This window comes from Oculina patagonica, chromosome 1, assembly GCF_052425735.1.
Source record: "Oculina patagonica isolate OP01 chromosome 1, crgOcupat, whole genome shotgun sequence".
NCBI lineage: Eukaryota > Metazoa > Cnidaria > Anthozoa > Scleractinia > Oculinidae > Oculina > Oculina patagonica.
In genome coordinates this window covers 12,089,422-12,211,921 of record NC_135758.1, presented here as the reverse complement: position 1 = coordinate 12,211,921, position 122,500 = coordinate 12,089,422, and the positions used below count along the sequence as shown (strand labels likewise).

General features: G+C 38.7%; 9 protein-coding genes across 12 annotated transcripts in view; 6 read left to right on the top strand and 3 right to left on the bottom strand.

Annotated features, from left to right (window-relative positions):
- LOC144656924 (mitochondrial outer membrane protein SLC25A46-like) overlaps positions 1–1,851 on the top strand; it is a 16,755-nt gene extending 14,904 nt beyond the window's left edge. The window contains exons 7-8 of the mRNA XM_078517188.1: positions 333–390; positions 1,010–1,851. Of these exons, the coding sequence (XP_078373314.1) occupies positions 333–390; positions 1,010–1,630 (679 nt within the window). The 3' untranslated portion in view covers positions 1,631–1,851. The remainder of the gene's footprint in view (positions 1–332; positions 391–1,009) is intronic.
- Positions 1,852–4,431: 2,580 nt separating this feature from the next.
- LOC144656795 (myosin-IIIb-like) lies at positions 4,432–35,048 on the bottom strand. The gene is made up of 32 exons (XM_078517040.1): positions 34,851–35,048; positions 34,663–34,728; positions 32,473–32,603; positions 30,767–30,869; positions 29,863–29,965; positions 26,550–26,706; positions 26,161–26,263; positions 25,541–25,663; positions 24,454–24,562; positions 24,034–24,153; positions 23,597–23,697; positions 23,281–23,367; positions 22,389–22,454; positions 22,036–22,152; positions 21,377–21,488; positions 20,598–20,671; positions 20,191–20,256; positions 19,911–19,991; positions 16,952–16,990; positions 16,414–16,499; positions 15,558–15,653; positions 14,110–14,201; positions 13,680–13,844; positions 12,322–12,491; positions 11,650–11,756; positions 10,861–10,959; positions 9,793–9,882; positions 9,124–9,241; positions 8,256–8,303; positions 8,096–8,155; positions 7,105–7,230; positions 4,432–5,837 (listed from the first exon to the last, which is right to left on the bottom strand). The coding sequence occupies exons 1-32, from the start codon at positions 34,959–34,961 to the stop codon at positions 5,820–5,822; spliced, it is 3,144 nt and encodes a 1,047-aa protein (XP_078373166.1). The 5' UTR covers positions 34,962–35,048; the 3' UTR covers positions 4,432–5,819.
- A 1,018-nt stretch (positions 35,049–36,066) lies between these two features.
- LOC144656991 (alpha/beta hydrolase domain-containing protein 17C-like) lies at positions 36,067–41,081 on the bottom strand. Its single transcript, XM_078517263.1, has 2 exons — positions 40,327–41,081; positions 36,067–37,877 (listed from the first exon to the last, which is right to left on the bottom strand). The coding sequence occupies exons 1-2, from the start codon at positions 40,968–40,970 to the stop codon at positions 37,658–37,660; spliced, it is 864 nt and encodes a 287-aa protein (XP_078373389.1). The 5' UTR covers positions 40,971–41,081; the 3' UTR covers positions 36,067–37,657.
- A 3,436-nt stretch (positions 41,082–44,517) lies between these two features.
- Positions 44,518–59,780, top strand: LOC144656781 (uncharacterized). 2 transcript variants are annotated; one of them, XM_078517024.1, is made up of 3 exons: positions 44,518–44,548; positions 54,922–58,130; positions 58,888–59,780. In XM_078517024.1, the coding sequence occupies exon 2, from the start codon at positions 54,941–54,943 to the stop codon at positions 58,127–58,129; it is 3,189 nt and encodes a 1,062-aa protein (XP_078373150.1). In that variant the 5' UTR covers positions 44,518–44,548; positions 54,922–54,940; the 3' UTR covers position 58,130; positions 58,888–59,780. The 2 variants fall into 2 exon arrangements, with proteins under 2 accessions (XP_078373150.1, XP_078373156.1); XM_078517030.1 differs by having other exon boundaries at positions 44,518–44,587.
- A 2,089-nt stretch (positions 59,781–61,869) lies between these two features.
- Positions 61,870–68,135, top strand: LOC144656913 (integrator complex subunit 14-like). Its single transcript, XM_078517161.1, has 4 exons — positions 61,870–63,150; positions 63,966–64,230; positions 65,273–65,338; positions 66,240–68,135. The coding sequence occupies exons 1-4, from the start codon at positions 62,168–62,170 to the stop codon at positions 66,429–66,431; spliced, it is 1,506 nt and encodes a 501-aa protein (XP_078373287.1). The 5' UTR covers positions 61,870–62,167; the 3' UTR covers positions 66,432–68,135.
- Positions 66,587–78,435, bottom strand: LOC144656903 (alpha-aminoadipic semialdehyde dehydrogenase-like). Its single transcript, XM_078517151.1, has 20 exons — positions 78,207–78,435; positions 78,078–78,131; positions 77,055–77,120; positions 76,496–76,576; positions 75,904–76,027; positions 75,145–75,277; positions 74,719–74,763; positions 74,464–74,541; positions 74,070–74,127; positions 73,751–73,790; positions 73,612–73,653; positions 73,111–73,205; positions 72,094–72,178; positions 71,203–71,282; positions 70,885–70,911; positions 70,118–70,234; positions 69,513–69,610; positions 68,581–68,654; positions 68,137–68,212; positions 66,587–67,877 (listed from the first exon to the last, which is right to left on the bottom strand). The coding sequence occupies exons 1-20, from the start codon at positions 78,405–78,407 to the stop codon at positions 67,823–67,825; spliced, it is 1,629 nt and encodes a 542-aa protein (XP_078373277.1). The 5' UTR covers positions 78,408–78,435; the 3' UTR covers positions 66,587–67,822.
- Positions 78,436–78,891: 456 nt separating this feature from the next.
- Positions 78,892–85,341, top strand: LOC144656980 (fructose-1,6-bisphosphatase 1-like). Its single transcript, XM_078517252.1, is given in 7 exon segments — positions 78,892–78,921; positions 78,923–79,056; positions 81,026–81,281; positions 82,257–82,397; positions 82,923–83,063; positions 83,482–83,601; positions 84,633–85,341. Coding segments are annotated over 7 exon segments (1,002 nt in total). The 3' UTR covers positions 84,813–85,341.
- Positions 85,342–90,165: 4,824 nt separating this feature from the next.
- LOC144657032 (ganglioside GM2 activator-like) lies at positions 90,166–114,850 on the top strand. 3 transcript variants are annotated; one of them, XM_078517322.1, is made up of 4 exons: positions 90,166–90,324; positions 91,519–91,714; positions 93,709–93,844; positions 94,760–94,900. In XM_078517322.1, exons 1-4 carry the CDS (start codon positions 90,189–90,191, stop codon positions 94,847–94,849), a joined length of 558 nt encoding a protein of 185 aa, XP_078373448.1. In that variant the 5' UTR covers positions 90,166–90,188; the 3' UTR covers positions 94,850–94,900. The 3 variants fall into 3 exon arrangements, with proteins under 3 accessions (XP_078373448.1, XP_078373455.1, XP_078373464.1); XM_078517329.1 differs by lacking the exons at positions 91,519–91,714; positions 93,709–93,844; positions 94,760–94,900 and adding exons at positions 110,020–110,215; positions 113,302–113,437; positions 114,703–114,850 and having other exon boundaries at positions 90,188–90,324; XM_078517338.1 differs by lacking the exons at positions 90,166–90,324; positions 91,519–91,714; positions 93,709–93,844; positions 94,760–94,900 and adding exons at positions 105,147–105,260; positions 110,020–110,215; positions 113,302–113,437; positions 114,703–114,850.
- A 5,097-nt stretch (positions 114,851–119,947) lies between these two features.
- On the top strand, positions 119,948–121,892 carry LOC144657068 (uncharacterized). Its single transcript, XM_078517365.1, has 3 exons — positions 119,948–120,100; positions 121,186–121,348; positions 121,739–121,892. Exons 1-3 carry the CDS (start codon positions 120,028–120,030, stop codon positions 121,875–121,877), a joined length of 375 nt encoding a protein of 124 aa, XP_078373491.1. The 5' UTR covers positions 119,948–120,027; the 3' UTR covers positions 121,878–121,892.
- Positions 121,893–122,500: the final 608 nt, after the last annotated feature.

Genomic DNA, 122,500 nt, shown 5'->3' with positions numbered 1-122,500 from the left:
ATTCGGGCTTCGCCCTCATCAACTATCACACGATAGAAATCTCGAGCTCATAATCTAATTGTTAAGTAGAAGAACCTTGACGCTATTTCAAACCGACGTTTTAGCTCATCGGAACTTCTTGAACGAAACGAACTGTAATGGCGGACTAAAAAACGTCATGTATGCTGTCACCGAAGTGTAACGTTTCAACAAATTCAAAACAAAAACGTAAACAAAGCCCGAGTCTGCGCAGTACGGACTGGAAATCATCTTTAATAGTGTCTTTCTGCTTTTACCTGGATGTTTAGAGCAGACACAATATCTTCATATACCGTTGTCTGAATGTTTTGCAGATTAAGTTTGGCCATTAGTATGCCAGTCGCAGCAACAAGCTTAACAGAGACAGTTAAGGTAATTGTCTTTAGAAACAAGTGTTGCAAACAAGTACCTTCCCAGAGAAGTGCTTGAGTCCACAATTTACAGCAAGTCTGTTTCTTAGTAACATGATGCAACCAGACACGACTTGCCAAATGCCCGTGCTGTCTCATGATTGTTCAGTGAAAATCAGAAAGCCAATACGCTTCAGTTTTTTTGCCCAAATTGTCTGCAGTTACATGAATGTGTGTATGCTCTTTGTGTGTCTTCTTGATAAAATACTGCTGCATCGTTACAGTGTAATGGCTTGCTTAGAAAAAAAATAGCAACTTCAAAATTCAGGGCCAGTTTTGAATGGCACATAGTTTTTACGGTTCCTTTAATGATTAGCCTGCGCTGCAGACGAAACTAAACCCTTGATGAAGTCACTAACCGGTCGTTACTAGCTGGGGTTAGATTACGTCTGCGACGTAGGCTCTTTGATGATCAACTGGTAATTTTCCATAGGAAGAAACAAAATTAGAGATTCCTGGCTGTTTGCTCAGCAATTAAAATTTTTATGAGCAAGCGCTCATGGCGTGGGTCGTTTGGCTGCGTATTTTCCTTGACGTTGTATGTGATTAGCGACTTATTTACTCTCTGCCATTTCTTTTAGAGCGACCTCACACGTGACCAAGACAACATGCTAGACAGCTTAAAGGACTGGATGTACCGCGTTGTAGGCTGGGATAGATCATCAGGTCGACACGGCCGCCTCCTTCCCATGTGGACCCTGGTCCTACCCACAGTGCTTCACGGCCTGCTCACCTATATCCTGGGCACACTGATCCAACACTTGGTGCTATTGAAAATGAAGGATAGGGGCATTCACACGTCACCGGATCCTGACCCTACGTCATCAGATGATGATGAACCTCCAGGCCCTACTGACATGACCCATACATACTACCCTGAGCTTGTGGCGAATTTTCTGGCGCTGTTCATCCCTGAAGTCTTGTTATATCCTCTGGAGACAGTTCTTAATGAGCTGTATGTCCAGGGCACACGGACCATCATTGATGACCTGGACACTGGTAGCGGTGTTGTGCCGCTATGTACTAACTATGATGGTATGCTGGACTGTTTTCGCTCCATCTGGCGGCACGAAGGGATTGGAGGTTTCTACAAAGGCTTCGGCGCCTTGCTGATCCAGTTGTTCATTCACTGGCTCATTCTGAAGTTCACTCAGTTTGTGTATAGAGAAATGTCCAGAGATTTTAAGGGCAAATCAACTTAGTTAGAGAAACTAATATGTAGAGTTATTTTAAGGGAAGCGTGAGTTCATATTGAATCTGTTACAGTTGTTTGTGGTGCAGATGAAGTAATGTAGCCAATTCACTTGTTAAAATAATCATGTACAGACGGTCGGAGGAAGACTGCTACCTGCAGATATATTTACTTGTGTAGACTTGCTCAATTTTTACCTATTAATCTATTACATTTTCCAAAAAATTACAATCACTGCGTTTTCTTTCTGAGAACTATCCAGCCTAATGGTCACTCCAGGTAAAAAAAGAATTGAATAAGAAAGTGCCACATTCGGAGCTCGCCTGCCTAGCTGGCGGTAGCTGGGGTGAACGTGCACGTGAGCAAGGAGTGAAGCCCCGACAACCAGCGGCGGAGTTGCGATGAAAATGAAGATTTTTGCCCCACGTGATGAAATGCCACCAATGTAGATATAGAGGATATTACACGGTGGCTTAAAGATATGAATTCTATGTTCGAGTGGCAAAAGAATGGAAGAGATATCGTTTTAGACACGAGAACATAAAATTCATATCTTTGAGCCAACCTGTTATGTTCTTTTCACTATATAGACAAAGACTATAAAAGTGTCGAAAGCACCAACCTTTAATTTGTAAACTCTTGTAATTCGGCGGAATTTCCTAAATATCTCTCCTTTGGTCTACTTTGCAAGAAATGTCTTGAATTGTTTTGAGTCGTGAAGTTTCCTTCTTCATGTTTGTATTTTCCTGCTCCTTAGTGAACTCTTTTAAGCCAGCTTCAGTGAACCTAACGTCTGTATCACTTGCCATCTGGCGCATGGCAAAGTTTGGTAGCCGTTCAGCCATGCAAAGGCGGGAAATGACTTCAGCGATATCCTTCCTCATAAGTGACGATATGGAAAATACACCACTACCAGCCCGGGTGAAATTTTGTTTGAATTTTATCACTGGGCTATTTTTCAGCAAAACAATTACCTTCTATTTAATAAAAGGTCTTATTTTCAATCCAGATCCATTAAAACTGCCATTTTAAAGTGTACAGTTTTTCACCTCGTGAAGCCTAATGTTCACTTCACTGTCCAAACAGATAGGTCTGAGATAGTCTGTAAAATAGATTAAGGTGGTATTTCAACACATGAGCCCAAAATCGTCATTTTCAGTGCCTCATGCAGCACTTCCTTATTCGATTCTTTTGGACCTGGAGTGAAAATTAGGATGAATCCACGTGATGGCATTTTTCCAAAAAGACCCAAACTGTACATTTCAAGTCTCAACCTGGCCTGTTTTCCTGGATCTGGAGTGAAAATAATCTTTAATCTACGTGGTGCTATTTCAAAACAAGGCCCTAAAATCGTTATTATCAGTAGCTCATGTAGCACTTTTATAGTCGATTCTTTTGGACTTGGAGTGCAAATTAGGAGGAATCCACGTGTTGATGGATTTCCAAAAAGACCCAAACTGTACATTTCAAGTCTCAAACTGGGCGGTTTTGCTGGATTGGAGTAAAAATAATCTTTATTCTACGTGGTAGTATTTTAACACAGCCGGGCCCCAAAATCGTTATTTTGAGTGGCTCATGAAGCATTTTTCTATTCGATTCTTTGGACCTGGAGTGAGATTAGGATGAATCCACGTGAATGCGGTTTTCCAAAAAGACCCGAACTGTACATTTCAAGTCTCAAACTGGTCGGTTTTTCTGGATCTGAAGTGAAATTAATCTTTAATCTTCGTGGTGGTCTTTCAACACAAAGGGCCCAAGGTCGTTATTTTCAGTGGCTTATGTAGCACTTTCTTATTTGATTCTTTTGGATCAAAAGTGAAAATTAGGATGAATCCACGTGATGCCGGATTTCCAAAAAGACCCAAACTGTACATTTCAAGTCTCAAACTGGCCGGTTTTTCTGGATGTGGAGTGAAAATAATCTTTAATCTACGTGGTGATATTTCAAAACAAGGACCCCAAATCGTTATTTTCAGAGGCTCATGTAGTATTTTCTTATTCTATTCTTTGGACCTGGAGTGAAAATAAGCTAGGATGAATCCACGGGATGGCGGTTTTCCGAAAGGACACAAACTGTACTTGTCAGGTCTCAAATAAATATGGCCCATCAGTTTTCTTGGGTCAACCTGACCGTAACCGTCCCCCCCCCCCCCTCCCCCTATTTCTTGCATTAAGAGTTGACAATGAGAGCAACATACACCACTTTCATAATGGCGGCCAATTTATTTATTCTTTTATATGTATGTTAATTAGCCCTACTGGCCTCGTTTTAGAGTAAAAATTCTTTTGAATTTTTCACATGCTGACGAGGCCAGTAGGGCTAATTAACATACATATAAAAGAATAAATAAATTGGCCGCCATTATGAAAGTGGTGTATGGTGATGATATCAAGGTGAAGTATGAGCGCTTTCCTGTTGTGGAAACCCGATGAAAATTTTCCGGCACAAGGTACATTACATTTTACAAACACAGTGGAACGGGTCGGTTGTGTACCATTTGAAAACTTTCCACTGGAGAGGGCCGTACCGTTTCATTTCCCACCTGAACAGCCTTGTGTTTTATCGAAGAACATGGTAACAGTGCGGGAAAGCATAACGGTTCAGTGATATGCTGGACTTTCCGGTAAAAACAGTTAAAGCGGAATACCTCTGAAGGTAGTTCATGTTTTCCAAACATTTTCCAGCGGGAAGGACTGTTCAGTTGTTTTTTTTTACCAGAAAATCTGGTTTCTCCGTACAGAAAAGCGCTCAAAACTAAATCAGACGCACTATTTTAAACAGAATCAAGATATATCAAGAAAAAAACTCGATTCAAGTGGAAACAATTCTTTATTTAGGGTTTAAGTCATAATTAGAACTTCTGCTAACGAGTTCATACTTCAAAAAAACAATCTTTATTTTCTACAAATTAGGGGTTTCTCTCCTGAGAATTGTATTATGAGGCTCGATTATGGGGGGTCGTATCTTCCGCAAACCGCTATATTTTGTTTCTCCTAGCTAGACCGCAAACAACTTTCTCCAAAAGGCTGAAACTGTTAACCGCCGGATTATAATAGACCCTCCTTAATTTAAGGAATTTATACCAACTACACTGCCAGTTTCAAATTACAACTTGTATTCTATGTGACGACTTTGTAAATGCCAGTCGCATGAATTGACTTAACGTTTTCTAACGGTTTCTAATGCTAAAAATTCTTCTTTCAAACTTATGCCGCGAGATAACATTGTTTCGTCTGAGTGCTTAACAGGAGACCTGCTCCTAGTATCACTGCCTGTGTTAATGTCTAATTCGATCGTCTTTAAAATAATTATATTCTAAATTAAATAAAAAATACCACACCTTTCGCGATGTTGTGAGTCTAGGAACAGCGAAGCGCGCGGGGTCTTAAAGTAGAATGCAAATGAATATAACCCCCACGAGGCTCAGAAAACATCAGCGTGTTCTAAGGAATCTAGGCAAAGTTTTCGCCCCTTTTAGAAACTGTTTAAGGAAAATCGTCCGCCATTCCGGTTTGTTTGTCTGAGTCTTGTCTGAGTCGTGACGTCACTCGCGCGCTTCGCTATTGCCAACCTCGTCCCCAGGGCGCTTTTCTCTTCAGAGCGGGACGGACGGGTACAGGCCACCCCTCCCGCTCTGAAGGGAAAAAGTGCCCTGGGGACGAGGTTGAGCCCGGCCTACTTACTGGGCTATTATCATGCCTTAACGCATATTATAAATTGCCAATTTGAGTACCCTAAAATATTTTTGTAAAAATGCCTATTACACCAACATTATTTTTTTCTACGCTGCCTTACGAAAAATTATGCATGAATTGTTAAATAGCTGGATTTTCCCCCGACAGCACGCGCTCTCATTAGCAACAAAACTGTCTCCCGCCAAAGTCAGTGAGCGTGCAACATTACAAAATGTATGACGTCATAGAGTAACAGTGCACCTTTGCCTGAATGTTGAACGACGACCGCCGTTTCTCAAAGTCTTCGTTGTGCTATATACCAAATCATATAATAACAGCCCCCTCAGGAAACACGTTAATTTTGTTTCCTTCGAGTCTCAATTAACTAACTGCACATAAAGAATTTTGTCCTGGAAAGCTGGCTTAAAATTGACCAGTTAGTAATTTACGTAGGTACAGTCAACGATTTAAACTTGAAAATACCAATTAAAATATTTATCGTACATGAAGGCTTCCTTCTATTTTCAGCGAAGTCTGGTTCCCTACAATAGAACAAAAAGAAAAGCGTAAAGCAAGAAAAACGCATTTTTGTAGTCATTTGTCAATGAAAAAAACATCGTTCGTATGTTGAAGTAGTAGTCAGATTCACAATTGAACAGTTGTTAAGAAGAGCTTTAGTAGTTTATTAAAGCCAAAACCAGTGTAATAGAAATGGCCAATGACAACAAACGCAAAGGGAATTCACTTTCATTTTGACTGAAGAGACCAAGTTGTACTTTATAACCAATCTACTTTCAGAAGGCCTCGAAACTCTCTCATAAAGGCAAGAACGAACGGTTGCGCCACGCTTATAAAGGGATGCGCCACAATTGCGTAGGGGTGCGTCTGTTTATTTAAAGGTGCCTTAAGTGTTCATAGGAATGCGCCACGTTTACATGAAAATGTGCCACGTTTACAAAAGAATGCGCTACGGTTTTGCTTGATCTGGAGTGCAAATAATCTTTAATCTACGTGGTGTTATTTCAACCCAAGGGCCCAAAATCGTCATTTGCAGAGCTTTAGTAGTTTATTAAAGCCAAAACCAGTGTAATAGAAATAGCCAATGACAACAAACGCAAAGGGAATTCACTTTCATTTTGACTGAAGAGACCAAGTTGTACTTTATAACCAATCTACTTTCAGAAGGCCTCGAAACTCTCTCATAAAAGCAACAGTATAAATAGAATGCAGATGATACCTCTAGCCGTTTATTCGCCAAGTTAACGTACGGTTGCGCCACGCTTATAAAGGGATGCGCCACAATTGCGTAGGGGTGCGTCTGTTTATTTAAAGGTGCCTTAAGTGTTCATAGGAATGCGCCAAGTTTACAAAAGAATGCGCTTCGTTTATATAGAAGTGCGTCACAATAACGTAGGGGTGCGTCTGTTTATTAAAAGGCGCCCTAAAGTTTACATAGGGATGCGCCACGTTTACAAAAGAATCTGCTACGTTTATGCACCACGTTTACATAAGCTTGCGTGACGTTTATATAGGGGTGCCGCACGTTAACTTAGGGATGCGCCACGTTTTACGTAGAGAGAGCCACGTTTATTAAGAGGTGCCCCAAGGTCATTTACGTAGGGTTCCGCCTCGTTTACGAAGGAGTACACAAACTGCACTTCCAGAATTTGGGGAGTAGGCTGTATTGTCTGATTGCACCATGAGGTTGAAATGAGATAATATTTAAATTCTGTTTACAGGAGGTTTAAACTCTCAGAAAAGCTTAGACAGGATGCTTGGCAGTTGGCACTGATTATTGTCGCGACTTACCTGGTAGTTTCGTGCAGGGAGAGGTGGTGGTAAGGAGTCTTCCTTCACTTTAGGTGACCTAGGAGACTTAGGAGGGAGGGGTGGGGCGTCATCGTCCTTTTTCACGTTACGAACTCTACGGTTGTTCTATAGGGGAGAGATATAAACATAGATAAGGTGTAAATAAGGTAGAGTATATAATGAAGGATACGTCCCAGAGAGACAAGAGAAATCTTAATGCATTCAATAGTAACGAGACGAAACAGGCCACATCAGCTACATCTCAGCGTGGCTTTAGAACGATTAACATCGATATTCTTATTACAACCTTAATACATTGTCAAGCAGACGAATGTCAAGAATACAGAAATTATCGACTAGGTGATACTATCTTTGATGTACCACGTAAGTACCACCTAACTCTCACAACTCATATGTAAAGAAATATAAGGACAGCTTCTAAGGATGTTTGATACTTTAGTTTGGACTAAAGTAAAGTCCACTGTTGGAAAGTTAAGTTGAAATGGCTGTGCTATAACTGGTTACAGGCAGCCCAGCAGAATTATGATTACAGCTTAAAATGGTTAATAACTTGGCGTTTTAATGGCGACAAAGGTTCTTTACCATTAACATAGTGAAACTGGTTGGTTCACAGTTTGGGCAAATGGCAAGCAAAAAACCCCTAACGAGAACTCCGACTGAGATTGAGCGAGTTCCATTTAACAGAATTTACTGGAAGCGCCAGGAACTGAGCTGAGTAAGCGCGTATACGGGTCGAAACTGTCGAAAGGCCGGAAACTGGTTGTTAAAAGCAAATGGCATTGAAGCACATTTTTAATATTCCGTACGGATATTACGGTTGGGAATTTTGGCTTCCTTTTAAGACCTTTTTTGAAAATTTTCCGTTTGGGCAAACCATTCACATCTTAATTAAAATTTCCAGAATTTTTTCTGGTAAATGGTAAACAACTAAAGAAGCGAATGCTAAAACACAGACTTATTTTCTTGTCACCTGAACGTCTTGCACCGTTATTAATTCCACGTAATCTGCTTCTGCTTCTTCTTTTGATTCCTAAAACGAACAACACGTGCAAGTAAAACAATTTAAACTTACGGTAAGTAAGAGGGGGCAGCAAGAGTCTACAGCACACGTTTACTTCCTGACTTCTTACCTGCCCGCATGGTAGAACTAAAATGTCTCCCTCTGAATTTATTGGTTCCTGCGTAAAAACAACAACAAAAGAAAATGTATCACAGAAATACTCATACAGGGGTTCAATTGATAAAGTCAAATTTCATCTAACTTTTGGACGAAGCCCCAGTGTGTGACCAATCAATCAATATCAATCAATCAATCAATCAGTCAATCAATCAATCAATCAATCAATCAATCAATCAATCAATCAATCGGCTCTCTTCTGTTTAAAACAGAGAGAGAAGGGACAAACTCTCGTTGAATTAACAGAAGAATACTAGCTGCGCTTATAATCTCCTTTGAAAAAAAATGTTCCTCGTAGCGAAAAAAAAAGCTACACTGAAAAATAAGAAATTAAGAACTTGTCGATTTAAAACTGTGCCGTCCAAGCGTTTTATTTTGTTCTCCACCCATCCTAAGGCGAGGAACCTTTGAGAACACATGGAACTTGGGTTCTTTCCTTTTTTTTTTTAAATATTTTCGGGCCCCCAAAAGGTGGTTTTCAGTGAGCCGGAACGATTACTCCAAAGCGATACGGGCCCAGAAGTTTGCGAGATCCCTATTTGTTACTGCAGTGATAGGAAGAGCGTCTGCCACATTTCTAATTTTGTGGCCCTTAGGTCCAGGGCCGTACCTAAGATTTTTTGTCAGCGGGGCCAAACTTCGCACACCTTTAGTTTTCCTAGTTTTTTTAGATTAGTTCACTTTAGTTTAAATTTTCCTGGCGGGGGCCGCCCCCTTCCCCCTGCCCCCCCGGCTTTGAGGTCACGCTCTCACGTGACTTCCGGCGGAAGTGTACTTGCTCACATCATGTAACACACACGTGACTGAACTGAACCTTGTACCTTTTTATGTACATTGACCATCTCTTTGAGAGACTTGTAGACTCGCGGCATTCCAACGATGACAAACTTCCCAGAACGAGTCTGGTCGATCATGTAGTGTTTACAGCGCCCCTTTACCCTGAAAACGACAAGCACTCCAGATAAATACGTTGCACTGGGACAAGAAGAACATAAACTACGATATTTTTAAAAAAGACCTCGAGGTTTAGCAAATGCCCCCCGTTTAAGCTAGTTTAGAAGAACTTCACGCATTTTTACGTTCCCCCCAGAGCGGAAGATGCCTTAAAAATTATAATATTTAGAGTGGAAGCCACATCAGCTTTAGCTGGTTTTGTGCGGGACGTCAGTCTATCCAGGTCGAATTGGAATTTGGAAATGTTGGTTTTTCATGAAGGAGGAAAACAGGGAACCCGGGGAAGAACCTTCGGACGAGAACCAACAACTCATGGATCGAACGATTCTGACCAAAATCGTTGAACACTGAACTCTCAGAGAAGGAATTCCGTGGATCGTATTTGACAATCAGATAGTGATTCACCCTACGAGCGAAATGCGAGAGAAGAAAACACCTTACGCATCCACCCCTGATGGGGGTAGGGTGGAAGAGCAGCTGAGCTTTCCAGATCTCGCTTGCTCGCTTCAATGTGCATTGACCGTTAGTCGGCTCACCTGTAGGACAATGTGTAACCAAAGCGGCTTTCACTAACACGGATCAGAAAACAACCCGCTGGCTTGTTTGACAACAGGCGCTCAGACTCCCTGAAAACGAACGCAAAAAGAAACAAAATTAAGGGAAAAAGAATAACATGAAAACGAAAAAGGAAAACAACTCTAAGCCGTGTCTGCATACGTGTTTAATTCACGTCTGCTCATATTACAGAAAACAGTCAATCTCAAAGGGAACAATCTAAACCCATGGTGATCAAATTCTGATTTCTCTTTAAAATGTTAACACTTGTCAAGCAGGAAAGTGCGGAGAATATTGAAAATCATCAACTAGGAAATATCATCTACCGCCAAATTCATAGAATTTGAGTTGAACAGAACTGTACGGATATTGGTGAAAAGAATTGATATTTCGGAATTGGCATTGGGTCTAAGTACCTTATTACATGAAATTTTCGCGACACGTTAATTTCGCGATCCATTCCAAAAAAATCGCGAAATTATAGTGACGCGAACAATAAGTGTCGCGAACATAACATGACGCGAAAATTAAGTCACTCGCATTATGTCAATAATCGAGAAAGAATAAGTCTAGTACCTTTGAAGGAAGGAATTTTTAATGTAAATGGATGTTGTCGTCAGTTGACTCAAGAACAATAACTCATGCACGCACTTGCAAGCATGACCTACTTGTAGACATTGTGAGAACTGCTGTATTGTTGCTATTGGCGAGATTTAGTCCCGCCCTTGCGTTTTTATTAAGTTTGACGTTATTGTTCCTTTGATAAAATCGTTTTATTTAACTCAAGGGAATGTTAAATAATATTGCTAAGGAAATGTAAATTGTGTCCCACTCAAAAACGCGAAATTAAAATGTTTCAAAATACAAAATTTTCGCAAAAATGGCAAAATTTAATTAAATGTCGCGAAATATGCGCACCTCAAATCGCGAAATTAACGTGTTGCGAAAACTTAATGTAATAAGGTATCTGCTTATCGGATGATACTATAACACAATCTTGATATCAATCTACATTATGTCATTCCTGTAATTTAGGCGAAGGAATATACCTTCTGGAAATGATGCCATGAAACCACTCGCTGAACATTCCACTCTCGTCCTGTACAACTCCTTTGGGGACCTGAGTCTCTTGAAACCACTGCACGGCACTGAGAGACAACGAATGTAAATATGATGAGTGACGTTACGGTTGACATGGAAAGTAAACACGCGGCCGGTTATATTAGAGTTCACAAAGAGCTCTCCACAAACTACGACACTGTCTGTCTGTCCGTCTGTCTGTTTGGCTAGTTGATTGTCTAACTGACTGACGTATGGACTGACTGACTGCCTGACTGACTGTCCGGCTAACTATCTGACTGCCTGCCTGACTGACTGTCTGGCTAACTGTCTGACTGACTAACTGACTGACTGTCCGGCTAACTGTCTGACTGACTAACTGACTGACTGTCCGGCTAACTGTCTGACTGACTAACTGACAGACCACCCACCCCCCCCCCCCCCAACACAAACAACCCCCCTGCCAGCCTGACTCCTACTCTGACTGTCCGGCTAACTGACTGCCTGACTGACTGACAGACTACTGACTGACTGACTGACTGTCTGACTGACTGACTGCCTAACTAAAAAACGACTGACCGACCGACCGACCGACGGACCGACCGACCGACAGACCGACGGACCGACCGACCGACCAACCGACCGACTGACTGACTGACTGACTGACTGCCTGCCTGACTGACTGCCATCCTGTCTGCCAGCCTGACTGCCTGACTAACTGACTGCCTGACTGCCTGGGGACTGGCTGACTGCTGACTGACTGACAAATTGAAACATACGCTGCTTTGTTGGCCACGGCTCCAAACCCGCCCTTGATTGGGTGAGGTTGACCAATAAACACATCTTCCTCTTCCTCCATGTCATCAGTAAGAAGCTCATCATCAATCTGCCATGACAAATTAAACATGTTAAATCAACCATCGCTTTTCAAAAGACATTCAGTCGGAGAGAAAAACGTTTATATAGCGGATTTCCGTTCTTGAGAATAAATTGAACCCACGTTTTTTCAACAGAGGGGTTGCTAAAAGACATGAACTTTCCTGATGACGTACGAAGATTTGCGAAAAGCAGCTTTTTCCACTTTCCCGGAGGTGGAAGGGGGGAGGGGGACGCTTAATTCCCACCTCAGTTTATGTCTTTTCGTTGAACGACATAGACAGACGAAATTCCTGCAAAATGGCAGTGGTCTACTTTGGTCTACAAAAGAGCAAAGCATTCCATTCGCAACGCCAGAACACAACGGAGCCTTCAAAGATTTGTTCACGTGCATAGCTATTGTTATAGATCAATAGTCAACACGGTTTGAGTTTATTTTGTACTTGGTACAATTTGGTATTTTCCTTTGTTTTAGTGTATATTATGATAATGAATATAAAACAAAGCAAAACTACCAGATTGTACCAAAGGTAAAATTGAACCACACGTAAATTGTGATCAAAATCTTTGAATACCTCAATTTCTTCTAGCGACCCAAGACTTGTGTTACGCGATCCAACACTCTTTTTAGGGGGTAGTCCAAGAGCATCCGGTGGGGGTGGTGGAAAGTCATCTTCGTCGTCCACAACAGAAGGCGGTGGGAAATGCAACGAAACATAGTTTGTAGTTTTCTTCTTTAGGATTTCTAATGCAAAAATATAAAAAGCAAGGCGGTGTTGTTAGAGTGAACGAGATAGTATACGACTTCAAACTAGATTAGGATATAAATGTATGGAGAAAATTGAGGCTTACATTGGGAAGTTTCGATTCCTTTGTACTTACAGTCAAACCGGATGTTCTTTTGATGGGAACTTTGTAATGTTGCGGTGCAATGTACCAATATTGATTGACAGTTTGCTCGTCGTAACTTGCAACTTTCAATTCAAATTTGCCTGTCGCCAAGTTCCGGTCTCCATTATTCCCGTATGAAACATAATAATTCCACCTCTTTTTCAAAGAAGGATGAAATAATTGCCCTGTTACGGCTTACGTTCGTAATTTTGAAGTGTAATTCCTAGCTTAGCAAAGTAAACTAAGCCTGTCGCTTATTTCTCGCATTCTGTTGATAACAACCGAATAAGGGGCATTTTTTCTGTTTCGTTGAAACAAAAGTGGTATGACCTCGTTTTATACGGCAACATGAAAACCGGAACTTGGCAACTTGCTCGAGCATTTTGAATTGAGTTGCGACGAGCAAACAGTCAATCGATAGTTTCCATCAAAAGAACAACTGGTTTCACTTATTATTATTATTATTATTATTATTATTATTATTATTATTATTATTATTATTATTATTATTATTATTATTACTGCATCTGTTGTATAGCATGCAATTCCAAGTCGATAATACAAAACACAATAACTGATAGCTCCAGGTCTTTTAAATTATCGAAAAAAAACTGTAATTTTGAAATTACATTCCACAAAGTGGGCTATTTTCCCTAGGAAGGGTGATGGTGGCGGGGGGGGGGGGGGGAGAGGGGTGAGCTCCCCCTCCCAGTCCGGGCTATTCTGTTCTCCAATCAAAACGAGTAATATTAAAAAAAATGCCGTCTTGCAAAAAATTACTTTCATGATCAGTTAGTCAGGATCAGAGAGATAGAACTCCTGCTTTTATTAAAGCCATTTCTTGGTGCTGAGCATGGTGAGAATAGTGCGTTCACCAAACGATTAAAAAGGCAATAAAAACAATTAGACTAAAACAACTGCTGCTCCTCGCAGAAAACTCGGGCTCGTGTAACTCTAATTGTTAAATAGTTTCCGCATCGCCAAAATATACCATTAATTACAGCCTGTAGTCCAGTCCAGGAATTCTAATACAATACATTACCTGCTTTTTTCTTGTTGTCTTGTTGCAGCATTTCTTCCTGTTTATTGAACAATTTATTTCCACATGCGCCGGAATACTGCAAAAATGTGGCGGCTTTCTTGGCGTTTAAGACAGCTTCTTCACGAAGGCGTTTACATCTTCGTCTGGCAAGGAATCCCCGAACCACTTGAAAAGGGAGAGAAAAGGTTGTGAGTTCTCAGTGCCACTTCGTCTATAAAGCTTAGTTAGTTGCCGATAAAAATTTATACACTGCTTGGCAGGGAAAAATAAGTGACACGAGACGACTAAAATTTAACGGGCAAGGGGATTTTAAAATGTTCTTTTACATACCTCTAAAGCAAGGACTTGTAATAGAAACTAAGTATCAAAAATTTGCTTATATCATCCCACAAAAGTGAAAATAATTACTTTTTCACGTAATGAAATATACCTTTCTGTATTTTAATGACAGCTTCCTGAGCCTTCTGCAGCTGTTCCGCCAATTTCTCCGCGTGCCAGTACTTCAAGAACACCTTTGTATGTCTAAGAATTGAAAGAAAAAACAGGTTACACATACGGATGCCAAAAGGCTGTATGCATTCAAGCTTTCTAGAATCGAGATGGGAGACTTTCGACGTCAAGTTTCGAATTAACAATTAGTAAAAAAGGTTTCGATAACTTTTAGTGGTGCTTCGTGATCAAGTTGCATTGCAAACACATTTAGCAAATTTTCCCCAGTGACCAACTCGAATGCTTTAGCTACGTTGGTCACTGAGCACATTTTATTATTATTTTCTTTTTGCTATTTAAGCATTTTCGTCGCTGATGTTGTAATTTAATTGTTGTATGATGTTTGTAAAAAGTGCAAATAATAAAAATCTGAATCTAAAATCAAAAGCTATTAGTTTGAAGTTAGTAGCACAGAAACTGTAAGCCTTCTTTCTCGCTATTATAGTGGTTGCCTACACGACTCCTGTGTCCTAACACCACCTAGGCTCTTACCGAAAGTGCTCGCAAAAAAGCATTAAATGCTAAAAGAAGTGCTCGTTTTTTGCCGAAAAAGTGCTAAAATAATGCTAATTTTTTTAAAAAGTGCTCGTGGGTAACATAAAAATGCTCACTTTTTTCCCGATTTTTTTAAACATAGAATATTACATTTTTCAGATTTTCAGTTACATTTTTCAACAATAAAATGTAACGATCAATGTTTGGTGTCAGAGTACGATCTCGAGCTATTTTTGCCTTGGCTGGCTGACTTCCATTGTTCCTCGATGACAACGTGGATGACGTCTTCTTGAAACGAGTGTGATGGACTGGGTTTCTAGAAGGCAACCACTGACGTATCAAACCTATTCCCCAGCCCTCCACGGCTCCCTTGACTAAAATGATGGCTAATGCATCTTTGGACGCCATAAATAAAGTCAGATTGTGCTTTTTAACACAAAATTAGACAAATAGTCAGTCGAAAATCCAAAATAATGCTAGCAGTGCTTTTTGGGATAAAATGTAAAAAAAAAATGCTCGCGAAGCCAACAAATGCCAAAAAAAGTGCTAGCACTTTCGGTAAGAGCCTAACACCACCCCTCCCTCCCCTTCACTCCCATCCGCGTTCTTAGTAGGAGACGTTTAATCAAACTGTTGCCGTTTTCAGGTTTGTTTTCTGTATGCTTAAATCCTGGCTGGCTTGCATCCTTGGAGACCCCGGGGCAGTTATTAAGGGCAAGGGAAAGTCTGGGTTTTTTATGTCGCCCGTACAGACTTTCACTCACCCCCACTTACTGCCCCTGGGTCTCCGAGGATGGTGGGCTCTCTGTGAAGATCTTGTTATTGAGTGGTCTCGTTTACGAACTAAATCGTGTTACAAAAGCGATTCTCAACACTTTCACTTTTTTCACTCACCCAATCTGCCAGTCTTTCAGACGTGACTTGTTCAGAATCTGTCTACAGCTGGATTTACTGCTCGGCAAGTTTGCTGTGTATAACACAAGCTTGTACCTAACAGGACACGAGAAACAACGAGATAAGCTTAGAAAGCTCTGAGAAAAAATTAAACAGGAGAATAAGGAGAAATATACATCGCGCCAATGTTATTCCAGAGGCCTTTTTGTTTTGCGGATCAATACTTATTGTTATCAAATATATTTACGTAGGAAGGTGACAATAGTTTTGTAAATTTTGAGCCTCTGGCTCGAATATAGAGGGCAACCTCATCCCGCGCATGACATTAATAAATTGATTGATTGATTGATTTGCACTGAGGGGATATAAGCGTGACGATCGAAAAACACCTGATTACGGCTTACACCATGTAGCTCATGGTTCGGCACAGACTAGCACTTTAGGTCAAGTAATTTTAACCAATTTGGTCGTTGAACTACCTGAATTACGTTGAAATATCACAATAACGATAAATTTAAGCTGTAGAAGAACTCAACAGAATCAGAAAAAATCTAGAAGGGACATGGATGGACAAAATTGCAGAAGATTAAAACGGATTGCATTTGAGTCAACTTATAAAAACGCCGTGACGACTTTTTTAAAGGTTATCTTAGTTTGTATACGATTGTCAGTTACAATGACTACAATGCTCAGAAATCATCCTCGTTTGTCACATGGCCGTGATTTTGCCAATAAACGACAGTCGCAGTCAACGCCAATTTCAAATTTAGAGCTCATTATTAAAGAAAATGTTATCAAAATTACCTATGGGTAACAAGCTATCTTCATTCATGCATGTATACAGACTGCCACTAACCTGTCCACAAAGTCGGCGAAGGATATTCTCAGCGCATAGCCTTCCCTGCGGATACGAGTGGTCTCCAGCACACCAGTATACGCCAGCTGAAACACCAAACCAAGACAACAATTTTTTCGGTTAGCTATAACCTTGCAAATTAAGAGAAAAATAATCCAAGCCATGATTTTGAGCCTATAAATGCTACAATCCTAAACAAAACTGTTTCGACAAAACACTCTTTTCAACCCATTTCAGGTAAAGCGGGACTAGGTGCATCTCCTCCCTCCCCACCCCTACCGCTAATCAATGTTGTTCTTATCCAAAACTCATGTCTCGTGTCTTTGTGTTTTGGCAATCATCGGAAACCACATTGGATTGAGAGGAAGGAGAGGGAGGTAAGGGAGAAATAGACAAAGTTTAAATGGTTTTAGTTGTCCCATCCATAGAAAGATTTTTATATGTGTACGAAACTGGCGTTTGTCTCAACTGTTTTTGTCGAGGACTGTAGTGTTTAATTGATAACAAGATAATTGCCCAATAATATTACAACACTCACCTGTTCTTTCACGTATTTCAGATCGAGGCTGTCGGATATCTGTAAATAATGCAAAAAAACATGAACAAACCTTCTATACGACGTTGATACCATTCGGGAGAACTACTACAGTGATTTTATTCGGCACTTAGGTCGCTTATTTATTTTTGGAAGCTCAAGCGAAGAAGCGTATTAGAGAACGTATTCAAATTATCTGGCTTAGCATCATCGGGGGTATAAATTTTATGAGCAGAGGAGCTGGGGCCCTATTGGCTGTTGTATGTAAGACCCACCGGTGTGTGGTTCCCCAGTCCCAGCTATGGGTTAAATATTCAAGCAGACCAGGCTTGTTAGCTGGGTGAAGGCAACTGGTCTAGGAGAGTGCTATTTTAAACTCAAAACCAGGCTATGCTGGCGGCGCCCTAAGGAGGCATCCGCTCCACACCGCCGGCCGGCCTCAAATGCGACGCTAGTGTTACTGAAGACAGGGCAAAATGGCCATAGATCATCGCACTATTGGTGTCATAACAAAATGTTGTCGTGATGATGATGATAATAATGATGATGATGATGATAATGCACCAGAATTAAAAGAAGCTATGTAGCTGCATGTGGTTTCGCTCTGCACTTTTTAAACTAGTAATAATCATGGATTAGCGGAGTGCGTTCGGACAATTTTGTGTGCCTTTTATTCGCCCACTTTACACACTACCTCCAACCCACAAACATCAAAACTCACCTTATCCTCTCCACTCTCCACCCCTATGTCCCCTCCTCCTCACTCCGGACCCCATTTTTCATTTTCTGGTAACTCAATCTCCACGGTAATTTCAATCATTTTTTCCGCCGTCTTCGCTACTCACTTTCCACCTTTTCATTCTTCTACTTTTCCTTTCTCCTCTTTTTTTCTTCTCCCTTTTCTCAATCTTTTCTGCCCTCTCCTCGTTCTCTTCCCCCACTACAAAACCCCGACTACTCCCTCTCTCCCCCCTCTTTTTCCTTCATCTTTTTTCCACATACCTATCTTTCTCTCGAGGTATGGCACTCAACTACAACAAGTACCCACTAATATGGCCCGGACACAGGACATAAATCAAATTTAAAATCAAACACTGTTAATGTCTGTACCATGATAGATAAACTCGTGAGCATAGAGCGCTACAATTGTTCATCTAGAAGAAAGGGTGTACCTACACTTGGCTTTTGTGGCTGGCATTCCTTGCGTGCCTTACTCCTCCTCAACACATGTATCTTTTATCGCAATTTTACAGGTAACTTCTCTCTTTTTCTGTGCCTCCTTCACTTACATCTCAGAGCTTTTGGCTCTCTTTTGGGCACTTTCTTCCCTTCTCTTTTCTTTCTCCTTTTTCTCTGTTCCATTCTTTTTCTTTACCTTTTTTTTTTTTTTTTTCATTTTTCTCGCTCTCAACTTCGCGCCTCTTTCCCCCTTCATCTTTCGCTTGCTTTTTTTTTCTCTCACTAGGTGCCTTGGTACTCTTGGGGCTTTCTCGTCGGCTTTTTTTTCTTTTTTTTTTTTTTTCTTTTTTTTCCTTGGTTTCTCCTTTTTTCGTCTTGTCCTTTCTTTTTCTTCTTTCCTCTCTCTTCTTTCTTTCCCTTCCTCCTTTCTCTCTTCCTTCCCTTCTTTCCTTTCTCTCCTCTCCTGAGTTTTTCGTCCTTTTTCCCTTTCCTTCATCCGCCCCTTTTGTCCTTGCTCTTTTTTCTCTTTTCCCCTTTTTTTTTCTCTTCTCCTGTCTTCTCTCACGGGGCCCTTTTCTTTTTCTACCTCCCTCACTCTTTTCTTCTCTTCTCCCTCTCCTCTTCCTCTCTTCTTCTTCTTCTTTTTTGTTCCATTATCCTCTTTTTATTTTTTTGGACACTATCCTTTCTTTATCTCTCCTGTCTTATCTCACCTTTTCCTCTCTTTCACTTTCTCTTCATTGTACTTCTCCCTCTGGCGTCTCCTCGCTCGTCTCTCGGCTGTCGCTGGGGTGCGGGCGGGGCGCGGCGGCTGTCTGGCGCTCTCCTCTCGTCGCCCCTCCCGCCTTCGCGGACCCCCTCCTCGTGTGGCTCGTTGTCGCGCGCCCGCCCTCGGGGGCCGGCCGTTCGGCGTCGGGGCGTCCCTCGGGGGTCGGGTCGTGCGTCGTGACTCGTGGGCAGTCACTGGGGCACTGTGGGGTGCGGGGGGCCTGTGGGGGCGCTTTGGATGGGGCGCCACTTCGGGGGGCGCTTTCGGGGGGGCGCTATTGGGGGGGCGCTTCGATCATTACGGTGCACTGGACTTTTTGTCTGGGCATCCAGTTGGTGGTCCGCTGCTGTCCTCAGGTCCTGGCTTCTTGCGCCTTCATTCTCCATTTCGCGATGTTCCCATTCGCCCCACCAGCGTCGATCTGCTGCTCCACTCTGCGCCTTTGGGGGACGCCGCTGGCGGTTCCGTGGGGCTCCGGCGGGGGGCACTGACGCTTTCGCTTCGTCTCCCCTGTCCCCCTTGCTGGCCCCCCCCCACCCTTCTCCCTCCCGTCTGTCTGGAGAGCTCGACTCTTCTCTCCCTTCCTCCCCTTCTTCCTGGTCCCTTCCTGTCTTCTCGACGGCCGCGCTGCTCGGACACGTCGGGGCTCGTTTCTTTCTGATGGCGATGTCGAGTGGCGAGTCCTGGAGTCCTCATCAGGCCCACCATTCCTGCGTGGCTCATCAACATTGATGTCCTCTCTCTGTTCTCCATCAGACATCTTCGCATGTTCCATAACATGTGCGCTATACTTCTCATCATATTTTTATCAAAAAGCTGTAGCCACAAAAACAAACACTAAATTTCACCACTAAATAAACCTATTGACTGATCTTTTGTTCCCTTAAAACAACATACAAATTCGAGCTTTATGTCAGCATAACTGCGTGTTGTCACAAGTCTGCGAGGTATTTAAGAGAGGCACTGGGCAACTACAAAGAGCGACAAAACAGCAACTGAAAACAAGTGAGGTACCTTTTCATTGTTTGGCTTGATGCACCTGATGAAATGTGGATTGGCGGCTGTCATTCTTTCCATCAGGATTCCTAAAGACGTCTTGTAGGAGATAAGGTGATTACAATTTTGATTTAAAGGTGTTTAACACTGCCAGAACCAGCAGGACATAAATCAAATTTAAGAAATCAAACACACTGTTAAATGGTCTGTACCATGATAGATCAAAAAACAACCTAAGCGTGAGCATAGAGCGCTACAAGAATTTGTGATTCCAATCTGAAAGGAAAAAAGGGTGTACCTTGAACTGCGCGCCAACTGTAGGCTTTTTGGTGGCTGGCATTCCTTGACGTGCCTTACTCAGTCTCTAAAAGGAAAAGAAAACCATACAACACCATGTATAAACGTTTTAGAATGGAAACCGACACATTAATCAAATCTCAGCCAGGTAAAACAAACTTCTTTTGACCAAAAATGTCATAATGGTGTCGTAGCACTGAGGAAATCCAATTGGTCATTTCCTGGTGCGTGCGCAAAATCGTTACCAGGTAACAAGCAATCAGATACACTTAACGGATACTTCAGAGCTACGTCATCAAAATAGAACTTCTGGGTTCGAATCAACGACGTGTCTTTAGCATGAGATGAAAATGAGAGTCCGACAAGAAAGATCAGTTAGACTATTTAAGCTTCCCCTCATCAGCTTACCTTGGTTCTTCTGACTACATTTCCTTTGCTTACTCGTCCTTGCAGAGCCAGTGTTCCAGTTCGTGTTATTGTTCCTGAAAGAAATCAAGAAGTCAACAGCTACAACCGCTTGCATCTCATTAAACAAATAAGGTTTAAAAAGTAACCCTGACGTTTTTGTTTCACTCGAAAAATTTTACTCGATGAAATTTTTTTGTTAATCAATAGAATTCTAATTTCAATTATCGTGGAGATCAAGAAATATCCGGATTATGTTCCTAGCGCGTGACACGAAACCACAAATGCAAAACGATATCGAGCAGCGAGAAGCCTGTCATCTTCATTCCCTCCTCGTTTTTTCCCAACACTTGCATAATTTTGACTCTTCCGGTCGCGCACAGGAAATCTAGCAATGGTTTGTGTTTTTAGAACTGAACACAATAACTGACAGGAAACCACTGGAAGGTGAGGATGGCCAGCGATATCGAAGATTGAAAGGAACTATATTATGCACAGAGTAGAAAACCAAGGACTTGACTGACGTTTGGGGCAGGATTCTTTTAATTTTCGAAAGAAGCTTCGTGCGGCCTGGAATTCTTACAGACTACTTTTCATATTTTATTCCATTTATTTTGGACGTTTTCATTTATTATAAACACTTTCAAGTGCTGCCTTTCCCCGAAGAATTTTTGGTTAACTTTACCAGTTTAACAATTTCAAAACATTCATCCATGTTTCAGTAATTGGTTTAAATGACATCGAGAAGCACCTGACAGGAATTGAAAAGGAGGTTTACTTACCAGAAAAGATTGTGGCAATAAGTGGGTTGTCACTTTTTCTCAGCATGTCCATAACACCCGGAGGTAAAGTGTCGCGATTTTTCTCAAGGAAACCTGTGGCGTCATATTCAACCTGCGGAAGTCCACACAGAATCAGATATCAAGTACAGGATTTCCCACTTCTTTTCCTTCCTTCCTTAGTGTGGAGAACATCGAATGTCGTGTTTGGCTTATCTTCGTAAATCACTCGAGAATTGTTTCAGATTGTCAAAAATGGCGGAAGCAAACGTGAGCTTTGTGAAAGTTAGCATGACTTTTGAAGGCCAAAGTATTTAATGCTGCTCAACAAAGTGACCACGGGTTCTTGTAAATCTTGGGGACGAGAAATCTGACAGAAGGTCCTTAATGCCCGAGTCTGACTGTCTCCTTGCTACGCAATTGTTCCAGAAAAAAACTTTGAGCTAGAGCTATGAAGCTGATAAACCATACTAACTGAATGCTGCGGCCTCAAATGTAGCACTACCGAGAATACTCTTGCTTTTCATTTAATTAACAATGACCATAGTGTTGAAATCTACCATGCCAATGAACCTCCAGGGAAATTTCTAGCTTTGTTAACCTACCACAAGGTAAATAAATGTCGGAAGAAAACGACAAATCTAACACATTTGATTACTTACCTTGCCAGCATAGTGACAAATCCCAAAGAAGTTGGTGTTGGAATGTCTTGACTTGATGAAGACGTTACTCTTGCTACAGTTCTGTGTCAACTTCTCCACAAATGAGTGGTCAGTGCTCTACAACATACACAAAGAAATCAATGGAAGTACCTCTTAACGAAAAAAAATGACTGAGTGAAATAAGTTATAGCAAGTAGACATGGCAGAGTTAGTACTTCATTTTGAGATGTGCGTGATATTTCACCAAATTATCCTTCTGACTGAAACAGCGGTACAGTTTCAATGCTGATGTGAAAAAGAGACATGTTATAACCTTTTCCTTTTCAAACACGCACAAAAAAGCAAAACCAAACCTGTGGAAAATGACTTTCCTCGTCCAGTAACGCCAGCACGCCGATTGGTTTATTGAAAAACAGATCCTGTGGATAACGAAAAACACTCTTATCTAGTAGCTATCTCACAGACACTACTTATCCTGCAAGTAACACAGTACTGTCAAAAATAAAGAGAACGTTCTGAAGACAATACGCTATAAATGAGGTCTGGCTTGGCCTGTCCATTTTCGATCCAAGTTGTCGACCGACGGACCGACCAATCAATCAATCAGTGACCAAAACGTAAATAACTACCAAACAACCTACGCCTATTAGCCATGTTCAAAACGAGCAGGGGACTGGGTACGAGTTTTCAATATCGATTGCACTGAAAAACTGGGCCCGTCATCTGAAAGAGCATCCAAAAATTAGTAACTCAACCAAATTTGAGAGTTATTGGTTTAAACGCATAGGTATGGTTCACTTTTAGAAATTGCTAAAATAAGAGAGCTTAGTATGGATTGGAGGGACAGCTGTCCATCCAGCCATACTAAGCTCTCTTATTTTAACGATTTTTAAAAGAGTTCCATGCCTTTGCGTTTAAACCAATAACTCTCAAATTTGGTTGAGTTACTAATTTTTGGATGACGGGCCTAGTTTTTCAGTGCAATCGATATTGAATATTCATACCCAGTCCCCTGCTCGTTTTGAACATGGCTAATTCTTTGATGGTCAGTGGGGAAATTTGTTTGTTATGTTTTCTAAGAATGTTGTGACATTTTGCTCTACAAAGTGGCATGTGGCATAACCTACTGAAGGAAAACAAATTGTATTTCGTACCGAAAGGCACAAAATGTGGGATATATTATGAAATGTAGGGGGTAAGTACAGATTGCATGAGACACATGTGAACCTGAAACGGAAGACTCACCAAAACGGGTCTGTTGTCCGCAAATGTGACACCTGTCCAGTCTATTCCTTCCTTCTTATATTCTTCTTGCTCCCACATGAAAATATGCTGCAGGATAAAAACATGATAAAATAACACATAATCACAATATTAAGCTTAATATTGCATGCCACGGAAGAAGAAGCCAATGTGTCCCTGCCATAGTATGCTGTGTTTTGGGGTTTCGCCGAAAACTCGACATGGCACTCAAGACCAAACAGACCATAAGAGACTAGTCACTAATCGTCATCTATTGCAAACCGGTTAGCTCTCTCATCGTTGGCTATTCGCTATTTACCTGGTTGAAGAAAAACTGAAGTTGTTCATTAGCTAGGTTGATGCACGCCTGCTCAAAGCCGTTAGTCTCAAAATGTTCAAAACCAAATATGTCGAGGATACCTGCAAATAAAAATACCAAAAACAAAGTTCTGTGAGTTCATTTTAATTTTCATTGTCAAAACTCCTCAACTCTGAAGATATATTTATTGTAGATATTTATTGTACCGTATACTGTACCAGTATTGTAATGAAATGTTTTAGGTAACAGTGTCCCCAATTAGTGGGCCTCTTTAGGCACGCTAGAAGTTTAGACAGTTTATTAAGATTGATGATGATGATGATGATGATGATGATGATGAACTCAGAGGGACATAAAACTGAACTGACCGAAAGAAAAGCAAAAGAGCGACACATTTTGCAATCAGCGCTTCTTTGTCTCAGCTCATCAAAACGTACCTATTTCCGTGACATCCTCTCCCCGTGATGCCATAGGTGGAGCAAGAAGTTGATTCACCTTGTTGACAATCCAGCCAAAGAGACGACCATACAAAGCTTTTGCTGTCGCATCTCGAACATCTTTGAAGGAAAGGAATCACTTGGTTTAAATAAGAAGGTAGTTAGCACTGTCCTGCTAAACTGATCAAAGAAACGAAATTTTGCAAAACTTAAGACTTTCGACATGACAAGCTGGCAAGGCAGGCGTTAAAAATGCTGGCAAAACAAAACTGCTAAAGCCATACAAATAGTCAAGCAAACATCAGAACTGGCGATATTTCTGTTTGGTTTTAAGGCAGACAGTTACACAATTTTAATGCTTTGTGCGGCGAAAAAAACCTTCAAGCTTCTTGCACATATATTTTATAACGCTTTTCTAACCAGTTGCTTGATGATCTTTCAATCTTCTCTTGATCACACTGCCTCGTGTTGTGGTTGATGTAGAGGTCAACACCTCCGCTAGTTTCTCAGTGTCCACACCCAAGAGTTTCTGTAATGTAATGAAACGCAAATAAGTCAATAAAGGTCGCTACATGTAGGACGACAAGTTTGTATGATAATCAATTAACATGTTCGCCAGCATTCGTGACATTCTCGGGCATGGTTTGGGTGTTACACGTAGGAGAAATTAACACAGAAACTGTACTTGTTCTACAAACTTCTTTTTAACGTCTGAAAACACTGCAAAGCGATGCAAAATTTGTTTTTGCTTTGAGTTTTTGTTCTGCTTAAGAGCCAACATTGACTGGCTAACAGAAGCTTTTTAGTCTTTCCCCGTATTTTTAAGGACAATACCTAATTCAACTCAGTTGTTAAATCATAAGGAATTGTCGTGATCTAAAGACCTCTGCTTGGAACAACAACAGCTATTTATTTCAACTGCAATGCTTTCGATGCAGGACACTCTCTCCCTTCGGTGGTTAGAAAAGAAAGCAACTACCGTAATGATTCAATTTAGCGCCCGGGGCGCTTATTTACTTTTGGCACCTCAAGGGAGGGCGCTTATTCGAGACAGGGCGCTTATTCGGGACAGGGCGCTTATTTAATTTTTTGAGAAACAACCAAATGTATCTTATAATAACAGGAACTGTAACAGTTAGAAATTGTTAAAAGTTCAGTTACTTTTAAAATAATTCTTCATTTTAACAGTAAATATATACATGAACTGTACGGTGAACGGTCAGGAGTTTATCTAGTTGACGTCAGTGACTTCAGTAGGGCCAGTTATCCACAATAGGGGCACTTATTAGAATAGGGGTGCTTATAAGAATGGGGGCGCTAATAAGAATGGGGGCGCTTATTGGAATAGGGGCGCTTATTTACAAAAACACATTCGAAGGGGGGCGCTTATTCAGAAGGGGGCGCTTATTGGAAGGAGGGCGCTAAATCGAATCATTACGGTAGCACTGGAAACTTTAATAAATTTGTAACTGATTAGAGCATTCCAAGTTGGTAAGGTATAACTAACCGCTGCTGTCCTCAAAGGTCCATGAGCTTCTTTTATAATAGCGCCTTCATTTTCATCCATTTCAAATGCGATGTTACCCATGTTCAGCACACCACCAAGAACTGTAAACAAATCTTGCTGCTCCTGAAAACAAATATACCATAGCAGCCTTTAGTGAATAAGGGACAGCACAGCTTTAATGACGCATGGTTCACAGTGTTTACAAATGAGGCTCCGGCAGGAGGGGGCACTGACAGAACTAATTTCTGCTTTCGTTACATTTTCCCTGTTTTCACCCCTTGCTTAGTGCCCCCACCACCACCCTTTTGTGCCTACAAAAATTATGTTTTAAACTTTTACTTACTTTTCCCGGTTCTGATGTCTTGGGGAAGACGTCTCAGTGACTCTTTCATACTTTTCCCTTTGCACAGAATTCCCATCCCCTTCATTCCCTGGGTCCCTTTTTGCTTAAAATTTGTTCACTGGTTTATTTTAACTGTTATCTTTACACCAGACATGAGCCAAGCGCTTTAAAAGCAATCGGACACAGTTTACAGGGGCTAAAACGTTTCTATTTATAAAACGGAATGGCGATGAAATATCAAGAAGAATGTGAAGCAGAAAATGTCCTTGTCATGTACCTCATCAAGAAAGCCCACCATGTCCATAGCGTTCAGAAGCTCATCAAACATTGATTTGTTTTTCTTTATTTTCTTCATACTTGCTGCTCCATCACACAGATAACTATTTCGTGATAAAACAATAAAATGTATCCGAACAACAAACATGGAACATGTAGCTGGCTATAAGGGATGATAAATTGGGCCCAGAATTTATAATAAACATCATTTTTGTTTTATCGGTCAGTAACATAAGATATATTGTGCATAGACCAAAGGAACTCTGCATGGGAAGCTATGTTGTGAAACTGATTCTTCTTTTTTATGGTCCAAGTGTAAAGTACCTGGGGTACAAATATCAATGGGGGAAAAACCAAAAAGAGGGGATAACAACTCATCATTTCTCTTACCAGTACTTGTCTGGTCTGGTTAGTCCATACGTGTTTTGTTCATCAGTAGAGAGACCAGCAAACAAGTAGTAAAAGATATGGAAATTCTCCTCTCCACTGCTTTGGCGTACAACACGGGATTTTTCCAAAAGGTATTCAGAAATCTTAGCACCAATGACTGAAAGTGCAGGATAAAACACTTAGTTCATGTGATATTTGATGATCACACCTTCAAAAGATTTCAAAGGAAAGATTCTGGAATGATTCTCATTAAATTTGGGCTAACAAAGTGAACTAAGGAACGGAGGATCGTACAACCAACCAACTGTCAGTGAAAGTGGCTACCTTTTACTGACTGGCTGCTGTCTTACAATGGGATGCATGGTCATCTAGCCAAACAGCTGACAACAACCAACCATCAGACTGACTCCAGGACTGACAGACAGACTGGCTGGCTGACTGACTTACAGACAGACAGACAGACAGACTGACTGACTGACTGACTGACTGACTGACTGACTAAGTTAGTAGTTTTAACTAAATGAGTAGTAAGTGAACTTGAAACAGTTCACAGTTTCATATGTTTTGGGCTCAGCCCTTCATCAGTGGAAAGTCAAGATTTCAGTTAAAAAAACTGGCTTCAGTGTGCCATGAAACCAATTTTGAGTTCAAAGGTGCAAGAAGAGCGTGCGGCATTGCCTATAGATATCAAAAATCTGAATTCAGACTGTGAAGATGACTGGTGTCAGCTTGAAAATAAGGCATTACGAATTTTCCTGGCATTTGCGTTTACCTGCCAACTGAGTGAGTGAGTGACTGACTGACAGTGACTGACTGAATGACAGTGACTGACTGACAGTGACTGACACTGACTGATTGACAGTGACTGACTGACTGACAGTGACTGATGGACAGTGACTGACTGACAGTGACTGATGGACAGTGACTGACTGACAGTGACTGACTGACAGTGACTGACTGACGGTGACTGACTGAATGAAAGTGACTGACTGACAGTGACTGACGGACTGACAGTAACAGTAAATCTTTATTGTGCCCTACACTCCAAAGGGAGGTATTGGTCTAGTTACAATAAAGGTGTTATAATGCTAATAAATTACTTAATAACAAACAATTGAAATTACAATGCAAACGCTTACGATAATTATTGGACTATTAATTATACAACTATTTATTGATATAACTTTCAATTTAAAATTTCTTTTCTTTTTTGAAACATTAGGAAGATATATTTAGCTATGATTCTAGAGATAGCATAATTATCTAGTTTAAGAAGGTACTTTATTTTTTCAATCATGATCAGTTAAATCTACAAAGCAAGGATCAGTTTGTGACACGATGGAATGAAGCGCTTTTCTAACATCATTATACCCTTTGCAATACATTAAAAAATGCTGTTCGTCCTCTATGTGGTTTTCCTTACATACCAAGCTCTTTCGTTCTTCAACTGGTATGGATGCTCCTGCATTTTCATATTTTCCAGTTTGTATGCATAGGGAATGTACCCCTAATCGTAGTTTAGTAATACTTATTCGATGCACTGGATTTTTAACTGTAGTGAGATACTCTTCTTATTGGTAATCCTTTTTAACTTCTTTGTGAGTGAATTTTTCTCTAGAGCTAACTGACGGGCAATTTCGGACCTTTACTGAACCAATTTTGGAAATAATTTTTTCTTAACCTATGTTTAATTTTAGAACAAGAATATTTTGATGAAAGTTGTTGAGCTGATATGTCATTATCGGAGTGAATTCCTAATGCTTCATCATCATTTAATAAACTAACAGATTTAGTATGTTTTTTGACGTAAAGAAATGCATCATTTAATATGGGATTGGTTATCTTATGTTCTAATCTTTGAAAATGGCAGAAGATAGATGCTTTTATGTCTATTGCTAAAGGGTATCGACCTAGTTCTGCTCTACATGCTACGTTTTCTGCATACCATGGTACATTTAATGCTTGTTTCCAAAACTGGATGTGAACTTGTTCAATTGTACTTTTATCGACATGTGTTTTGTATGATAAAAGTTCGGGTCCCCTACTACTGACTGACGGACTGACTGACAGTGACTGACTGACAGTGACTGACTGACAGTGACTGACTGACAGTGACTGACTGACAGTGACTGACTGACAGTGACTGACTGACTGACTGACAATGACTGACAGTGACTGACTGACTGACTAACAGTAACAGTAAATCTTTATTGTGTTCCCTTACACTCCAAAGGGAGGTATTGGTCTAGTTACAATAATAGGTGTTATTAATAGCAACTATGCTAACAAATTACTTACACCCGCTTTCAGTGTTATGTGCATAGCGGCTTTCTGTCGACATCCATCTTTCGACATGCTAAACAAACAACACGGATCAAAATCCGCCAATCACAGCCCACTAGCATGACCTTCTGACCTTTTCGCACATTTGCATGAAACCAACAATGGTATGTATAGGTTTTGATTGGCTCATTTCAAACAGCAGGTCGAAAGATGATGTCGAAAGATGGATGTAGAAAGATAGCTATGCACGTAACACTGAAAGCAGGTGTAATAACAAACAATGAAATTACAATGCAAACGATCACGGTAATTATCGGACTATTAATTGTACAACTATTTATTGATATAACTTTCAATTTAAAATTTCTTTTCTTTTTTGAAACATTAGGAAGATATATTTAGCTATGATTCTAGAGGTAGCATAATTATCTAGTTTAAGAAGGTACTTTATTTTTTCATGATCAGTTAAATCTACAAAGCGAGGATCAGTTTGTGACACGATGGAATGAAGCTCTTTTCTAATATCATTATACCCTTTGCAATACATTAAAAAATGCTGTTCGTCCTCTCTATGTGGTTTTCCTTACATACCATGCACTTTCTTTCTTCAACTGGTATGGATGCTCCTGCATTTTCATATTTTCCAGTCTGTATGCGTAGGGAATATACCCCTAATCGTAGTTTAGTTATTTTTATTCAATGCGCTCCAGATTTTTAAACACTGACTGACAATGACTGACAGTGACTGACTGACTGACTGACAATGACTGACAGTGACTGACTGACTGACTGACAATGACTGACAGTGACTGACTGACTGACTGACTGACAATGACTGACAGTGACTGACTGACTGACTGACTGACTGACTGACTGACTGGAAGAAAGGAAAATAGGAAGAAAGGAGCAAGTAAATGAGAAAATGAACAAATAAAACAATGAAAAAATCATACAATCATTAAAGCATGTGTGAGAGAGATGGAGAGACCCCATGGCCAGACAGATAGACCGGATCAACAGAATTTCTTACCCATGCCCTGCTGAAATTTCAGCTGAATGTACTTTCCAAATCTGCTTGAGTTGTCATTCATCAGAGTTTGAGCATTACCAAAGGCTTCTAGCAGAGGATTCACCTGTGGGTCAGTTAAAAATTATTAGCAATTTCACTGTTAGTAATAAATAAGCCATGTAAAGGTTAGTATTAAAAAAATCCTGTTGGAGCAAAAGAAACTATAATTGTTATCATTGTATATTATTATTGTTATCCCTTTCCTCACAAACCAAAGCAGTTCCTGTGAACGGTCTTGTTTGAAAAATGGAACAACATTTGGCTTAGACCTGAAAAAGGGGATAGGGAAAGGGGGAGGCCCTGCCAGGGTAAAAATATGCAACAAGCAACATGGCCCAAAAAGTAGCGACAGCACATAAAAAAATTAGTCCATTTTACAGTTGCCTGCCAAGTGACCTGGCCTTTGCATGGTAGTGAGGCTGAGGGTGACCTTACATTGATACAAACCTCCCTGCTTTATTATGTAAATGCAAACTAACACTCATGATTTACACAACAAAAGCAGTGAGGTCTGTATCAAAACAAGGTCACCTCCTGCCCCACTTCCATTCAAAGGCCAGGTCACTAAGCAGGCAACTGTAAAAAGGTATATTGCAACAAACGACAACCCTTTTGGAAAAACTTAAATTCTAACAAGGACAAGCAATCTTCCTTTAAATTTAATTACCGACAGCTACATGAAGTTTGATAAAGCAGCGACAGGGCACATATTTAAATTTAGACAAGTGACATGGACCTCCCCCCCCCTCTGGCAGGGACTCAAGAGTACCAAGAAGTTTCTCACACCCCACCCATAATAATATTATTTTCAAGGAGTACCACCCCACCCCTTAGGACCCTTTGACACACTTTAAGAATACAATACCTGAAGAATCTGCTGTTCCAACTGAGAAGTTCCTCTTGACAATTCAACAAGCTGACTGATCAACAGCTTGGCTGATTCTGTCTTGCCCGCCCCACTCTCCCCACTGTCATTATAAAGAACATTTATTATTATATAATATTGTTATTCATGCAAACAAGCAGCCATAAAGAATGTACATATCATCGGTGTGTTGTTTTTTGAAGAGGTAAAATTATGGAATATCAAATTACGTTCTCTCTAGAAAGCTGAAGCTACTTGTACATAAGGCTAACAAATTAATTAATAATAAAATTAAATTAGTCATTAATATTTCAACATCATCCAAGTAAGTTTATGTTTCCAAGGAAACAACTGTGTACACAACACTACTTATTTTAATTTGTTGGTTCAACTTTCAGGGCCCTTTGGCCTTTGTTGCATAGATTAGCCTTCAGAGATATTCCTCTCCCAGAATGGGGGGTACTTGAAGTATACCTGACGGGGAGGTGAGACGTGTTTTTTTGGGTTGAAAATTTACACGCTCGGTATTTGTCAGGAATTTTTTTGGGTCTAAAATTAAAGGCTTGTGTATTTTTTTGGGTTTGAAATATAAGGCTCCGTCGGACCCCCCCCCCCCCCCCTCATGTATACTTCCGAGTACCCCCTGGGATTCCTCCTAAATTAGGATTTTAACAAAGGATTCTCCACTGGAATGACTGGCAAAGGGTGGTGTGCAGGCTCTAAGTTAAGGTGGCCCAATACAGTTTTGAGAGGGCAAATCAGTCCAACCTTCAATTCTCTTGTACAATCTTCAGAAAAGTTTTGTCTTTTTCTTATCACTGTTTGCTACCTCCTAAAATCATCTAATGCAATATTTAGAAAATACAAATGCTAATAAACAGCTTAAATGAACGGCCGAGTGCTTAATAGGGGACTGGCACTAGTAGTTTAAACGGCGCTTTTCTCAAAATCTACCCGTACGACCCTACCTCAAAACTTCAGAAATAAGAAATTGGCTTTGATTTATCATTCATGCAAAATAATATAAAAATCTGTAAGACAGATTTTTTCCAAATTGGGAAAATGTGATATTTTGCCGATTTTTAAAATAGCTCAAAATCTGTCTTACGGATTTTTTCACAATTTTGTCTGTGGACGTGGTTCACCCCTTAAATTTAATTGTGAATGTTTCATAATAGGTTGTACGGTAGGTTCTCGAGAAAATCTGGGTCAAAATCTGGCTTTTACGACCTCCGAAGTGAGTCAAATTGCGCGTGCGAGCGCGCGCTTATATGATGCCATGTGTCGCGAGCGATAATGAAAGACAGAATTAGAACTTCTCTGTCGGTTGTTTATCCACCTTTTTTGTCCTATTATTTTCTGTCTCAGGTTTTAATACCTATCTGAAAGTATTTTGAAGTTTTCTTTTGTATTGAAATTTGGGAAAACGCGGTAAAACAGATGGAACTCTTTCTCGTTTCTGTTTAGAGTTGCTAGCGCCATTTTAGCCCACGCGAGCAATAATGACATCAAGCAGAAAATCAAAGCGCGTGCCTTTGAGCCACAAAAAAACTGTATTCAGCCACCTTAAAGGAATGCTTGATTGTTTAGTTGTTTGTACTTCAAAACTTGACATTGTTTTGCCAACATAAATTCATTCTTAGCAATTGAGCACTCAAAAAGTTATATTAAGAATTTCTGACAATGTCATTAAAAAATCTTCTGACCTGATCACACAACATTGACTCTTGGGACTTGCTCCCCCAATGCCTAACATGGCTTGATATGCTGAGTCAGCAATGGCAAAGATATGAGGAGGCTGGACTGATTTCTGTGTCATCTTGTATCTGTCTGCAGTCTAGCAAGTAAAGGAAGGTACTGAATAGTTAAATTGAAGCAAAGGTTTAAAATGGACTGTGTGGTATATCAGAATTGAGGGTCCAAAAGTGTACCCTCTCCCCATGCACCCCCCCCCCCAAGCCCAGACCCCTTGACCTCGAAGCACTTGAAATTGAAGATTGAGGTCAAAAAGTCTGGAGATTTCAGTACAACCCAAGAGGTTGATCAACTGACGGACAAAATACCCCCAAACCAGGTGTTAATCAAGTTTCTTGAGACTCTGTTTATCGTGAGATTTTTGTGTCTCATCGTGAGATTGAAGCAAAAACCCCGAGTGTCACAGCATAATCGTGAGACTTCAGAAATTTGGTTTCAGTAAGTCACATATTTCTAGTTTGGATAAAGCTTCCAGTGAATTAATTATGGAGTTGTGAATGGAGCAGCGAACCAGAGGTTGGACTAAAAACAAGCAAAATAGAGGGGGAGGGGAGGGTGGTTACATGGTTGTTGTCTTGTTCACTCCAACCCATATTACTGTACTTCAGGCATGGGTCGCAACCCACTTCCACTTTTGAATGGAAAGCGGTCAACATCTTGTCAGAGTGACTTAAAATACCCAGAAATGGCACTTTATAGTGAGTCAAAATCGAAAAATGTTCCCAGGGAGAAGACCCAGACCCCCCCATAGGCGTACGAGGCAGGGGGAGGGGGCGAGGGGGGCTGCAGCCCCCCCAGTGCTGAAATTTTTCGGGCAAAATGCTTAGAATTCGGGCGACAAGCCTAGGAAAAAAATAGAAAATAAGCCGACAAATCTCAATATTACGTTCAAAACTAATTACATCAGCAGAAAAAGTGTTGGAAATATACCGAACTTTGTCGTTCAAAAGTCTAAATTTCTCTTTGCTTTCCTTTCCTCTTGCAAATTGCTATAATCATGTTCGATTTTCCTTGCAAATTCTGCCTGACCCCTCAGTTTAATTCAGTTGCAATCAGCTTTTCTATAGCTTGAGCGTTTGCGCGCGGTGGACCCAGTGTTAGAACTTAAAACAAAGCTTTTACAAATGTGATAAAGCTGATGCTTTTCTCAAATGTTAAGTTATCTGGGCAAGCTTAAAACTTTCTACCGATTTATCCCTTATGGTTTCACACGCTTTTGTGTAACTTGCAAGTGGGGGGAAAACGATGTAAAATGGCTTCCTCCTCGCTGAACTAGGGTGAATAAATAAAATATTTCTGAAGAAAAATGATTCAGTACATTGACACCTTCGGGCAATGCCACGAAATTAATTAAAGAACTATCGTTTCCTTTAAGGCAAGCAGGCAAGACTTTTTCACAACTATTTTAATGCATGTTTTGTTTTGCATATTATACAGGCCTCTTTATTCGGCTTTCAACCCATGCCATTTTTTTTTTTCGGGCAGTAAGGTCTCGGCCCCCCCAGTTCCGAAGGTGCCCGTACGCCTATGACCCCCCCCCCCTCCTTTAGGGGTTAGTGTCTTTGCCACTCTTTTTTTTGTTATTAGAAAACCATCACCATTTTCTGAACTTCACTGGTAGCCCTAAGTTCAATGTATGCAGGTTAATGGACGGATTTTCATATAGCCCCATATATACTTAATTATGCATGCAGTTTTCTGATCTCGTTCTGTCTGACTGCCTTTCGTGAATACGGAAAAATCGTATGCATAATTAAGTGTGAGGCTATATTTACCTCCTATACAGAAATCTTTAATCTTATTTCCGTTCCGTTAGCTCCTTTAACTTCCCTTAAATTCTTTTTATAAGTGTGTCAAACGAGCTTCGGAAGCTTATTCGGTAGTTGCCGAGGGAGAATAGAACTTGCAAAATCAAAATACAACTTATATCGGATCGTTTGAGCATAGTTGCCTTAGTTGGTTCGAGACAACGTATTAAAGCTGTACCAAAAAGCCTTAAGACAACATAAATGCTTGGCATAAAATCTCAGTGAACTGACAATACAACACAGCGAAGTAAAACAGATTTCAACTCGAACAGGTGTAAGCTAAGATAAACAAACTTTGAACAACTTTCAGTTTTCATGAATGAATTAACTTACATTCTTGTGGTAAATTTCCAAGTGCTTGAACGGGTTAAGTGCAATGAGAATATCGCCAACATAAGTCTGTGAATATTCAAACAAGTGCATAGATTAACGAATGACAAGGTCGCTCATAAAATATACTGAGTGAATGCAAACAAGTCTGCATCGAAACAGTTCATTCTTCAAGGAGAGATTTTACTCACATAGATGACATCTTGTTTGTATCGTGCTTGCAGCTCCTGAAGAATTATCTCTTCGTTTAGTTCTGACAACGTTGCTAAATCGTCGACACAACCTTTCTTGATCTTAGCCATTTTGTCCGGCTTTTTGCGAGGTAGAAAAGTTCTAGATTGTTTGGAATAGAAGTGACATCATGGAATGTCCCCGGGAGTCATTTTGCCTCGTTTCCGGTCCTCTTGGAGCGTGACTATACAATGGAAGAATTGCGTTACAACTGACTGTCACGCAGTCTTTATATTTATTTTTTCTGAAATAGAAAACGTTTGCGAGAAAGTTTGCAGCGGCATACAGCACCGCTACTGTGAACTACAATAATTTAATTCCTGTTATTATTATTATTTTTTTAACAAAATTGTGACAATGCAGGTAAAATGTTAATGAATTCATGATTATAATTATACGTACCTCTTGGAGAGTGAAAAATGTTTTTTTAAAAATAAAAATAAAAAAAATCCTGACAACCACCCAGCACTTTCATGTGAGAGTTAGTCCTGGGCTAGTCCATCACATGTTATCCTAGTGCATCATTGTCAGGTTTTCTCAGCAGTTGGCCATATCCATACATTTGCATTGTAATTGGTGGATGAGTTTTTTTATTGAGTGTCACAAAACCAAACTGGCAATGTTATCACTCTGGCCAATCACAAAGGGCACAGACAATCCAGTGAACCAATAAAAACTCAAAGAAAATACATACCAACATGAAGCATGAGAAATTGTGTTAGTGAGTCGTGATTGGTTTGGGTTTTACTTCTGATTGGTGGAGAATGAGGCATGCATTTTTTAAGATAATCAATAATATAGTAATGCAAAACCAAAATAAATGCGAATTACTTTGGACACTCAAAAACTGCTCTAAGACCTACACTTCAAGAGGTGTTTTTTTGTTTTTTAGCTTTTCCAATATTTATGTAATATATCAAACACAAGAGACAGTGTTTCATCAGGATATCTAAACACGCAGCATCAATGAATTTGAGGTGTTTGGATAGCTGATGAAACACTGTCTCGAGTGTTTGATATAACTTCTCAATTGAAACAAAAACTACGGAGTAAACGGAAAAATAAAATCGTAAAAATCAATGTTAATTATGAATGGGTATCCAAACCTCCTTTTTATTTGATGAATTATTGATGACTTTGAGAATGTCACAGAAAGATTAATTCACCCACACAGTGTTCACAAAAAGAGTTTATTCATTTCTCTTATATACACAAGTGATAACATATATCTGACTACAGAAACGTCAAACATAAGATCTCTTCCAGCTGTCACATCTAATAACAACTGAGAGCTTTGAGAATGAACACAGCAAAAAACTTCCCATATATTTACAAGTCATATAATCCTGGAAAATAACAAAGATTGATTAGAAATCACATATCGGGTATTAATTAGTTTTCACGCATTCCATAATTATCAAAATGTATGAAATTGACAATTATCTGGGGTGAACAAAAAATGGTTTGCTGTTTCTATGAACTAATTGTGACCATAAATTCCATGGAATTCATAGTCTACTTATAATGTGAAAAACCAACTGAAAAAAATATATGAATTTGTTAATTACTATTCGCTTAAACTCTTTGTTACTCAATAAAAAATTTCCTCTAGTCACTGTAGCTCAAAATCACTGTCAATTTGAACATTTTTCGTAAGTTTTTAATGAAGGCAAACCATTTTAGAAAAGATGTCGGTAGAGTGTTGTCAACACGAGCAGTGCATTTTGTTCTGCTACAAGGAATGCAATAAATGCAATAAATTGATTCTGAATTTAACCTTGGAACAAAATGCTGAAAACTTGTTGTTTCATAAATGGTTACATTATCAACAAAAGCTATTTGAAACTTAGTGAATCAAAATTGTATTCAAATTACTATAAGTATGACAAATTACTATCCATTATTATCAAGGGATTACATTCAATTCTTTAACAAACCCAGACACCATCCTTGTTCAACCCAAATCCCATCCCACTTCTGTCACTAAAACAATCAAATATTATTTACACCGCTTTAAGGTCAAAGAAAGATAGTGTCAAAATAAGGAGAAACGATAAAAGGTAAGTTCTCATAAAATAACTTCCTGAATGTATCAACTCATAAAAGAGTTTTCTTGTCAATGTAAAGTACATGTCACATAATACGTTGTACTGTACAAACCAAATCCAGGAAAATAAATTGAAAGAAATCTATACAGCAATTTGCTACAAGTACTCCGAGTGGATTGCTAAAAGTGAAGAGTTATATCGAGATCCATACAAAAATAATTGTTGCGAACAAACTTTAACTTTGAATAAATCAAAGGCAATAACTTAAACTTGTAATGTTGAATAACCATTTTAATAGCTACAGTAAGGTATTTTACTTGATACATGTACAATCTTGCCAATTAACCCCTAAAGCCCCAACAAAGATCACAACATACTTCTTCTCAGAAATCAACACAAAAACATACATGTTAGTTATGAGAAATATTAAGAGACCAAAAAACCCAGAAGAAAACTAAATTTCACTGATCAAGTTTGTCTAAATGTAAGATCTGTAAAGAGAATTAGTACAAAAATGTATTTTGACATCAGGGCTTGAAGGGTTAAATTGATTTATAATTTAATTAATTCAATAAGCACTTTGCTGTCGACACTGATTTGCCAATGCTGATTTCGAGCATTAACAAGCAACAGCAACAATCAACTAGCTAACAAATTACTTATTAACAAGTAAATAAAAACTAAGCTAAGAACTAGTGTGTGAAAAAGATGGTTTCCTATCAATTTGTGACCAATTCATGCTGTATAAATTGCTTCAACCTCTCGAGATATTGACCGTACAGTTCAACGTCATTGTGTCCTGCTCCTTCAACCCAAAGAGGATCCACAGTGCGTGGGCATCGCTCGTAGATGGCTAATCCATGTGAGAAATCTATAACTTCATCTTCTGTTCCATGAATAACTAGCACAGGCGAAACAATTTTGGAGACCTTTTCAATGCTGCAAGAAAGAATAAAAACTTTGTTAAGCTCCCTGGTGTTCTGCAGCCAAATAGAAAACACACACACACATGTAGCAATAAACACACCAAAAAGGCATTATTAAAATCACTTGAGTGGTAAAACCGCTGTTAGGAATTTCAACCAGCAGCAGCACAATTCTTATCAAATGATTGAAAAAAAATTGTCACATCCAAGGACACTACTATTCATCAGGAAAGCCAACAAAAAGCTTCGTTATTTTTGAAAACTCTCTGCTGCAAAACAGCATGAAACAAAACCTGCTCTTCTTTAAGGTTTTGAGTTTGAGTTTTCCGACCCTGTTGCCTCAATAGCTTCATTATTGTTCATACATATTCTGGGAAAACAATGTTTACATGGGCATGGAGCAACTTTAAAAATCAGATGATCACTGGCAAGATGCTAGCAAACAACAACTACGTAACAAGTTTTTTTAGACCATGTAACATTTTTTCAATCATGCAATAACAGTAGTTTTACCACTCTAGCTTTTGAAAGTTAATGTTACGTCAGTAATGTTGGTGTAACAGCACATTCCAAACACACACAAATGCTGAAATTCAAAACCTTTTCAATTAAGTATCAGGGGATATTTTGTGTGATTTCAAAAGATAATAATATTGTTAAATATCTGTAGCAGTTTCCTATATTATAGTTGTACAATAAGATGTACATTGTACATGAAGGAAGACATTCAAGAATTTCCAAATATATATGTAGATCTCTTGTAGTTAATATATACACATGTGCATGGTTCATGAGGAATACTGGTGTTACTTGGCAACCTAAACTCACAACAGAAAATGACTCAAAACAGAAATGATATAACAGCTAACAAAAAGCGAAAGAGTAATACAGTTGAACCCTGCTAATTCGAGCTTGGTTATTTTGAATTCCCTGTTGTTTCGAGCTAAAACCCATTTCCCTTGGATTTGCCCTTCACTCAGTCATTTACTATTGGCTATTTCGAACTCCCACTAATTCGCACTATTTTTCGTTTCCCCTGATGGTTTGAAATAACAGGGTTCAACTCTAATTAAAATAGTGGCAGTGACAGTGAACAAAAATTCTGTAAATTGCAACTCCTAAAATGAAGTATTTTGTTGCATGCCGGAAGAAACTGGAGTAAAATTATCCATCTGGCTCTTTTGATCAGAATGAATTGGGACAGACCATACAATTACATGTTGTGGCTAATGAGATCACAATATGATAAATTGCTGTTCAACGGCCCATTTGTAAGTGAATGTCGCTTAAATTACTTTTGGAATAGTTCCGTTATGGGGTTGGAAATATTGGCCGGTGATCGGTAATTACCGATCAAATTTACCAGCCAAAAATTAAATTTAATATTAAGTGGTCAAATCTTTATTATTTGCACTTTCACAAAAAAAATCACCTATCAATCTGTTTTTCCTCATTTCCAACCCTGCGTTACTTGGCTTAGATTTTGTGAACATAAGCACTTTTAAAATCAATTCCACTTTACTAAGAATAAGAACATCACCCTTTAAAATATAGTTACCATGAAATATTCACTAAAAGACTTAATTTAAGTATCTATGGAAAACATATGTCTATACCTTGTGCTTAATAATGATTTTGAATTTAATTTTGTGCATTTATCGAGAAGATCTACTGATTATGAGGCCAAATTTTAGCCTTTTATGTACAGCTGTACATTTATAATCACCACCTTCTTTCAATTGATTTACTTGTCAACAGAAACCAGTGAATTTCAAAAAGTTGCTGAAATCTCTGTGAAATACATGTATTGTAAATTTCTTGTTGTCAACGTTTTTTAAAAAATTCCAGCCCCAGTTATAATGCAAACTTGAATCTTATGGATCAAATTGCCAAAATCAATTCCTCGGACAGGATGGCTAAAGAATACATTAAAAAAAAATTGGAAGAAAAGAAATTTTTAAGAAAGGGCATTATTGGTTGTACAAATACAATAAGTGTTGATTTATTTACATTTTTCTTATGTTCATAAAAATACGAATAAATTCGATTGGAAGCGATCGGGTGTTGGCCAAAATTTGAACAAAATATATTATTTATTTTTTCGTTGGATTGAAGTGGAACCATAGATTTTCCGAAGTTAACGCATTTTTTGAGCCAACACTTCAGATTTAATAAATTCATACGAGATGGCGAAGCACTTTTGAAACAAATTTGGGTGGTATAATTCATAAACTATAAGATTAAGCTTTGTATATTAAAAGGAAAGCGAACTCCGACTGTGTGCATAGGGGGAATAAATATTCGTCATGTTATACAAAAAAGATTCTGTATTAGTTACCCTAAACAGGAAATGCGTCGAGATTTCATAATCATTTAGCTATGTCAAGCAAAGCAAAGCGATTTCGTGTCACGATTAGTATTTTTGATAAACTTCTACAACCTCAGGTTTGAGAACAACTTACCTTGGAAATGCGTCGAAACACCATGTTCTCTTCGTGTCGGGAAAAGCCACTCTCATTCCAGATGTAAGCGGCGAATGAAGAATTATGCCAGCACATTCAAATCTTGATGCCAAATCTATTGTAGGAACAGTGCCTATACTTTGGCCATAGACAATAATATTTTCAGGGCTGATGCCATACCGAGTACGTAATGCTTGCCAGGCGGCGTCGATATCAGCGTAAAGATTCTTCTCTGAAGGCTTCCCTTGACTAACACCGTATCCAGAATAATCGTAGGAAAAAATATTACAGTTAATCCGCGTTCCGAGACCAACGTAAAAGCTTGACATTTGTCCGAGATCTACAGCATTCCCGTGGCTAAATAGTAAAGTGAAACGAGCGTTCGGAGCGCAGCGAACGTACATACAACCGATTTGATTGCCCTTGCTTGTTTTCGTTGTGAAAACCTCGATGCTGTCTAACTCCTTCTGGCCATACTGCCACTCAGCTTTCTCTGTGAGGTGAAGCCCAAAGCTTCCATCGCCCAAATCTTGAAACGAATATGTCGGTTCTGGGGGAAGGAACGCTAACTTCGCCGCTATCCTGCCCGGGCAAGGCGGGCAGCAAAACAGACAGCAAATCTCGTTAAACGAAAGGCCGTTCATCTTGAAGCCTTTCAGGTCAAACTTAATGCCAGAAATGAGATGGAAAGATAAAATTTAGTTGAATTTCGCTCAACGGTAAACTCCTTCCATGTTCCAAACGACTCAGGAAAATTAGGATTCGGTTCCAGCTCCTTCGCGTCGTTAATTAGCTTACATCACAAAAGCACCTGTCCCTGGAGACCATGACGTCATTCATTCTTTGTGTGGGAGGAGTGGGTGTGCACTATTTGCACTTCCTAGTTTACAGTTTTTCACGTACAAATATAAATACATTTATTTTGAACATAATAAAAAAACTTTAAAGGAACCACCAGTCTTGGAATTATTTTAAAACTATCCGCTTTTGCACAAATAAAACAATTGTGGACACGAAAGGAACAAAAACAATTTTAGATTTTAAAACTCTTTTTCATGACGTAAGACTTGAAATTTCGCCAGGAAAAAAACAGGAAGTTACCCAGAGTCCAATCAACATGTCATATGCATTCCAACAATGTTTCGTTTTACCCATCATTTTATCTTGTTCACGTATCTTGTTCACGTCATGGCTATAAAAGGCAATTTTTTTCAACATACATCTACACTGATTTGACAAATATAATAAAAAAACTGCAATATCACAGCGACAAACCGATGAGTGGTGCCGCATCTATTGAAGACCTGGATCAGTAACTTAGTTAAAATGGAAAATACTGACGGCAAACTGATCCTGACGGCTACAGCGGTCAAAAATAAACAGAGTGGATAAAAAGAAAAAAACTAGAATATATTGAAAAAAACTTTGCCCTATATTTCGGTTTGCAAAACAAACCTTCCTCAGGGGCTGGGCGGAAAATAAAAAGTGAGAAAAGTAACTAATTAACAAGTGTCAATGACATGTTTCGTCACGTCTGTTTATGCCAAGAGGATGTAAAGTTTTTGCTTTGTTAATTAAATGGGCTTCAGTTAGGAAGGCTCGTGAAGCCCATTTAATAAACAAAGCAAAAACTTTACATCCTCTTGGCATAAACAAACGTGACGAAACACGTCAATGACACTTGTTAATTAGTAGAACCAATCATTGTTTAGTATTTTATTTTAAATTTTTCTATTTGTAACGATCCTTTTACTTTTCTCACTTTTTATTTTCCGCCCAGCCCCTGAGGAAGGTTTGTTTTGCAAACCGAAATATAGGGCAAAGTTTTTTCAATATATTCTAGTTTTTTTTCTTTTTATCCACTCTGTTTATTTTTGACCGCTTTAGCCGTCAGTATTTTCCGATTTGACAAAAGGTGGACTCCGAGATCCGTGCTTGAAGGCTGACGTTAGTCAGCCTTCAAGCCAGTCCCGCGCGCAAAAATTGAGGGGGGGCTCCGTCATGGAAGGTTGTGCCGGGTAGCTGAGTTGTAGACCTAGCAGCCCTAGGGAGCCCAGGGTCAGGCATTGAATTGCTGGCTTGCTAGGGGGGTGGGCATAGTCAAGTTTTGGGTCATTTTCACCTGACTTTGCCAGTCTTCAGAGCAATGTCATGCTATTTTAATGATGATTGTCTTGCCTTTGGCAGCCGGCTGCAGCCCTGTGGCAGCTTGGCTGTCAGGGGGGGGTGTCGGGGGGGGGGGGGTGACTAGGCACTCCACGTAGCCCCCTGGTCTAGCCAGGGGCCTTCAGGGGGAAGGAGGGTGGCTGTTAGTGAATCTCAGACCTTTCTGTCAGCCTGCCGGGCACCTTTTGTTGAAAGAAGGCAGACATTAACCTACATTTTTTCTTCGTGATTCAGTTTAATATAGCTTATTGGATCCTCTACAGCGAGGGGGTCCGGAACTTCTATTTTGCAACGGTGGTCCTTGCAAATTTACGTTCTTTGCAGTTTTTCTATCTAAAAATACTAATATTTCAATAAAAAAATACAATTGTGAATTATTCAAGTTGAGCGACTACTCGATGACTTGAGATACTATTATGAATTAAAAAGTTTTATTTACTTTTTCGGCTTCTGATACTTCTCATTTTTATTATGACAGTTAAACTGAGATAAATAGAATGGTTTCAAATAAGCTTCTCTTCTAGGGAGGGAGGGAGAGAAGGGGAGAGGGGTACTAAACAAACTCTTACCTTTCATGCACCATTTCCGACAGAAAGGGCAACCCTTTGATGATATACCTCACAGTTAGGCGAGTATGTTCAATAATAATCAGCTCCTTTTAAGGGAGGGGTTCACGTGAAAGCCGTTTTTCCACCGTTTAATGTGGGTTTAATGCGAATATCTCGTTGGCGTTTCAAGTAATTCAAAAACTCTCGCTCATTTCACAAATCTATGTTTTGCTGTGTTCAGTTTGTGAATTTTTGGGTGATTTTTGGGATTTTTGGGAGGAGATAGTTTTTCTCAAAGGATTAGTAAAATTTAGAGAAATAAGAAATATTGGAGATTTAATGTGATTTTGAAATTAGAATTTGAAGTTTAAAATTGGAAGACGGACACCAGACAGTCCCCTGACAACCTGGAGCATTGTGGAGTGCTCTTGCGTGGGGGTTAACTGTCTGGTGGTGTTTGAAAAACAATTTTATTCCTCCTTTCCTTTCTTTAAACCCCCTAAAATTTTACTCAAATTCACATTTACCCCCGCCTTAAATGCGCGAGCAACAGTTTTCCCTACCCTCTCTTTATACTTGACCTAGTGAACCTTTTACTCTTTCATGTATCTCCAACCTGGAAAAGGTACCTTTTTCATGGGGGGCAGTCCTTCATAGGGAGTACCCCCTGGGATATTTGCAGTGTCGGTAAGTTTTATTTCCGGAAACGGGGAAGATGGGTGGATGGGGTGGAAGAATGAAGGTGGTACAAGAACTCAAATAAAAACGAGGAAGCAGCGTGGTCAAGTGGTTGAAGCATTGGCTTGAAATCCAGAGGTCACGGGTTCAAATCCGTTCTGACCACTAGCTGATGCTGCTCTCGGTAGACCCGAGGCTTGCCACAAGTTGCTCCGGATTTCTCAATAAGTTGCTTAAAAGTTGCTTTAAAGTTGCTCAAAAACTCCACAAGTTGTTGTTGTTGCTGTTTTTGTTTCTAACAAAGGTTGCTCTTTTATGTCATGTGGTCTGAGGACGCTTTCTCAAGACAGAGCAGCTTATTAGGAAGGTAGCGCCAAAATGAAATAAAGATCTCTCCTTTGAAGGAATTGTGCCCTCACATGAAAATGACAGCCAAGACACTTAACCAAGATCGGTTCTTTTGTAATGCGAGAATAACGTGAGCAGTTTACAAGGAAGATGAACCACGAATGATCTTAATTTACTGGTTCCTGGGAGGCACTTATTGGATAGGGACGCTTACGTAATGTACACGCCTACTGATATAGGGCGCTTGTCAACAAACACGTTTTTAAAAGGAGGGCGCTTATTGAAATAGGGGCGCGTACGTAATAGGAGCACTTATTGATACAGGGCGCTTGTTAACAAGCGAATTCAGTGCGCGCTTATTGGAAGGACGGTAATTCGAATCATTACGTTATCCTTGACGTAATATGATAATTTGATGCCTCGGAATGTATGGAAAGTACCGAGAGTTTCGAAGTTTTAGGATTGCAAAGGGAACTTCGCGGGTCAATAAGAACAACACTTGTGGTGTGTATCTTTACAAGGTAAGAAGATATGGGGTGATTTCTTTGATCATAGCCATAGCCATTCGATGGATTTCAAATCAGTATAGCTACCGCCTGCTTCATCATGACAAGGCGGAAATATGAAATCGATCAAACACTTTAAAGTATTTTATAACAGGTATAAAAATGAGCAACTTCATGGTCTTTCCTGTATTGAAATTGGCAATTAAGGATAATAACGGCCCAAGAGCAACGACCGTTCTTCGTTAGTTTCTCCCGTGAGAGCAGCGTAACTCTGAGGCTCCACAAACAAGGAAACGTTGTCGAAGCCGCGCTGTTGCGGAAACATTTGTTTCATTGGCATTTGCGTACAACATTTGTTGCGAAGGCCAATATTTTATTTTTCAAGAAACAAAAAAAGTTCCAAGTGTTTACACTAAATTTTCGAAGCTTCCAAGAAACCTACAATTGGTTCAAGTAATCCCGAGAGTAATTGGGAGTCGAAGATTTCGAAGGTTTCGAGTTTAAGATTTCGAAGTTCCCTCAACTGAAACAAAGGATGATAAGCTCTTGCTTCGTTTCAAGCGAAAAACGTTTTTCTACAATGTCAAAAATGTTTCTGATGCGACGACGCAGTTCCTTGACGTTCGGATCATTTACGGAAAAGCTGAATGTCTGAACAAAGGAACTTTTGTTCAATCCCCCATGTATGAGTTTGCTTCAAGGCGCGAATGTAACTGAAAATGGTCTCTCAAATTGTAAAAATTTTGCGTCGCGTTGCGGAAGCCAAGAAATGGTTCGAGTTTGCGAGATTCGCGTCATTGAGGGATTGCGAAATCGGCTGGGGTTATAGAATTCCAATGTAAAAAATCAACTGAATAAAACGACATTTCCAGGTTAGGGAAATAGAGGGTTCGGAAAAAACGGTATTTCACCCTGTATGCCAAACAGCCGCGGTATACTAAATAAATGACCGGCAATCAGAAATTCCCAAGCTTTAACTTTAAATGTACTTTTATCCAGAAATAAACTCATTCGCGGTTTTTTCAACTTAACATATTGGCCAACTCGCGAAACTATATCGACACTGTTGGAAAAAGCACTTGAAATTAGAAAAGTGGCCAAATTTAGAGTCAGCTAAAACAGGGTTTTATATGTACAAAGTAGGGAAATTTTCAGATGATTATGTGCAATAAACTCCCCCCACCCCCACCAGCTTACAAGGGTGAAGTGTCTGTAAAATTGCCATTTTTCGAGATACAACTCACAAACTCAGGTGTTTGCTTTTTTTAGCTCTATATCGAGAGAGTTTTTGCTACATGACCAAAATCAAAACTTGAAAACCAATCGCGGAAGTGTCTAATGCACTGCGGTTAGCATCAGTGATGTAAATGATTAGTAACACGATATTGTGTAGTATTCCTTAATGACAATGACGTAGTTTGTATTGCAAAGTTTTATCTATTTCCTTAAATTTGTCAAAAATATCGGACAGCCGGCCATTTAGCTCCTTGGTTTAATGACTAGCTGCATTTGCGAAAAATGTTTCTGATTTTTTTTTGAAACATGGGGCGCTTTCCATTCGACCAAAAATTCTGGTTTGAGTTTCCGAAAAAATTCCAGTGGCGAATGGAACAGCATTTTCCGACTCTTCCGGTTTACTGCACGGAAGGCAAAACAAAATTTGCATATGGTAGTGCGTCGAATATATGGAAATTTCTACGCTGCATTTAAATAATGCACTGTGGCAGGTTTGTTGCACATATAACTCAATATTTTTGCAAATAAAAAGCATTCCGAGCACTGAAAAAACCGCCATGAATGACATCGTAGCCTCGAATACAGGGACCTTTCAAAAGGCACACAAGCAACGAAAACGTCGCCAACCCAAAAAGTTTAATGATCAATACAATGGCGTAGCCTGCACGCGCGTTATAAATATTTGTACATTTCTTTGCTGGCGCCTGCAAAACAACAACGAAAAACAACCGAGTTAACCTAAATTTTTTATTTGGAGTTTCAAGAACGCTTTCTTAACACATGTAGCTGCTTTCAGCTGCCCAAATCGCTAAAATTTCTGCCGAAGGAACTTGGGCTGAGTATAAAATGGTAAATTTTCCGGAAAAGAGGACAATCTCGCAAGGTAGACCCAGATTTTCGAAAACAATTTCCGGAAACTTTCAGTTCCATTTGATTTTGCTCCTGGAATTTCCGGGGTTTTCGGTTGAATGGTTCGCATTTCGGAAAGTCAACACTTTTCGGATTTTCTGGAAACTTTCCCAGGAAATTTTTGTACCATTCGCGCTTGTTCCGAAATTTCCGGAATTTTTGGTTGAATGGAAAGCGCCCATGCTCTCCCCGTTTGCCCACTAAGGAAACAATATTCTCAATCTCATTAATCATTCATCAAATTAAAACAAAGAAAATCATACCTTACTGTTGCCTATTTTCGCGGGACTTAATTTTCGCGATTTTCGAGATTTTCAAATAACGCGAAAATAAAGACCCGCGAAAATTTATTTTAAACGTTTTTTTGTATTTTTTATGTTAATTACGTATTATTGGCCAAATCGCGAAAATTAAGTCCCGCGAAATATGCCCGTTCCATTTTCGCGAAATTAAGTTCCCGCGAAAATAAGTAACAATAAGGTAACCGTGAGGGAGGTTTGGATACCCGGTCTTAATTAGCATAGATTTTTACGATTTTATTTCTCCGTTTACTCCGTAGTGTTTGTTTCGATTGAGCAGATATATCAAACACTCGAGTCAGTGTTTCATCGGCTATCCAAACACCTCGAATTTCATCAAAAATACTCCGCTGCACGTCGTATTTTAAACTCTCTTCTCGGTGTTTCGATATCCCGATCAAACACTGTCTCTCGTGTTTGATACATTACTTGAAAAACACTTTTTACCAGTAATGCTTCTTCGCGCCTTGATAAACCAGCTTAGCAAAATGATCGAGGAACTGAGAATCGCCCTGCCCGGGTGGTTGATTTATCACGAGGCCTTATTGAGGGGGCTTAAATTGGGGGTGGGGGGGGGGGGAGGGGGGAACCGGAAAGCACGTATTAAACTGACACAAACAAGCTGTAACAAGCACCTTTACTGAAGATCCTGCAAATCATAACATGAGTGATGTTTGCGTTACGAGCGTTTGACAGGCGTTAAACTGAAACTGAAACAAATACAAGTAAACAAAACGTTACAATATGAATAAACTGAATCCTAGCTGAAAGATTGCTGAAAACGTTACGGTGTTAGGTCTGCAAGAACCCGGCGGGGATGGGGGAGGGTATTTCCTATAGTGGACTATACGGAACCGGAGGCTCCACCCGGAAAGGGCCTGCCTTTTTTCAGGCTGCAGGTATATAAATGGGTAGAGAATTCGCGTGTTGGAGTATAGAAAATGGTAGGAAAACTGTCTTTTAGGTATTTGAAAGAGTCTTTTAAATATCTTGAACAGACCTACAGAATCATTTATTTATTTAAAAGATCCTAGTTAGCTACGCCTTTGTTTTTGTTTACATACTAGAGTTTCGGTATTATATTTTACCTGGAACGTTTCTAAACGAAAGGGATCACTGTGAAACTGCTGAAGATAGTTAAACAGACTTCCAGTCACAACTTACAGCAATGCAATAACATTTCGCTTCACCATACAGTTTTCATAATTTCTTTGGCATCCAAAATGGCGGAGGCTGACTAGGGTCCTTTAAGCATTTTGTTTGAGGGGTTAGTTTAGTGCAACGTTTAAAAACTAGATGCAGTATCCATACTGTAGGTATGGCAAGGCTACCATTGTCTATCGAAGGTAAATGAAATGGGTTACCTTTTCTCCCAGAAAAGGCATAGAAAAGGGTAAGGGTGTGAACCTCAGGGTGAAGCCTCCTCGTATAAAATATTAGGCAAAAACCTGCTGCAAAAATCACGAAAAGAGTACACGTAGCGCCAGAACGAACTGCGCTACAATTAGTCTAAATTACGAGCGGCTGCCGCATACCACAAACTGAAGATTTATGGGACTACATCGAGACTGCAATTGTATAAATTAAACAACAACATAAATTGTCGAGCCATTTATCACCGTTCAGGAGACGTTATTTCGAAATAATAAAACATCAAGTGCGTGTACACAAGAAAATGGAGTAGGCATTGTTAAATGTTTAGATAATGTTTAATAAAGACATATCCCTGAAAAAGGGAATGGAATGAAAGGAATGTTCATGAATATCGCAACGACCAAGGCATACGGGGCTCTACAAAACCACATACAAATACGAAACATGACAAGAAATACATTCCAGCAATGAACTCAAATGAAATTGATTGCAAGGCTCACACTACGACAAAATGGAAAATTATTGCCCAATATTTCAACTAGCCGACGGCTAGTGATCGTTCGTCTTCTTCAGCTAAGGAAAGACCAGCTCTGGTCGTCGAAATATGTGGGTCAAATATTCTCCGATAAATACTAATCGATTTAAACTAAAACTAAAAACATGATGATCTCTAGCAAACGCATAAAATTCGATTTCCTGGTTTATTTCGTACGACGGCATGCATATTTCGTATTCAAACTTGGATGGTCGGTATTGCCACTGAAAGATTGGGTTGAGCCCTAGGAGATCGGACAACAGCGAAGTCAAAGAGTCACCAGTACTTCTTCGTTGTGTGGTCCTAGCTCTGCATCCATCCAAATACATTTTATAATGGGTATTGGGTATGTTATTAAACATAGGAAAGAAAAGAAGAAAATAGCGAAAACTGATAGCAAACAGAAGAAAATAAATTAGACGAAAATAAATAAGGAAAGGGCATAGTACTTAACGAGCGTCATACTTTAAAAAACAAACCTAAATTCGATTCACTTTATCATCACGGTCTATTACGGCGACACCCAAGGGTTTTTTACCCTCTTCACGGTGAATGAACATACATCACGTGGTACATTTGGTTGTACCGCATGATCAACATTTTTTTGGTAGACTGTAGCACAACCGACGAAACCCAGTTGAGCGTTCCTCCCAACGACGCACAAATCTGCGGAGTTTTTCTCGTCACGTAAGTAAACAATCTGTCCTCAATGCTATCAAACCGAGTTGTGATCATTCGAACCTTCTGAATTATACTTAATCGACTAAACTTTCATACATTTTCGGCAGTTTCAGCTCAAAATACTATTAATGCTGCCATTACCTGTGCTAATAAAAGTTCGTCAGAAGACAAATGCTTGTTACCGCGAGCTAATCATAATCACCGCTGATCATGTGATAAAGCCAAAAATTCCACGTGATGCGCGTTCATTCACTGTTATAACGGTGAAAATTGTCTTGGGTTTTGCGGTCTACTGGAAGAAAAAAGTATTACTGATCAATAGGCTGGGAGAGGGGGTTGGAGAGAACATGTCACTTTTCCTTCTTAAAAGGGACGAGGAGTGGGAAGTTGGGTTTGGGGGGTCAACAGCAGAAGGATAATTGCCCAAGCAATTGCTGCAACTGTTCTCACTGCTTTATTACACCCGCTTTCAGTGTTACGTGTACACGTGTTACGTGTCGACATCCATCCTTCGACATGCTAAACAAAAAAAGACGGATCGAAATCCGCCAATCACAGCCCACTTACAAAATAAAGTGGCACGAGGTTAATATGCTGCCCTCAGATAACATGAGTTCCATAAGGAACTCTCTACCCAAGTAAGACATGAGTTCCATAAGGAACTCACGACTCGAGTAAGATATAATAATCTACCACTATGTCAGTATGCTGCCCTCAGATAACATTAGTTCCACAAGGAACTCACCACCCAAGTAACATATAATAATCTACAACGAGGTCATTATGCTGCCCTCAGATAACATGAGTTCCTCAAGAAACTCACCACTTAAGTGAGACATAATAATCTACAACGAGGTCATTATGCTGCCCTTAAAAAAACATGAGTTCCATAAGGAACTCACTACCCAAGGAAGACAAAATAATGTGGCATGAGGTTAATGTGCTGCCCTCAGATAATATAAGTTCCATAGGGAACTCACTATCGAAGTAAAACATAATAATCTACCACGAGGTCAATATGCTCCCCTCAGATAAAATGAGTTCCATAAGGAACTCACCACCCATGTAAGACATAGTTATCTACCACGAGGTCAATATGCTGCTTTCAGATAACATGAGTTCCAGTTACGAAAACACGAACCAAGTAACAAAAAAGACGGATCGAAAGCCGCCAATCACAGCCCACTTACATAATAAAGTGGCACGAGGTTAATATGCTGCCCTCAGATAACATGAGTTTCATAAGGAACTCTTCACCCAAGTAAGACATGAGTTCCGTAAGGAACTCACGACTCGAGTAAGATATAATAATCTACCACGACGTCAGTATGCTGCCCTCAGATAACATTAGTTCCATAAGGAACTCACCACCAGAGTAAGACATAATAATGTGGCATGAGGTTAATATGCTGCCCTCAGATAACATGAGTTCCATAAGGAACTCTTCGCCCAAGTAAGACATGAGTTCCGTAAGGAACTCACGACTCGAGTAAGATATAATAATCTACCAAGACGTCAGTATGCTGGCCTCAGATAACATTACTTCCAAAAGGAATTCACCACCAGAGTAAGACATAATAATGTGGCACGAGGTTCATATTTTGCCCTTAGATAACATGAGCTCCAAATGGAATTCACCATCCAAGTAAGACATAATAATCTACCACGAGGTCAATATGCTGCCCTCAAACAACATGAGTTCCATAAGAAACTCACCAGCCAAGTAAGACATAGTTATCTACCACGAGGTCAATATGCTGCTCTCAGCAAACGTGAGTTCCATAAGGAAATCACGACCCAAGTAACACATAATTATCTACCACGACGTCGATATGCTGCCTCAGATAACATGAGTTGCATAAGGAACTCACCACCCAAGTAAGACATAATAATAATAATCTACCACGAGCTCAATATGCTGTCCTCAGATAATATGAGTTCCATCAGGAACTCACTAGTCAAGGAAGACAAAATAATATGGCACCAGGTTAATACGCTGCCCTCAGATAACATGAGTTCCATAACGGAACTCACCACCCAAGTAAGACATAATTAACTACCACGAGGTCAATATGCTTCCCTTAGACAACATCCGATCCATGAGGAACTCACAACCCAAGGAAGACAAAATAATCTGGCACCAGGTTTATAAGCTGCCCTCAGATAACATGAGTTCCATAAGGAACTCATCACCAAAGTAGGACATAATAATCTGCCATGAGGTCAATATGCTGCCCTCAGATAACATGAGTTCCATAAGGAATTCACCATCCAACTAAGCAAAATAATCTACCACGAGGTCAATATGCTGCCCTCAAATAACATGAGTTCCATAAGGAACTCACCACCCAAATAAGACATAATAACGTGGCAAGAAATTAATATGCTGCCCTCAGCTAACATGAGTTTCATAAGGAACTCACCATCCAAGCAAGACATAATAATCTACCACGAGGTCAAATTGCTGCTCTCAGATAACGTAAATTCCATAAGAAATTATGGAATCATGACCTGGACGTCAATATGCTGCCTCAGATAACACGAGTTCCATGATGAACTCACCACCCAAGTAAGACATAATAACGTGGCAAGAAATTAATATGCTGCCCTCAGATAACATGAGTTTCATAAGGAATTTACCACCAGAGTAAGACATAATAATGTGGCACGAAGTTGATACGCTGCCCTCAGATAAGATGAGTTCCAAAAGGAATTTACCATCTAAGTAAGACATAATAATCTACCACGAGGTCAATATGCTGCCCTCAAATAACATGAGTTCCATAAGAAACTCACCAGCTAAGAAAGACATAATTATTTACCACGAAGTCAATATGCTGCCCTCAGATAGCGTGAGTTCCATAAGGAACTCACGACCCAAGTAAGACATAATAATGTACCACGAGCTCAATATGCTGTCCTGAGATAAAATGAATTTCATAAGGAACTCACTACACAAGGAAGACAAAATAATGTGGCACGAGGTTAATTTGCTGCCCTTAGGTAACATGAGTTCCATAAGGAACTCACCACCCAAGTAAGACATAATCTACCACGATGTCAAAATGCTGCCCTCAGATAACATGAGTTCCATAAGGAACTCACCACCCAAGTAAGACATAATAATGTGGCAAGAAATTAATATGCTGCCCTCAGATAACATGAGTTCCATAAGGAACTCACCACCCAAGTAAGACATAATAACGTGGCAAGAAATTAATATGCTGCCCTCAGATAACATGAGTTCCATAAGAAACTCACCACCAGAGTAAGACATAATAATGTGGCATGAGGTTAATATGCTGCCCTTAGATAACATGAGTTCCAAACGGAATTTACCATTCAAGTAAGACATAATAATCTACCACGAGGTCAATATGCTGCCCTCAAATAACATGAGTTCCATAAGAAACTCACCAGCTAAGAAAGACATAATTATCTACCACGAAGTCAATATGCTGCCCTCAGATAGCGTGAGTTCCATAACGAACTCACGACCCAAGTAAGACATAATAATGTACCACGAGCTCAATATGCTGTCCTCAGATAAAATGAATTTCATAAGGAACTCACTACACAAGGAAGACAAAATAATGTGGCACGAGGTTAATTTGCTGCCCTTAGGTAACATGAGTTCCATAAGGAACTCACCACCCAAGTAACACATAATCTACCACGAGGTCAATATGCTGCCCTCAGATAACATGAGTTCCATAAGGAATTCACCACCCAAGTAAGACATAATAATCTACCACGATGTCAAAATGCTGCCCTCAGATAACATGAGTTCCATAAGGAACTCACCACCCAAGTAAGACATAATAATGTGGCACGAGGTTAATATGCTACCCTCAGATAACATGAGTTCCATAAGGAACTCGCCACCCAAGTAAGACATGAGTTCCATAAGGAACTCACCACCCAAGTAAGACATAATAATGTGGCACGAGGTTAATATGCTACCCTCAGATAACATGAGTTCCATAAGGAATTCACCACCCAAGTAAGACATAATAATCTACCACGATGTCAAAATGCTGCCCTCAGATAACATGAGTTCCATAAGGAACTCACCACCCAAGTAAGACATAATAATGTGGCACGAGGTTAATATGCTACCCTCAGATAACATGAGTTCCATAAGGAACTCGCCACCCAAGTAAGACATGAGTTCCATAAGGAACTCACCACCCAAGTAAGACATGAGTTCCATAAGGAACTCACCACCCAAGTAAGACATAATAATGTGGCACGAGGTTAATATGCTACCCTCAGATAACATGAGTTCCATAAGGAACTCGCCACCCAAGTAAGACATGAGTTCCATAAGGAACTCACCACCCAAGTAAGACATGAGTTCCATAAGGAACTCGCCACCCAAGTAAGACATGAGTTCCATAAGGAACTCACCACCCAAGTAAGACGTAAAAATCTACCACGACGTCAATATGCTGCCAGTGGCGGATCCAGACCTTCACGTAAGTAGGGGGCCCGATCATGCAGACTCCAAAAATAAGAGGGGGGCCCGCTCTCGAAAATATTTTTTCTCAACCCTAAAGGCCTTCGTTTGGCCTAAAAATAAGGTGGGGGCCCGGCCCTCCCCCGGCCTCTTCCCTAGATCCGCCCCTGGCTGGCCTCAGATAACATGATAACAAGTAACGCAACAAAAATAATGGAGGTAAAGTTTAAATCCTAGAAACGCAAATCACAACCACTCAAACTAAGGGGAGCATAAAAACAACTCGAAGAAACCATCGCTCTCAATGCTTAGAGACTACAGTAGCCTTCAAAAGACTCGGATCTTAGACCCTCGCAATCGTGGTAACGAAACGTTATCCTGCGAGCTAACCGCCACTTTAGACAAAGAAGTTGACGGTTAGAGATCCACTGATCCGATACACAATATAGACTACAATTAACATTCCTTTAAAGGCTATAAAGAATCTTTCAACAAACATGAGGCGATAAACCTAACGAAATATGCCACAGAACTAGCAAACACAATGGCATAAAGATCATCACTGAATCGGCTCTAGAGAGCGTTAAATCCTCCGTTAACAGACTGAAGGCTAAAATTTAGCGACCAGCGGGAGTCGTTTTTGGCCTGTCACTTTTTATATTTTCACTTGCATGAAACCATTACCGGTATGCATCGGTTTTGATTGGCTCATTGCAAACAGCACATCGAAAGACGATGTCGAAAGATGGATGTAGAAAGATAGCTATGCACGTAACACTGAAAGCGGGTGTGATGTGAAATCAATGCTGTATACCCACAAATTTTTTATCATTGCGTTTTTTACGCTTTTTCTTAGGCATTTAGAAAAAAGCACTATGAGTAGCATACCAGACATTATGCAAGCCATTGGGATCGGCGCAGTTGTTGCCAGCTTCCTACTTAACACCTGTCGTGGTTGGAAAGCCATCGAGTTATTAAAAGAACTCTTGGTTCTCTTAAATGATGCATTAGTTATCCTAAATGATTCATTAGAAAAAGATTTGCAGTTGGCTAAATCACCTTACAGCAGTATCTTTTACATATTGCTCGGGGTTCTACAATACAGCGTTGAAAAAGAGTTAGCAATCTCTTATAGGAATGTTTTTACTGCGTGTTACCGTCAAGGTAAATATGTCACAGCTAAAGAATTGATAGAGGAAGCACTTGCGATCGATTTAAAAATTGGCGACAGAAAAGGAGAAGCAGCAGACTACGGAAACCTAGGAGCTGTCTTTCAATCTATTGGTCAATATGGTAAGGCCAAAAAGTATCAGGAAAAAGCAGTTGCGATCAGAATAGAAATTGGTGACAGAAACGGAGAAGCGGCGTCTTACGTAAACTTAGGAAATGTGTATCTTTCTCTTGGTGAGTATAGCAAAGCTAAAGAATATTACGAGAAATCACTTTCGATCAGTGTGGAAATTGGTGACCGAAAAGCAGAAGCGTTGTCTTACGTAAACCTAGGAGCTGTGTTTGAATCGCTTGGTGATTATGTTAAGGCTAAAGAATATCTCGAGAAAGCACATGCGATCAACACAGAAATTGGTAACAGATACGGAGAAGCAGCATATTACGCAAACCTTGGAACTGCGTTTTATTCGCATTGTGAATATAACAAGGCTAAAGAATATCACGAGAAAGCGCTTGCGGTCAGTGTAGAAACTGGTAACCGAAATGGAGAAGCGTTGTGTTACGGACACCTGGGAGCTGTGTTTCTTTCTCTTGGCAAATATGTCAAGGCTAAAGAATATCAAGAGAAAGCACTTGCAATCAGAATTGAAATTGGTGACAGAAATGGAGAGGCGTTGTCTTACGAAAACTTAGGAACTGTGTTTTATTCTCTTGGTGAATGCACCAAGGCTAAAGAATATCTTGAGAAAGCACTTGCGATCCAAATAGAAATTGGTGACAGAATTGGAGAAGCGTCGTCTTGCGGAGCCCTAGGAACTGTGTTTTATTCTCTTTGTGAACCTGTTAAAGCTCAGGAGTATCAAGAGAAAGCACTTGCGATCAGAATAGAAATTGGTGACAGACGAGGAGTAGCATTGTCTCACACAAATCTAGGAATGGTGTTTCTAGCTCTTGGCGAATATGTTAAGGCCGAAGAATGTGACGAGAAAGCACTTGCGATCAGAAAAGAAATCGGCGACAGACACGGAGAAGCGTTGTCTTACGGGAACCTAGGAACTGCGAGTGTATTACTTGGTAGATATGTCAAGGCTAAAGAAAATTTTGAGAAAGCACTCGCAATTGAAATAGAAATAGGTGAGAAAACTGGAGAAGTGTTAGCTTGCGGAAACCTTGGAGCTTTGTGTGATATTCTTGGTGAACATGTAAAGGCTAAAGAATATCTTGACAAATCACTTGCAATCGCCAAAGAAATAGGTCACAGAGATGGAGAAGCATCATGTTACCAAAACCTTGGAAGTTTGTTTCTATCGCTTGGGGAAAATGTCATGGGTGAAGAACTTGTTAAGAAGGCACTTTCAATAAGGGGAGATATTGGAGACGGAGGAAAAGCGTTGCGATGCCATTATTTGCTTGCAATGGTGATGTTATCGCAAGGAAAGATGAATTCGAAGACAGCGTTTTTCCATCTGTTTCAAAGTATTAAAAAATTCGAAGATTTGCGATATTCTCTTGCAGATAACGATCACTTGAAGATTTCATTTTCAGACGCGAACGTTCTTCCATACCAGCAGCTCTGTCAGTTGTTTTGGGCCAATGGTAGTCCTAATGAAGCCCTTTATGTTGTAGAACTAAGACGGGCTAGAGCCCTGGCAGACTTAATGACAACTCAGTACTCTGTTAAAATGCACCTCTCAGCTAATCCGGAGTCATGGTTTGGTATGGAAAACATCGTGAAGAAAGAAAGTAACTGTAGTTGTCTGTACATTTCCTACAACGATCTATGTATATATTTGTGGATTCTTAAAACAAGCGGAGTCATTCACTCCCGAAAAATAACAGTAAATGAAGACATTGTTAAAAACTTGGATGACTTTTTTTCTAACGGCTTCAGAAGTTTTGGCATCCTATCTGAGGAGGAATGCGAAGATCGATCCTTGAATGACATTCAGACGAACTTGAAATCATTTCAGAAACAAATTCCTGCAGCTTCAAGACTTGTGGAGGAGGAGGATGAAGAAAGCCTTAAGGCCGAACCGAATCTTCCTTTGTCTTACAAGATGCTCATCGCTCCTGTAGCTGATTTACTCCAAGACCAAGAAATCATAATTGTTCCTGATCGCTCATTGTACCAAGTTCCGTTTGCAGCATTACCAGATGAAAGTGGGAAGTATTTATCGGAGACTTTCAGGATCCGCATTGTTCCCTCTTTGACGACTCTGAAGCTCATTCAGGACAGTCCAGCAGACTATCACAGTCAGACTGCTGCACTGATAGTGGGCGATCCTAAAGTTGGCCAGGTGTTGTACAACGGTCGTCTTGAAGGTCTATCACGGTTGCCGTGTGCTGGAGAAGAAGCAGAGATGATTGGACGAATGCTAGGCGTTGAGCCCTTGCTAGCGGAGCACGCAACTAAGCAGGCGGTACTTCAAACAATACATACTGTAAGCCTGATTCATTTCGCCGCACATGGTAACGCCGAAAGAGGAGAAATTGCCCTTGCCCCTCAAGTCACATCTGGTAGAATTCCAGAAGAAAAAGACTACCTTTTGACAATGAAGGACATTTCAGAAATCCAACTGCGAGCAAAACTTGTGGTACTTAGCTGTTGTCACAGTGGAAGTGGACAGATCAGAGCCGAGGGAGTTGTTGGAATCGCTCGAGCGTTCTTAGGATCCGGTGCACGCTCAGTGCTTGTGGCACTGTGGGCCATAGAAGACACTGTGACAAAGCAGTTGATGAGTCGTTTCTACGAGCACCTTGTTCGTGGTGAAAGTGCCAGTGAATGTCTTCACCAGGCCATGAAGTGGATGAGAGGTAACGGCTATTCTGACGTGAGGCAGTGGGCACCATTTATGCTGATTGGAGATAACGTGACGTTTGATTTTGGAAAATAAAGTAAGTTATTTTAGTTTTAGGAAGTGGATAACTCGCCTTAGTTAACCGGTTAAAACGCATTTCCATTTCTTTATTAGTAACAAGGTATTGCTATTTTTCGTATTGAATTGGACCCATGCAATAGACACTATAGCATCTTATCTGCTAGTTGTAAGGCCTTCTGCGAATATAAATTTACAGTTAAATACGGAATCTCAGTTGCTTTTATGTAAAGGGAAGATAAGTTGCCATTTGGTTGCCGTTTTCTCCACCTTTCTTCTTTCCTTTACTGCGAACTGCATCCCGACTATGTCTATGTGTGTGCTATGGAAGGAAGACATATCAATTTTGAATGGACCCCTTGCAGCTAACGGTCATACAGTACAACATATCACCTTGCTGGAAGGTAAATAACGCAATGGGACACCCCCAAAAAAGCGACTCCAACCAGTCGATCTCGACTTTCCCTCGGTTTTAATGATCTAGAGAGTTGCTACGTAAGCTGCAACAATATCAACAATCAATCTGTATCGATGAGTGCTTTTGCAATCCCTTCCCCAGAGCCCACGCCCAACTAAATTTGAGGCTGGGGCTTTCGTTATATTCAAAAGTGGGAAAAGAAATAGTCTTTTTAAATCTGGAACGATAAAAGGAAACTTGTTCCCAAGATAGAACATACATAGGAGATAAATTCTTGTTTCTAGAACTTTTACCCAGAGATCGTCCATGTTTCTCTAATTGCGGTTACCCACTCTTTGTTTTTCCTTGTGTTGTTCAGGTCAAGATCACAGGACGAGGAGCTTTCGTGACACCAAGATGTAGCCTGGAGAAGAAACTGTCTTATTTGTCAACAAACTGATCAATCAGAAACAAGGAGACCTTCGTCTAGGCTAATTAAAAACTAGAACAAAAAATCGTTACTTTTTCTCTTTGTGGTCCCAGCACTCATTAAATTGGCGAGGCCTTGGCACTAAGTGCTTATGTTCCGTCCGACGCTTTGCAAGAAGGAAACAAAGAGGAAGGGATCACTTTTAAAGATTGCTTTTTATGAAGTTACAGTAAATTCTGAGCCATGATTGACACAATAGATAAACTTGCTTCTTTTCAAGCTGCAGTTGATTCTGCAGACGAGCAATGTATTCCTCTGAACAGTGTTCTAGTTCTCAGCTTTCTGCTTAATAGAAAAAAAGACGGAGATCTGACTATTTTTTTACTCATAAAATAACAATAGGAATTTCAAAACTAGGATTGGAAAACAAATGTTTTCATGCGGATGTGAAAATCTAATGTGAAATCAATTTCTTACTGATTCGTTTAGCTACCTTTTTAACTTGGAATGCATTGTTTTCAGATCAGAAGTCAAATACTCCGCGGGATACCTGTAGAACATTGTGAGATTCTTTGACTTTAAAATGAAAAAAATGATTGGAACTCTCCAAAATTTTTTTATCCCCAGACCAAGAACTGAGTCTGTAAAAGGGAGCCTACACTACAAAGTTCAGCAACTGCCCAATTTGAATGATCTTAAAACTTCATAGGAAAGATTATTTTAAACATTTTAAACTGAAGAAATATATAAGTTTTACTTGCAATTTATCTTTCTTAGTTAAGAAGTTCTCTAATATTGTCATCTAAGATGAGAATATTGTACTCTAGTGTAAATTCACACGACTTTTAGAAAGACCATGTAAATACAATTTTGTGTACAGTTGTATAAATAAAGATTGATGCTGTTGATGAAAATTCACTCACCGTTTGTAAAGGGGTGTTTGTAATCTTGTTTCCTTTTTCTTTTCGACTGATATGAGCTCCAAGCTAGCACCATTTTAAGCTTTCACTAAACGTTGCCCTAGTTTTTTGGGGGGGTTTCAAGCGATCCAAACAAGCCTCTGACCGAGCGCTTTTCACTTTGTCTGATAAGTGTTTTGCAGGAGGAGGATTACGCGCGCGCTGCCGGATCAGCCAATCAGATTCAGTAGCAATTGCTGTCACGATTTAGAGCGCGCACGCAAACAAGATGAACTAAAAAAAGATCTGATTGAAAGTTTAAGAGACCGGCAGTAAGCATATTCTTCCCAAAACAAAGGTGCAAGAAAGTTCCTGATCTACATGTATTTCTATCAATTGTGGTTAGAGATTGGCCATGGCATGGAGGAAGATCTTTGATTTTCTTAACATAAAGATGTTCTTATGATAGTCGCGCGCTCGAAGCTTGGCAATTAGCTACGGATGGTGTTAATATTGGCTAATCTTTTATCATCCTTGTCCTTGAATGTTTTTTGTAGCCTGAGATCAGGCCTTCTTAGGGGAGGCGAAAGGGAAGGGGAGACATTTTTCTTATTTTCCAGTCATCTTAGAAAAGCCTGATACCCAGGCAAATTTTCTTGGATGATTATTCTCCCTTGAATATTCTTTTCACTTGGACGTGGTAAGTCGCCGGGAGTTCTCCTCGACCATCACTCAAGCAAGCAGTGCGCAAGAGGAAGTTGTCGTGGACTCTCAAAAAAAATGAGCAAGTGCAAATTCACGTGACTGGTCTAGAGCTCACTAGGTCAATAACAACGTAAACTATTTGTCTCGATGCTTAAATTATGGTGTATATTACGAGTATTTTAGTTTCTCAATTTTGCGAAGACTTCGCCGGGGCAAAAACAACATACTGTAGGATTTGAGAAAAAAGTTTCCAAAAAAGGATTATTATCTGAACAATATTGTTATTAAAATAATCTAAAAAAGGAAGTTCTTGAAGTTCTTAAAAACAAGACCTTTTTGACTCTAAGGTCATCATCAATGAGAATATATTGTTGTGACAATATTGTATTGTTGTTTACTACATGAAAGAATAAATTACTACAGCAACAAGGTTTAGCGATTTAAAACAATCGTGATCATGAAAATTATACGAAAATTATAAATTCATTGGATTTTTGATGTAACAATGTGTGGCTTCAATAGCTCAGTAGTTGGTAGAGCCACAGGTAACCAAAGCGTATTATGCGAGTTTGTATGGATGTACTAAGAAGGCTTGTATGGATTTGAAATAAAGTTGAGAAAAATATCCCTTTTTACCGGTGAAAAGTTATAATGAAACTTTAAAGATGATTTCCAGTCCGTACTGCGCAATCTCCGCCTGCAATGTTTGTGAGTCCCACAAACAGAAGAATGTTTACTAGCAAAAATAAAAATTCCGGGACAAAACTTACCTTTTTCTTCATTATTAACGTCAGATATCCTTGCAAAACAATAATAACGAGTAAAAGAAGCTCAACGGTATTTCAAACGGACGTTTTAGCTCATCGTGAATTCTTGAACGAAACGATCCGTAATGGCGAACTAAAAAACTTCATGTACGCTATCACCGAAGTGTAACGTTTCAACGAATTCAAAACAAAAATGAAAACAAACCCTGAGTCTGCGCAGTACGGACTGGAAATCATCTTTAAACCTTACCTGGTGTCACGTTTTTGAATTTCTAGTGCTTTAGAAAGTCATACGCGCGATTTTCGTCTTAACCGTCTGTTGAGTACTCAACGATTTTCGTCTTAACCGTCTGTTGAGTACTCAACAGACGGTTAAGACGAAAATCGCGCGTATGACTTTCTAAAGCACTAGAAATACAAAAACGTGACACCAGGTAAGGTTTAAAGTTTCATTATAACTTTTCACCGCTAAAAAGAGATATTTTTCTCAACTTTATTTCAAATCCACACAAGCTCTTATAGTACATCCATACAAACTCTCAGCAGGTTACCTGTGGTAGAGCATCGCACCGGTATCGCGGAGGTCACGGGTTCGAATCCCGTTGAAGCCCTGAATTTTTTTCAGGCTTCTTTATTCCAATTGCTTAAATTGGAAATTCACTGCGACGATCATTTATCACTTTCATTGGATTTTTGTTATGCGGTGAAGCCCTGGTGCTCGGCTCATTCCCAGTCTCCAGGAGCGTACAACATGGCGGCGCTCTGAGAAAAGCTTTGGCTGCTTTGTGGCCTATTTGATGTGCCTATCTGTGTCTTATCCTCAAGCTTTTTCCGGTAATAAGTTACTCAAGCCTTAAAATGCCAACTGTAGTTCTGCTTGATGTTTCGCTTTCTATGCTAAGACGTGTTCAAACTGCGGAAGACGAGTTTGTTGAGCGGCGCCATCTTGCAATCCAGGGCCTCCATACTTTCTTCGACCACTTGGCCAGCAAGTTCAAGTTAGAATTCTCAGCGTTACTGGCGTTTTCTTCACTGTGGGAGATTGTTGTGCCGTTCACCAGAGACTACCAGTCGCTAAAGCAGGGCTGCATAACGGTGGATGTATACGACAAGACGAGTTTTGAGAATGGTTTTAGTGGTGTTGTTGGTCACGTTATTGAAGAGTGGGGCACTTCTGTACCATGTCAAGTGATCTTAGTCACCGATGGCCGCACGGGATCAGGGCAGGGCTCTTTAAGGGAACTTCTAGAAGGTAAAAGAAGGGACGATTCTGATCAACCTTCCCCGTTTCCTATACCATTTCCCTGCAAAATTCACGTTGTTTGCATAGCGACCTCAAATGAATTAGGAGGAGATCTGATGTTATTTCAAAGACTGTGCGATTCAACTGGTGTAGGAGGCAGTGTTTATGTCCCAGACATACCGCTTACTGTCCAGTCAGTTCAGAATGTGTTTACACGCCTGGTGCAAACACACTATGTTAGCTATGAAGGGACTCTGTCATGTGGCCATTTGCAATCCAAAGTAACACTCTCTCCACCACCTGACTTAACAACTATACTTGAAACATCAAAGAAAACCAAGGGACAAGAGAAGGCAAGAAGGCTGCCAAATGAGCTAGCTATATGTGGCTTTCTTGATGTAGCTGATGCTGGAAGTCCACCACACATTTCTCGGCATCTGGTGATACCCTGTCCTTTGTCATCAGGGGACAGCAAGGATAAAGAAAGTGGTAAAGAGACTGTCAAAGACAGCGAGGAGGATGGTAAAACACCGTCCTTCTGTGTGCTGTTACATGGAAGTCTCAAAGTAGAGAAGATGGTGGCTATTGTAACATTAGAGTGAGTATACCAGATACCAAGGTCAGGAAATGGTCTACATTGTAGCCTCCTACGCAGACGTTGTTTGGGTTGGTCACGCATCCCCCTCCCCTCCCTGTTCGTGGGGGAGGAATGCATGATGAGCCTAAAGAATGTCTGTGCAGGAGGCTAGAAATGGTCTGGAAAAAAATTCTTAAAGGTCAGGAAAAAGTCTGGGAGTTTTTTGACATTTTGAAAAAAATCAGGAAAAGTTGAAATTATAACACTGCTGGTTTAATGTAAATCACTCGCAACGCTTGGGGATCGCTCTTTTCATGTGGCCGCCCCTAAATTATGGAACGATCTTCCAAGTGAAATAAGAAACATGTCATCTATGCAAAGTTTCAAGAAAGCCATCAAGACCTTTTTATTTTTAAAAGCTTTTTAATTGTACATTTCTTTTTATAGTCATATACATTTTAATCTTTTTTTAGCTTGTGAATTTAAATTTTAAATTTTTAGTTTTTTTTTTAACTATATTGTAATGCGCAATTGAAAATTTTTAAATTGATAATTGCGCAATATAAGTAAATTATTTATAATTTATAATTATAATTATTTAATTCCTTTGATGGCTGGAAAAACATTGATTTTATGGTCAATGTGATCTCGGAAATGTTTTACTTTTTGTTTAAAGTGGAAACTGGGGGCCACTTCATGTACTACAGTACACGTAACACTTTTGTTTTGTTTTTGTTTTTTTTTTTTAATGAGGAAAATTTTATTTTTGTGTGTAATTGAATAATTATTTACTAGGTTGATATGAGATTAATTTAAATTGTCAATTTCATCTTTAGCACGGACTGGTTTGGAATGCTTCACTCCTGGGCAGACAGCAAAAAGAAATCCAATCTTGTTCTAACCACATTCTGTCCAGGAGAGAATCTTCCCTGGCTTGGCAACATGCAGAAACTAGGCCCTGCAGCAGAGCTTGATACCAATCCATACCAGTCGGCAGACAATGACGAGGCTGAGACCACGCCCTTTCCAGTGATGCCAAGTCAGAGGAGAAGTTACAATTCACAAGCCAATGTTGTTTGGATCAAACCTAGTGGACTGCAGGTACATGCATATAAAGCTGCTATTGTGCCAAGGGTATGCAGGCTTTTAGCCAGGATTTAAAAAGTGGGAGTCAATTTTTTTATAAGGCCTGACCACATAGGAGGGCCTGAGGAGCATGCAAGGTGTTTTTCTGCCGTTATGAGTGCAAAGGTATCTTAAGATTTCCAAATTTGCTAAAAAAACCCTCTGTATACAGTTACCGATAATTTAATCATATTTATTTTCTCTTAAAAGTGGCAGTCCATAGGACTCCTGGACTCCCACCTGGCTAAAAGCCTGAAGGCATGTCAATCTACATGTGCAGTACACATACATCAAGTTAAGGTCATTGCCCTGAAATAGAACTAAACACAATTTTTTCACCAAACTTTGCCTACTGGTTTATTACTTTAAGGGAACTTAAATTTTGAAATAAAAAAGGGGGGTCACCAGATTCGTTTAGAACCAGGAAGACCTTGTATATTCCATATAATTCCTTTAAAATTCCTCTGCGAGTACTAGCAAAGTACACGCTTTTAGCGATAATTTATTTTTCAAACACAAGAATTGATCTGTTTTCATTTTACAGAAAGAATTTGATCGTTACACCCAAAATATGAGGAAAAATTGATAGGTCACCAGACTCGTTTACGAGAAAGCGACAATTTACTTCTCTCGAGGACTAAGCCACATAGGAAAAAGCCGCCATTTTGTTTATGTGCGCGCGCTCGCGCGCGCTTATTACCCGTAAAATTCTGCGCAGTAAGGATGCGCAATGCAATACAGGGCAATGACCTTAAATGACCATTTTGGTCCGCTGAAACAAAAATTTGGTAGGACATAACATCACGTTGCATTTTCTCTATACATACTGACATTATAGAATGATGCAGATTTTTTAATCACAGCTGCTGCATTCAGTATATGTAAAATTTGCCGGGAGCAATTCAATAGTCTAACGTAGTTTGCAATGAGATGATAAAATAAAATAAAATAATGGAATGCTTTACATTATGTATGCTATGCATATTAATCTTTTATCTGGCTCCGTTTTAAATCTTAGTCTGATGTACAAAAGCTGCTACGATATGCCAAGCGGCTTCCTGATAAACAAGGGCAGTTTTACAAGGTTGGTGACACAGAAATGGAATTTTTTTAATACTGTGCAAATTTTTTCCAATATTATTATGTAATATATCAAACACGAGAGGCAGTGTTTCATCGGGATATCCAAACACCGAGAAGAGAGTTGAAAATACGACGCGCAGCGGAGTATTTTTGACGAAATTCGAGGTGTTTGGATAGCCGATGAAACACTGTCTCGAATGTTTGATATATCTTCTCAATCGAAACAAAAACTACAGAGTAAACGGAGAAATAAAATCGTAAAAATCTATGCTAATTAAGATTGGGTTTCCAAACCACCATCACGGTTATAATTTTCTTTGTTTTAACTTGATGAATTATTAATGAGTTTGAGAAAAACCTGTAGTCATTTTTGGTAGTCATGTTTGTGCACTGGACTTGGGATTGAGTAGTCCTGGTTCGAGCCCTGGCCAGGATCACTGTGTTGTGTTCTTGGTCAAGACACTTTACTTTCATAGTTCCTCTCTCCACCCAGGTATATAAATGGGTACCAGCAAATTTTCTGCTGGGGCGGGCAACCCTGCAATGGACTAGGATAGGGGGGTACTCTGGCTTGTAAATGACGGGGATGATCCAAGGATTTTTTGGGTTTGAAATTTTCGATTCTGGGATTCTTGGGGTTTGGAGCAGCGATGGCCTACCTTTGTGCCTTAGCTCCCGCTCCTTTCTGTCTCCGGGCTGGCCTCTTCCCATATCTTATCCCAACCTGGGGGGTTTGGGAGTGGGGGTTTCCGGTGGGAATTTATTACTATCCAGAGGAAGTAGCAATACTTCTAGTTGCTATGAAACTGGAATATGCTCTGGCCTCTAGAGCCACACTAGGTTTGATTGCAGACTTTACCTTTTTTATAACAAACAGTTGATTTATGGAGTTATTTTTTCAGGAATTGAATAGACTGCGACGTGCTGCCTTGTGTTACAGTTACTTGGGTCTGCTGGATGTCCTAGCAAACATGTTAGACAAAGAATGTCACAAGGCCACTGCCGAGGTGGCCCGTCAGTTACAGCATGCATCCGAAAGCCTTAGAACTGCACCGAGTTTGGATTTAAACAAGCCAATCACGTCTCTTCAATAGACTGATTACCTTGTATATTTTGTAACAGCTGTGAGCATTATTTTCATGTAACACAAGAGGCAGGGATGACGTTTAGGGGCGGCTGCTGGCTAATTTCCCTGGCTTAAAGGAGATTACACCAAGAAACATTGATCACCAATGTGTGTACACCTGTATTTCAACTTGTTTAATTTATTCTTGTCAACAATACAAACTGGGTCAGTTGAGCTGGGCTTTATTTGGTCATTTCTCTGTGGACCAAGGGAAAAGTTAGTGAGCTCATGCTCAACTTGAGAGAACAGCAGAAATTGAGTCTATACTAACATTAACAACGTACTTGGTTTTACACACAAGTGGAGTACCCTTTGAACCATGCTTTTTCACCACAAGGTAATGAGGTATTAAACGGAATGTCTACTTCACTCACTCACTCACTCGCTTTCATTATTAGACGCTTATTTTAGAAAAAATGTGAAGGTCAGCACTTCATTAAATTACATGTACCATGAGGTTACTTGAAGAGCCTTTGATTTACCCTTTAAAATTGTCAGTTCCATATGGACGTCCTAGAATATTTCTAGGACACTTCTATGTAAATTGTCCATTCTGTTGTCATTGAGTGTACATTATGTATCTTTAATGAAAATGCTATGAGCACCAAGATTAGTTAACACTTAAAGTTTAATTTAAGGTGGCTCAAAATACTTTAAATATTCCTATGTTTGACATTCAATTGCAGCTACACAAAATAATCTAACTTGAATGAAGAAAAACTTTTTGTGAACAACTTCACGTCACCATGACATTAAAATACAGCAACAAAGATACCCCATTTTTAACCTTTTGAGGCTTAATTTTTTCTAATGTTATATTTTTGTCTAATCAGCTTTAGAAATATTTTTACCATTAATATTTGAAAAATCTGGCAACAGGGTTCAGAGATATGCTATTCTTGCACGAATTTAATGTGGCTCTTAACTTACTAACATGTTAATACTATTGGTGAAAGAACCTGTGAAATAGTTATTTCTTTGTTTTGAAGCTATTGTTTTCCTGCTCTACTGTATATTTTTTTTGTGGTTCTTTGTTTTACATCAATGGTGTGTTTCAGATTCTTACTGCTCTTTTGCAGAATAATTATAACAAGTACAGTCTGTAAATGTTTATTAGCCACACTATCGGGCTAGTTGTAATAGAATGCCAAATGATTGTTACTATTTGGAGCCACCTTTAGTTAGAGCATGTGCAGTGTATGGTAGCAGTGTATGATACTGTAGTTAGCCTTGAAAAGGAGTCGTCCGATCCATATTCATTGATTCTGTTTTAGTCACCCTCCATGTTTTTAGCTGTTGCATTGTTACTTGTACTTTTATAGGAATAAGAACTCAAGACCACACATTCAGGTACACCCTTTAACCAAACTTGATTCCTTGTGCAAGGGGAAGATCTTTACTGAAGTTAATTGTACTGAGGAAAGAAAGAGAGAAATTGTTATCTAGACCGACTACTTACACTGTAATGTGTGGACCGACATGAATGTATACAGTTGAATCCCGATAACTCGAACCTTCAAGGGAAATCGAAAAAGGTTCGAGTTAGCAGGAGGTTCGAGTTACTGAGGGTTCGAGTTATCGGGATTCAACTGTAGTTTGCTAAATATAGTATATAATTATCACTAAGACTGAAGTTAGAAAAGAGTTCAAATAAAACACTGTGAATTATTTACCATGTTGACCTCCTCATGTAAGCTTTCCATGCATCGCTTCCAGATTCACGTCCTCCTCCAGTGTGCTTCTCACCACCTAAGGTATCAAAGATCAAAATCAGTGGATAATCAACGACAACAGACCCAATCAAATTTGATGATTTTAAATTTCAGCTTTCACTAGATCTATCGTGTCATAAGCAGAACAGAATAGGGAATTCTGCTTACAACTCTGTTGGATTTTCACTAGTGGAAACCAGCCCTTAGTTGATACACCGTAGATTTAATTTGCATGATTGTGTACATATAAAGAACTATCAGTTTTGCCCACTCCGTTGCTTACTGTTTGCCCCAGTTGCAAGCACACAAAGGAATTGAGTACAAGAAAACTGCAGGCTACAAATGAGTGATTATCATTGCATGCACAAAACATTGTTCACTCACATCCTGTCCTTCAGCACTTACCAAAAGCTCCTCCAATCTCTGCTCCACTTGTTGGAATGTTGACATTTACAATTCCACAGTCTGATCCTAATGGACTGGTGAAAACAACAACAAATTAATATTAAATATCAATCGCAGACTGAAATTTACCGTAATTTGATCAGGCCTATCACGTTTATTGGGTACTTCAATGGCCTGCATTAAGTTCATTTCAAAAATAATGTTCTATTAGTACAAGGTTGTTTAAGCTTATGAGAAACCTGAAGTCCTTGGCATGACTGCAAGGTAATAAATGATCATAACTACAATGTCATGCAGGCTGCACTTATATTATTTTATTTGTCATTCCCCCAAACCGAAATGCAGTTTTCTATATTTGGATGAGAACATATGACTTGACGTGCATCAAAACTCACCCCCCCCCCCTCACCCCCAGGGGAAACAAAACTTACTTCACTCCCTAAGGATACAACAGCTTGAACCTTGAACTTGCATGTGATCAGAACATGTAGCTCGATCCATATGGTATGAACAGCCAAAGCAATTTGAAGTTGCGGACAAAAGCTAATTAAACTTTTATTCACTGGTTTGCTAGTACGAGGGAGTCAGCAGTTGAAATTCAACAATTATTAATGTACATGCGAAAATTTAATTCGACTCAAATGATATTTCTCAATGTGCATTTGAAAGCTCTAAGCACTGGGCTGTGCTATGATAAATCAATGTCGTTTTCAGCCAAAGGAAAATTTAAGGGTGAATACTAAAGACTACGGTGTATTTCCAGTTGGATTAAAACACAAAACACTTAACGACTGTCCCCACAGAAAACAGTGACTTTTGTTCCCCCTCAACCCTCAATGTTCCTTTAGCCTCTGGGAACATAAGGATTCTCAAGGAACCAAAACTCACTGTTTCCCTTAGGGCCAGTCATTATATTAAGCACTTATCATTACCCCATCCAGTTAAACACTTTGCCAATGTCCTTTGTGAATATGCTGCTGGAGAGTCCTTGTTTGACTTCATTGTTGTAACTGACAGCCTCTTCAAAGCTCTGAAAGGTTAAAACCAGAAATATTAGTAACCACATGTGCTGTGTTAGGGAAATTGTGGAAGTCTTCTTAACTTTTTTAATTATGCCTTGCAGTTTTGTGAGGTTAAGCTAACACTTGCAAAGCATCAACTTTGAAAGTGTTAAGTTAATAATATAACGCAATGTAAAAAAAAGCTTTTAATTACAAACTATAAGCTTGCTAACAGTCATAGATATCATTGTCAAAGTGTACATATAGTACAAAATGAACCAAAGGGCTTCAGATAAACAATGTAAACTCAAATGGTCTCATTGTTCTTTCCCTAGAAATGTACAGCTTAAAATCTGTAAGCCTCTCTAATCCTCAAAAGTATCCCCTAATTAACAGAAAAAGTCAAGTTTGTCTGCTTTTACACCTTTGTTATATTACAAGTGTGTATAATATTATACACTGTTATTAAATGCCTTAGACATAAGCTTGTGTGCATCAGTGCATGCAATATACAGCATCTGTTATTCTTATATTACCTTGCACTTTAGAACGTAGAGAAGAGGTACAAAGGATTCCCTGTGCACAACCTCTGCATCATGAGCAAGACCAGTCACAATTGTCGGCTCAACATAGAAACCTGTACGGTCCAGGACCTACAAAATAGACGTGTAACAGTTTTGGATTTCAATAAGGCAAGGTACATGCCTGTATAGTCAGTTTCCAGTTGGCTCATTAGCACCATTATAATCATAGCTGTATAACTAATATATAATTATAATCAGACTTTCCCCTGATAGAAATAAAATTTCACTGACCAAATAAACACAAAATGTCATCAATTGCATGAAATCCCATTCAGTTTTGAAGTAGAAAGGCATCAAAAGGGAGAGCAGGCGGGCAGATAAGAACACAATGAAGCAAACGTCCTTACATTCAATTTGAAAGTGGGCGGGTACTAACACTTGAGTATCCTTGTACTGGTACCCAGGTCCCGCCTTCTAAAGAGAACCCTGAATCAGGGGGTTATATTCCAAGTTTCCCCTACTTTTCTTTTCTTTTAAATGTCAATTTTCCATGACTCAAAACAAAATTTCCTGACTTTTCCCTGACCTTGAATTGTTTTTCCCAGACCGTTTCCCGACTTGTACATGTGGCAACCCTGATTATCAGTGAGTACCATTTTGAGAAGGGGTATTTGTTAAGGGGTATTTGTTACCTGGAAGGGATGCTTAATTGTTAGAATACAAAGAAATAATAAAACCTAAATTAGATAATCTAGATAATAAGTTTCAATTATTCTTACCTTTCCACCATATTCAATCTTTCCTCCCTGCATGGGATAAAGAAGAAAAAATTTACTTGACCATGACCATGACCCACAGAGACTGTCGGTATAACCAAAAAAGCTACATCTTGAACTACGTGTATGTACATTTAAGTACACCTTACAAATGTCTGCATGTACATATGTATAAAAGATAGTTCGCACCTTCAGAAATTTGTGCTTTTGACACCCCTACTGATTAGCATTTCTGTGACCTAAGTACTATATCCACTTGGGCGCATTAATAGGAAGCACCCAGTGTAATGGCAGCAAGCATTTAATTAGCTATGAACCAACCTGCTTCTGGGCATCATCAACAGCCTTCTTGTAAATATCAATTGCCATTTCAGAGTGGACTGGTCCGTAGAGAGTGTCCGCTGTACATCAGGAGAGAAAAAATTTGTGTTAAACATACACTCAGAAAACATGATAAATTGCAGCCACAAAGAGTTTATTCATGTGATCAAATCATCCCTCTTGGAATAGGCTGGAAAATGTTCACATTAATTTTTGGATAGATACAAAAGGTTTTTTTAAAAAATGGCAATTGGCAAAATTTGTTATCTTTGTAAAGAAAGTTCACCTCAATTTGTTGCAACCTTTCTCTTACAACATTCTGGTCAATTATGTTAAGCTGCAATTATAAATCAGCTGCCATGAACTGCACTTAGCAATTTTTCCTGTCACCTTAATAAACATTGAAGCCCCTGTGACAAACTTGTATATCTGTAGGGTCTCTGATTGGTTGATTGTGTGCCCAGGGGGGGGGTACTCCGACTTGTAAATGACGGGGATGATCGAATGAAGGCAAAACTCAGGACCCAAAAAAATCCCTTAGTCTTTTGACATTACCCAAAAAAATCCCTGGACCAAAAATAACCTCTAAAAAATTCCTTGTCAAATTACCGGTACCCCTAAATTGCCAGGAGGGGCAATAACGTTTGTGTTTGATTATTCATCATATCATAAATACGCCAAGGCCGTGCCACGGCACTTTAGTTTGTTTTTTATACCCTAAAAGATCCCCTATTTGAATCAAGTCACCCAAAAAAATACTTGCCAAATCTTCTTACCCAAAAAAATCCCAGAATCAAAAATTTCAAACCCAAAAAAATCCTTCGATCATCCCCGTCATTTACAAGCCGGAGTACCTCCCCTGGGATTGTGTGGCACTGTACTTGAGCTTACCTTCCAGCGGGTCACCTATCCTGACCTGGGAGTAGGCCTTCTTTAAACGTTCCACTACTTCATCGTGGATATCTTCATGCACAGTCTGCAATCATTGCAAACAACAACAGAATGATTCAACCTTTCTTAGCACAGGGATTGAATTACCGGTAATAAAAATACTTTAAATGCTTTTATCATTTAACAACCATATATATACAGCTATTTCAGTTAACGTTGTCCGGATCAAAGCTTAAAGACAAAACTGAAAGGCAGTATGGGTAGAAGAAGAGAGTTAACTGCACGTGCTGAATACTAAAATATATAGTGACATGACAAATGCGAATTTGCACGTTTTCTTTTTCTTCAAACATGTGAAACAAGGTGCTTTAAGCCACACTGAATTAAAGAAGAATTTTCAAAACTTAGAGCCAAGCGACAGTGAAATTTGTGCATTTAATGAGGCTAAAATGTAAATTTGAAGTGAATACCCAAAATGCCATATGGTCTTGCCATTTAGGTTTTAGCTTCCAACCGACAACGTTTATTGAAATAGCTGTATATGACATATAAATCTGTCAGTATTTGCCACACAGATATGCCATCTAGACGTAAGGCAACGCTGTGCTCCGAGGGAACATTCTGCTGGGAAATGGGGCCAGGGCTTAAGAAAAATTTTAATTACAGCTTGTCCTTTTGGCAATCAACTGCCAAATTCTGGTACTTTACACAGAGCAGTTACATACTCATCTTTGCTAGTTAACTGAGATTTGTAAGTTATCTATAGGGGCAAGTGCACATAAAAAGTTACCTGGCAAGCATGACAGGAACGTCTAGATATCTTTCTGAGACCACCAGAGGGGTCTTTCTTAATTTTTGCGGAAAGAGGGCAGGGGGAAGGGAGGGTCACATTCACATTGTAGTGCGTCTTCCAACATTTAAGCTGAAGTTAGTAGTCAAGGGGTTCAGTGACAATAATTGTCACAATTATTGTGAGATCACTTGGTGAATGTAGTTGAATGGAAGTTTCTTTGTTACCAGTCTGCGTGTTGTGGTACATCTCTGGCCAGCAGTCCCGACTGATGCGAATAGTACTGATGGAATGGCAAGATCTAAATCTGCATCATTCATCACTTAAAACAAGGAAAAAATATTACAATTTATACACAAAGCTGTCAGAAACATTTTTTATGCATTAAATTAACAATTAAAATTGTTTTTTAAACCCGAAATTTTGGTAGAAATTGTTACCGGTATTATTTAAACTTCTACCAAAATTTCTAGCATTAACACCCTAGTGTTCAGGGCTCATTAACAAAACGTTCAGTAAGTGTTGTTTGTTGAGATATCTCAGTTGGACATAACATTACAACATGTACTGTATGTGCTTCCTGTATGCAGCTCACTGTATACGTATTGCTTTAATTTTCCCTAAAAATTCTCTATAAGAAACATTATTTTGCTTAATTTTTACTGAAAATAAAAATTTAATTGTTATAATTATCTTCTGGACTGAACAGTTAGTTAAAGTCAGCTTACCAATAATGGCATTATTCCCTCCAAGCTCCAAGATTTTTCTCCCTGTGAAGTTGTAAATTAAATAGAATAAATTAATAAAATTTATTTTTGGTGTACGTACTGTAAGTTATGACCTGTCAAGATGTTTTCATCCACTTACCAAATCTGTTTTGCACTGTTGTGCCAACCTTTTGACCAACCTAAGAGAAACATAAAACAAATGTCACATGAATGTTGTTTAGGTATCTTATCTCCAACAATGTTTTTTTAGTTTAGCCAGTCCTTATTATAAGGCACTGACCCCAAGCTCAACTCCACACTGGCAAGGGTCAAATGGGGGGTTCAAAATTTGTTTATTTTCCCACCTTTTTACACCCAGATGACAAACCTCTGATAAACAGACATTTGTAGACATGTTAGCACACACTCATTCAAGAGGTCTAATACATATAATTGTACAGGCATTGCAGAAATCTTACCGGTGTGCTGCCAGTAAAGGACACCAAGTCAACTCTTTCATCCTCTGACATCGCTTGACTACAGAACAAGAGATCTCAATTTAGACAAACACGACAAATACAATAAATAGAATAATGCACATTTCTTTGTGACATGTATGGCTTCAGCAATGTTTCTTTGAGGCTGACCAGTTTGCTAAAATTTTTTACATGTTATGTACAAAACATGAAGGAGTTGAATTTGGGACTAATAAACTGAACACAAATCCATCCAGTGGCAGGGAGGAGGACTTGAACCCAGGACCTCCAGACCTTAACCCTTAGGTCACGCTCATCAACTGGTGATGGTTTTTGAATTTGCAGGTGTGAGAAACAGACACTGAGATGCCTAATGAATCAAAGCAGGATTTCGTACCCGATGTCTGCTCCACCACAGACCAGTGAACATACAGCACCTGGGACTGAGTTATCAGTTAAAACTCCACTAACAATCCTAGAAAACAAATTAAAGAATTAACCCATAAGTACATCTTGATTAGACTTTGTGTACTATGTAATTCCACGCATGTGCATATTAATTTTTATTACAATATAAACCGGTGTAAAGAAGGCTAAATCCAAAGCAAATTTAAACCATAAGAAGATTATCACTAATTAATAGATTACTTACTTTGTGACAGCAACACTTGTAAGAGGAGTTGATGGAGCACCCTTCCTGTTAAATATCAATAATTATTAAGAAAACAATCAATCAATCAATCAGTCAATCAATCAGTCAATCAATCAGTCAATCAATCAGTCAATCAATCAGTCAATCAATTAGTCAGTCAGTCAGTCAGTCAATATAATCAGTCAATATAATCAATCAATCAATCAATCAATCAATCAATCAGTCAATCAATCAATCAATCAGTCAATCAATCAGTCAATGAAATCAATCAATCAATCAATCAATCAATCAATCAATCAATCAATCAGACAGTCAGTCAGTCAATTGTCAGTAAAAATTAATATTGCATAACTGTACAGAGAAACCTTTGACACTGACAAAATTGCTGCAGCTGTGTATTTTTTATGGCAATTTCAACGAACCTACCAAAGATTAACATTTCCGCACACCATGCTAATACTGCTGTTCCATCCAAAAACAGCCACAGGAAAATTAAAAGCTGTGATGATCCCCACCAAGCCAACTGGATTCCACTGTTCAAGAAGAGTGTGACCCGGACCTAAAACAAACATGATGTTATTATAAGAAGGACAGGTGTTGGTTTACAAGTGAATTACACACCTAGAAATAATCATGACATACAGTGACAGTACCGCTGAAATGCGTGCTGGCAGTGTTGACTTTATTCTCCAAACTCGCTTCTTGCATCTCAAAGTTAGAGTGAGTTGAATTTCAAGAACCAAGGTTCCGCTGTACAGTATAGCTCAAACACAAGTCGACAGCCTCCTACAGTCTAGACCCAACACTCGAATCTCAAATTTTTGAGGATAGAGTGTCAAGTTTTGAGGTACAAGAGGATCGAGATGCAAGAGATTGTCAACTCACATTAATTTGATCAGTACTGTACACCCTAATTTCTTTCTACTTTTTTTTGGGGGGGGGGGAGGCAGGGTCTGAATGTTACTGGTAGTTCAACATAATTTGAATATTTAAAGTTGTAAAGAGTGCAATTTTGTGCCTAAGAATCTTGTTGCAAAATGAAGTTGCTACATGTATGAAAAACTATATGGTCATGTCGCTGCTGCTATCGTCATCATCATATTATTTTATGTACATGTAACTTGAGTCTCAATGTACCAAACAAAGTAAATAAAAAGGTTCACAAAATCCAATTAAATCTCTTACGTTCTGAAGGCAGCACCTTTCCATCAATCATCCTTGACAGACCAACAGCATAGTCACAGATGTCAACATACTCTTGTACCTCGCCAATACCTTCAGGCTTAATCTTCCCAACTTCAAGTGCAACCTGTTTTAAGTAAAACATAAGTTGTGTGCATACATGTATACGTATGTACAGTACTTAAAGAGGAGCTTTCATGCTCCCTCATTTCAGGCCAATTTTAAATCCCCAGTCTTTTATTTCAGTCTGAAGTGAAAGTGGTCAGGTTAGTGCTTTGTTGTGCAGTTACCCTAAATTTTCTCTGATCTGATGCCAGTGTTTTGATAAGGAAGATACAATAATAATAATAACTAGTAGTACAACCCTCCAAGTTAAGACCAATTTAGTTGCCATGGCAACTAAAATTTTGGAGCTGGCAACTAAATTTGAACCAAGGTCGCCAGCCTGGCGACTAAAATTGGGAGGAAAGATTAAAAGCATCAGCTTAATTTGGTGACTAAAATTTTTCACTGGCGACCAAACTTGAGTAGTTGGTGGCCAAATGGCCACTAAGGAAAAAAAAATAAACTTGGAGGGTTGTAGTACTAAACTTACCAGTTTTCCAAGGTTTTCCAAGTTATCTCTTAGCGCCTGGCCAATCTGCCGGACAATTTCTCCACGTTTTGGTGCAGGTGTCTAAAAAGTAACAGAGAAATGTTCAGGCCTGTATGTGTACAGGTGTATAATGATTATTTCAGTCACACACTTGCTTTGGCAACCTAAGATTCATCACGGATAAAAAATGAACATGTTTACAGTGTGTTAAATGGAAGCAGGCACAGAGGATAAATGGTTATTGTGTGACTCCAGATCAAGTGGTCATGAAGAGTTTGAGCCCTGGCAGGTGTCACTATAGGCGTGTTTACAGGACAGAAAAAATTGGGTACGGACCTGTCAAAAAATTGATTCGGACATGGCCACTTTTGTAGAGAAAAAGTCAAATCAAAATGGGGCCATAAAGGCACCTGTGGCCCTGTTTTGATTTGACTGTTGCTCTACAAAAGTGATTAGGTCTGGACCAATTTTTTGACAGGTCCGTACCCAAATTTTTCTGTCATGTAAACGCACCTTATGTTGACACCTGTTGTTACATGTGCATTACTGTAAACCATACCATTGCCCAAGATTTCCAGGCATCCTTGGCACACTTGACTGTCTCGTTGTAGTCTTCCAAGGAACCCTTAAAAGATTTAAGAAATTACATGTACAGTATCTTGCTCCATGATAAGAAGCCCCAAGCTAAGTCAGATGCAACAGATCCCAAATCACCCCCCCCCCCCCACCAGTTCTCCTTGAGTTAAAATTCACAAGTGCTTAGTACATAACTCAACAAAAATCATAAAAATATTAAATCAAGAAATTGTGTGCTTAAACTCGGGACATAGTAAGCAAGGGGGGGGGGGGGGGGCATGCAATGACCAATCATAGTGCTTGCAATTTCTTGAACATTTTATGATATGTGACAAATATCCGAATAATGTGTTCTGTACAATGTGTCTTTTGTTTTGACCAATCCATGCAACAGATAGACTACGAGCAGTCCCTATTTTTTCTCGCTTCTCGCCTTGCCCCGCCTCCTCCCCCCACGCGTATTTTTTTTCGCTATAAGCTCGACGAACTCTTCGAAAAAAAATTCGCTTCAAGCTCGACGGACTCTGCGAAAAAATAGGGACTGCTCGTAGTCTATGCAACAGAAAATTTTTTGGTGGATTGTTACAATGGACATCGACGATTTTCACAATCATCATTCATCAAAATGAGGTCACGTCGTTAACCTCGGAATCAATGCGCCTTTAATATAAAACCACATGCAGGCGTGGTTTACGTGTTAAAAATAAATGTACAACTAAATAGTAATAAACTTTTAGTGACGAAAAATGAGCGCGAAAACAATTTTTTTTTTTTTTTTTTTTTTTTTTTTTTTTTTTTTGGGGGGGGGGAAAAAAAAAAAAAAAAAAAAAAAAAAAAAGCGGAAAAAAAAAAAAAAAAAAAAAAAAAAAAAAAAAAAAAAAAAAAAAAAAAAAAAAAAATAAAAAACAAAAAAAAATTTTTTTTTTTTAAAAACGAAAACGGGCGGCGGACGACGCAAAAAAAAAAAAAAAGGGGATGGCCCAACTAGCTTGAAGGCGAAACTTACTTGACGAACTCTTGCGATCGCCCGTCCATTTGAAGGACAAATCGACGTCACAGTCTACAAATGAAGAAAAAAAAATAATCAGTCAGAGCGGATTGTGCAACACACACTAAAAGGCTGATGTAAGCTCACCTCTCCTCTGGCGCTCCACGTGCCATTATAAACGCCATCATTTTCAGCCTTTAGACCAAGATCCTTCAGCCAGGCGTATTTTTCTTCCTCGATCAACAGTTTTCCATCCTGTGTAGAGCAGAAAGAAGCCCTACTTAAGCCTAAATAGATGGAGCGAAACGCTAAACTATTCGGAGCGAGTCGAAGCAACCGTACCGCCATTTTGAATCCCAGATGAAAAGAACCCACGTGACCACTTGGGGGCGTTAAGAAGGCGTGTCAAAGTACCTCGTATCCAGGCCTTCTTCTTCCTCGCTCGGCTGGACAGTTCGAAGCCACGTAGAATCGACACTTGGCAATCTTTTGAGCGAGAAAAAGAGGTTTTACAGCTTGTTTAGGAGGTAAAAATGAATAGATAATTGCTTTTAAGTTATTTTTGAGTATTACGTCTCCCATCTGTAGGTGCAATTCACTATGCTCTAAGCGTTTTCCTCAAAATTTCTTGCAAGAAAACTTTCCCAGACTCAAGAAACTTAGCCTTTAGATCAATAGATTGTCCCTTTCTATTCTAAAAATCTTCTAACTTCAACGGACCTGATTTCTTTACGAGTGATTGGCGTGTGTATATTGATGTTTTATTGTTACAATATGATAGTTTGTGTATAATAACAATTAATTTCTATCTTACTACAGATATTTATAAATCATGGCTGACATAGACACAAACTGTATGACCCTTAACTCGCTTTGTGCTGACAGAGCAGCGAAAGATTCCCGGTGCAACTGGAGATCTCACACAACTGTTGAATGCTATCTGCTGTGCAATCAAGGCAGTTTCCTCAGCTGTAAGGAAGGCAGGAATTGCTCAACTGTAAGTTCGTGACTCAACAAAAAAATTATGGAAATTTGACAGGGTATATTGCATTACAAGCGAACCAAGTGTAGCGTGACTAGTGGACTTTGTACTTTTTGCCCTTAAATTAAATCAATTTCAAAGTCATCTGGTAATATGGTGTCATTGCAGAAATTGTTGTTAAAAACTTGAGGTAATGAAATGGTCCTGCGGGTCACACAAACTAAAAAAGGAAGAAAATTATATAGATGACCAATCTTTAGAATATGTAGTAAGACTTTTTCAAACTTTCTTCCATGTAATAGCAGAGAAGGTTAAGGAGCAAATTAAAACACAATAACAACTTCTGAATCTTAAAGTAAAGAATCAAGAAGCTAAGATTAATACAAATAAATAAGGAGCAGAAGTTACACTTGTGGTGATGAAGGTATTGTCATAGAAAAAAGCCATTAAAAATGAGTAGTAGCCATTTAAGGCATCAAGTTCTTGTCAGAGTCAAACCATTGTCCATTGGTTCAGGTTTGGGATAGCCTGCGTAGCTGGCGGTATTTTTGGGTTATAAAGCGCGTACAAGCAAGCGGCGAAGCCGCGACAACGAGCGGCGCAGCCGCGAGTGGCTTGGGGAGGAGGAGTTGAAATACCGCCTGCCCGGATGGGCTGCTTTTTTGAGAAGCCCGTACGCTGGCGTACGGTCCATTCTGATTGGATCAGAATGCTTAGCTTGTCAATCAAATGTTTTGGTAATCTCCCTAGGGAGCGCTCTAAAGGAATGGCGGCAGTTCTTTGCCGCGAACAAAGCAAATCAAGCAAATCAAACATGGCACATCAAGCTTTATCGTGGGCCTTATCGAGTTTGAATATGTTACGCGAAGATGGAGAAATTGTTTGAAGCAAGAGCAACAAGCGGCCGCAAACGATTTGTTTCGTGAAAGAGTTGTGATGGCCATTTTGCTAACCGCATTGCAGTTGATTTAATTTAGTGCGACTCCTGGTGCGACTCAGATTAAAGTTTAAGCGAAATTTTGGCATTACGCTTTGGTCTTATTGTATTGTCAAGAATATCTATGACATACCTTTGCTCGTTTTGACAATTTGGAAGCAGTATTCAACAAGATAAACTGTTTGTTTTTTCCTAAATTTGACCAGATTGGAAGCGGTTATTTTAGCCGAACTTGTTGCGTGACATAGCTTTGAAAAGCACATTTCCTTCCGATATACTGGAGCGCTCTTGTCTAAGCCTAGTTAGTTTCGAATGATGAACTATTTTGTTCGCTGGATTTTATCGAATGAAGAGTCCGATTTGTAGATCTTTGTCGACTGCCGGTATGAAACGGAGTTTTCCGTGGACGTGACTGTCAAAATAGATTATTCAAAGCCACAGAACCTGTCAACAGGTTGTCAAAATACAAATAAGGGGCGGAAGCCAAAAAAGCAGCCCATCCGGGCAGGCGGTAATTCAACTCCTCCTCCCCAAGCCACTCGCGGCTGCGCCGCTCGTTGTCGCGGCTTCGCCGCTTGCTTGTACGCGCTTTATAACCCAAAAATACCGCCAGCTACGCAGGCTAGGTTTGGGACCAAGCTCCCAGATGTTCATGGTACGAAAGAGGTCTGGGTAAAAGCCTTATATTATCTTTATTTAAAAGAGTTTAGGACTGGGTTTGAGATTGTAAATTCCTAACAAAAGACTTATTAATATTCTCCATCTTTTAGATAGTACACAAGTCGTGATTGGTCAATTGTGGGCCATGATATTTATTCTGCAGTATGACCCTTTTTTGCATCCATGACTTCTAATGTTTTCTTTCTCCATATTGTAAGAGATATTAATAAATAGACTCTATTCACTCCTTTAGCCTTATTTTTCTGAGTTCATATTGAAGCTGGTACAGAACAAATTTCTGTTATTTCCTTCTATTTACTGCCCATACAGGCTTTGAACTTGAATATTTAATAAGAGGTATATTTATTATTAAATAATTTCTTTTAGATATGGAATTGCAGGAGATACAAATGTATCAGGAGACCAACAGCAGAAATTAGATGTCATGGCAAATGAGCTGTTTATTAACATGCTTAAATCTTCTTACACAACGTGCCTGCTGGTTTCTGAAGAAGACGAAAAAGTCATTGAAGTAGAAACTGAAAGGCAAGGAAAGTACATGGTTTTCTTTGATCCACTAGATGGCTCATCAAACATTGAATGTCTTGCTGCTATAGGCTCTATATTTGGCATTTCAAGGAAGGTAATTATAATATTATTGTCAGTGTTATTCCAGAAAATATCCATTCCCCTCCCACAAAATCCCCCACCCCTCTGGAAATTTCAGTTAAGCACCATACATTGTACTTTCCTTTAAAGTGCCTATGACATTTTTATTTAATTTTCCTATTCGAATCTACATTGGGTCCTGATATGAAAAGCGAAAAAAATTCCTCTAGTGATTTTCCTTCACAGCCTTTTTGCTGTTTAAAAATGTGAAATTTTACTACCGATTGGGTCAATACCATGCCGAGAGGGGAACTGGGGAGAGCTAGGTTGCTACTTGTCACTGGGGACACATTGACATGTTATTTTTCTAAACAACTTTTGACAAAGTAAATGCTGGACTTAGTTTTCTTGGTTGTTTAATATTTTAATGGTGCACAATCTCTATAGTTCACAATCTCTTACTTTCTCTTTGTTTGGTTGCCAAAGTGTTCCCGTTGACACATAGCAAAACAGCTCTCCCCAATTCCCCTCCTGGCATGGAATTTATGCAACCGGAAGTGGAATTTTACATTTTTAAACGGCAAAAGCGCGGCGAAGGAAAATCACTAGTATGGGATTTTCTTTTTGCTTTTCATATTAGGACCCAATGTGGATTCGAACTGGAAAATAAAAAATGACTTTTGTCACATGCACTTTAAAAATTTTGGCTTTTGAGAACCTCCCGCCCCCTTGGAATTAAATGACCTCCCCAGCTGTAGTTGGTATGGATAATTTCTGGAGCTGCACATTTTGAAGAAAACAATATAAAAAATGTACAACTTAACATACAGTACATAATTATATTATGTGAAATATTGTGAGGGGAATAAATTAAATGTAAATCTCTTGATATTTTCACTGTTTAGCGACCTTGATTATATATTAATTTAATTAGAACTCTAGCACATGAGCTGCCTTGAAGTGAATTAATTATGACGGTCAGACCAATTATCACTGTTTTCTTTTGTAGTCACATGACGGCCCAGCAACATTAGACGATGCCCTTCAGCCAGGCAGGAATTTTGTAGCAGCAGGGTATGCTCTATTCGGTAGTGCCACAATGGTCGTGCTCACAACTGGAAATGGAGTTAATGGTTTTACACTTGATCCAGTAAGCTTGACCAAATTTTTATAGTAGAGGCTCAGAGTCAGACTTGGATAAAAATGAACTCCTCTAGGCTGTAAACAATTTTATTAAGCATTCAATCAATTGTGTCATAACAAGGTATTCAAAGGTAATTAACACTAAAATATAAATAGGACAAGGAAGGATTCGATAATTGAGTGTAACCATTGTAAGGTTTTAACAGTTCAAACAATGTCATTCATTTTTTTCTGCCCCTCAAAATATCAAGAAAAGAATTAGAAAACATAGTATCGTACTTACCACCCCTCGCACTCCATCACCTCCAACTTTCTAGTACCCCTCGCTGCCGAACCCACAAGTTCCTCTAATTCCCAATTATTGCTAATTTAGTTTTTTGGGGTGGGGGCCTCTTCTTGGAAATTCTGGGGCATGGGTCATAGTTAAGGAAATATAAATTCCAGAGGGGCTGTTAAGGTATGGATATCGTTTGAACTTTATGTACAAAATAATTTAACTTTAATTAGTTTACAAATTCCTTGTTTTATTTAGTCCATAGGTGAATTTGTTCTGACCCATCCAGACATCAAAATGAAGCCACGAGGCAAACCAATTTACAGCATAAATGAAGGGAATGCATCCTTGTTTGATGATGCAGTTACCAAATATTTAGAATCTATCAAATTTCCAAAGGTTAGCAAGTTGGATGGCCTTACTGTAACATTTAAAGTTTGTACTGTGTATTTATTTATAATTATTGGGAGGCGCGGCAGCCCAAAGGTTAGCGTGCTGGACTCCAGATATAATAAGTGGTTCCGGTTCAAGCCCTGACCAGCGTCATGGTGTTGTGTTCTTGGGCAAGACACTTAACTCTCATCCTGTCTCTCCACCCAGGTGTATGAATGGGTACTGGCGACTATATGGCTAGGGGCACCTGAGATGGACTAGCATCCCATCCAGGAGGGAGTAGAAATACTTCTAGCCACTTAATGCTACAATCATAAGCCTGGATAAGCTCCAGCAAGATGGGCCACCAGGCTTGAAGCTTTACCCCGACCCTTGTTATTCCTTCATCAAGTTAAAATATGATTTTAAATTGGTGGTTCTGTAGGATAATAAGACTCCATATGCTGCTCGTTATGTTGGTTCTATGGTGTCAGACATGCACAGGACGTTAGTATATGGAGGAATATTTATGTACCCAGGAAACAAGAAAAGCCCAAGAGGAAAGGTATGTGATGTTTCTAGTGAGAGGCTGGAAAGCTCAAGATTTTTGTATTGGTGTGTGAAAATGACCACATGAGGGTTGCCACAGGTCAGGAAATGGTCTGGAAAAAATAAAATTCTTCAAGGTTACAGAAAAGTCAGGGGCACCGAACAAGAAAATTTTACTGTAGGTGTCCAGGGCTCGAGACTAACGGTAGCCAACTAGCCAAAGGCTATTAAAATTTAGGTTTTGGCTACCAGGTTTAACATTCCTACTAGCCATTTGTCTAGTGAAAAAATCGGAAAAGTCAACTGTTCTTGATAGAAATCAATATACCTGACTAGTGAAAAATTACTTTTGGCTAGTAAAATCTGACATGTCACTAGCCAGTAAACCAGTTAGTTAAAAAGTTAGTCTCAAGCCCTGGGTGTCGGAACACCGTTTTTACGTTTTAAGTGCCCTTTTGTGCGATTGAAAAACTAAAATAATTAAAACGCCCTTCAGAAAATTTCAGGGAACAAAATATAAATATACAAGCCGAATTTACGAGCCGCTGTTGCCTTCTTGAAAATTATAGACCGTCTTCCGAACAAATATTCACCGAAACAGTCTGTTGGGTGTTCCTGAAAAGTCAAAGAATTAAATTTTGAGACAGGTAAATTAATTTTTGACATTTTGAAGAAAAGTTAGGGAAAATTTAGATTAAAACACCTCTGATTCAATACCATTGATAATGAAGGCTGGAAGAAAAATTTCAGATCAGTGTGATCCAAGCAATGTTTTTTTTTTTCTTAAAGCGGAGGCTGGAGGCCATTACATTATTTGGCATTTTGTATTTTATTTGGTCAGGAAAATTTTATTTTTATCAGGAAAAAGTCAGGGAATTTGAAAACTCATGTCTGTGGCAACCATTCACATGTTTAGCAAATAAAACTTGTTGGTAGCCAAGTTCTACCAAACCAAGTTCTATCAGGGATAACTTTTCTCAATATGAACAGGCTAAAAAAAAGTCATGTGTGAATAAACATATTTTCTGTTTGCTTGTTGTTGTTTAGCTGCGCCTGTTGTACGAATGTGCACCCATGGCGTACATCATAGAACAAGCTGGAGGCATGGCCAGTGATGGCAAACAGCCAATCTTAGATGTCAAGCCACAGAAGCTTCATGATAGATGTCCCATCTTCATTGGTTCAGCTGAAGATGTCAAGGATTTTCTCAAGTTTAATTCAGCATAGACGCTATTAAGCTAATTAATTAACTCGTTCTTATAAGCAACATTTTTAAATCATAGTTAGATAACATTGCTCGATCACATCACTGTACATGAATTTGTGGGGCTCAGTAGTTACTGATAGTATTAAATAAACTAGAAAAAAATTATTATCAATTAATGAATTGCTCAATAAATGTGCTGCATCGAACGACAAAACAGCGATTTCTTTTAATTACTCTTTGAAAGTTGTTTTAGGTGTTACAATGGAACCGCGTTAGGCTGTTAAATGTTAACTAAGAAAATGTCTAGCTTTTCTGCGGGCCAAAAAGTGGCTATAATGAGGTCGTAACGTAAGTTCTGTGGCATTTAACCATTATACATAATCGTTTACATGTAAACATTTACTACTAGGACATAAGGTGGGAAAATGTAAGGCAATTTCTGATTGCTTTCAGTTTTCCACCTGATTAACATTCCTTTTGAACTTGTAAATAAATGTTGAATTTGGAAACATGTCGTTGATTTTTGTCCTCTTATTTAGACTATTTATATTTAAGAAAAAAAATTACTTCCAAAATATACAAACGCCGTCTTTGCATAGATTGAAGGAGGCTGTCGTAACAGGTGGGCATGCTTAATTATTGTGTGTTTTGCGAGAGTTTGTCCCAGTGGAAGGGTTTTTTGTGTATTTTTTTTTCTGGGTTTTATCCAGTTCACGATTTCAGCCACCAAAATAAACTAAAATTAAGCACCCTCCTCCGCTTAAAGTTCCCCAAATCTGAAATACATAGACCCTTCTGATATAATAAGCCCTTCGAATCTAAATATAGTCCGATAAGCTCATATCAAACCAGGGATACTATTGTGTACTTTTTGTATCGCTACTGTATAGTTTTTGTACCATTACTAAGGCTTGTATACACAGCCGATTGTTTTTTTCAAGCTCCCTGAGCGATTTTTCCGAGGCAAGGGTAGATTTTGAAATTGTGCATGTTTAAGTCCTGATATTCAGCTCTTAAATTAACGTTGGATCAAAGCTTTAATCTTGCGCAACGAGACTGAATGGTGGTATGAGTAGCAATGAGATATGACGATATGGCAAACGTGATTTCGTAGGCTTTCTTTCTTGTAAAACATGCGGAAACTACGTACTTTTGGGCGCTCTGTTTTTTTTTTATAGCTCGCAGTCATACAAAAACAGTGAAAGAGAGGCTACCAAAGTAGGTCTCGTGAGAAGATAAACATACTAACGCACAAAAATACAAACTTGTAGATATTCACTCAGAGATATACAACTGACCACCAACGGCGTGGCGTTTTGGCGTGGGCTTGGCACTTTTATCCAACAACGTTTATTGAAGTTAAATAGAAATGTATTAAAAAAATTCTACTATGAAAAAAACCGCCGGTAAGCTAATTAATAAAGATAACTGAAAATTTTAACATTACTGTGGTCGGCATGTATAGCTCAAAATTGAACGGAATTTGACGCCAATACAGTAGCTGTATTTCGAGAATACATTGTTGGCTTTATTTTTACTTTTAAACGCGTTTAACACGAAGAATCATAGAAGTAAAAGAAATATGAATTTTCTCGTATGAAAAGAAAAGACCGATCAATCTAACTGTTCAAGAGTTAAAGAACGCTTTTCTAAGAAACAACTTATTTACAAGAAGAACACCAGCTACACATAATTAATAATAGCATTTAGTTTTGGCCGAATAAATCTATTTTCACCATCATTAATTAGGGGTCGCCCACTACCTCTCGGAACGAGTTAATTCATTGGTTCTTAAAACAATAGATAACAGGTGACAACAATGCTCCTAGCCCTGAATAACAATAGAGGTAGTGTTTACAGCTGGCGAATGAAAATAGAGGTTCCAGAGAGGTGGCGTCTTGCTGTCCTAAAACGGTACCTCTGTGTATATGTAATAAAACAAACTAACAGTATTTTCACATTGTCTGAGTTTTTGTTTTTCTTTATTTTGGCGATTCACAGCTTGCGAGAGAAGTTTTTCAAGTTTAAATTTTAAATTCTCTTCTTCATTTTTACAAGGCATGCGACTTTAATACCGAAAAGTATGGAACCGCTTCAGTGGAATTTTGCCCTAAAAATATTTTTCAGATTCGCTTTCATCAGAGCTCCTTGCCCTGAAGAAATAGCAGTCTTAGACTGCCAGCCGTCTTTCTTTTGCTCAAAAATCCGTGGGGCGAACGCGAAAATAGCTAGCGCGATGTTTCAGTGCCGGAGTGGCTCACGGCATGGCAGCTTACCGCTTGTGATTTCTTCTTCTAAAACTAGGAGGAATCTCGGCAAACTAGTTCGTTAATTCGCCTTTTCACTATATCTGAACTACCAAACATGACCATTTGTGTAAGTTTTACAACAAAATTTTACCACATGCGTCAAATAAGTGCCTATATATATTCCCTCCTCAGAGCTAGAAGCGTGTTCCTCCACAAACAGTCTTTCTGGGTTACCCAGTTAAAATACAACAGTCTTAACGAACTTTGCTTCGGCAATTGGGACGGAGACGAGGAATAAGGCAACATGAAATGGACTGAAAAAGAGATATAAAAATCGAGTAAAACGTTTTCTGGTGAAAAACTGAGCTCTCGACAACTTGACGGATAGAAATGTAAGAAAACATGAAACGTTACATTTTTATTACTGAAAATTAATAAAGGGATTGATGCCGGACGTACATAAATATTAAAACTTTGTTAAAAGTTGTATCTTAGCCTGCTTATCACATTACAGTTATTAGAACTACAGTAGAACCCCGATAACTCGAACTCTGAAGGTAAACGAAAAACAGCTAGTTCGAGTTAGCGGGGTTTCGAGTTATCGGGGTCGATAGAATATTCAATTCAGTTTTAAGTAAATAATTGATAGTTAATCGATTTTTCAGCCTTCAGTACACAGTACAGTGTAAATTAAACTTAACTCATCAGAAACTCACACACGATCATACATTTTTACGATAAGAGTGGAAAATGACTCTCAGATACGTGATCTATTCGTTGCTCAAATTAAAATCAATTCGTTGTCGTGTTAAAAGCCGATTACACGACGAGAAGAGCTAACAGGATATTTCAATTTGTATTTCAATTTGCGTGGCGAGCTGCCAGAACCAGAATTCGAGTTATCCGGGTATATTTGACCCAAATTTTGATCAAGGGAAACGAAATTTAGTTCGAGTTAGCGGGATTTTCGAGTTATCCGAGTTCGAGTTAAAAGAGTAAAAATGACTGAAAAGTAGGGACAAATCCAAGGGAAATGGAGGTTTGTTCGAGTTAGCGGGGTTTTTCGAGTTATCCGAGTTCGAGTTATCGGGGTTCTACTGTAGAAGTCGTTTTTGAGTAGACATGTTCCTTAAGGCTTAAATTTAGGGAGCAGGCAATGACAGGGTGCTTGTTTAATACCATTATTGTAGTATCAAAAACGAGTGTTAGTACTGACTCAGTCACCAAAGTATAAGTGCTGGAAACGATTGCTAGCGATCTTAACGTTACACTTCTGCGTCTCGAAATGCTAATGTTTGGACATTCAAATGAAACTTGAACTTAAACGCGAATACGATTCCGAATTTCTACCATTTGCGTTATTTTTTAAAGTCAATAGAAGGTAAAACGACCAGCTAAATATCAGGCAAAAAGCCCAAATATTCACGTTAGTTTATTTTTGTTTAGTTTTGGTGCAGAGTTAGTTTGACCAGCGATACAAATAGAACTTTAAAACAATCATTTCAATGCGTCATTTTCTCTCGAAAAGCAATTTATTTTGATTCTTTGCTGCTTTTATATGCTTAAAATGATGCAGCTCTAACATAGTGAGTGGGGGCAGTCCTCAGTCAATAAGCAAAGCTAATATATTAACAACTCATTGTACTTTTTGTCTCCATTTCCAAAAGCACTATTATAAATTGGGCAACAGCAATTTGTATTCATAGTTAAAATGTATTTTTTTTATTGTTTTAAAAGTCATTGACATAAGATATGATAAGCCTACCAAGTCTGTTTGCTCAGTGTAGCATTGTGCTCTGTCGATGTTTTCCTCAAAAAACTTACTTTAATGTCTAATAATTGTTCCGAAATTTCTCTACAGTGTACCCAAAGATCCCTGTAGTCTTTTTTGTGGTCAGCAAATACGAATACGAAGTAAATCATGAAAATCGCCGAAACATAGAGCATTTGATAGAGTTGTAATTCCTGTCATTGACTACAAATTGAGGGATTCAGTGATTTATGTCACCCCACATCATCCAGCTTTTATTGTAAATGAAGATGGCTTCGAACAGAATAGCCTTGGAAATAACTTTCTTACATTTTTATTTGTTTTACGTTTAAGAATAGTTCGAGGTATAATAACAAGGATAACCTGATCATGGTTTGTTACAACTGGAGAAAAAATTGCTTTAAGTGTAATTTGCGATGAAAGAGAAACTGAGACACGAGTGGGCGTTTCGTATTGCCCAGTTAATTCATCCTGTCAACATCACCAACTTCTTCAATGTACATAAGTTCTTATATTCTCACGGTTGTCCTGGAGACAAAATTTCATTTAGTTTACTACCGAGTAACAATAAGAATCAAACAAAGGAATCTGTCAAAGAAGAAAATTTATCCATGAATCTGAGCAAAATTTCTACTGCTTCTCGATTGGCAATAAATCTAAAATGACAAATTATTACAAACGCGCTTGCACAATAATCTGTTTAAAGTTGGAGCTGAAAGTGCCCGTAACGCAGAGATTGACGTTTAATAGTTCTATAGAGGCTAAAAGGTTTCAATAGGTTATTGCAGTTCTAAAGAAAATTGACAATGTTTGTCAAGCGTTTTTACAGAGCTATAGAAACACTCTTGAAGGTTTGGAAGAAATCGTAACGGCTGTGGCAATACAAGTCGAAGGCGAGTGTTTCCACAACTGTCTTGTCTTTAAGAAGAAATCAATTAGGACTGCCTATTATTTCATATAGTTACAAAGTCACTAAGGCAAAGGAAACATATTCTGTGGGATAGCCAAAGTAGAATATATGTTTAGAAAGGATGCTATCCCTTTACCACCTCATCTGTTACGTTTGAAAAAAAAAAAGCTTTGGAGTGCAATGAACCTTAAAAATAATTGTCTAGCATTTATTACTCACGATGCTGTGTTAACGCAATATAACATTTTTACTTTCATATTTACATTGCGTTAAAAAATAGTTTAAAGGTGTGATTACAAAAAGAACTTGTTGTTTTGTCCAAGGGGTAAATATGTGTGTAACGCGTTTTCTCAGGTGGAAGGTGCGATGAAAGAGACCAATTGTTGAGTAATATTTACCCGTGCATTCAATATATCCATATTTGTATTTCTATTGTTTCTTTTCTGTTAAGGAGCATGGCACAGCAATGTTAAATAGTGTCTGCATGCAGGGAATCATTTTACTTTGCTTTTTTTGGCAACAAAGCACCATGGCCTTCACACACATTTTCGTTCTTGTGATTTTCGCTTTTGCTGCTGATGCTCTGGAATGGAGAAACTGTGGTAAGCTTTAAGACATTCTTCTTTTTTCTACTTTAATAAAAGGTTTCTATCTTTAGGACGCGTCATTTATCTAAAGCTAAACACAAAGAGGTCTTAATCAGAGTTCTGCATTTAGTAATGTAAACAACGATGCACTGTTTTAATTTTTATTTTAACACCACAAGTCTGGTTTCAAATTTATATTGTTTTTAACATTTTAGAATACAAAACTCTTTCTTCTAAATGTCCAAAAATTCAATTCAATTTAGTCCGATTTGTTAAGAATGGTCGATGTTTCGTTCGCTCATTGCCGCGTTCAAAAGCATACTGAGTGATTTCGACAAACTAAAAAAGATACCTAAGACATAAAAACTCAAGCAATAATCGCTTTATTTTGTAAAAGAGTACTTCGCCTGACGGCAGGAATCCATTAGAGAGCCATGATGGGTAACGATGCGAGGATGGAAATAGATTAAAATGTCGAAAAAATTGCAATCCAGATTCATTAAAAAGCACTGCATAGCTTGCGATAGCAAGCTCCACTCAAATTACTTAAAAAAATCAAAACTGTTGTTGTAATATGTAGTTTTCCTGATTACATTGCTTGTTATATAAGATGTTTAGTGCACAAATCGAGGGAAGTTTTACTGCATTTACACAGTTTTGCCCTAATATGACTTCTGTGCTACTTAAAGCGCCCCTCCCTTTGCGCGCACGTGTGTTTTTCTTTTTTACATTTTTGTAACTTTCGTTTCTTTTCTGCTAAGGCATCAAATAGTATCTGTTATAAATTTAAGAAATAGGATATATAATTGTTATTATTTTTTTAAAAATTTGACTTGATGCTACCTAAGTCATACAAAGTTGGAAAAATTCGATCGTGAATGAGAAGAAAAATCGAAGAATTGAAGCTTCCCACAAGTCTCATATTTTCTTGACCGATGTTAGCAATTATTGCGAAGAACAGCGAAAAATAAAGCTTTAAATTAACGTTGACATTAAAATATCAAGAAATTTAGGTAACATTTTTTTGGATTCTTGGCAATTTTTTAGCAACTTTTTGGCATTCCAATGAGCAACTTTCCAGCATTTTTCGAGCACAATCGGGACAGCCCTAATTACGAATTACAAACTTGAAAGAATTGCCAATTTTTTCAAGATACTCCGTCCATGACGCAGCTCCTAAGTTTAAAATCATTTTGTCTACTCTAATAGGTGGGAGTTCCCCTGTAAAGATCAATGAGATACACCTCTCTCCACAACCTTTGATGCTCAGAGCAGGTGAAAAAGTTACGTTTAGTGGCAAGTTTACAGTATCTGGGGCAGCCGGAACCCAATACACAATTGATGTCACCCCATACAAAGCAGGATGGTGGGGTACCTGGATCCGAATCCCGTGTTTCGGACAGTGGTGAGTGTTACAGCTACAACTCAGTTCAGTTTAATTTGGTTACCTTATAATAGGAAATTAACGCCAAATTCTGGATCCTGTCCAGACGTAGTTGACTTTCCTTTTTTATGCAAACTGTTTTTCAATCGCTTACGATATTTCCAGTTCGTGCCCGCTATCAGAAGGGCAATTCGACATCTGACACATCAACTTCTTATGACCTCGGCCGAACAAATTTCAATGTTGAAACAAAATTTGTTCTCGTTGTTGCCAGACGCTGTGCTTCCTTGTGTTAGTCGCGTAAATTGCCTTCATTTCAAAATTTACCACTCTCTCGCGATAATTTCCTTTATTCAGGAGTTATTCCCCCCCCAATTCGCGTTAATTTTAAAGACCTTAATTAACGCGAACGTTAAGATGAGATAAGATAAGATTTCCTATAACAAGGCATACTCTAATAACTGAAGGAGAATGATCCGACGGATAAAATTTCTGACAAAGATATAGTGTCCAAATATTTAACCGTCCGAACATTATTTTATGAGGCCCCATTAGGGGGGGGGGGTCCCGTATCCCACTTTTAATTCCCATTAATTCCCATTAGTTCGATATCCCACAATCTCTTTTCTTAATATCTCGTATCCCTATAATTTTTCCCTGAAATATCCCGTATACCTATAACTTTTTCCCCAAATATCCTGTTTCCCTAAAACCCCTTATGGGGCCTCTTTTATAGCCAGAATGTCTACTTTACAATTAAACGCTGAAAGAGCTTTCTCTATTTTTTCCCAATACATCGCTTTAATCAAACTTAAAACCATTGCAGTCGTCAGATATTTGTATTTGTAAGGAATCTCAATATTTTTTGGTCATGCTGAGGATTATCTTTCCGATATTTGAAGAACATGCTTTTACAAAATTAATTGCCTTCGGTCAAACTTATTTACTTTGTGGTTGTGAGCGTTCTCCTGATTGGATAGTAGCCTCCACTGTGTAAATAGTTCACATCGAATCCAAAATAATACCGTATCGTTTCTGAGGAAACGAAACAAAAAATCCAAAATGCTGCTTCGAATCAAGAAAATTTCTCTAAATATATGCTAATTTTCCTTTGAGGGTAAGATTTCTACGCAGTTTTATGCAATTTTACAGCAAAATGAGTATCTAAAAAATATATAAAGGGGAAAATTTGTTAAATAACAAAGATTATTTTCGTTAAATGAGAAAAATCGTGAAGATATCGCTAACGTCATGTTTGCTGACGAGTTTTGTAATGTTTTAATGCAGAATGAGCCAAAAGTTGAAACGTCTTCAGATGTTCCTCGAAAATCTTCGGCAAACTTCGGAAATCTTCGGAAACGTTCGTATAGCTTATCTTCGGAGATCTTCGGTCTGGAAACATCCTCAGAGACCCAGGGGCAGTTAGTGGGGCGAAACGAAGGAATAAACCGGGCAGAAATCGTAGCGACAAAAGTTTTCAAGAACGGCATTTTGTTGCTACGATTTCTGCCCGGTTTATTCCTTCGTTTCGCCCCACTAACTGCCCCTGGGTCTCCGAGGATGGTCTGGAAATTGCTCAAAATGCAACAAGTTGCTCGAGAGGAAAAAAGTTGTTTGAAGGGGAAAAAGTTGCTTGAAATATGAAAAGTTGCCAAAACATTGCCGAGCAACTTGTGGAAAGCTATAACTGTGCCCTCTAAATTTATGTGGAACATTTTGACGGATAACTCAAGTACGGAATACCGTACAGACCTGAGACATGGATACGTAGACTATCCTGTAATTTTCTACAACCTGTCATATTCTTGTTTTTTATTTGACTCAGTAGTTTTGGATTTAAATTTTTGCTGCGTATGATAGTAGCGTCACTGGCGCGACAGTGAAAACCAGCAATACCCCGAACTTGTCATCGCATACTTAATAAGGTTTTTGTCACTTACACTGCAACTACGAATATAATAGCAAAAAACTGGAGTGTAGATGTTAATTGAAAATTATTTGCTTTGTCCGTTTAGCACTCATAACATCGGATGTGATCAGCTGGTGGGATTGCTTGAAGGAGCACAGTGTCCTCTGAAACGTGGTGTCTACGAAGTTAAAAAACAAACTCACGCTTTGCCTGACGTCCCCATTCCATCATTCCTCAGTAATGTAAGTTCCTTCTACGAGACTTAAAGGGGCTGAATTAAATCATCTTTCAAGGTTCAGCCTTTTCTACAAATCCAAAAAATCCAATAAGTAATAGCTTCCTAATGTATACAAACACCAAGAACATGGCAGGCGTGGACTTTTGAATGTGTTAGGAGGGGATGAGTAGAAGGAAGGGTGTGGGTTGATGGACCCTCTTTTAGATCTTCTTTCTATTAGGGCAAAGTTAAGTTAATCTATATTGATGACCCAAGTTTTGTTCGTTATGACGTCATATGACGTCATTAGAATCCGCCATCTTAAATTTCACTCATTTTTCTTAACAAAGTCAGATAGTCAGAATCGAAAGTCTAAAATAATTCAAAACCAAAATGCTAATGGGGTGAAATTGCAATTATGCAATTATGTCTAAAAGACGATATCTGACCAAACCTACATGCGATTATGCGGTCGCCATGGCAATGTCAAAAGTCATGGATCATGGACACATGGTTGACATATCAAAATTTCTGAGAGGGATGAATGAAAAGCTACTGAAAGTTTCAGCATCATAAAGTAAATCCCTTTTTCAAAATTGACGAAAAACAATCGATGCAGGGGTAGGTGGATGCCGCCCCCTTGTACGTCCGAGTATGAAATGATGATGATGATGAAGATGATGATGATGATGATTATGATTATGATTATGAAAATTATTATGACCATGATTGAGACCGGCGGATTAAGAACAACGAACTTAAAAAAATAACAATAACTGCGACGTATCTCTGAAATATATTTTGAATTGGAGCTTCAAGGATGTACGTCTTTAGCCTATAAAGATTCTAAACGCAGACAGACTTTCGTCTGTTGTTTCAAGCATGCGACCGCGACCATCGTTTCTTTGGGAATTTTACGGGTATATGTTTTATATTTCAGGGAAAATACAAGCTTAAAGGTGTTCTGATAGAGAGAAGAAGCAACACACGTATTTCATGCTTGGAAGTGGAAGTGGAAATAAGAAGTTAAAAAGCTTCTTGTAAAGATGAAGAGAAAAATATAATAAAATGTTGAATGAAAGATTTTGGACTTCTTATTCATGCATATGATATCTATAGGTAATAGTTTGTACGCATAAGGATGTGTACAAGACCATATGATATATAGTATTTAATTTCTTTGCATGCAATACCCGGCCCGCATTTACTTCACGTACTTCAGTTAAGAATGGCTACCGATCCACGAACTCTTCTTGAATACAGGATTTACACCGGGAGAATTAATTATTTTGCGTTGACAAAACACCTAACCTATCCAAAAGGATCTGTCTTTAAAGGAAAACACTTTAGAGTGGACGGCGCCTCAGTCTTACAAAGAAAAAGATAGCAGTGTGGGGTTTCATGATGAAAGTCATAAACCAGTTTTTAACCCCCGGACGTACAAGCAAATTCATACCCCCACCATCGTACAAGGGGGGAGGGGTGGAAGGAACCCCTCCCCGGAGTTTCGTTCTATTAAGGCGCAGCGAACTTATTTTGCACTGAGTAGAAAGCCCGTCGATTACTCTACGAGATGACATAATTTTTGTTGGCTGGCGTCATTAGAGCCGCCATCTTGGATCCGCCATCTTGGATTTCACCATTTTCTTAGAAAGCCACAGAATAATGGAGATTGATGCAAAATCAAGTCAGAATGCTTATGGAATGTAAAAATACAAAAATTGTTCAATTCTGTTTCCAAAAACTCGAAAAAATAAAGAGAAATGTTAAAAATGACGATTTTTGGCCAGACCTGCTTGTAAAAAATCATCATAGAGCTACGCTGACTGTTATTCTCACCCTCTACAATAAACTGTTGACAATGAAAGCTTATAACATCGTCGTTTTTATCCTGAATGGAGCAAGGAAATATTGGCATAAAAGGAAAAAACGAAAACAAACAAACAACAACAATAGCAACAACAGAACAGCATTGCCTCTGCTTGACAAAAATAATGTCGAAAAAATAAAAAACAAAACGATTAACGATTATTGCCCTTTTCATTCATTTCTTGTTTAATGTTGTGTTTCAAGAGTGAGGATTTTGCAACATCAAGAAATTAAAAATTAAAACAAGACGTAGCTAAGTATACGTAGCCTGGTATAAAGGTGAAGTTTAGAGACAGCTCTAAGCTTCCAGTTGGAATGATGATAAAAACACCAGCAAAAGTAAACAAGCAAACAAGCAAAAAAGGAAAAAGAAACAAAAAGCAACAAACATTACGATCAAACAAGCAAATAAACAATGAAACAAACAAAAAAAAAAACTAACCGTTATCCTGCAAAAATTTAACAAGAAACTTCAAGCAGTTTATAACCGTGCGGTTAATGTTTGACCACCTCTTTCAGTTCTTTGGCTAGAAATGCACGGCGCCACACAGTAAATTATCTTTAGAATAGCAGTCACTTGTCTATGAGAAACACACAAGTCGTGTTTGCGTGAGTCACGAAGTGTGCGTGAGATGAATTTCCTTCATCGCGTCATCTCTTGCCTGGCCGGATAAATTCCGGCTTACGCATTCAAATATGTATTTTGTTCCGAATTTTGAATAAAATAAACCAGACCAGTTCATGAATGGCATTAAAAAGAAGTCTCTATCACGCCAAAATAAAGAGAAGACTAAGGCCATCCCATTGTATTTCTCCGTTTAGCGTCGTCCGACGAGCTTTTGCAAGTATAAATAGAGCATGATACCTGACTGTGCGATTCAGCAGGTAATTTGCCTGGCGCGATGACGTTTTTCCCGTGCCTTGACACATTCTTGCTGGGCTTGCAATTTTCGTTTCGATTCCCAAAATGAACGCAAAACAAAAATTGGAATATCCAGAAAACAAGTCGTTGTTTTGCAATATTCAACACGTTCCGGTTAAATTGTACGACTTGTACTCGCTCCGAGCCAAACGCTTGAATAACACAAAATAAATATTTCACACAAACAGAGCACAGAGTATTCATAAATATTTTTAAAATAGGTGAATGATTAGCAACATAGCTACAGGCGAGTGATCACGTGGGTCTGACGTAGTGGTAGTTTTAAATAGCTTGGACATATCCAAGTGGTCTTTGGTTTCGCTATGTGATTATTCAGCCCCCTCTTCTGGTAAAACATTTGAATGCAACAAAATTATACAGGTCACTCTAAACAAAGAGCAGAGTGTTCATGTTAAACGAGTAATCGGTAGTAAACATCAAATCTTGCGTGACTGTGACAAAGGAGCCGGTTGGGCCGCGTGGGTCTGGAACGATTTACCAACAAAAAAAAACTACAAAATAAAAACGACAAAAAAAAAAATGCCAGCAAGATTATGAACCGGCTGCGCATAGTTAATAAAATAGTCCATTTGAACTCTGCTGTTCACCTAACTATCTTTTGAAAGAGTATTAAAGTTAAAGTTTTATTCTGCCGAGAAGTGAAATTGAATGAGATATTGACTGTTTAAGTTCTAAACACAGCACTATTTTCCTTTTTCAAGATGGATTCACAACTATAATTTCGTCGTGTGGTCGCCCCAGTGCTTAAGCAAGACACTGGGTCACAAAAAGCGCTCAGTTACGCAAAGAAGTACGAAAAATTTGACGTCGTGATTCACGATCTTGATCATTGGAAGAAATACAGTATTTTACGTTGCTTTTCTGTAGAGGACGAAAAAAATGTACAAAAGTCTATAAAAAAACGCACGTGCAAAGGCATTGTACTTCGTATTAAACCTTGTGTTTAGTGATGTTCTAGTTACCGTGGTTAGTTACTTTTAAAAGAACTATTAATTATTCTCTGTTAGAATGAAGCAAAGTGGGAAATGTGGGAATTTTGACTCCCCTTCATATTTTACATGCAGTTAGATATTCAGGGGGGGGGGGAATGTACAAAAATGCCCTTTTTTAAGGTTGCAACCTTATTGTTGTCATGGCAACACCCATCGATTGTTGGTGTCTCCAAACCTAATTTTTCATTCAGAACATGCTCTGAAATGTGAAAAATGTAAACAGCTGTTTCTCGTGTCCATTAAAACACTACTGTTCAGGACTTTGTGTTGAATATGAATGCTCGATGAACGAATCGACGCCATTGTGCAATGGTGAACTGGAGAAATTCTTGTGTAGTAAGCTTTATTTTGATCGATATTGCTTACAAAACAAAGGCTTAATATGATTTTTTGGATTAGAAAATGACTCAACAGATAAGATTCTTTGCGACTGAAGGCAGTTTTAGTGTTTGCAAGTGTTTTTGTTGGTGAGCAGACAAAATAATAATTTCGCCAAAATATGCAAAACCTGATTTTTAAGGCGCGTTCATTTATTTCCCTAAAATATAAAGGAGTCGGCCCGAAGAGATCTTTACAGTTTTTTAGGACATCTGTGTAAACTGACTGCATAGCTTGTGGTCTGGAACCGGTGTACTTTTGGAGAAATTCAAAGAAACGTCTGTTATGTTTTACCCATCAACCAAACTGGCCGAAAACGCAATTAGTTAATTTATTAGTCGTTGTAAATTTAATATAAAAAAAAACGCCTAAACCATCACAATAAACTAGAATGATGACTTTATATTTGATCCAAGTCTTGAGCAGTAGTGTTTTAATGGACACGAGAAACAGCTGTTTACATTTTTCACAATTCAGGGCATGTTCTGAATGAAAAATTATAGGTTTGGAGACACCAACAAACGATGGTTGTTGCCATGACAATAATGAGGTTGCAACTTAAAAAAGGGCATCCTCCCCTCCTAATATCTAACTGCATGCAAAAAATGAGGGGGGTCAAAAATTTTCATTTCCCACTTTACTTCATTCTAACATAGAATTCCTATTATGCTCCCTTGTATTACATTTGAAGCCCTAAAATGGCGCGATGAAGCGTTGGAATTCTGATCAGATTTTTATCTTTAACGACGACCCAGTGCAGGTAAAAGAAACGAAATCACTACTGCTGAAGGTAAAAGAGGTAAGTTTCGAACGCAAATATTCGTAAAGAAATTAGCCATCGCTAAAAGTAACTTGAAAATGATAAAGAACCTCTCATTTTAAATTATTTTTAGCTGAATATTATTGCATAGGGGCTCAAATTTCCTTGCTCGAAATAGGATTGAACGAGTGATTAAGTTATAAGTTATGACTCGATATCCAGCAAAATTTTCTTGTTTATGCAGCTTATCAAGGCACCGCCATCAGTGCAAATATTCACTTTATTTCCACGTTCACGTTCATTGGTCTAGACGATGAGGGGAAAAAATGTAAATTACATTTGCAGTAAGCAAAGCTTAAGCTTGAATGGCGTCACGCATTGCGACGTATTGAAATCTTATTTGCCTCAATTCAGGAATAAGAATGGTTGGTACAGAATGCTAGGGATCATTCGGATTACCTGCATCTTGTTCACCAATGACCGGGCCTTTGTTTGATCCCATTTTTGCAGTATCAAAATGATGAATAGTGCAAGTATAATTTTGGGTTCGTAGTTTACGTATAATTTTGCAAACGGTTGCCAGCGATCTTCAAAAACTTATTAATAATTCATTAACAAATTAATGTTTAATGAGTGTCTTTATATCCGATAAACACACGGCCAAATTTTACGTCCAATTTTCTTGGCAAAAAACCCAAAATCCAAATAGCAGTACAAGAATGAAAAGATCTACATCATAGGTTTTGAAGCCGTTCAACCCCAAACTCGAAGTTTGTTCGTGCTTTATCAAGTCTAAAACACTCGGCTGCCCCTCGTGTATTAAACTTGATAAGGCCTGCTCTTTCATTAAACATTACTTAATTTGACACTTTCGTGTCCCAAAATGCTAATGTCTCGGAGCTTAAAATAAAACACGAACTTGAACGCAAATCCAATTCTGAGATTCTTTCCTTCGCGTTGTTCTTTGATGTCAACAGAAGTAAAAATGACTGAACGCTAAACAACACGTAAAAAGCCTAAAACACTTTAGTATATTTTTGTTAAGTTTTGGTGCGGAGATAATTTGATCAGCTATACGAATAGAAGTTGGAACTGGAAGTGCCCGTTGCGTAGTGATTAACGTTTAATAGTTCCATAGAAGCTAAAGTTTGCAATGGGTTATTTCGGTTCTAAAGAAAGTGGAAAATATTTGTCAAGCGTTTTTATAGAGTTGAAGTGCAATGAACTAGCATTTTACTCACAAGGCTATCTTGATGTTGAACGAGCTTAATCTACCCAATTTCTCAATATAAATGAAACTATTGCTTTCACGTTTATATTTACATGACGTTAAAAGATAGTTTAAGAGTGTGTCCATAAGAGGACCAGGCAACATGTGCTACAGCTCATGTCACCGATTTCGCCCAAGCTTAGCATAAATGTTGGGTATGGTGAGCTATTTACTGTGGCAAAACATCAACTCAAAATATATTATTCCCTTCAAGTTATGGCACCTTTTGAAAAAATGGCCATTTTTCACTAATTTATGCATATTTAATTAGCTGACTTTGATTGACCAGTTCCACAAGAAAAAAAGACTTCTGAAAATAAAATTCACTGCGTTATATTCTGTGGTTATTAGGCTTTCAGTACAATAACTCACTTCAACCGTCTGATTTGATTTCTTCTCCTCAAACGGTCTTTTGGAAGGTACACATTTCGTACTGTTGGAAATAGCCTTTAACTAGTGCCCAATATCTCCCATGAGCAACAACTTATATACATTATTCTTACATGGGTAATGAAATCCATCATTAAACTTCACAAAAATGCCTTAAAATGTCTGGGGACTTCAATATTTTATTAGTATTGAGGAACTAAACACACGTGACTTAACGATTTCTTGCTATTTCATCAAAATTCACCGAAACACAGAAGCCATTTATTTGCCTCAATTTGGCATAAAATCGGTACGAAATAGCTAATCAAGCATAAATCTATAGATAACAATCAAAATATTGGCGAAGATTGGCAGTTAGGGCATTTTTCGGAGCGTTTTCAGGGCCATATAATTCGGCAATGTTGTGATAGTAAATGTAAAAATAGCAGCGAAAGATTTTCTTCAAAAGCTCGCTCAATTCAACATTTAGGCACATCAAAGTTAAGAAACAAGAAAGTAATACTACATACATGCCACTTATCGACACACAGATGCTTTCTTTTGAAGAATTTGTTCTTCCTCGCTGCACTTCGATCCTTCGATCGATCTCAATTGACATGTACTGTTGCTTTGAGGCGCGATGAACTTAGCCAATACATCGTGGTTCATTCTTCGTGAAAGGTGTAAACAGGTTGTCAATAAAGTCATTCAAAGAGCTGTTCAAAGTTCACGGAAGGACACTTGTCTCAGCCAGTTTGCATGAAATAAATTTAACTGGAAAATAAACAGCCGCCATGTTGTATTTCTACCTTTGAGCCTGCCGTTTCAGTCAGCGGTACGGGCGTTCACTGGGGCAAGTACGTAGTGTAGTCATCATATAGTTGTTTGACTAAATCCTATTTAACAATTAGACTACGAGCCCGAGTTTTCTATGAGCAAATAATAATAATAATAATAATAAGAACTTTATTTAAGTGTCTATTCTTCTAGCTAGCCTTAAGCTTACTAATCGGGGACACTGTTTAAACTAAAATATAATATAAGTACAAAAACGATTCTGGTCTATTTACATTAAATTATGCTACATTTTCCAATACTCTTTGAGCAAATAGTCAACGAGGCGCAGCCGAGTTGACTATCGCTCATAGAAAACGAGGGCGAGTAGTGTAATTGTTTTAGTAGAAACTCTAAAGGATTGCAGTCCGAAACTTCCAGTATTTGTGTACTTTGAAGACAAAAATCAAGAAAAATCACCGCTTAAAGAGCTACGCGCGTGCGACTGTTTTCTATCGGCGAATAGAAAACAGTGGGAGAACCAATCAGATTCGCGGATTTCAAATAGAACACAGCTGAGTTTCTACTAAATAGGGATATTCATAAAAGAGATACATAGCCTAGCCCTACACAGCTATACACGCCTATACATAGCCCAACACAGCTATACACAGCTATAAACACACGTGTTCATTTGCTTTTCCTCCGCAAATGTTTGTTTTTGTCGGAATAAGTAGCGGATGGCGTTATCTACCCTCTGAACAACCGGGGCTTGATCTTAGCCTTATAAGTAGTGTGCGTTTCTTGTAAAAGTGAGAATTTTTTTCAACTTCTCCATTGAATTTTTTTGATAAATAGTTGAAGAGAAATACACTGGATGCAGTGTAATGTATGCGATGCAATCGGTTTTGATGCTCTGAAATTGAGCTCTGAAATGTCGGAAACCATTAAATAATCAGAGCAAGTTTTTCCATCTTATATCAGGTTAAAACTAGTATGTTTATTGTTTTTTTGTTGTTTCTGTCTTTTTTGGGAGGTGGGGGAGGGGGTGAATATGGACATTCGAAGAAATGGCGGTCAGGTTGTTAGCCTGGCCTGTGTACATCTATTCCTTCTGTTCAAATCGTCTATATTATATTATATTACACTTTGGTAGCTAGGAGACTGAATTTGTACCCACTCTCTTTCGGGATCCCACAAAGTTCTCCATCTGTCCATTTACCGATAAACGTCATTACTGCAGTTTTGTTTTAGAAAAGGGCTTTTATGGGGACAAATTTTTCCTCTTGAGTGCCCACATTGCAAGTGACGAATTGCGGCTTCAAATGATAATTTTCTTCATCACCGACTCAATTTAAGTGGCTATGTGAGTTACAAAGACGCGAATGCAGACTTTTGTAGAGTGCTTAAACCCCGCATTAAAACTAAACAAATTTATTGCAAGACTAGGACTACTCAAGACGGCCAAACTTATTAGCTAATGTTTCAACCAGCACAGGTAGTCTTCTGTCTTTTTCGAGGTCAACGCGAGGAAAATCCGTTTTATTCTTTGTTGTTTTCTCTCTCTACATTCACACCTTTATAGATATATGTATATATTTGCTGCGCCATATAGACTGCGTCGCTATAGGCATTTCGTACGTGAATACTTTGTTCAGTTCAGCACAGACGCTCCCCCAACTAAAGCACTTGCGCAAGAAACGATTACAAAACCTACCTCGCTATCCACCGTATAGTGATTTATCCCGTGGTAAACGTTATTCTCCAATTTTGCTGAGTTATTCATTTTTCCCCATTTATGCCCCAGGGGTAGGGGAATTTGGTCAAAAAATGTAATCGTTATGCGCGGTATTAATCACTATTTCCGCCAGGGGAGGGGAATTTGAACAAGCTATAAAAAAAAAATACAAATGTCTGAAAAGTAACTGGGAGACGTTGACATTTTGATTTGTTTAACTGTGTAGCATCTTTTATGCTAAAAATAATTGTTTATGCTCCAAAATGACGCTAAATGGCGGTATAAAACTGCTCCGACGTTTCGGCAATACTGCCTTCTTCAGGGTGCCACCCCAAAAAAGGCAGTATTGCCGAGACGTCGGAGCAGTTTTATACCGCCATTTAGCGTCATTTTGGAACATAAACAATTATTTTGATTTGGTTGCCGTGCATGCCGACCGTTGAACAGAAAAATCAAGAACTCTGTTTCGGTGAAAGTCAAATGGAACAGTTTTTTTTCTGGAAAATCTCTTTGGAAATTGACGGAACGTCAGAAATTTTCTTACCATTTGTAAGGTTTCCCAGTTCTAGTCTCCCATCCTTGAAGTCTCCCACCAACGGAAAGAAATAACAGGAAACTGAGCTACAAATGGTAAGCGACATCTATTTCGGTTAGTTTGCTAATTTTGGAAAGAAGCCTTTCCATTTTTCAGTGGTCATTCCAACCGGTTCTCTCCAACAAATGGTAAGCACCCTAGAGTTCGTTCAGCATCACATTGCGGTAAACACTTGGAGCTGTAGCGTAGGAAATTGTTTTCCCTACGACAATTTGAAAATATTTTCATTTTCATCGCAAACGCATCCAACGAACACTCGCGGAGGAAAAGCAAATGATCGCGCGTGTGGTCACGCGTGATGGACGCGTGATACCCAGTGAACGGCCGTACCGCTGACTGAAACGGCAGGCTCAAAGGTAGAAATTCAACATGGCGGCTGTTTATTTTCCAGTTAAATTTATTTTATGCAAACTGGCTGAGACAAGTGTCCTTCCGTGAACTTTGAACAGCTCTTTGAATGACTTTATTGACATCCTGTTTACACCTTTCACGAAGGATGAACCACGATGGATTGACTAAGTTCAGCGCGCCTCAAAGCAACAGTACATGTCAATTGAGATCGATCGAAGAATCGAAGTGCAGCGAGGAAGAACAAATTCTTCAAAAGAAAGCATCTGAGTGTCGATAAGTGGCATGTATGTAGTATTACTTTCTTGTTTCTTAACTTTGATGTGCCTAATGTTGAATTGAGCGAGCTTTTGAAGAAAATCTTTCGCTGCTATTTTTACATTTGCTATCACAACATTGCCGAATTATATGGCTCTGAAAACGCTCCGAAAAATGCCCTAACTGCCAATCTTCGCCAATATTTTGATTGTTATCTATAGATTTATGCTTGATTAGCTATTTCGTACCGATTTTATGCCAAATTGAGGCAAATAAATGGCTTTTGTGTTTCGGTGAATTTTGATGAAATGGCAAGAAATCGTTAAGTCACGTGTGTTTAGTTCCTCAATACTAATAAAATATTGAAGTCCCCAGACATTTTGTGACATTTTCGTGAAGTTTAATGATGGATTTCATTACCCATGTAAGAATAATGTATATAAGTTGTTGCTCATGGGAGATATTGGGCACTAGTTAAAGGCTATTTTCAACAGTACGAAATGTGTACCTTCCAAAAGACCGTTTGAGGAGAAGAAATCAAATCGGACGGTTGAACGGAATTATTGTACTTAAAGCCTAATAACCAAAGAATATAGTGCAGTGAATTTTATTTTCAGAAGTCTTTTTTTCTTGTGGAACTGGTCAATCAAAGTCAGCTAATTAAATATGCATAAATTAGTGAAAAATGGCCATTTTTTCAAAAGGTGCCATAACTTGAAGGGAATAAAATATTTTGAGTTAATGTTTTGCCACAGTAAATAGCTCACCATACCCAACATTTATGCTAAGTTTGGGCGAAATCGGTGATATGAGCTGTATCACTTGTTACCTGGTTCTGCCCTGTTCTCTCACGGGCACACTCTTAAAGGTGTGATTGCAAAGAGAACTTGTTTTGTCCATCAGGATAAATATGTTTTGAACACGTTTTCTCAGGTGTAAGGTGCAATGAAAGAAGTGCATTCAATATATCCATATTTGTGTTTCTTTTGTTCCTTTTATGTCAATGAGCATGGTACAGCAATGTTAAATGCAGCAGATCATTTTACTTTGCTTTTTTGGCAACATGCCAGCATCATGGCCTTCACACACATTTTCGTTCTTGTGATTTTCGCTTTTGCAGTTGATGCTCTGAAATGGAGAAACTGTGGTAAGCCTAGATATTCCTGCTTTTCCTACTTCAATGAAAATGCTTCTGTCTTTAGAAAGTATAGATTTATCTAATACTTAAAACAAAGAAGTCTTTATCAGAGTTCTGCATTTAGTAAAATTTAAACAACGATGCACTGTTTCAATTTTTATTTTTAACATCGCAAGTCAGGTTTCAAATTTGTATTGCTTTCAACATTTTCGAATACAAAACTCTTTTTTCTAAATTCCAAAAATTTAATTCAGTCCGATTTGTTTAGAATGGCCAATGTTTCGTCTCTCATTCCCACGTTCAAAAGCATACTGTTATCTGTGAGTACGACTGAGTGATTTCGACAAACTAAAAAAAGATACCTAAAACACAGAAACTCAAACAATAATCGCTTTATTTTGTAAAAAAAATACTCCGAAAATGACAGGAACCCATTAGGAAGCCCTAATGATAAACGATGGCGAGGATGGAAATAGATTAAAATGTCGAAAAAATTGCAATCCAGATTCATCGAAATAGTCCAGCCGATAAGTGGAATAATTGTGCCTTTTATGATAAAAGCATGAAACTTGGCACATATGTTAAACGTACCAATCTGAACATTTTTGGATATAGGGCCATCTCAGATTGGTCACGTGACCAATATGGCGGCTGTTACTTAAATAGGGCGTTGCCACCTCTTATGTTTTACAAGTAAGTTAAAAAACTGCAATGAACTCGTTAAAATTTTTCAGCCTAGACCATATTCACACTATTTCTATAACTTATATCGGCAAAAAGTACCTATCCACTAATTTTTGTTGCCTTAACAACATTCTTGTTGCCATGACAACGTCATTTGTATAATTTGACCAACATATTAGTATTGTACTAATTTGTGAGTTATTCGTGATTAAAGCAGAACACTGTTAAACAACCAAAAACCATTGTAATGATACATCACATCTGATAGCAAAAGTTACAAACAATTACACCCTTATCCGTAAATACAAGGTGAGGGGTTCGGAGTGGATGCCACCCCTTTTGGCTTTTTCATAATTTTAAAAATACGATTTTTTTCTATGATGCTAAAACTCTCAGTAGCTGCTCATTCATCTCTTGCAGAAATTTGATATGTGTACTATCTGTCTATGATTTCACGATTTTTGACGTTGCCATGGCAACATCATAATTACGAGCGGATTTGTCCAAAATTTGCCTTTTTATCGACGTTTTTATTCATTTTCCTATTTTTTGAAGAAAATTGTACAATTTGTTCAGTTGTACATTACACAAGCATTCTGGCTTGATTGTGTATCGATTTCCATTATTTTCTGCCTCTCTGAGGATATAGTGAAATCCAAGACGACGGCTCTAATGGCATCATAATTATTAAAAAAATTATGTCATCTTTAAGGGTACGCTAAGGGCTTTTTACTCTGTTCAGAATAATTCGCTGTGCAGTAAAAGAACGAAAACTCTACAGGATCCATCCTCTCTTGTACGTACGAGGGATTAATTTGACACCCGGATCCATACTGTCCTCTTCTATAGCATCAAATATCTCATATCTCTTGAAGTGCGGAATTTGCAAGAGACTGAGAAAAATCGGTTCCTTCCCTGTATCACCCCATTCATTTGTTAGGGAATTTCATGCTATTCATCTGCCTTATTTTGTAAAGAGGTGTTTCTGAAACCTGGTTGACAAATTCCAAGCTACTGGTGCAGACGAACAACAATATCACCTATCACTATAAAAATATATACCATTTACAAGGCTAAAAAAGAGTTAAAAACTATAAAATTAAAATGATAAAACCAAACGTTTTGGTCTGTGTGCCATCATCAGGGTTGAAAAGACCGTCCGTCCGCACGCACGCATATATATCTTCTGTAATTCCCGTTGGGAAGGTTTAGAGATATAAGAAATGACTTGTATGTTCAAACTGGGGCGGAAATGTTGGATCATTAGACCCTCAACAATCCTACGCTTGTGGAATGTCTGTGCTGAAGAGAGAACACGCCAGGTGAAAGAATGTGACGGGTTCTCCCGCAGATGTTTTGTAGGTTCAGAGATGTGAGCAGGATTTGAATGGTCCGCAATTCGCACTTCTAAGTTTCTCACGGTCTCGCCAATGTAATCAACGCCACAAGAACAATCACCTTTGTAAACAACTGATGATGGCAAACAGCCGAAAACGTTTGGTTTTATCATTTTAATTTTACAATTTTTAACTCTTTTTCAGCCTTGTATTATAGTACTGATATTTTATAAAGCGCTCTTGCCGAGGAGACGCAGGATTCCATTCAGATGATGATGAATGCTACCGCATCTGAACATGTATCAACTGTACATGTACGTACAGAAACGTCAGTATTTTGTTCTTCCACAGTACCGTAAATATCACTATGCTCTTCTCCAATTTCCTCAATTTGATGCATCATGTCAATAACGGCTAGATTACCAAAGTCTTTTCTAGCTGATGCAAGGAGATCACTTCTGTTCGCAATAAACATGAACCATTTCCTCTATGGTGTTGGCTAGATTTTTTAACGTCGAAGTCTCGTGCAAATGGGTCAGTTTGCACGTGTTTTGCTTTCTCATAAATGCTGTAAATCTTCTAAGCTGATGCCTCGGACTCTCCAATAACTTTGGTTATCGCCAGGTCCATCTGGTACACTGACACACACTAAGAGAGTGAGCTATCACACCCTCGACATTCGAGGAACAGCATTCTACACAGTTACCTACTGCGCCTCCGTCATCTCTACTCCGATGAGGACGATTTCAATTTGAGGGCACGTGAAATCTGCGATTATTTCGTACGACGAGGCTACCGCTCAACGAACCTCCAAAGGCGTCGAAAATGGCCTAAATGAGAGAATTCCTTTGGTTTATACCTTCTACCCTCAACAAGCACGTAAAGAAAATTCTTTTCGGCAATTTACTAAATGGTGCGCGCTTATGCACATGTTCCTCCCACAGCTATTAAGAAGATTTTTAAAATTTAAGATGGCTCTGAAACCGGCCTGAGAATTTCTTAATTTTTGTTTTTTGACTTTTGTAACATGCTGACCACTATTAAATAACAAAAAATAAAGCGGCCACCAAATTTGTTTTTGAGTTGTAAGCACTTAACACTATCCCAGACCGGGAGGGGGCGGGAAGTGCCCGCGCTGACTTTGAACGCTTCTAACTTTTTTCAATATTCATCTAAACGCTACCAAACTTTGCGACTTTGTCTAAAATTTATCTGACTGGGAATAATTTGGTACGGTAGGTTTTTGTGTCAATAACTTGACGTCACCATGTCAACGGCATTTTGACAGGCATGTTTTCCCAAATTTGTTATTTTCGTGTTTCTATTTTAAAATGAAAATAAATCAATTATTTTCACCTTTTTCCGAGTTTTAGCCACATTTTTATTGAATTTGAGTATTTTCCAGTAATTTTGGGCGGTTTTCTGACGTTTTAGAAAAATTTCGAAATCCAAGATGGCGGATCAAAGATGGCGGCCCTTTTGACATTATGATGTAATTGTCAGGTGATGTGACGTCATCATCTCACGTGACATATACCAAAAGATAGATTTTTGGACATACTATGTATCCTGCAAGTTTCATTGTGATTGCTTCAATATTCTGGAAGTTACGGAGGGGGGGGGGGGGGGGCGGAATCCGCCCCTCCCCGGTCTGAAAAGACCAAAAAAGCCCGGTCTTAATAGGGTTAAAGTGAAAATTAAGTGGCTTTTAACATTTTATACCGTTGCTATGGTAACTAATGATGCCACCTGTTCGATATCGTTAATTTTTTGTAGCAGTTACTGATGAACAGTTGTAGTAATGAAATTATGAAAGCTGGCAACTGTCGTTAGACCATAAAATACTGTATATTTTTAAAATGACGGTTACCATGGTAACCAGTTTTATATTTTTATGTGTCAGGGAACTCGTCATGACTTTTGGACTATGTATAGAGTAAGAATTGTCTCAAGTTTTACATCCTTTATAAAATACACAGCACAGACAATAAATAACCCCGCCCTTCATGACGTCACTCAAAATCTCGGGTCACGTGACAATTCTGCGATGGCCCTATAGCTAAAAATGTTTGCCAGGACGTGTTCTAACTTTGTGCCAAGTTTCATGCTTTTATCATGAAAGGCACAATTTGGCCAAATTTTGCACTTATCTGCTGGACTAAAAAGCACTGCATAGCTTGCGATAACAAGTTTCACTCAAATTACCTAAAAAAAGTTTCAAAACTGTTGTTGTAAAATGTAGTTTTCCTGATTACATTGCTTGTCATATACGATCTTTAGTGCACAACAAATCGAGTGAACTTTTACTGCATTTACACAGTTGACTTACGTGCTACTTAAACAACCATCTTCTTTAGCTAAGCGCCCCTCCCTTTGCGCGCGCGTGTGTTTTTCTTTTTTTACATTTTTGTAACTTTTGGTTCTTTCCTACTAAGGCATCAAATAGTATCTTTTTGTTATTACCTGTTGTTATGAATTTAAGAAAATAGTATATATAATTTTTTTTAAATTTGACTTGATGCTACCTTAAGTCATACAAAGTTAGAAAAATTCAGTCGTAAATGAGTAGAAAATGAATCGAAAATTTAACCCTCCAACAAGTCAGGCTTCACCAGGCTTCCAATGGAATTTAAATGATGTATAACGAACTTCAAACTTGAAAACTTGAAAACGTGGCCAATTTTTTTCACGATACACCGTCTATAACACAGCTCCTAAGTTTAAAATCATTTTGTCTACTCTAATAGATAAAAGTTCCCCTGTTGAGTTCAGTGCGATTCACCTCTCTCCTCACCCTTTGAGGCTTAGAGCAGGCGAAAAGGTTACGTTTGGTGGCAAGGTCGCAGTATCTGGGGCACTCGGAACCCAATACACAATTAATGTCACCCCATACAAATCAGCAGGATGGTTTGGTTGGATCCCACTCCCTTGTCCCGAACAGTGGTAAGTTTTAAAGCTACAGCCAAGTCCCAATTAAGCATCGTTAAACAAGCAAAGCTTATAAAAACAGGATAATCAGTTAAATACATTTACCTCGATGCATGCAAGTTTCTAGGAAAAAGATCCTTGACGCGAGGTTTCAGATTGCTTAAATAGGATACACCGAAGGGCTGAGAGCGAAATAACTCAATAATACAAATGATGTCGAAAAAATGGCTACAAATGTGGCAGTTTTAATCGAATCAATTATATTTAAGTTATAACAAATATCGAGTAATTAGTTCTTATTAACCGAGCTTAGTCGGTCTGTATGAGATAATCTTTGCCGTGGTCGTGAGTACAGACCTCACTGCTTTCGGTCTGTACTCACGACGAGGTTAAGATTCTCCCATACAGACCGACTAAGCTCGGTTAATGAGATGTGTATTACATGGCCACACAAGAAATTTGCTCAATGTAAACGGTTCGCACTCGCGGACATTCTGCTTGCGAACGCGAAGAGAAGGTCGAGATCACTGGCGAGTATGTTTTCAATTTTTTCTAGCCTCTTCCATTGACTGACAGAATAATTATTCTTACAGGAGTTAAAGTCACTTTTATTGGTGTTGACTGCTTCAAACTTCTGGCCTTGCAAATATTTCGCAATTTTATCTGCAATTGGTATTTTGACTGCATGCGAGCTTAGTTGAATTTCCCAAAGTTTGTTCGTTCTCTTTACTTTTTATTGTCGTCAAAGTTCTTGGCTCTTCCGTTTAGTATTTTTAGGTGAAATAAGTCATTGTTTCCGTACATTTGTTTGTAATTTTCTCACCCCAAATGTAACCGGTCTAGATGCTGGTCTAGATGAGAAAATCTAGACCGCGGTCAAAATCGATTTCAGCCAATCAAATTAGTGAACTCGGTAGTTCCCAGTCCTTTTGAGAAACGGCCATATGATAATCTGAACATATTAACCGATAATGTAAACGTAGAGTGAAAAAAAGAGGGGAAAAAACACCCCCCCCCCCCAAAGAAAAATACAAAAATAAAAATAAACAACTGAATAAAACAGACAGACCTGACTAAATATTAGGCAATAATGCTAATTCTTGGACCCTTTGGCCGGCGGTAAGGGGTGGTGGAGGAAAATATTTTCTTAAGCTATCGACGCTTGAATGGCGAGGAATAGATGGATGGATTAAGCGATTGTTCCTGCTTCTACGTTGGGGACTCCGCCCTAAAATTTTATTGGTTTAACATTGTACCTGGTACGAACCTCTCAACGGGTTATCAAATTAACATGCTTCGACATAAACAACATTGTGACTAGACATAATGTTTGGCTTTAAGTTTTAACGTTCACTAGTTCCGATGTTTCGATCTCTGGGCTTGTCTCGCTGCCGTGTTGACGCGCGATTAAACGGTTTTACATGTTTGTCAGCTTCATCGTATGAATCACCAGATCTCGTTTTCACATTTAATCAATTGAAAAGGAGCTTCGAGTATTAAGTCCGAAATTTGTGTATGTAATCACATGATTTCGAGTGCAACTTGGGATAAATCAGCGCAAGTAAATTTCTCAAAGGCTAACCATTTGCTAGTCTTTGAAAAATTTTACGAGCTCGGGTGCTGATTTATCCTAATTTACACGAGAAAAATTCATGTGATTACTTGTTTACACATACTAAAATGCCACTGCAAGTGGATGACAGTACGTGTTCGGTCGCTTAACTCTCCGATTCGTTGTTAAAAGATCACGGAGTTCCCGGGCTTTGTAAAATCCAGATACTGTAACGGAATTTTGAAGCTCTCTGTCTTGCATTATCAGATGCTTTTATCCTCATTCAGCTCACTCAGTTATATAAGTATGATGGGTGAAATGTGCAATTTGTAACCTTCTTTCTTTACGAGCTGTCGCGTAAGAAACTCCTCGATTGGTAGCTTTCAGTAGTTTCTTAACCCTATTCGGACCGGGCTTTCTTGGACCTTCTGGGAATATATCTTTAAAACCGCTAATCCTATGGTCATCAAAGAAACACAGGATGACAATGCGTAATTATGACGTCTTTATAGTGAAATGGCCGCCATCTTGGATCCGCCATGTTGGATTTATTTAAAATCGATTTATTTCATAAAATATCCTAAAAATCAAAGTTTGCGGACTGTATGACTTAAGTCCTTTATTAAAGAATGCTTCAAGATGGCAAAAATATAAAGCAGTAACGAAATTACATTGAAAATTGGTCTGTTGACAAATTATGTCCGCCATCTTAAATTTTGGATTTTTAGAATTAATATTCAACTGAAATCAGTATTAAATAAACTTAATATTATGTGATACAATGTTTCTAAATTAAGTGTAAAAATACAAAAACCATCATAAAGCAGAGAAAAAAATGTTGATCAAAACACCCAAAATGAAAATTTTGAAAAACATGGCTGTCAAAACATGGTTGTGAAGGTAACGGCAAAGTAGGTGGTCACGTCGCACTGAGATCCAAGTGTTGCCAATACAATTTTAGGAAAAGTCGCCAAGTTTAGTGGCTGTAGCGTTTATCGTTTTGAAGTTACAAATCTTCAAAGTTGGGGTGGGCCTCAAAAGCCCCCCCCCCCCATTCCGGTCTGAATAGGGTTAAAGCCTCTCTTGTGCTGCACGAACGTCCAGGTGCTAGTACTTCGGTTTATATGCTTATAATTTACGTTAAATCCGTAAAACTTTGCATGAATTGATGTGTTTTTGCTCGATGTTTGCTCTCTCTAAACCCTTTGACGGGACAGTACAATAAACCTTTATCAGTTGATGCTACAATAATGATATCAAGGAAATGCCCAATTATTGGTGAACGTCGTCGTTATTTTCTAGCAAGTATAACCTGTTAAAAACACCCTTAATTTTAGCTCAAAGTGCTTATAACTAAAAAACTGACGTCATCGCTTAACAAGTATTCCCTTGGAAAGAAACATTCGTGGGAGGCGGTATCATTTAAAATGTATACCCCGAGCTTGTCAGGTTTAACAGAAGGTTATTTGTCACTTAAACTGCAACTACAATATAAAAGTGAAATACTGGAATTTAGATGTTAATGGAATATATTTTACTGTCCTTTTAGCACTCTCGACATCGGATGTGATCAGTTGGTGGGTTTGCTTGAAGCGGTACAGTGTCCTCTGAAACAGGGTGTCTACGCCATTGAAAAACAAACTCTCGCGTTGCCTGACCTCCCCATTCCATCTTTCCTCAAGAGTGTAAGTTATGTGATAAAAATAGATTCCCATTTAGCAAGCTTAAAGGGGCTGAGTTACATCATCTTTCATGGTTCAGAATTTTCTTCAAATCCAAAAAGTCAATGAGTAATGGCTTCCTAAACTATAAAAACGCCAAACGGGTAATAGTAAAACAGAGAAAGAACAGGGCAGGCGTGAATGTTTGAATGTGTTTGGAGGGGGCGAGTAGAGGGGAAAGGGCGTTGTTAGCAAGGCGCTAACAACGAAAAAACGAGCAAAACAGTCAAGCTAAAAAGCAGCATTTTTTCAAGCATGCTTGCTAGGAGTGCTTGAGTTCTTTTTCTTCTGGTGGTTTTTGTAAGTTACAGTAGCTGTTTGGCTGCTTGAAAAGCCAAACAATAGGCGAAAATAGTTTCGGGAAAATTGCAGTATTCAGTATGCAGCCACCATATCGGAATCCTTCCCTGGGGCACAAATATGGCGGCCACTAAAGTGAACTCAAAATAAAGTAGATTCTATCATCAATATCATACACTTTCACTCCGTATCTCTAACCCCCGGACGTACAAGCAAGTTCATACCCCCGACGTAGTACAAGAGAAGTGGGGGTTGATGGATTCCCCCTTAGATTTTTGCTCTATTAAGGCAAAGCAAAATTAATTTACATTGAGTAGAAAGTCCTTAGCTTGCTCTCCAATTTCTGATGGATATGACGTCATATGATGTCATTAGATCCGCCATTTTGGATGTAAGAATATAAGAAATTTTGAAACTGGAAAAAAATGAAGAATTCTGTCAAAACAGTCCATATTTGGCCGAAACGGCATTCAATTATGCGGTTGCCAAGGCAGTGTCAAAAATCATGGACACATAGTTGACATATTACAATTTCCGCGAGGGATGAATGAGCAGCTACTGAAAGATTTATCGTCATGAAGTAAATTCCTTTTCAAAATTTAAAAAAAAATCGACGCGGGGGGCGGGGGGAATGGGGGTTGCAATCCCCTTTGTACGACCGAGGGTTAAGCTACCACTTTTAAATTATGATGATGATGATGATGATGACGATGATAAAAATAATGATTATGATGATGGAAACAAATTACGAACAACAACCTTGAAAAAAAAATACTGCGACGTACAAAGCCTCTTTGAAATATATTTTTAATTGCAGCTTTTGTGTGCGTCTTTAGCCTATATGACCGAAAACAGACTTTCGCCTGTTGTTTCAAGCATGTGATTATCGTTTCTTTGGGAATTTTACGGGTATATGTTTTATGTTTCAGGGAAAATACAAGATTAGAGGTGATGTGAGAGATAGAGGAAGCAACAAACGTGTTTCATGCTTGGAAGTGGAAGTGGAAATAAGAAGTTAAAAAGCTTCTTGTAAAGATATGAAGAAAGAAAGATAATAAAATGTTGAATGAAAGACTTTAGACTTCTTGCTTGTGCATGTGATATCTATGAGTAATAGTTTGTATGCATAAGGATGTGTACAAGACTATAGTATTTAATTTCTATGCATGCAACACCCGGCCCGCATTTAGTACTTCAGTTAAGAATGGCTACCGATCCACAAACGCTTCTTGAATACGGGATTTACACCGGGAGAAATTATTCTGTGTTGACAATAACACCTAACCCTATCAAAAAGGATGTGCCTTGAAAATAAAACACTTTAGAGTGGATGGCGCCACAGTCTAAGGATGAAGCAGATAGCATTGTGGGGTTTCATGATGAAAGTCATAAACCAGTTTTTAACCCTCGGACGTACAAGCAAATTCATACCCCCACCATCGTACAAGGGGGGGAAGGGGTGGAAGGAACTCCTCCCGGAGTTTTCGTTCTATTAAGGCGCAGCGAAATTATTTTGCACTGAGTAGAAAGCCCGTCGCTTACTCTACAAGATGACATAATTTTTGTTGGCTGTGACGTCATTACAGCCGCCATTTTGGATCCACCATCTTGGATTTCACCATTTTCTTAGAAAGCAACAAAATAATGGAAATTGATGCAAAATCAAGCCAGAATGCTTATGGAATGTAAAAATACACAAATTGTTCAATTCTGTTTCAAAAAACTGGAAAAAATAAAGAGAAATGTTAAAAATGACGATTTTTGGCCAGACCTGCTTGTAAAAAATCAGTTTATTACCTGCATATTTAAAGTAGAAGATCAAAGAAGATTAGATCATAGAGCTACGAGTGACTTTTATTCTCACCCTCTACAATAAACTGTTGACAATGAAAGCTTATAATATCGTCATTTTTATCCTGAATGGAGTAAGGAAATATTAGCATGAAAGGAAAAAAGAAAGAAAAACAAACAAACAAACAAGCAAACAACAACAAAACAGCATTGCCTCTGCCTGAAAAGAATAATGTCGAGAAAAGTTAAATAACAAAATTATTAACGATTATCGCCTTTTTCATTCTTTTTTCTTGTTTAATGTTGTGTTTCAAGTGTGAGAATTTTGCAACATCAAGAAATTAAAGCTTTAAAACAAGACGTAGCTACGTAATAAGTAGCTTGACATGTAGGTGAAGCCCCTGAAGTGTAACAATGTGGTTTTGAGACAGCTCTAAGCTTCAAGTTGGAATGAAGATAAAAAACAACAAAAGTAAACAAGCAAACGTGCAAACAGGCAGAAAAGGAAAAAACAAACAAAAAACAAACAAACAAACATTACGATCAAACAAGCAAATAAACAAAGAAACAATAAAGCAAAACTAACCATTATGTTTTGTTTTCATGCTGCATCGGTATGATTTCGAAGAAAAATATTGACTTCGTTCTCAGCAAAAAAAATAAAAATAAAAAAATTGTCCTGTTGCACTCCGTTGTTCACCTAACTATCTTTTTAAAGATAATTAAACTTAAAGTTTCATACTGCTGAGAGGTGAAATTGAATGAGATTTTAACTGTTTAAGTTCTAAACACAGCGCTATTTTCCTTTTTCAAGATGGATTCACAACTACTGTTTCGTAGTGTGGTTGGCCTAGTGTTTAAGCAATACACTGAGTCACAAAAAGCGGTCAGTTACGCAAAGAAGTATGAAATAATTGATGTCGTGATTCATGATCTTGATCATTGGCAGAAATACATTATTTTACGTTGCTTTTCTGTAGAGGACGGAACAAAATTTACGAAAGTCTATAACGTACGTGCAAAGGCATTGTACTTCGTATTAAACCTTGTGTTTAGTGATGGGCTCCCTTGTATTACATTTGGAGCCCTAAAATGGCACAATGAAGCGTTGGAATTCGGATCAGAATTTTATCTTGGATCTTGTTTTGTTTTTCTGGCAAATTTAAGAGCCCTTATCCTGTTTGCGACCCAGTGAAGTAAAATAAATGAAATCACTGCTAAAGGTAAGAGAGCTAAGCTACGTATACAAATATTGGTAAAGAAATTAATTTACCATCGCTAAACATGGCGGATCCCTTTTTTTAGTTTCGTTTACCGTCGAATGCGTAATTTTGGGTCGGTCGGTTGGATTAAAAAAAAAATCTTTAAATCAGGGACAATCTATCCGTGGAGAATGGAAACAACGAAACGTTTTTGTTAAATCAACATAGCGGCAATGGTGGAAGAAAAGATCGATGTCGTGGTTAAAATTAGCTGAGAATAGCGAAAAAAAAGATTAGCCACCAACGCTTCTTTGCGATCTGCCAGCATCCATGCTAAAGTATGGGTCGGCCGGACGACGGTAAACGGAGAAAAAAAAAAAGGAGACGCCCTAACTTGAAAATGATTAAAAAACCTCTCCTTTTTTCATCATTTTTAAGTGTTGAATATAATTGTAATGGTGCAGGCTTAGGGACTCAAATTTCCTTGCTCTAAATAGGATTGACCGAACGATTAAGTTATAAGCTGACTCGACATCCAGCAAAATTTCCTTGTTGTTGGCGCTTAACATGACACCTCCATCACTGTAAATTTCCACTTGATTTCCACTTTCAGGTACCAGTCATTGTTCTAAACGATGAGGGGAAACATACAATGTAAATAGTAATTTATGAAGCTTGAATGGCGTCACGCTTTGCGACGTATTGAAATCTTACTTGTCTCCGAAGCGTAGTGAAATAAAAGAATATAAATAGCTTAAAGGCTCTTTTGTTTTACTCCCCTAAACCTCAGAGCCAACTTGTAATTTCACTTTCTCGAAATTTGTTACTGCCTAAACTAACTGCCCCCCAGCCAGATTAGAAGAGAGAGAGGGTAGGGTAGGGAATCTGTTAAATATTTTTGTTCTATTTTGTATGAATGCTTGATCATAGCCAATTTCTAATTACTAAAATTTTAAGGTGGGTTCAAATGTGCAGATGTTGAGAAAACCGCCGTTTAAACTACTAGTGCCCAGTCCCCTCTGTAGCACTCGGTTGTTACTTTTGGCTGCGACTTCGCATATTTATTGTTCAAAGCGCCCAATTCATATTTAACAGGATATTCCCAAAATGCTTTTCTTTACACGCTTTTCTTTACACGTTGTGTTAGCAACAAAAATAATGGTTTTGCTTTGTATTGCAGAGTCATCGAGGGCAGAGACTATTCTAAGCGTCAGAAAACTACACCAAAAGCTTCGGCTGTCATATTTCCTTCCGCGGAGGAGGAGTTTGTTTATCTTGTTCCTTGTCTATTGCACCCTTGATGCAATGAATATTTATTCAAATTCCCACGCTTGGCCACGCGGCAACTCGCGCGTTAAGATGTAAAGGAAAACGGTTAATGTTCACTGCACGTGCATCAATGACGATATAGAGAAGATAATAAACCAAATCCTCTTCCCGCCAGCGTATAATCGCTGGAAAGTGCTGGAAACAATTAAAGTGATCTTAACTTTACACTTTCGCGTCCCAAAATGCTAATGTTTGGACCTTAAAAAAAAAACAAAAAACTTTAGCTTAACCCAAGAATAATTCCGAAATTCTATCTTTCAGGTCGGTAGTGTATTCTGTTTGGTTTTAGTGCAGGGATAAATTGAACAGCTTTACAAGAAATTTTTTTTTTAATAAATACACATTGTTTCGGACAAGACGCAGAAGTCCAGGAAATAGAAAACTTTATTTTTATATTCGAGCGTGGTCAAACTGTAACGGTACGACCATCGGTACAAAAAGCTTAACTAAACATGTTTCTCTACGATTTATATTCAAATGTATCATGTTGACATAAATCACATGACCATTTAATTAACGTCAGCGTTTTCGAAAAGCTCCACCACCTAGCTGGCGTTTTCAAATTTCTTCGCTTTGGGGTCCGTTTACAAAAATCCGTTTTGTTGGCCAACCGTTCACGGTTGGCCAAACCACAAAAGAAAGATGCGTTTTCAAATTTATTTGGTTTTTTGTGGACGGGGCCTCGGGCATTGTCCTTCTTAGTTCTTTTGCAAGCCTAGGGGCGTATAAACTCTTGGGACTAAAACAAACAAATGTAAATTCAAATCGCCATTTTCTCTCAAAAAGCAATTATTTTTTCGCTGTTTTATACGCTGATACGCGCAGCTCGTTAATAAGTCGGAGCAACCTTCACTGAATAGGCAAAGTGAAACAAGTACGTTAACAATTATTTTGTATTTTGTCGCCGTTCCTTGAAGAACTATTTAGGCAATGACATTTCGTATTTATTGTAAATCAAAGATATTTGTTCTTTCTCATCAGTTAAAAGTCATTAAAATAAGATGTGAAAAGCCTAGCAAAACTTCTTTTGCACAATACATCTCTCTGCTCCGTCGATGTTTCCCCCAAAAAAACTTACTGAAATGTTTACAATGGGCCTAAAGTTCCCGGTAGTCTTTTCAACAATTTTCCTATACACAAATACAAATCGCGGAGAATCATGAAAATCCCCTAGACAATGAACATTTCATAGAGTTTTCATCTCACACTAACTGTAAATTAAACACTCTAGAACGTTTAGAAGAAGATTAAATCGGAACAGCTGTGCCATACCAGTCGTAGGCGAATATTTCCACAACTGCCCGCGAACACTCTTGCCTACAAAACACTCTAGAAAGGTTAGAAGAAATTCAATCGGAACAGCTGTGGCAATACCAGTCGTAGGAGAGTATTTTCACAACTGGCTTCGATTTTAAGGAAGAATAAGTCAATGCTTATTATTGGTTTATAAAATTGCCAAGTTGATTTGGCAAGGGAGACGTATATTGCATACACAGAAACGATGTTATCTCACGACAACCTCTTATGATACTTTTTGGAATAAAAATAAAGCTCTGAAATGTTATGAGCCTAGAAATTCTTTTCCTGGATTTACTAACAAGACAGTATTATTGTTGAAAGAGCCTAAACTACCCAATTCCGCAATGTAAATGATACTTCTTTTTCACTTTTATATTTACATAACGTTAAAAGAAAGTTTAAGGTGTGATTGCAAAAAGGCACTTGGTGTTTTGTTCGTGGGGGTAAATATGTGTTCAACATATTTTTTCAGGTGGAAAGTGCAGCGAATAAGACCAACTGTTGAACAATATTTACCCGTGCATTCAATATATCCATATTTGTATTTCTCTTATAAATCATCGCACGGAAAGGTTAAATAGCTGCCTACCTGCAGCAAATCGTTCAACTTTGTTTTTTAGCAACAAAGCTATCATGGCCTTCAAATTTATCTTTGCTGTCGTGATTCTCGCTTTTGCAGTCGATGCCTTGGATGTGGAAAACTGTGGTAAGTATTAAGAGCTTTTTTCTTTCCTTCTTCAATGCAATATTTTTATATATTAAAGGGACTATGTCACCAGGATTTCGCATTTTTTTAGTCTAAAAGACGGAAGATATAACCTTTATTTGGGAGTAAAAATTAAACTTCGGTTTTAATTATCGACTTTTTTTGAAGGCGCGCGGAAACAACTTGAAAACGTTGGCTAACGTTTTCAAATTGCAATCCATTTCCATCATAGCCATCCGCAGCCAAACGCGCTTTTAAACAGTTTTAGTGCTCTAAAATAGCAATTGCTAATACAAATGGACCATTATTTTTGGTTTCCTACGACACAAATATAAATTTGAGCTGTTCAAAAATCTGTTAAGCATAACTGTATATAAAACTAAAGACAAAGAAGCCTTTATCCGAGTTCTGTATTTTAGTGATGTCAATGACAACAACGGCGATGCTTATCAAGAATCAAGTTGCTTGTTTTTTATCAGTTTTCAACGTGTTCGGATAGCAAAACTGTTTCTTCTTGCAGTAACCCAAAAGTTCAACTCAATTCAGCCCGAATTGTTTAAAACGGCCGATGTTTTGAACGGTTTGCTCATTACCAATGTCAAAAGCGTACTGTATTCTTTTAGTGCGACAAAGTGTTAAACTAAGAATTATACCTTAACATAGAATCTCGAGCAACAATTGCTTTATTTTGTAGAAAAGTACTCCGCCAGATATAAACAAAAAATCATTAGGGAAGCCATCATGGAGGAATTTGGTGACGATGGAAAATGAAACGCATCAGTTTTGACTTACCAGTTTTACGGATCAATTACCGATTGCCAGTTTTACTTAGCAATACCGGAAACTACGATGCCCCTCTCTACTTTCTCTCTATTTTTTCAAAACTCGTTCTTAGGCATCAAATAACAATTATTTTATTACCTGATAAAGAAAAAACGAGCGTCATCAGTCTGCGAAAAGAGTTTAAAACATGTATGACGAACTAAAAACTTGAAACAACTGGCATTGAATTTTTTCAAGATGCTACACCATCCATAACGAAGCTTTGCGATTCTAAGTTTCAAATCATTTGTCTTCTCTTATAGGTGGGTCTGTAAAGTTCAGAAGCCTAATCGCCCCCTCACGCTCTGCGACGTTCAGACGAAATCAAAGAGTTACGTTGAGGGCCAGGTTTGATGGGAGATTACCCGCAGCGAACTTCAGACTTGAGGTCTTCGTGCAGACACCAGGATCTCGCCGTTTTACGCGGTAAGTTTTACAGCTTCAGCCGAGTTCAAACTTTTTTACTTATACTTAAACAATGAAATGTTTCAGTGATAAAAATGTCTGACAAAAATATTGTCCGAAAAAGATTACCTTAATAGAAAAAATTTTTTTGCATGAAAAATTTTGAAGAAAGTATATTTGGGTAACAAACATGTTACTGCAAAATTTAAAGTCACAATTTATCGATTTTAAAACAAGTAAAGCTCATATAAAAACAACAGGATAGTCAATTAAATGCAATTAACAATTTCAATATCCTCTTGATCGTTTAACTAGCCTTTGATACCGAGCTTTACAATAACTGCATAAATTTTCGCGCGCTCATTGGCAAATTATATGTTAATAGCACGTTATTTTGCTTTTTCCGTTTAGCCTGAGCCAACGGAACTTGAATTGCAATCAGCTGAAGGGAATGCTTACCTTGCAACGATGCCCTTCGAATGGAGGTAGATTTAATGCTAAAACAAGTATCGTGATCCCAAACAGGGCGGTAAGTTGTGATAAAAATTGATTCCTTTCTATGAGACTAGAGTGGGATTCCGAAAATATCTCCGTGACGTGTAGCCTGCCAACACAGACGTATTTCCCGACAGCCGAAAATACGTCTGTGTTTGCAGGCTACTAGAGGTGTGAAATTTGAAAAAAAAAACAAAAAAAACTTCTTAACTTGGTCAGAACTTAGGTCTAGTGGAATTATTTCTAAAACATTTACTGTAAGTGCAGCCAGATTTTTTATTTTACGCGAACGGCGACTTAAACAACAATACTTAGACAACGAAATTCGAGATCGTTTTTACGCAAGTGTAACTAAGCTCAAAAAGTTTTATATTTGAAAGTGTGACACATCTTCCAAGCGATGGCCGATATGCTTAGCTCAGGCTCTCTCCTCACAGGTTCGCATCGCTCGGCGCGCTTGTGTTGTTACCGAAGAGGAAGCCTATTAGCAGGCTCATGCGTGTGCGTTAAGGGCTCTCAAATTTCGATGTTTAAGTTTAAGAGGCCCAAATTAAGGTAAATTTTATTATCAGTTTCATTCACTTTCACTTCTCGGCTCATAAATTATCACTTTTAAATTATTAGTATCATCATCATCATCATCATCATCATCATCATCATTTTTGTCATCATCATCAT

Excerpts from the sequence above, each read along its gene's own strand:
- LOC144656903 (XM_078517151.1), bottom strand. The coding sequence starts at position 78,407 with ATGGCGGTACGGTTGCTTCGACTCGCTCCGAATAGTTTAGCGTTTCGC. Across the intron at positions 75,278-75,903 it reads AAAGGTGCTGCCTTCAGAAC|GTCCGGGTCACACTCTTCTT; the intron begins GTAAGAGATTTA and ends TGTTTGTTTTAG. Across the intron at positions 71,283-72,093 it reads GATAGGTGACCCGCTGGAAG|CGGACACTCTCTACGGACCA; the intron begins GTAAGCTCAAGT and ends CCTGATGTACAG.
- LOC144656991 (XM_078517263.1), bottom strand. The coding sequence starts at position 40,970 with ATGAACGGCCTTTCGTTTAACGAGATTTGCTGTCTGTTTTGCTGCCCG. Across the intron at positions 37,878-40,326 it reads TGTTTCGACGCATTTCCAAG|CATTGAAAAGGTCTCCAAAA; the intron begins GTAAGTTGTTCT and ends TCTTTCTTGCAG.
- LOC144657068 (XM_078517365.1), top strand. The coding sequence starts at position 120,028 with ATGGCCTTCAAATTTATCTTTGCTGTCGTGATTCTCGCTTTTGCAGTC. Across the intron at positions 120,101-121,185 it reads CTTGGATGTGGAAAACTGTG|GTGGGTCTGTAAAGTTCAGA; the intron begins GTAAGTATTAAG and ends CTTCTCTTATAG. Across the intron at positions 121,349-121,738 it reads GGATCTCGCCGTTTTACGCG|CCTGAGCCAACGGAACTTGA; the intron begins GTAAGTTTTACA and ends TTTTCCGTTTAG.
- LOC144656913 (XM_078517161.1), top strand. The coding sequence starts at position 62,168 with ATGCCAACTGTAGTTCTGCTTGATGTTTCGCTTTCTATGCTAAGACGT. Across the intron at positions 63,151-63,965 it reads GTGGCTATTGTAACATTAGA|CACGGACTGGTTTGGAATGC; the intron begins GTGAGTATACCA and ends TTTCATCTTTAG. Across the intron at positions 65,339-66,239 it reads AACAAGGGCAGTTTTACAAG|GAATTGAATAGACTGCGACG; the intron begins GTTGGTGACACA and ends TTATTTTTTCAG.
- LOC144656781 (XM_078517024.1), top strand. The coding sequence starts at position 54,941 with ATGAGTAGCATACCAGACATTATGCAAGCCATTGGGATCGGCGCAGTT.
- LOC144657032 (XM_078517329.1), top strand. The coding sequence starts at position 90,189 with ATGTTAAATAGTGTCTGCATGCAGGGAATCATTTTACTTTGCTTTTTT. Across the intron at positions 90,325-110,019 it reads TCTGGAATGGAGAAACTGTG|ATAAAAGTTCCCCTGTTGAG; the intron begins GTAAGCTTTAAG and ends CTACTCTAATAG. Across the intron at positions 110,216-113,301 it reads CTCCCTTGTCCCGAACAGTG|CACTCTCGACATCGGATGTG; the intron begins GTAAGTTTTAAA and ends CTGTCCTTTTAG.
- LOC144656795 (XM_078517040.1), bottom strand. The coding sequence starts at position 34,961 with ATGGCTAAGATCAAGAAAGGTTGTGTCGACGATTTAGCAACGTTGTCA. Across the intron at positions 23,368-23,596 it reads TTCAGTTTTTCTTCAACCAG|CATATTTTCATGTGGGAGCA; the intron begins GTAAATAGCGAA and ends TTTATCCTGCAG. Across the intron at positions 22,153-22,388 it reads AGGAAAGTCATTTTCCACAG|AGCACTGACCACTCATTTGT; the intron begins GTTTGGTTTTGC and ends TGTATGTTGTAG.